We start from the raw sequence: 144,179 nt of genomic DNA on the forward strand, positions 1-144,179 counted from the left end.
GTGTTGTTGACTTCTTTTTCGATCGTCAGAGGCCATTACTGATTCAATTTGCTAAACCTGGAGAAACTATCAATTGTTTCCGATATTGTGAAACGGCGGGTCGGCTGAGTGTTGAAATCAAGATCAAACGACATGGAAAACTTAGGAATCTGGTCATTTTGCCCCACGACAATACCCGTCCCCATGTCGCTGATGTAGTTAACATAGAACTGGCAAAGCTCAAGTGGGAAACGCTGCAACATCCGCCATACAGCCCAGAGCTGTTGCCTTGCAACTTCCACATTTTGGAGCATTTGAAAAAACAGCTCAAGGGAACCAGATTCATGTCTTGCTCATTAGTCAGTGGGACAAATGTCTAAATGCTCATGGAGACTGCTTTTAAATAAAGTACCCCGTTTGTCATATATTCACATTGGCTCACTTTCATTTGACTCGCCCTCATATACTTTGCAGAACTCCTGCTTTGTATATGTGCATTCTGTTGCGACTATAATTTCGGAGCAATTACCCACAATACATGACCGGTGACAGCTGCTCCTGCACAATACATTCTAGTAAAGGACAGGGTCATTGAGATTTTTCCCTGGTCGTTGCATATGTACAAAAATGTAAACAAGGTTCTTGAATGACAGAGAGCGAGAGAGATGCAAATGAGAGCAAGGCAGGAAGGCTAACAAAGTTTTATTAAAATATTTGTCCTAAATTGTTCATTTCATGGCCTTTACAATTTTCATAGCAGCGACATGCACCGCTTTGATGGTTTGAAGTGATATAGTTCTAAAGTTCGTGTGATACTTGCTTTACTTATTAAACATAAAGAAAATATGGAAGCATTGACATCAATTATTTCGGGCACTATTTTTGAAACATATGAGCATACTCTTTTACGAAAAAGTACTTATTTTACTTGTCATGACAGTGCGTAGCGTTCAAGAATTCGTTTGCAGCATCTCTGGCAATGGCAACGCAGTTATTAATAATGTTTAATGTATTTGATCCCTCGACAATTTCTATGAGGAGGAGGCTGAGCTGCAAAGTAAGCCCCTCCCCTCCCTCCCCCGAAGAAGATTTCTGGCTATGCCGCTGGTATTGCAGTATATGTTGCAGCTCTTTGTCTTGAAATAAAATGTTAAAACATAAAAGCACAGAAAATTAGCACAATTCTAGTCGTAACAAGAAAGTTATCTTACAAAATTTCATAGAACTTTTATTCGATCACTTTAGAGCTCATGTTCTAATTGTACACTTAAAATGATGCAGTAATGATGCATCGTATCAATATAGCAGAAATCCTGTGGTTAGTGCTAACTTCTAGAAATATGTCCTCATAAATCTATGGCAAAATGAATTGGTGTTCCAGTTAACACTATCAACTACGTTAGAAATGGAGTTCTGGTATAAGTTAGCCAGATCATCAATGAATTTTACCATAGATTTTAAGGAATAACAAGCCATCAGAAAAGCTGTGCAATACTCGCACTATTAGATTGATTTTCTTCCCCCTCCCACTTTGCTGCAGGAACCACCGATGATGCCGTCAAACATTTGCGACTAAAGTGGTAAGATCAGTTCACAATGGCTAAACCGAGCCAACTACAATGATTATATATACAAGGTGGGAGTTTTGTTTATTGTGCTAGACTGAAACATGCCAACACCAGTTTTTTGTTTTTTTTTAAAGCCCACCTTTAATGCTTTGCTTCATGAATAAAAAAAATGCAGACCTTGAGCCCAAGAACACAGTGCTTCCAAACAACACTAGGCTGTTAAAAGGTGTTGCATAGGAACACTAAACTAAACATTGTCGCCATGGAAACTAAAACTAATCGCACATGCCTCAACAACTTCTCTGCTTCGTTGCTCCTGCCCTTACCACTTTGACACACAAACAAATCTTTTGCGAGGTTGCGTACTCAAGGCAATGCACTACCTGGTGTGACAAAGACAGCTTCACTTGCTGCCCAAATATGTCAAATTTGCAAGACCTTCACTCGTTCTACAAAGACAGAAGAGTTTGCGACAACGATACACGCCGTTAAGTGGTGGACAGTGATCTTCACTGTACAATGAAAGTCATGCACAATGCATCCAAGTCTCACATTTGCACATGCTTGCGCGAAAGTCTTTTTTTTCATGGCACCACTGTCCACAAAAGAGTAGTGGAATCAGTTTGTAGTTGAGGTGTCGTGTACGGTGCTTCAAAAGGTACATTAACACACCTGCATAAGTCGAGGTTGTGCCGTCCGTGGAAGCGGGGAGAACTGCCGTTACTGCAACACTGCTTGAATGAACAAATGTCACTGCCAGGCCGAAAACAACTGCGCCAGCTCTAATCAAAGGCTCCCTAAAAGGTTCTTGCATCTACTTGTGCTACACGATGCATGCTACTAAATGGCAAGCTAAAAGCAATACGCCCCAAATGTGGGCACCCGTTTCAGGGAGAAAGCACTTCAGGAACTGCATGAATTGCAATTCGCTCCCGTGTTCTATACCAGAAAATTCTATGCCTCTGCATTGAACAAGAATCGCAACCTTGCAGAAGTTCTTGCTGACCTTATTTTCTCACAGGGGATAAAGGAATGAAAAGAAAAGAAAGGTTATTTCACCAAAACAGAAAGATCATTACTGCTGAATTACAGTCACAACATATTAAAGTAAAGCTGGCAGAATCATATAACCAGGCGCTTCTTCATGCCACGACAAACTTGCTTCGTCTCGCTTTTGTACCGGTCATGAACAACCACAGCATCTTGTGCACATTGCTGAAGAATGTTGAGGAAAAGCTCGAGTCCAACTCCGCTCTGCCGAAATTCTGGAACACCGTGCGAAGGAAAAACAAAATTCGTCACATTCAATGCAGATTTTTCCGGAATGTTGTCACCTGCAAGGCCTTTTAAGAAATACCTGGAACTTATGCACGCAGAAACTCGACTATGCGAAAATACACTGAGACAACGTGCAGCCTGTTTCAACTTACAGACGTGCTAAGTCCCTGGCTTAGGACACTAATCGCTGAGAACACTGTCCTTGCACAGTCTTCAAGTGGGGCTTCTTCGGTATAACTTCTGCACATGCAAGTTCGTGCACAGTGCTTATGCGCGAGCTTCAAGAGAGCGACGCAAAAATATGGGTCGGACAAAAAAAGAGAGGCCTGCACGATAAAAGGATACATTCACGTGCTTTGGTCAAGGCAAAGGAGTCATCGCACATTATCACACTTACTTAACTCCACATTGCGACCACAGTCAACCACAAAGGAGAGATAATGCCCTGGCTTAGTACTCTTCGTCGGAAGAATTCCCCCCTTGTGTCGTTGGCACAGGCTTTTTTGTCCGATTCCTTCGCAACGCGTTTTCCCGCACGTGATGGCCCGACAGAGATGCGCCAGGGTGGTCTCCAACAGCGGCAGTGGTAGATAGAGCTGGTAAAGAGGGGGCACCGCTCCCTGCTCTGGCTGGCGCTGCCCCGGCAGTTCGAGGTGGCAGCCCCCTTGACCGCTTACGTCGCATCATGGCCGCTCTCCGCTGCAGGCGCTGCGCTGCCCTGTCGACCCCACCGTCGTCAGAGTCGGTGTCGCTTGCCGTTAACGTGTCCGAACTGCTGGACCACAACTGGAGCAAGCGTCTCTTCCGAGGCACGGGCTTGCACCTCCGGGCCGGCTGCTGCGAGGGTGCAGCCGACACCGCTGCCGCAACCGTGGCTGATGCGATGGTGCGGCGCTCTGCATCTCCTTCGTCCGAGGAAGACAACTCGATGACAATTGGCGTCCTCGACCGCGCCGGCGCTGCAGGCCTGACCGAGCTCACTATAATGCAGTCCGAGTTGTCCGATTCCGTCTCCACCAAATTGACCGTCGCATTGTGGTGCAGGCCACTCGGACCCGGCTGACTTGGGTCGGAGCGCACCCCAAGCGTTATGGGCGCCACGGGGGAGGCATCCTCGGGCGACGAGTCCGGCGTCTGCAGGAACTCCGCAGCGGGCGCGCCACGGGCCACAACATTGGCTCGGGTGTCGTACACGGCAACCCGGTCGTAGGCGACCATGTCGAGCGGCGACGCAACGAACGCAGCCAGCTCGTGCAGGAAGTGCGCCGTCCGGGTGCCGAAGAAAGGCCGCACGTGCTCGGCAAACTCGAGGCTGCACACCTCGTACCGCGTGACAAGCGCCAGCACCAGCTCGATGGTGAAGGTGATCTGCGCCTCACCACCTCCCAGCAGGGCCAAGAGTTCCCGGTTGAGCCACGGGATGAGCCGGTGGGTGCATGCGGGGTTCTCGCGAAAGAAGGCTGGCGTGAAGTGGCGGGTCGAGCGCCGGCTGTTGGGCGGGCACACCCACAGGTCGAGCTCGTACAAGCTTCGGCGTTCGGTGCTCGAGGTAGGCAGGGGACCCGCATGAGTGACAGTGGCTGCCGCATTGCGTGAGGCTGAGCGGCTTGACCTGGTTGGGAGAGAAGGTTCACTTGAGGAGACGCTGCGGACACAGCTTTGGGCCACCTTTCTGCAAGGTGTTACAGCTTTACCCAATCACTTTTCACCAAACTTTCTGCCTGATCTTTTTTAAAAGCAGAGAATTAACAACATCACACTAAAAAAGAATGGATACTGAGATGGTGGGAAGTGGTGGTTTTAATGCCTTGCATAAATTTTGTTTACCCTTCCCACACTTTTTTCCTTCGACTACTTTTCTTTACTTTTCTTTGTTGCTCGTGTATTTCGCAAGAAACGTGCTGTGAAGTAGCCATGCCAGCTATAGAAAGGGGCCAGCAACACAAGCAAATTTGTCAGTTTATAGTCGGCACCTGGTCCTGTCAATCTTTCATCTTTCTCCGTCCATTTTTTTTTTCTCCTCACTGTAGCGTTACGTAGGTGTCGACTACAGTTGAGAACGCCGAATCTTTTAGTGACTTCAGATGGTATGTTTTACCCATTAATACGGTTCTTGTGTTTTTCTTTTTTCTTTTCCAAACCGTACGAACGTGGCTCCGCTGTATACGCCACCTTCTCCCTCTATTTGTACTACACATCAATCCTTGCAATTGTCTGCAGCACAAAACACTGATGGCAACAAGTTACAGAACATGGTGGTGCACGCTTGGTTCCACCGTCCTACATCAAGAATGTGGAGTGCAATGAGCTCTGTGGTTGCGCTCCATTTGCAGCAAATAAATGGTGTTTTTTTAAGTGTATGTTAATGATGAACGTACAGCAAAACCTTGTTCACTCAGATATCACGGGACCGAACAAAAAAAAAAAGATCTCCTAATTTATTGATTTCACATACTGTCACTACCCCATGGGATTATAACAGGAAGAGCAAGTACAATGGGAGGAGTTGCAAACAAAAAGCAAATATAAGTACAGTATATAATTGCAAGAGTGCTATTGTAAAAGTTTTCACTGGGTTAAAACAACAGAATCAAGATTCACAGATTCAAGATATGGGTACAATTTATGGTTACCTAGAGGAATCTGATGTGAAAAATAAAACAAGCCAATTTAAGAAAGAAACTAGTAAACAGATGTGACAAAAAATTTGGGATGAACATGATAAACAAAGCAGTCATGCACACAGTGCATTATACAAAACCTCAGTACTGGTAGAAAAGCACTTCCAGATGAAAGGGTGTACATTTAAATACTAGAACATTGGAGAAGAAAAAAAAACAGTATTATCAGGTTGCTAAAAAAAGTATGCAATATTATATACATTGGAGGTGTTTACAAGGGGTATAACTAAACACGCTAATAATAGAGAAGCAAGCTAAAATAAAAAGGAAAAGTGCTAGCGTGCAAACATCAGTGACGAAGCAGTGCAAACAAATCTAAACTGTAAGGATAGATTTTTTCCAGCAGAACCAGCAAATGTATCTAATGGGCAGCTGCTACTATTTCGCTCTCTTATCACTAAAGGAAAGAATGAATCCATAAAGCAGTCTGTATGAAAGAAACATTCACTGAGTGTTTGTGTGTGCTCATGTCGCACTGACTGTGCTTCAGTTGTGAAGATTTATTTAGAGGTACCAATTTTAAACTGGTTGTGTAGAAACTGCTACATACGCTCAGGACAGGCTAGTATTGCTTGGTTTTGTGCTGTTGAGATTCCAGCTTTGTTAAGTAGTTCGGCAGGCAAGTCTGTTAGGTTATGTTTATTGTATATAAACAGCAGTGTTTTCCTTTGTACACCTCGTTTGCTAACTAGCTGCTTAGTGCATGGGAACCAAACAACATTTCCATTTGCACACTGTGTACTCGTAAGCGAAATCGACCGTAAGTTTGTCGGGTCATTTTTGCTGCCCGACTTATGTACTGGAACAATGTTTGCCGATTTCCAATCCTTTTGGAAGAACAGACGATGGCAATGACTTGTTACACATAACACAAAGGCACTTTGCCATCCATTCTGCGTGTGGTTTCAAAATAACGTTCGGTATTTTGTTCGGGCCTGATCCTTTCTTTGTGTCCATGTTCCCCACCCCCTAGAGGTAGGTTCAGAACTCCGGACTTCGTGACGGTCAGAGGGCTTTGTCTGCTATTAACGGTGACGTCGATTTGACTTCTGCCTACAGATATTGCAACACGAACTTTGCCGTTTTGTTTAAGTCGAACCCTAGCCCCGCTTTTCTTTTTTTTCTTTTTGCACTGCACATTTGCAGCGCTCTGTGCTCACCGACATCCGAGAGCTATCAGAATTAACCGATGTGCATACAAATTAACGAGAGTTTGATTCCATTACATTTTGCATGCACCTGCCGAGACCAGAGATTGAGTCCGAATTATCCGATTTTCCAAAGTTAACAGAGGGTCAAATTAACGAGGTTTTACTGTACTAGTATTACTAGTGTGCTGAACTGTATAATGTACATACGTCACGTACAGAGCTCACGTATGTTTTAGTGGCAGTGAGCAAAGTTCATTGAAGAATACACCCACATCACTAACGACTGCAGGCAACCCGGCCTGTATGAGTGGTCTCTGAACATTTTGTATCCCCCGTGATTAAATTTAGTGGAAAGTCTCAGCCCCCCTCTCCTCTTCATTTAGCTTGGAGCAGCACAAAGGCAATCACCACCCTAAACAAGACTTGCATGAAGGGTCATGGGAACAATATCACCATGCTGACCTGGTCCGTACACCGCTGCTCCTGGTGAAGCTTGATGGGATCCGCAGGACCGAGCGCCGACGTGGCCTCGAGTGCCACGTCAGCAGCATCGGCGAGTAGACAAGGTGGTGGGCCAGGAGCAAAGCACTGCTTAGTGCCGAGCTTCGCGACGTAGCTGCAGCCATCGCTGCCGCTGCTGCGGCGGCGCTCGCCGTTGAGGAGGCCTGGGGTGCATCGTTGTGCACGAAGTACTGGTCGTAGTCTTCGAAGGAGCGCACATTGTGAACAATGCTCTTGAAACGCTGCTTGCACAGCGGGCACTCGGCTTTGACCTGCAACAAGAACACAGTGGGGAAAGGAATGATGTGGCCGAGTGGATTTGGCAGATTTAAACGCGAGAGCTGCTAAATCAAAAGGAAAGCAACAGCCACAGCCACAAATCACATTAAGAGGCCTATTCAAATTATTGCGAGATACAAGAATGGCCAGAACTTGGAACCAAGGAGGAACTTGCAAGTTAGAACTCTTGTGTGTGCCCCTGTTTGTGAGCGATCCCCCCAAGAAGCCTTATCAAGGATTCTTGAGATTGGCTTCACCCACTCCACTGAGTTTGCTTTAACACTCAATACGGCACTTTAAGAACAACAGAAGAGAAGGCCCACCATAAGCAGAGAAATGTGTAGTTAAGTCCAGTCTCTTTTCTTGTGTGTGAGTGTGTGTGCTCTCTAAGGTTGAATTTCCACAAACTAACAGTTCAAATAAGCCATTTTAGCAAGTTCACATGCACTGCTGTGCAAATTGTCTCATTCGCACATTCCTTCTGCCATTTTCCAGTTTCTATTGGTTATTTTATGACGATCTGGTTGAGTATCAATCTGGCAGCTGCAGTTGGCTCTTTCAAGGCTTAAAATTACCAGGTGTGTTTATTAAATAGAGAGAGTAAAAAATATGAAATGAAAGGCAGAAGTTGGCAAGGGTAACCATATGGTTGCACACGAGAAAGGGAGAGGAAGGGAGGAAGGAAAGATGAGATAGATTCATAGGGTGCAATGTCCCAAAGCGAAACTGGGGCTCTGAAAAACACTGTAGTCGACCCTTTCTGGTACTATGTGTACAAGTGTGCAAGTAAAGATGATGAATTAAAATCAAAAGCAGTGATTAAAATTAAACTTAAACTGCATCACAAACATCTCGAAATGCTTCTGATTGGAACTAAGCTGCAAATTTGAATAATAAGCATAAAGAGTTTTAGCTAGATGAGTTGGAAGGTAGACAGCTGGACATTTGCCCTTTGTGCCAGTTTGTCTCCATATAGTGAAACTTGAGGGTGTCGAACTGAATCAGAACTGAACCGAAAACTGGAGCTGAAATGTTATTTTTAGCTGAACCGGTACCGTACCAAACCATTATTTTTCCGTCATCTTGGAGCTGAACCTAAACAACAACTTACTACAGCAAGCATTGAGAACCGGTCAGATAAATCATTCAGAAGGCCCTAGGAACCCTACGAAGAGCATGTCAGAAGCTAAAACTCAGTTCTGACACTCATATTAATTTTTGTGCAACCAGGGCTGCCCCTTATGCGATAAAAAATGTGGCCGCTTTGTGAGGCTTCCACAAAGGGACAAAAATAATTTTGTTCAACTTCTTATTCTGTGTTAAGGCTGTACAGAGTCGGCTGTGCTGCAGTTGCAATCCAACAACACTCATGAGAGCAATCTATAGCACTGAAACTACCAATGTTCATTGCGATTGTGTTTGGCATCATGTGCAACATCAATGCTTCATGTGACAGTGAAAGAAAACAAGAATGTAAAGCCCTCTGTTAAATCAACAGACCAAATAAACATGCGATTAAGAAACAAATATCTTTTTTAAAACTCCAAGGAATTTCGAGTGTGGCATAAGTTTGCTCCAAGTTGGTACAGCTATACTTGGAGTGATACGAGACCGTTGGCGTAGGTTGATATAACTTCGCAAAATAAGACAACTCTGTGTCACAAGGAGACACAGAGCCTCGGTAGGCGCTTCTTGGGCGCAGTGCCGCTTGGCCATAAGATAATTTAGCTCGATCAACTATGCAGCAAAGTACAAAATGGCGCAAATTGCCCATACAAAACGTGATTGATGTGTTATTGCAAACACGCAAAGGAACCTAGGCGTGAGCGACCTTGCAGAATCACAACTCAACTTCCATCGCAGCTCTTTCTGTCCAGCAGTTAAATTAAGTATTTATCATTAAGCCACACAGTTTAATATGTTGCCCGCAAGTAACACCAACAGTTGGCAAGGAATTTTCTTCACGAAGGCCAGTAATTAGTCTGCACACATTCTACTTCTGAGACATCCCCAAATTTTCACTAAATGTAATCTCAGCGGCGTGCAAAGTTCTCCAAGGACAGCAGGCTAAATCCTGCAGCATTCTTAAAACAGTCTTATTATGCTCGAGCAGTTGAATACATAAGTTACATCTTAATTTCCACCCCAGTTGAGCTCGATGTCCTATGTAGTTCTCTTATGACTCTTGGAAACATAGCAAATAACGGCAGGATAACACTCTAGAACACTTGAACAAGTTATCCTCCGCAACACAATAATTAATGTGCGTAGTTTAAGCACTTATTGTACATGTAACACACAAGGTGATTTCTACTTCAAAGAAATGTAAAGAACATGTCTGGCTTAGTTCACCGACTATACCAGTAAAACTAACTACGTGCCTTGCATAAAGCATGAAAATTGAGAAAATGAGTGTTCAGTAGTTTTTTTCAAGACACATAATCATTCTATCTACTTCAAACGGTCAAAACACGACACACATAGCATGGCCCTTATTTTCTCTAAGTATGAAATTACTGCCGTCTTTGGTCCTTCCAAGAAAGCAGAAAACCTTTGCGAGTGTTTCATATACCACATTTGGGCCAGTTGAAAACAAAGCTCTAGAAATTTTCATTTAGCACCTAAATAACTTGCAGCTGCAAGATTTGTGTGTGTTCCACCCCAAACATTTCCTACATTTTCTCAAAATATAAACTTTGTGAGTGGTCAATTTCTTTTTCCAGGAAATTGTGAGAACAGGCATATAGAATGTTTTCAAAAGCTAGTCACACTTGCCGCTTCGCCATAAGAATGCAACAGCATCGAAGCTTCAGATCACTGAAACAATGGAACCTGCATGGATGTGTTATACAGGGATCGAAGCAGACAAGGAAGCTTAGGGACAGCTCTGGGAGCAAATTTTGCACTTTGGAGCAGTTTTGGAGCATGAGTTGACCATTTTGATGCAGTAAACAAGCATTTTGGAGCAGCTTGGTAAAGGACAATATGAATGCAATACAGGCATACGAAGACAAGGCATTCTTTTGTTGATTTTGCTGAACACTACAAGGTAACGGCAGATCAGTTTTACAGAAGCCTGCAAGGTGAGCAAAATTTTCAACTCAAGAACGTTGAAAAACACAAATACTTGGATTTAACTTTTACATCAGATTTACGCTGGAATACACACACAGAAAATGTATGCATCAAACCGCTTAGAGCCCCGTGGTCCTTGAGGCGGAACCTCAATCGGGTAACCCCTGAAATTAAATGTCTTGCTTACAAAACTCTAGTTAGACCAATTACTGAATATGTTAAAATTGGTTGGGGCCCACACACCATAACTAACTGTTCTAAACTTGACCGAATACAGAGGCTGGCTGCCAGGTTTATATTTAATAAATATAGTCACATCCATTCTCCAACATAGTTATGTCAATTAGCTGATCTATCACCACTTGAGCTCAGAACTAAATATGACAGATTAAAATTCCTCTTCGAAGTTATTCACAATCAAGTAGATATTAAACCAGATGATTATTTTGAACTTCCTATGAATGCGTCAAGGCATCGTCATAGTATGTACATTCCTCCTCCACTCGCCCGCAATGATTGCTTCAAGTTCAGTTTCTTTCCTAGGGTGATAAGAGACGAATTTGTTACCCGACTCTCTTGTAACCTCGATATCCTTAACTACCTTTTTGGAAAGTCTTAAAAGGACAATTTCTTGCAATAACACATAGTGAATTACCCAATATGTATGCATTTACTTTTACATATGTGACTCTTATTGTGTCTATGACGATGCGGTGCCAAATTGTGGATGGTTTCTTTATTACTTTCCCTTGTATGCTGTAGTTTATACTTTTCCATTCTAAGACAAGCTTTGTGAGTCAAAGCTTGTAACTCGGTCGCATTCTGTGTTTGTTTTTGTTTTTATTCTCCACTCCTGTAGTAGCCTGATGAGGGCTGACAGTATAAATAAATGAATGAATGAAAAAATTCACGACAAGGAAGAATTGTCATCCACATGATTACAGCATGAAGCTACAAAACACGCATACAAGTTTCTCAGAAACCACCATAATATTACATACCGGATATGCCAACTAAATGTGGCCAAGAAAGAATAACCAAAGGCTTTCTGTTCGTAGGCTTGTGTAATGCTAGTCAAGCATTTTTGTTTTTCATTGTGAACAAGCAACTAATATTTAAGTTAGTGAACTAACATTTATTACCTTACTCATTCAATAAGGTGTCAATGCAAAGGGTGTGGAATAGGTCAAGAAATGACCAATAACAATGTATATAGTGACCTAGGAATTGTGTGATCCTTTTTTCCAACAGAAAAAAAAAAAAGCAAGGAAAAGCCTACATCTCTTTTTTCATCCATGTGACAACGCGTCCCCACACTAATAATATAAGTGGTCTCAGACATGGACATCATCAGTACATTGTGTACTATATTACTAACATGCAAACCTGAGTCACAGTCTTGTAACATTTCGGAAAGCAAAGTGCTCCAAGATAGCACTACTTCGCATGTGACAGGGACTGAAGATTCGCACTAAAAACTGCCGATGCGACGAGAAAAAAGCGAGGCCGCTCCTTTCCAGTGCCTCTGTTTGACAAGGTTTGCGTCAAGAATGATGCAATCTTTGGTGCGCAGAAGCCTTGTCACGGTCACAGTGTTTTCTTAGTTTTTTTTTCAGGGCTTTCTTTCTTCTTAAAAAGTACTCACGAATCCTAGGTTGCTTTCAACGCTGATAGCAGTCATTTGTCAATGTCATCCACAACTTTTTCACTGACATCAAATCAATTACGTAGACTTATAAAAGCACATAACCAAACACCTTAACAGGAAGAAATACTAACAGATTGTCAGCATGGTTTTCGCAAAGGAGTTTCCACGGTCACACAACTAATTGAGCTTGTCCACGATGTATCGTTAAGTATTGACCAACAGAAACAAATCGATCTATTCTTTCTAGATTTTTCAAAAGCCTTCGATCGCGTAACACATAAGAAATTAATTTACAAACTCGAACTTACCTTGGGAAAGGGCCTTATTCTGAACTGGATCACAGACTACCTTACAAACCGCACTCAGTTTGTAGAAGTTAACCAGCAATATTCCATCAAATCTAGCGTAAAATCCGGAGTTCCACAAGGAAGTGTTCTGGCTCCAGTTTTATTTCTCATATACATTAATGATCTGCCTTCTAATATTCCAGTCAATGTTAGATTTTTTTGCTGACGATTGTGTTCTGTATCAGGTAATCAATTCTTATAATGACCATGTGGCCTTGAACGACGCTTTGTCACTTGTGTAGAAATGGTGTAACAAATGGCAAATGACTTCAAATATTAAAAAATCAGCTATTTTATCAATTACGAGAAAAAAGCTCGCATCAGAATTTAACTACACTATAGATAACGCCACACTCAACAAAGTGAAGGAGTAGAAGTACCTTGGCTTAACATTAACACATGGTTTCAGGTGGGAGCGCCATGTACACAGTGACCTCGACCGCACAAAAAAAATTGTATTTCCTAAATAGACGTCCTAGACTAGCACCCCCAAACACAAAACTTCTAGCATATAACACATCTGTCAGATCTGTATTAGAGTATGCTAACGTTGTTTGGTTTCCTTTCACCAAAGAACTCGTTAACAAACTAGAAGCAATTCAAAGGAAGGCACTAAGATATATTTAGAACAAACATAGGCTAACAGACTCACCCACAGAGTTGCTAAAACAGGCCGGTATACTGACCTTACAAAAATGAGCCAAGCTTGCACAATTAAAAATCATGTATCAACTTATTCATAATGAATTGAAAATAGAAAGTTCCAAATACTTATCTTTAGCACAAACAAGACTCACCCGACATAAACGTTCACTATCATTAAACGAACACCCATTTCATATGGAAAGCCATAATCATCCGTTTTTCCCTTTAATGACACGTGAATGGAATAAGCTGGACCCTAGTATTACAAACAGCCGATCGTTAACTACTTTTTGACATTAGCCGAAAATGAATTGTGTGCTTCACAATTATGATGTACCTGTGTCACCATTTATTTTTGTGCCATTTTATTTCATTATATTGTGTACATAATCACAATTTTTTTAACGACACCTTAATGCATCTTATGGATTACTACCTCTTGTGTATACCTCACTTTTATAACTTGTATTACTTGCCATTACTGAGTACTATTATTTATGCAAATTGTTTACTTCTTTTCCTGTTGTAATTATTGCTTACCACCATTGGTATTTGACAGACTACCTCATTACCCCTTATTACTCTTAAATTTAATGCTATGTGTTATTGTGTAATTTATGCGCAACATTTTGTTCACCTCTGTAAATTTTCTACCTTGTTGATTACCTCCTGTTTCTTTTTTTTTTTTTCGTAACATTATTACAGTGTATTGAGTCACTTTTCTGCCCACTACATTGTCTGCCTCTGCTAATTGCATATCTATTAAGCTTAATCTTAATATTGCACTAATTATTATTGCTACATTGCAAGAGAACTATGTATGCCCTTCCTGTTATGATCCCTGATGGGATCGACAGTGTGAATAAATAAATAACTAAAATAAATAAATAAATTTGAGTGAGGTATACACATGGCAACTTCAATTTTATAGTTACGTTTAAATGTGAAAATTCAGGACTGCCGCAGGTTGTATTACTAGCTGTTCTTTGATTGAATTGCGATACTGAACACACCGCCACAAGCCATAATTACCTCTCACTGTTGCCGCGTAGAAACAGTCGTGGAAGTCCTCTTAACAGTCTTGCCATGAAATGAAAAAACTGTTGCTCTATAACGCCTCATAAGATGCTCTCAAGCCTTTTTTTTCTAGCGTTGTCGCCACAGCGAGTGCTAGACTGACCTTTGACCATTCCAGAAGGCATGAAAAGCAGAAGGTATGGAAGCAACTGTCGGTGAAGGACTTGTTCTCGGGTGGACCGAGGCAGATGGCGCAGCTCTGCTCCGGAGATGACGGCCGCTCTGGTGACTTCGACGATGGCGGTTGGGGAGGGGCAGCGGCGTCCCCTTTCGCGCCTTCCAACTTGACCGCGGAGGCCAGGGTTTCACTGGCCGCCGCACCACCACTGCTGCTGCGAGCAGATGGCATTGCCACCTCACTGGTTGCCATGGTCCTTCTTTCACAGCTGCAGCAGGACAAAAAGAAAATGTGCATGTTTACGCATATGTTAATTCCATTTATTGTCTGCTTTCATTTATCTGGTTCCTTAGACAGATGACGAGCTCAAGCTATGTTGCATTTAAAATAAAAAGACCAACTTCCAACTTTAGGAAGCGGACCTTTTGCTCAAGCCAGCAATTTTTTTTAAATCTTTATATATTCCAAAATTTAAGAAAGCTGAACCGTCATGTTTACGTCTCCAACTAGGCAAGAGAAAGTGATATTACAAGTCTGTAGGATGCGCCTATAATGACCTATAAAGCAGACAGAATTGGTGTGTTGTACCCCTCTCCAAAACATGCCACTAATATCCGAGTATGTTGCAAAATGCCTGTAAGCATAATACTAATTTCACATAAGCCGTAAGTTCATACATCACATTTGTCCATTTGCAATGCTATAAAAGATGCAGTTTGCAGAACTGCGCTATCTGTTTTCGGTACAAAGTTAGGGATTTGTAAAGTTGACGCTTCTGTTTTTTAAAGCTTACAGATTTTTGGCATTTTTTGTACAAACATTGAGGCCGTAACACAAAATTCTGCTTCCCTCGGCGATGGTAGAATTCATATTTCTTCAATGCAAAAAATTTAATTAAAATCAATTCTCTGAATGTCCAATGTGAGCATTTCTATATTTCACTTGCACTTGAATAGGGAAATCTGAGCTGCCCATGAGGTAACGCTTCTCTTATTGCCATTTAGGATCCCTAGTCCCTCACAGTTTAGAGATAGAATATTCTTTCGTCAAGCTCTCTCAATCAAATTACCATAATTTCTTTGCGCAGAAGTTGCATTGTTGCTCTTTACACAGAAGTAGCAGTCCTGTGTAACCAGATGACGGAACCAGATGTGTAACCATGTCACGGTGCAGCATTGTTTGCGTCAGCAAAGCACTGATTAACGGGGGTGCCAAAAGGTCGTGGCAGTAGGAACTGGCAAGCACGATGGGTATTGCCGGCCACTCGGGCAAACGACCAACAATGTCGAAGGCAGGTTTAGACATCGTTTGGACATTGTTTTGTTGGTGGGACCTTGACATCCCAAGTTTTTTGTAGGGACCCCTGTGCATTCTCTGCCCCACACGTGCATTGAGAAGGTTGCTAAGATGGGAGGAATTGCGAATACCCCAAAATATGTGGCGCCTCTATGCAATCCCATGTCCACAAATTGCTAACAGTGCATGAGCTGTCAGAGGGCTCGGCGCCGTATGGCCCGCTGCCATTGTTTCTTCTGTGTTTGTCAACGGACAATAGGGGTCTTCCACGGACTCAAAGGTGTTCACGTGTGTCTCTGTGGTGCAATGTAAGGGCGCAACCTCTAACAGTGGGGGGGATCCACCCATTCCTTCGACCCCAATTAAAAGGGGCGCAGCCATGACCTTGGGAGGAGTCGTGATGCAATTGGGTGAACTTCATTGGATTGTCGCCAATATCTGCCGTTCCCCGACCCAGGGAACTAGGGAAAGGATTAGTTATTTGAACACGAGTTTTAGTCCCAGCTAAGCAGTCTAGAAGCTGAGCCTATAATCTGCTGAGAAGCGTCAAGGGGCTACTGCCGTCCAGTATCGCACGGGCCGGCTAGCCACGTCTGAGCTCCAAGTGACTGGCTGATGTAAGAGAAAAAACCAATGTCTGCAGTGCCACTTACAGTAGTTCCCCTCAAGTTAGCTCAACGTGCTCGAGGGAAATCATCAGATCTAGACTCCCGGGAAACCCAGCACAGCAACTGCATCCACCGTAACAAGATCGGCTAGCCAGTGCTTTTCAGGAAAGCTCTGCTGTCGATTCCACGGTTTATAGATTTGCTGCTGCTGCCCGGCCATGCACATACCATCATTTGTTTTCTTTTGAACTCCGTTTCAGTCAACCACTGCTTCGTCTATTCTTTTGTAGTGTTAGTGTTTATATCCACTGTTTAGTTGCTTGTTGTATTTCCTTTCTTGTCACCATTGATCTATATTAACCCCTTAAGTGTTTCGGACGAGCAGAACTTCTAGCCTGAGTGTTCCCAAACTGTTTTGGACGAGCAGAGCTCGTCCTACCAGAATAGGTTTTCCTCTCGAATTTTCAGGACGAGAAGTGCTTGTCTATGGCTTACATCAAGTGTCGCCCACCTGATGGAAGCACTTAGCTGGCAATTTCGGTTTCTCCTATGGCAGGAGTGCAGTTTTTGAGTGAAAACATGGTGTCTGGTGGTGGTTACACATGCACTGCTGTCCCGTAGACTCGAAAAAGAAGCTTTTCATCTTCGTCGTCTTCTTCCAATTAAGATGATTTGGATACCTATGTTTATCTTATGTCCGAAAGTGAGGACGACAGTGATGACACTGAATTGAGCAGTTCTGTTGATGATGAGAACATCCCTGAAGCGAACATTGCGAGTGCTCGTCAGTGGGTGCAGCTTGATGTCGACAATTCTGGTGCGAAGCCTCCTCGGTTTTCAGTGAAATAGCCAAAGGTTGATTAGCCTACATAAGTGAATAATGATGAGGCATTTGTGCATGTTTTTTACGTGGTTTGTATCTTTTATTAGCAGCAGGCAGCTGGTTTCCTGTGTAATTTTTAGAAATAAACTGTATTACCTTGATTTGACTTAGTACGTGGTACAAATAATTTTTTTAACATTGAGTAGCTGCTTTTTAAAAAGTACAATAAGATTTGAAATCAGCCATAACAAAGGCACTTTTGGTCTGGACATTTTCAAAAAAAAGCAAAAAAAACTTAAGGGGTTAAGTGCATGTGTGTTAGTGTTCTTGTGTCTGACCCCTTCACTGTGTTCGCTTGAGTACGGCACGACCAGCTAGATTGTATACCCCGTCAACGACTACACGCCGACGGTGAACAAGTGACAAGCTGTGACAAACAAGAAACTTAACCAGATTACGGACATTCTGGTCAAGACAGCAGTCTAGATAACAAAAATAGAGCAAGCAGGTGCCCGTATGGAAGCCGAGCCTTTGTTACATTTGCAATCGAAGACTGCATAACAAAAAACGTATGTGTCATCGCAGAAGGTGAATGCCTGCACATGTGCCACAGTGAGATGACAATTCGTCTCTTCAGCACTAATAAAAAGAAAAATTACTAGACAGCTATACAAAGTAAGGATAGTAGTTCTATGGGCAGCATAAACTTTTAAGCATTCCCTTACTAACTGAATTGACAAGCATGGTGTCACAGCAGTTCAATTGGCTGCATAAACTAGAAAACATTCGCTTACTAAATTAACAAGCGTAGTGTCATGCGCGCACAACCAAACATGAGCCCGTCTCACTCTATGACCATGTAAACTCGATGTCAAAACGCTGGAGTGAGAAAACGCAGCAGCAGCAAGTGAATTGACCTTTGTGCTGCCTCTCGCTTCAAGGTGAACTAAGCTGCGAATACGGCGCACACGAAGCTATGAGCCCCCGCCACAGCTGGGCTCTGTACTAATCGTAGCTCAGCCCACGCGACCACACCATACGCAGCAGCCGCCGAAGTAGATTGCCCTCCCTCCCTTTCCCCCGGTGCCTAGAGCAAGCAACGGAAGAGGGCTCGCTTGCTCCACTTTCCTTAGTTGCGAGTGCGAGATTGAGCCAATGTTGGCTCACCCTCCCAAGCTTTCACTCGCACATACAGCATACGGCACGCAGCGACAATGTTATCGCCCTTGGACTTCAGGCGGAACATCACGGCAACGGCAGAAATGCGCTTGAAGTATCCATTAACACTTTATGGAGCACACAGCTCCACATCACAGAAACTTGGAACAAACTGTGCACCTTTCTTTCTACCCATGGAGAACACATTCATACAATAAAAGAATGAAATGTTGAGTTAGTCAGTCGGTAATGTAATTAATTGATTTGTATAACTAATCCACAGCTGTCATGCATGTCAATCATGCATCAAAGACAGTGAAGCTGCATTTTTGACAGTTATCACACCTTTCGGAAGTCCTAACCCCAGGACTTTGTTCTCACCAGCGATTCACCGAATGCGATGCAATTCTTTCGGAGTCTTCTCGAACACTTCATATTTCCAGGCTTAGATCATTACATGCTCCGCCGGCACTGCTGACACTGGTATGTGGCTGTTGGTTAATTTCCAAAGCTCTTCGATATTTCACACCGACCACGCCGCCACAAGTTATTGGTCGCAACACGAGAACTGCCCTGGGTTAGCTGTGAAAGTTCGTTTTTCCCAACGATCACAACCAATGTTCTGTAATGGGTAATTTCCGCATCGCCGGAAACCACGAACGATTACTATTTCTATACATCCCAGTTTAATTTTATTCTCCTTGTTTTGCAGCGAAATGAAACATTAAACGAGTAGGTGATCTAGCACCGTCTGCGACCTAGGAAACAAGTTTTCTTTTTTTTCGTCTATTTTTTGCGGTACAATCAAGGTCACGTAAAGGTCCTGGCGTATAGAGGCGCACAATAAGAAATTAGCCGCTGGGTGCACTTCGCCGCAGGCTGCGTTCGGAGCCGAAGCAAGCGTCAAATCCCATCTGCCGCAGCTGAGTGGCTCGCAAAATAAGTGACATCACGGCGAGGCGCAATGAACGTGGCTTCATTTAAGTTCGCCCTGCCCGCTATAAAAAAAAAAACATGACAAAACACAATCAAAATGTGACGCGCTGCGACCGAATGCCAGGGTGAACACAGGAGTCGACCGCTTTCCAGTCCCGAAGGCTCAATAACGTCAGCGCCGTAAACCCATGAACGCCGTCGAGACAACTGCCTGAACCACGGCCCGAACAACTTCGCGCCCACTGCCACATAAAGAGACGTACCAAGGTAATTGGAACGTTCGTCGTCTTGAGGCTGGGCGCAGTTAATCGGAGGAAAGCCACGCGAAAACGTCTTACGAGCTTCCCTTCGCCTACGCAAGCGGCGGAAAGGATAACTTCGATAAGTGACACTCCTGCGTTCATAAGCTTCAACTAGAGTGCACTTCAACACTCTAATAAAGATTTAGCTTCAGCAGCAACAGAATCGGGCGGTCGGATCCCGTGAGCTCCTCAGACGAGATCGCGGCGGGTCACCGCATGACCTCTCCGTGAGAGGACTTCGGTTCACCCCTCCAATTTTCCGTTGCTGCGACTAGTCGCCTTCGGACATGCCCGTTTTCGTGTCGAACAGCGCCTTAGCTGTGCATGGCCTTTCCAGACTCCGTTTAGTTATCTTTTTTGCAAGAAACGAGGCATGTCACCTACACAGAAGCGAACATAAAAGGTGACGCACTGGCTGCTAGGCCTTCGGGCAATTAAAAAACAGCCTGTTTCCCCTCGCAGCGCTGTCATGAGATGCGGAGTTTTCGTCGAGCCCGTTCTATATTTTAGGATGCCGCATCGCTTGAAACGTTTCGAAAAGTTTTTGTCGTGTCGACGTGACGCAACAGGATGAAGTGACTCACCTCACCAAACGGTCTGGATTTTGAGCACAAGGTCGAATTTGTCAGTTAGACGAGGACACATCGTCAGCACACGCACAATCGTTCGCCATCACTACGACTGCTGCTATTCATCTGCGCATGAGAGCTCGCAGCGCTGTTTGCTTCCTTAGCGGCGTGAAGAGAAAACGTTTTATGTGCGTTCGAAAAAACAAAAGTCAAGGTTATACGTCAGTATTATTTTACAGGCTTTTCGTTAAATCTTCCTGAAAGTTCAGTTAGAAATAAAACGAATTTTGCAGACAGCGTGATTCCTTGTTACATCTACGGAAGCCAAGCGCATGTCAGAGCGCGTCTGGATATAGTGCCAAATTAGATGTCCGTTTATAGGGCACTAATTAATGCTTTTTTTCATTTTATTTTCATACATCACGTTTTCCATGAATATATAGACTAATATTTGTGTTATTGTCTCAAATATTCTATGAATTTAGAGAATCATGGCGGTGCACATCGCACGCTCGTCCTCTTCTTTCCAAAATTAATACTAGGGTGTAATAATTAAAGCGCTTTTCCTTAATAATGACTTCAACTATAATTTGGCCTAGCACGGACGCTTCTATACGTAAGCGTGTACACGCAAAAATAACCGGTTCGCTCACATATACGTTGCTACGTTGTTTGTTTGTGCTTTCTCAAAATAGACACATCAAAAGGAAGTTGTGTCCGCGTCGTACTTCTGTCTCTCGTCCCTTTTCGTGCGCTAAAAACGTAAAAGTTATGGAACACCAGCATGGCCAAACTTACGCTCTTTGAAGTTATGTAATTACTTGCCATTCAATGTTTTGTATCACAGTACTAAGCAGGCAAAAGCACTAGCTAAAACCTCTGTTTTGCCGCCGTTGTTGCTCTGTGGGTTGAAACCGAAACCGTAGGACTACTGGGACTACTTCGCGTTGTGATACACGTATGTAGAAGCACCACAGGAAGCCCGTCCAAGCAGGTCCGTTGTAGTAGTTGTAGAAGTTTATATAGGTATTCTGTGGTTGTAGCTAAGGTTGTAGCTTTCCATAAGCTACTCTGCAGGGCCTACGAGTCTGGCAGCTACTACAAGATGTTCATCGCTTTTCCATGCTTACTGCGCTTTCCGGTTATCCATTGCTTCAGGTAGTTCTCGTTAGCGGAGGGCTAGCGGGTGCAGTTTTTGATCCTTTGCAAAAAGTTCTTAATATGATAGTGGCCGAACTTGGCAAATTACGATTTCGCTAGCGGGCTCGTGTCCGACCGACTGCGGTGTAGGCGCGCGTTATTACAGTACAGCACACGGTTGGGACCACGATCGAGCCGTGCAACATGCGCAACAAGTGCGAGACGCTGCTCGTCCGGCACTTGCCGACCTCGATGAGCGAAGCGGAAAAGATCGACCTGCTCAAGCACTTCGGCGCTGACAGCGTGCGATGCATGCGATCGACGGGCAAGCTGAAGAATGCCGCGTTCGCGACGTTCCCGACGCAGGAAGCCGCCGACTGCGCTCTCGATCGTTTGCACCAGGCCGTGCTCATGGGCAGCCGTCTGGTCGTCGAATACGCGCTCGGCAAGCAGGTAGACCGCTATTTCCCGAGTAAGAGCGAGCAGTTCTCGGAGTCTGCAAGCGCAGCAGAAATCGCCGACAAGCAGGCGGCTGCGACGTCGTCGAAGGACGAGTACAAGTCCAAAATGGAGGCGTTCGCGATCAAGCTGCACGCGATGTCCTCGGACCTGGGGCTCGACTACGTGCTCAACCCGATGCTGACTTACGCCTACCCTCCTGCGTCCCCTGCGATCGTGGCGAACATAGCTGCCATGCTGCTCTCAGTGCCCAAGTTCTACACTCAGGTTCTGCATTTGATGAACAAGATGAACCTCCCGGCCCCGTTCGGACCTCCGATGCCGCAGCCGCCCATGATGCAACACTCTCTCCCCGTCAACCCCGGTCTCGCCACGAGCGAAACCCAACCCACGGCTTCCGCTGCGGCTGCCGAAGCATCGGGCGGTGACCACGAGTCGAGCTTGGAGGAGTCCGAGATGGAGAGTGACGAAGACGACGCCTTTCAGAGAGCCCAGCTGCAGCAGACCGTGATACCAAAGAAGCGCAAAGCCAAGACCCAGCTGAAGAGGCCCAAACTCCAAAAGCTTCTACCGCCTCAGCCGGTTCAGGAGCATGGGCCTAAGGCGTCGGATGTGTTCGAGCCACTCGTCGAAGACAGGGGAGTGCCGAAAGCTATAGCCATCAACATCCGACAGGAAATCGACGGCGAAGCACAAGCGAAGCAAACGACAGCACCAGAGGTTGTGGAGGGAGGCGGCTTTGGCATCCTGCCTGCCTTGCCCAAGCCAGTGGAAACCAGTGAGACGAATGCCGGTGATGACAACTATGACTGGAGCGGAACGCAGTTCCTGCGGAGGGAGGAGGTCAGGTCGGGGCGTATCTCCAGCGACGAGATGAGCAGAGCATCTGTGTTCAAGAACTACGAGCCAGGAGATGTCGCCACCAGGCTCTACATAAAGAATGTGGCCAAGGCTGCGACTGTTGAGGACTTGTTTCGCATCTATGGAGGCTACATCGATGCCAACTCCGAGGAACAGTGTAATGCTTTTGACATAAGGCTCATGAAAGAGGGCCGCATGAAAGGGCAGGCGTTTTTAACACTTGCCAGTGAAGCTCAGGCAGACAGAGCTCGAAGGGACACCAATGGTTATCTTCTGAAGGGGAAGCCGCTTGTTGTGCAGTTTGCAAGGTCGGCAAAAGCCAAGAAGCCGCCCACGGACTGACAATGCTTGCCTTAATGTGTTACCTTCTTGAAATTGTTCATGTGGGCACCTGTAAATAAGCATAAGCAATGCGGTAATGTATAAAGCTGAAAGTATAAAAGTTGTGCAAAGCATAACTGTGGCCTCTGTTAGAATGTGAATAATACTTCATGTCTGATCTGCATGTAAGCAAAGTACGCCAGTAATACTTCGTAAGGTGTATCCACCTCTCTTTGTGAAATGCAACTATTCTTGTATACAAAATTGTTGTATGATGCAGCTGTTGATGATGATGCAGCCACTGCAATTTGAGAAACGAACACTCGTATGAATGGATCGGGCCTCCCCCCCCCCCCCCCCGAAAAAAAATGAAAAGGAAAGATTTAGGAATGTCAGTTCTCCACATAGTGCTTTTCACACTGTCACCTCTGCTGAACTTGAAGTTTACATCTCGTGCTGCGATTTCCATTAGTTGATTCTGCCACCACTGTGTGCTGTCTGTACCAAGGCTTACATATACATGGGTTTAATTTTGTGAGGCTACAAGTGTAGAAGCAGACTCTTCTGTCATCAGCCTCTTTAGCAAAGTTATATTGCTATTAACAAGTAGCATGGCGGTGGATACCCGTCCAACATCAAAATTCGTAAATCTCTGAAGATCGGTATATTTCGACAGCTAAAATGATTCAGAATATGAAAAGACATTGAAAAACTGAAATATGAAAAACTGTAGCTGCAGTCTTCACCAGGTGAACAGAGCTCTAAAATGTGAGCAGGCACTGCTAGTTTTCTCTGAACTTTGTCTTTAGTAAGCATCTATATTGCAGCTGGTAGTTGTTCATCTGGAAGTGCACAGGAAGGAGAGCTATTTTGCCTAAGTATGCCTAATGCAATACAGTGCATTCAGTTACTCAAGTAGTATTTCCTTCCTTTTCAAAATAATAGCTAGAGCGGAGAAAAGTTCCTATGAGACGCACAGTTAGTTTAGCCGCCTGTTGACATCTGAATGGCAACCAGCAAGGGGGTCTGAATAATTGAAGTAATGTGCAAGAATGGAAGAGATGGGAGATGATACTGGGTGTCCGAAAAGTAACCAATGAGAATATAAACATAAAAATATGATGATAATTGGGAATGGCATTGCAGTTTCACGTGATTTGATAGTGCAAGACCTGTTCGTTTGATAACAAGTGTGGGGTGCACTCAATGGATGGGCGAACAAGAACAATCATCGCACACTGTAGGCACTGCAGGTGGCTATTACCTAGCACGCTGTACAGACAACTTCAGCACCCTTCCACCAAGTGCTTAACAATATGCAGTGTTGTATGAACACATATCTTCAAGCTGGTTGCAGTCATTTTCAGCATCTTCTGTACTGATCATTACAACAAATAAAGATTTGAAATTTTCAGATGTCTCAAGCTTTTTGGACACCGTCCGAGAAAGGCTACTGACAAATGTAGTTGTCTATGTTCACCTTAATGTTGTATATATTGCGATGTTTGTGGTACGACCCTACATGTAGTCGTGACAGTCACTGTTTGCAGAGTAGCCCCGAGAGTTTTGGAAGTTGCCTGGTTGCCTCCTGGCACCTGCGCGGGCATGCTAGGGGCCGATGGATGGATGGATGCTATGAGCGTCTCCTTTGGAATGGGGTGGTGGGTGGCGCCACCAAGCTCTTGTTATATTGCTTACTGACCTACCTATGTTAAAGAAGAAAAAAAAAACAGCCAATGATGATGAATGAATGATGAATTGTGGCTAATCCTTTTGTAACGGGCAGGTTGCTTTAAAGCACCCTAGCCAAAGAAAATATGTACCTGTCAAAGAAAAAAGACAAAAAAGGGGAGAAGTGACAGAAGAAAAAGCAAAAAAGACGGGGTAGAGAGCGCTGACCCCAGCTCTTTTGTACATGCAGCCTGACCAGGTGCACAGACATGACATTGAGACACTGGATTTCAACTGTTCCTCTAAGAGTTAGTCACCTTGTGCTGTTGCCAAGTCGTATGTCACCACTGTGCCAGTCTGTCCTTCGTTACACGTACTGCGTTGAACACCGTCACACCCCGTTCCCACACTCCATTCTCGCTCCCAAATACCAGTGCTAGCAGAAGTGTGGTGCTCTCTATGTGTCATGGACACAAACCGGCACACCGGAGGACCAGGTGTTCCAGGTTTTCCTCCTCCAGGCCACATGTCCAATGGACGGTTCGAAGTGGTGCCGGTACACAAGCACGCACAATGCCCCCGCTCATGCTTCAAAGAGGAGCACAATGTCACTGCTGTTATCATACAGCCCCATTTTAATGTTGGTTTTGTGAGTGCTGCATGTCCGCAAGGTAGATTTCACCACCATTGCATTCCGCCACCTTGTCTCCTCTTCAAACACCTCTGTACACTTTACAGCCGCTGTCCACTTGGACTCCCAATCCTCACTTACTGGTTTGACAAGAAATCCATATTTGCGGCGTAGAAATTGAACCCGCTTGCATCACTGGGTTTGTTGGCCTGTTATGCAGGTGTATCTAAACACACACCCAGGCCAACATGTGTTGTCCATGAGGTGCAGATGTCCTTCGTAGGAGAGCTTGGTCCTTGCTTCATGTGCCTCGTACTTGGACCAACCCAGATCACCCTGACTGGCCTCTATTGCAACGCGCCCATGACGGCCAAGGGCCAGACGGCCCCCCTCTCGCTGCCCTCGTCCCAACCACTCCCTGGTTCTTGCTGTGAGGCAGGCAGCTGAATTTGCAAAAGTCAGGCCGGGGACATGCACAGTTTTCCACTTGTCTCGGACAATCAGGAAGCGGTTACACCTTCACAGGTTTTTCCAATGTAGAAACTTTGCTGTCTTTGTGAGGTTTTACGTAGGTTCTCCTTGTAAGTTGCCAGCAGGTCACTCACCGTGCTGAACACCACACCGAGATACCGGTATTCCGTGGCCCACTGTGTTCAGCTCCAGACAGGTATATGTTCGCATTGGGCTGTGGGCCTGATAGCACCAACACGGCAGCTTCTCTGGCATTAAAGCTAAGGTCGAGGTGATGTAGGTAGGTCGCAGAGAGTGTGACTAGCTGTTGAAAGTCATTTGGGCTCTCTCCTAGGAGGACTATGTCGTCAGTGTAAACTAAACCAGGCAGCTTCGAAGTCTCGGGGGTTCCGTCATACATGTGCTTGAACGTAAAGCCACCTCCAGCTGCTAAAAGTGCTCGCTGCAGTCTGGAAACCTACAACGTATATAGCATCGCTGACATTGGACAGCCCGCATCACGACCAGTGGTTGGGACTGCAAAGTGTGCAATGACCATGTTGTTTTTGTACAGGCGGCGTAACAAACCAATTCATACTTCAGGAATGTGGATGTCTGCAATCCGGTGGAACAGGTGATCATGGGGGACACTCTCGTATGCCTTTGATACGTCCAGAAAGCACCCATAGAGGCTTCTCGACTCCTTGCGGGTTACTGCCACTGTTTGAGTCAGCACAAAAATATTGTCCTCTATGGCGCCTGCCAGCTCGAAACCCATTTTGTAGTTCTGTGAGCATGTTGTTCTCTGCCCATGCACTCATCCACGTCTTGAGGATTTGTGAAATGATACGGTATAGGATGCTTGGCCCCGTGATCAGCGGCACACCGTCTCCCGGCTACTCCCGCATGCAACGCTCGTTCTCTACTGTAAATGTAAATGGAAAAAAAAAATAGGAAAGGTGCAGCCTGCCGCGTGCATCAAAAACGGTTCTCTGGGATCGGCATTGACGGCATAAAAAATAATTGAGAAACGCGCTTCGAACGCCGTCGCCTGTGGAAACCGACGCACCCCGTTCCCGAGAACTAACGCCGTTTGGCCCAGCCAAGCGGCCGAGAATGCAACTGCAGCTGTCACGTTCGCTCCCATAGCAGCCCGCCCGACGTGGCAGGCCACAAAAATTTGCACCTCATGGTCCTTCCTCCATGCTGCACCACGACCTACTGGCACAGAGTTTCATACAACAATTATTAAACTCTGCCGCTTGCACCCGCTCTCTTTCAATCGTTGGCCGTTGATGAGGCTTTTATAACCTGTTTGTCTGCTACTTTACGGTTGACTGGTGCGGCGTTGTAATTAGTACGGTGGCTGTTGCGTAGTGATGAACTGCTTGCACAGTTGAAGATTTTTGCGAACGTAGTGACAGTGATGTCACAAATTAAGGCTTTGATCAGTCACTTGACTCCGAAAGTTGACTGCCTGAACCTGAAAAATGCTGGTGCGTGTAGTCCGTTGCTCTCTAACATATAGTTAAATAGCCATTCCTATTGCCTTTTCACGCAGTAGCAAACCGCACAGAACTTATGCACTAAGTTGCATTTTTTATAGAGTTAGTAAAGTTCACAACAGCTTCATTATTGTGTACGTTGTAAAGTTTGCTTTTGCGCTCTTTAGAAACTGGAAACGACCGTAACGTTCAACGACAAAGTGATTACTCATTTTATCTCTTAAAAGTTGTCCGTGAATGCGTTGCAAGTTCAAAAAGAGAATTACGCGTATAGCTTCACTGTGTACGTATCGTTCACACCCCCGTTATGCTGCCGCCGTAATGCTCCCACAGAAACATCTTTGATGTTATTTACTAGGTACATTGCCGTAAGGCGCGAGAAAGCTATGATCCGCCACGACTGACTTAGCACGAGCGCCGCAGGTGCGAGACAGTCTGTCCGACACAGCGGTCACCAAATCGGGCGTCCGTGCTTACTGCCTCACCTATTTTACCGCGCCGGCAGCCAGCGTTGGAGTGTAAACAAACTCGACCCCACTCCGCAATGCCGGCATGGCTAGGGACAAACGTCTACAACACGTGCTAAGAAGCTCCCGAATTTTCTCAAATGAACGTCGCGTCTTGACCAATGGCTTGACGAGAGACCGCGAGTCCTGCCTCTGGGATCGCAACAGACGCCGCTTAAATCTCGGAAGCAGCAGACCCTGCTGGAGAGGAGAAAAGAGGAGAGGGGCCGGAACTAAAACCCCCTAAACTTTGTAAAGTAGCGCCACGCTTTGAAGAATGCCGCCTCCTCCTCGCGTGCTCTGCCGAGGCCGACGCTACGTCGCTATTGGCCTAATAGCATCACGTGGGCCCTCGCGCTGTGCTTCAGCGCCATTTTCGCACGAGAAGCGTCTACGGCTTCCTCCATGGTCTACGGAGTGGCGAGGAGCACATGTTGGCGCCGTTGCTACGCTCGAGCGGTGTAGGCGGCGCCACGGTCGAGGAGGGAGCGTGAAAGAGAGGAGAAACGAGGAGGAATGAAGACGGAGGAAGAGAGTGTGGCTACTTTACGAAGTTTAAGGGGTTTTAGCTGGAACCAGCTTCTCAGCTCAGGCGGCAGGCATCTTCTAAAGGAGGCATTGGTCGTGGTCTTCTGCACCATTGCTCGCCCAATGCTTCCTTTACTAGATGCCTGCCGTGTTGTCTGGTAAACTCAGGTTCTCGGGTTTGTGCCCTCTCCCTTTTCTCGTCTCCGCGAAATAAATATTTACCGCGAAAAGGCAACGAACGCCTTTCATGGCGAAGGCCTGCAACTTAGATCACGTCCTGCGGCCTCTGAGATTGCCATGGCATCTGTCACAGTCTCGGAGGCCCGCGAGAACGCTGGCTAACAGACGACCACGCATATCGGCGCTGTGAGCGCGCCGGCGGAAGTGAGAAGAACCATTCAGCCGTCGCCATAGAGTTACTAAACTGATTCTTTGGTTATATTAACTCTATGGCCGCCACTGCCACCGGCATAGAGTTTCCTACGAAAATTTATGGCCACCGGTACTTGAAAACTTAGACTTAATCATAGAGTTTCCCACAATAATTAAGAGTTAGTATAGTAACTCTATGGTTGAAAACGCAACGAGCGCCGCCTGACGGAATTTATGCTGAATTTAGGGAACTGCCGTTACAATGGGAAAGCGAGCAACGCGGCGGGCATATTAGTATAGTATATTCTAGGCACTATAATATTCATAGAGTTTCTTACAATAATTATTGTATGAAACTATGATAATATTGGCTTGCCATCTCAGCAGCTTCTGGCTTCTTTTATCGCCAACTGCGGTCAATCCAATCCGCCCACAGTTCTTGCGTTGTTTCGCGCGTCTATCGGCCCAAGTTGCGTGTTGCAGTTCCGGACGTGAGACCAGTCTGATCAACTGCCTGAGCTTTGAGATTCCAACATGACCTGATAGAGGGTACAAAAAGGAGCTCCTCTCCTTCCAGCGCAACCTTAACGCCCGTTCTACCGCTGTCGAACGTCTTAACCACGGTAGTTCATCACCACGTCTGCGGCTATTGCATGCCGGCGCGCTTTCAAAGCACTTTCGGCAGGTGAGCGATCGCGCCGCTACAGCGAAGAAAAAAAGGATTAACCATGGGCAAGTGCTGCATCCCGGGCTGTCGCAACTCGCGCGAGCGGATACCGGGCCTCACGTTTCACCAAATCCCGTCGAATGAACCGTGGCGCACAATGTGGATGGAAGTACTCACCGAGAACGGTGTCAAGGCGTTCACCGAATGGACTCTCGTCTGCGGCGAGCATTTCACGCACGAAGACTACAAGATGACAGCGCGCAAGAACTTCCTGCTGCCCTCGGCCGTGCCGTCCGTGTTCACGATCAGGCCCTGCAGGAACGCGCCGAAGAAACGGGGTCGCAAGCCCAAGGCTTTGCTGCTGCACCAGCAGCAGCAGCAGTTCGCGACTCGAGCGGGTGCACCGCAAAGAGTGACAGTTCTGCGATCCGTAGTCGCCGAGGACGCCGATGCTGCGGATGACGACGAAGACTACGACCCGAGGAGCGGCGGTAGCGGTGGCGTGCGCCGCACGGGCCGCCCGCGCAAACAGAAGGTGTTTACGGACATGGTGGTCTACATGCCCAAAACGGCGTCCGACCCGCCACAGGCCGAGAACGACGAGGAAGACGCCGGCGGTGATATGCAGACGATCACCCTGACGTTTCCGCGCGAAGGCGAAGATGGAGACGGTGCTTCGGAGGAGTACGGCGCGACGTCGTCTGCTGCGAAGTCGTCGGATGTCGCGCATGTCGAAGAGTTCTCGCAGCCTGCTGCCGCGGCGCCGGACGAGGCGGTGCAGCTTAGTGAGAGCGGCGAGAAGCAGCCGCCAAAGAACCTGAACGTCATCGTCTTCACCAATCAACGGCGCCCGGCGTCGACTTCCGCTAGGACTCGAGCCGACGACCTCGGCACTGGAAGCGCGGAGGTCAACGAATCCTCATCGAATTACTCGGGCCGGCCCAAGCGACGCTGCTGCCAGATACAGACACAGCGGCTGCTGTTTTACAAGAGCGTAATCACGAAGCTCAGGAAACGTGTCCTGGCCCTCGAGGACAGTTTGGCCGAGAAGGAAAAGGAACTGGCGGCTATTGCAGCTCAAAAAGACCTTGAAATGGTGTAGTGTATAGTGACCAATTTTAAGAATGAAAAGGCAGTGACAACATGGCCGTCATCGTATTGCCGATACTGTGCACGTTATTTTTGGTGTTTTCGAAGTGTGGCTCTTGAAAAAGAGGCATGCCACTTTATGCATAGGATGGCCTGTTTTATGTTCAAAATAAAAAGTATAGGTATTTGCACATAAATTGAGCTTTTGCTACTTGAAGGTACCTGAAGGTTTGTTTTTATTAGCTCGGAAACTCACTCTTTTAAAGGCTTCTTGCAACACAAAACATTGTGCCGATTTTCTGGACTGTTCCAGATCTACTGTGCAAGTATGTTTACTGCAACATTACCATGCTGTTCTGGGCCTCGAATGACCTGTAGCAGTTCTTTCTGTTTATCAGTGAAGCACAGCTATTAAAGTATAAACCACATGCAAGTGAACTTCTACACAATGGCAACAAGCGATGCTATGAAGATGGCTGTCATCCCTGCTAGTCACCTACATGTCAAACCCCATGTGGGTGATCACCGAGTGACATCGCCCTGGTGTTGCTGCTATGAGGACAGCAAATATGCACTGAAACTGCCATGAGGGAGGCTGTAATGAAGTTAATTTGTTTTGCTGTACAGCGCAGCATAAAGTATTTCTAAAATCCTTGAAGTAGTTCTATTTTTATTCTTGCAAGAATAAAAAATTTGGTCGCTTGCTCATCTCGCAAGTCAACGGGTAGTTTCACTGACGTACATCATGTTGTGGCTTCGCAGTATTGGCTAGTCGCTCATGGCACTTCCGGGTGTGGAGAATGGCGATCTGTTTGCGCGACGAACCGTTTCGCCCCTTAAAGGCCATTGCTTGTTGCACTCTCACACTATCGCTCTCATGAGGTTAGAGTTTAATGCAGTAATGCCGAACTGAAGTGTTTGACCTTGGTTAGCCTTCCACAAATGGCACTGTTGCATTTGATATAGATGAGAGAGCACACTTCGGTGATACATACCATTCAGACCCGAATGCATATATGAAGTGGGGCAGTTACACATAAGTTTTGTATGTAGGCTCCCCGATATGAAACTGCTTGCAAGACTACCCAGTGTCCATTTGAAACCAACCTGGTAGTCTGTGCAGAAGATGACATAAAGTCCAGTCTGTAAAGAATCTGTGGAATGACAGCTGGCTGGCTAGCTTACTGGTAGGCTTTATCCCAAAACAGCACCTGTGCTGTGAAAAAGTGTTTAATTCTGACCACTGGGTGTTCCTTAATGTGTCCCTAAATCAAAGAACAACCCTTGCATTTTGCCCACATCTGAATTGTGTGTTGTACTGCGAACAGTCGATTGCATTCGTTTATGCATTTGTTCATCATGCCTTGGTTAAAACACAGCAGAATGCTACAAATATATTCAACCTGGGATGCCCGACCCAGAATCTGCAACGATGGCATACCTTCACTTTATCAGTGTTCACATTGTGCCGTGCATACTTTCTGCAGAATGCATGTATTCGAAAAGTCAATTTCCAAAGAAATTGAAAACAATTGAGATATGAGAATGACAAACTCGGTAACAGCCATCTTGCAGAGGGTTCAAGTGGCACGTGTATTCTTCAAGTACCACCAGAGTTCTCTGTCTTCCAGAAGCACCAGGGCGTTCTGGAGATCAGGTGGCATTCTCTAAACATATCCAGGAAACTGGCAGGCTCATAATTGCCGTTTGCAGTAACTGGCTTAGGTTAGGTTTGGAGTCTCGTCGTTGCAGTGCCATTTCCATCCCAACGCAGGAAAATATTTTTAAGCATCCTTTAGAGCTGTCAAAGGCGTGGCCTGCTTTGCCACATGCAAATTTCAAGACACGTTCCAGCAGTTGGAAAGTTTGGCAATGAACACTCAACAAAACCAGCATTTACTTAGTGGAATCAAATTTTTTTTATTTCGTACCTTACACTTGGGTAGACAACTATGTACAAAAGAAAAAAGGAGAACTGGAACGAATCGCACGCGTGGCGGCGACTAATCTGAGAACAGAAATGACCAGTACACTCAATGCTATGTATACAGATGTGAAAAGGAAAGAAGGAAAAGGAAACAAATATGCACAACAGACCTTACACTCACACAACTTAGCAACAACAGCTGCTGCATTCATACATATATGTATATATCACAAAGCACTAGAATCCGAGACTGACCAAAACAAAAAGGGAGGTCAAATACAACATCAGAAGGCAGCACGGCGCTTTCGACAGGAACTTCCGTGTGGCCGAGTAACAAACTCGTAGGAGGGAAAAACTAAAAACACCGCAGCGGGAGACGGGAAATGTACACAATGTTTTTAGCCAACCGAGTGGCGTGTTAAGAAAGCAAAATTGTGGTGCCACACGTCACACACGTTTTGAGTCACGCATGCATTTATTATAAATAACGATAATTATAATCGTAAGTCAACAATCCTCTGTTAAGAGGGGAGGGTGGGGCTAGGAATACGAGGGGTCTAGAAAAATTATAGTAACATGCAAGGTGAGATTTCGACAACAGGTGCGATGCTGGAAAGCTTGCCAATGTGACAGCAAAGGACGGGCCGTTCTCCGCCAATTGTTTCAACGTGTAAAAATGATGCGATCAATCTTTGGGAGATAAACTCCCAAAATGCATGTAAAGAAAATGAAGAGGAAGCAAGCATGCATAATTAGCTCTCTTTTTTCCTGGTCTGAAGAAAAAAGAAAAAAAAATGAAGCTTACAAGGTTTCATGAAAATTGCTGTCGACAAGAGTGAACATTGTGAATCGTCCGGCTCGACGATAGTAAAGGGTATGAAATTAGCCACTCGCAAATGACACCTTGGTTCAAGCAAGCTCAAGCGCCAGCTCGTTTCTATACACTGAAGTCGACGAAGAAAGCTTGCTTCGATGGTTAGGGTAATCGGTTGCTTGTCTCTGGGTAAAGCATAAGGGATGGCGAACAAGAAAAGTGTGTCTATGTACATTCTTTCGACCACTCGTAACCCCTCGTGGGGCGGAAATTTAAGATGAACGAAAATGCCGCATTAGCAGTTTCAGGCAGCTGACCCCAAACACAACACGTTTCAACGAAATCCCTACACTACTCGAGGTCAGTGGCATTCGTCACACATTTGATGATGAACATGTCAGAAGTGGAGCCATCAACACCGATTGCATGTGAGCAACAAGCATTGCTAAGAGAATGGAAGTTCTGCCGCCTCAAAGACTTTGCAAAGTCAAGAAGCAGGAACCTCAAAAGCCATGGCCAATAACTTACTTCGTAAGCGGCAGCGGCCCCAATGTGGACACTCAAAACACTCACATTACACATGGACAAGGAACATCCAAAGAGCCATACCATGTGCAACCAGCAAAGAAATGACACAGAGTTGACATTCTAGAGTTGTTTTACAAGACACGTAGCCGATACCCCCAATGCCTACGAAAAATCTACGAAGCAAGGGGGCTTTAGAAACAAAAAAATGCATTTGCTGGAACATATCTGCAAGGTGCACTAAAGGAACACCGTGTGAGATTTTTCTTTTAATGCATGGCCAGTGTAAATTGCTGCCACGAAATAAACTGAACACACTTTCACTGCTCAGTAAAAGTATCGTAATCGCAAAAAAATCAATAAGCATTGCCTATGCATTTGAACACCGGTATATAATAATGAAACTATCAATAAGTTAAATCGTCACATTTTTTTTCTACATTTACACTGAAAAAGATTCCAAAAATCTCGAGATGCTAATGTACAAAAGGGACTAAAAAATGTCCACAAACACTCCAAGCCATATGAGAACCACTTGGATATGCTTCGCTGTGTGGTAGTCCAGCAGTGACTGCAACCAGTCTTATGCTATAATTTTTTTTTCCCTGCTACCTACCTGTCAGTCGCACTGCCTGTGAAAATATGCGTTATTAAAAGCTTGTTCGATTCGTTGCCTTCACGCCAGATCACAAATATAAGCACCAGGGAGATTCCGTGACATCATCCTCGAGCCCCAAGCTCGCATCCTACTCATGAAACAAATGGATTTTTTTTTTTCTCTCGGTGCAAAAGGTGCTGCAATGAAATAAATAACCCCTTCAACTAAAAAATAAAAGAAACAAGAAAAAGACTACCTAAAGGCTCACAAAATGCAGCCTACAAAACTCGCTTTCCCCCACCCAGAACCACGATGCAAGAAGATCGATGGTAACTGAAAATAAATAACAGCCGCTCGCTCGTTCGATTCACGCAATCGACCGATCGCTCACGTGTGAATGGATGCCAAATGCTTGGTCAGTCCTGAAACAGACTCTGTCCCGTTATGCTTCGAAAAAAATTTTTTTTTCTTTCACTTGGGTCTCCCTGGCCACACTTGGGATGCACAGTAACTCACAATGTACAATGCCTCGCGAGATAGGAGGTGCGCTCGCGCAAACACACAAGCAGCAGGGCCATGGCCCACCCACGGCAGATGCGCCAGTGTACAGGGAAAGACACCAAAATGATTCCCGGTTTAGCTATGGCGAACAGGAAACAGCAATCTCACACTGCCATTGCAGGCTTTCTCTCCCCCGGCCTCATTCCTCCAGCACATTCAATGTTCACCGTGCTTATCGCCCCCAAGACAACCACAGTTGCAAGCCCTCCCTTTCACAAATTCTGGCATCGTCTGCCACGTGGCCACTGTAACTGGTCAGTCGTCTGCAGGATGCCAACAGGCAGTCTGCTACCGTGCTGGCAACCAGACACATCAGGCTCCCGCGCATACAACCGTCCACTGCGGAAACAAGCTGTTGCCTGTTGATGATTGGTCGTCTGCTACAGTAACCAAGGACCACCGCCTGCTTGTACAAATGACCATCTGTCACAAGACATGAAGTGTCGTTTGTTGGCTAGTTGCAGAGGTAGCCTCCATCTGCTGCAAGCTCCGTGCCTCTCGAAAGATAGGTCAGCCATCCAATGCAGGTTGCCATCCAAATGCTGGTCTGTACATTGCGTAACTCGATGACATTTGGCAGCACTTGTGGCAAGTTGTGTGGAGGTGGCGACCAGTGTCCAACCAGTCATGCCCTATTCAGTCTACATCACTGTACCCTCCTGCAGAAGCCGCAGATGGCAACAGACGGTCCAGACCAAGTTTGCTGCATGCCACTAGCAGACGACACCAAAGCACTTGGCAGAAGCCAGAGTCCTGCTCTCTCTCTCTCCACCGTTGCTGCCCATGGCCGCACCTCGAGGGCACTGTCTCAAAAAGCTCGGATGCCAATAAGGCCGTCCTTTCTGGCACACACACACACCACTTGCGGCCGCCGAAGAAAACCAAAGTCTCTCTAATTGCAAAATAATGTCCTGGCCACGTGAGCGTGGCCTTCACACTTCTAGCAGATAGGCCACTATACAAATTCATTGGTGCCCGGTGATGTCAAAGGTTCCATGCTCTGCGAGAGGAAAAAAAAATGGAAAAAGAAACGAAATTAGGCATTAGCAAGGTTGGGAATGACCGAAGTCATTTTGTGTCACTCTTTGGAGCAGATGAAACTTCTTTTTAGATTCCAGTCTAGATTGGAGCAGACTAATTCAGATTTTGGAGGTCTGTAGCCAACATATCTTATTGAAACAGTCTGGAGCATGCAAATTTTAATTTAGAGCATTATAATTAAGTTGGGTAACATTCATAAAGCCATGCATTATGTGATCTTTAAATAAGTGTTGAATAAGTATTTTTTTTTTACTATTTGTGTATTAAGTGCTCGTGAAGTGACAAGAGGTTTTCTCCAACAGAAGTTGTGAAGAAGCTAGGCTCAGTGAACACCACAGTGGTTTATACAATGACATTTCTAGGGTAATGTGATGGCACCAACTAGCTCAAGCAAAGATCCTGCACCTGACTGACTTTGCTTTGCCACAGCCTAAGCTCACTACAAGCACCTAGACATATGGAGCTCATATTTGGGCAATTGGGTGCAAGCCCCTTCAATAAGCTAAAGGGAGCAACATTCCTCCTACCTTGGTCTCTCCTTTTTCGAAGCCCTTCGCCACTCACTCTCTCAGTTTGCGCTTTTATATTAGGGTAATAGCTCTGCGCGACGATGCAATCGACGCTATATCGGGATTAGCGATCACCGCAATCGCCGCGATTGTGGGGCTACAAACCACAACCGCAATTAAGAGTAACTGTAATGGCGCAGGCACAAGTCGGGGGGGGGGGAGGGGGGGGCAGTGCACTATTAGCTATTAACATAATTACACATAAGTGCAACAAGCAATACCTCTGTAGACTATTTCTAAGCATGGAGTAGTCCCAGGTTTATGTTTTGGAGTCTGAATTAAGGCACTTATTACAAAACGCAGATGAACCTTAAAAGGAAATGCATTGGAGTAGTTTCAGAATTGTTAGTGTTTCAATTTATACCAATGTAGTACATCTAAGACACGATGACACACGAACGTTGCGACTCACCGGGGGGTAAGCCCTGGCCGGTTGGTACTGGTTCTTTTCTAAGCTAAACTGGTCTTCTGTTGTCTTCCTGTACACTGGGTTGTCGAAGTTCATGCTCGTGATGTTCCTCCTCAGGTACTGTCGGTACACAAGGTACGCCACCTGCGTGACGGAAAGGGAACCCACAAAAGTGAGCAAAAAGAGTGCAACAAACTCTGCTCCCGTGGAGCAATTGAGAGCGCCGGACTTAAAACATTTAATATTGGGGAAGTGCTTCGCAAAACGTGAGTCGTGAAAACCCCCTGTCGGACACAATTCCTATGAGTTCACAACAGCCGGAAGTATTTAATTTGGAAATTTGGCAAGCCATTGTGGAAGTAGTGTTCAAGAGTTGGCAGAACACCACAACAGAACAGAGAGGCTAGGGAAACTAGGCAAATAAGAAAGCTAAGTGCCAACTCTCAAATAAATCTTATTAATTCAAACGAGTATAGATCTACATGTAGAACTAAAACCTAATCACCGCATGAAGAAATTGAAACAAGACAACAAACAAATCTAGAAAAGTGTTTTTAAGAGAGACTTATTTGGTGACAACAGAAGGGAAGAATGAGTTCCACACTCCTTTGCAGACGCGTCCCAGCATTGATGTGTGTCAGCAGACTCACCAGGGTGATGATGACAGCCAGGCTCCCAAGAACACCCATGACGATGCCAGCAATGTGTCCTGAGCCCAGCTGGGAAAATAGGTTCCGGCGATCCAGCGACGGCGCCACAGGCCCAGCGGCATCACTGCCACTGACGTGGCTCGCGTTGTAAGCCACACTCTCGTCCGTGACAGCCGGCACCGTCGGGGCCTTGACGCCAGTGGCGGGTGGCAACGTTTGCGCCGCTGCATCAGTAAGACGGAAGATGTGGAAGAATGTCAGACACACCAATACAGATGGGAAAGTGCAGTGAAAATGACAGCGGCAATGCGTAGCCCTCTGGAGACATCCCACTGGGTTACAGTTTTGGCACCTGCTGCGGGGCACTAAACAGGCTTTTTTTTTTACATACACTCACAGTGAATTGTCTTTCATCTATGCTTCTGTAGCATATAAACTGTACAAGCGTGAGAACTGTTAACACCAGTAGACAATGTTAGCATTCTTGTGCAGTGAGTAACTTTTTTCTCTATCCGGTGTCAGCGTGTTTTATTCAAGAGAAAGCACTGACTGCTGGAGGCAGTTGTTTTCAGGAAACAGGTACAAACTTCAACACTGATCATATTGACATGCTTACATGCGGTTAATGACAGTTCTGAATCATCCATATAAGCATGGAATTAGCAGGAACCTAGCACAACGGTTGTGTGCAAAAGGAAAGCAGTAGAGGATAAAGGATGGAAAAGGGGACAAGCATTACTGTATTATCTGCGCAAGCTCATAGGAACACAACCTTCCCTTTCATAATTGCCAATTGCATACCCTACGACTTGAGAGATGCTTCGACTGCATAACATTCCCAGCAGCTCAGGCCACCAACAAGAAGCTGACAGTACCTTCACGCATAGGGCTTGTGCACGCGATCAGCAAAACTGGCACACACTGACGTGTGAGCTGATTAATCAAGACTGGGCAGCTAAGCTACTCGAGGCCCCTCAATATCATTATCCAGGTTTTCAGGCTTTCTGCAAGTAGCCCATAACATCTTGCCAAAAACTATTTCAAGCACATTCATAAGAGAAATGGTAGACCTTCTTGAAGACATTGCTAAACCATATTTCCCCGATAAGCTAAACTGCTGAAAGGTCCTTATTTTATCTATAGATTTAGTGCAGTTCTGTTCCTTCCGCCAACACAAACACGTTTCCGGGGTTTAATAATGTGTCGACTGTACCTCAAAGGAGAATTTATCACAGTTTCATGGCATTTTGCTGCTCCTTTGCATCACTAGGCTAATAACCTGACCAACCTAACCTGACTGCTAACCTGACCTAAATCAAGCTGATAAACTAACCTGAATTGGGCTGCCGCTAAAGTGAGCTGAACCAGGCCGCTAACATAACCTACCCTGAATGGTAATCGCACATGCTTGTAGCACTACTGTAAAAGGTGCTGGTTGTTTCAGCACTTGCATCATCTCTTCTATTGCTGTCTGTGTCCATTCGTCCAGCTGCTGCATCATGAACGTAATTGAACTCAGTTTTCTATTCTTGTTAGCCTAACCTTACACACAGTGCTAACCTGACTTGACCAAATCATTATGCATGCACCGTAACATGCCTTCCAGCACTGAAAGAGCTCCCACCTGTGTCGGCAGAAGCATTGCAGAGAAGGCTGGACCCAGAGGAAGGCAGAGAGGATGATGAGGAAGAAGGTGCAAGAGCGGAAGAGGAGGAGTTTGGAGAAGGCGACGCAGTGACCGTCTGCATGGTCGCAGTGACCGTCTGCATGGTCACATTGACAGCGTCGCTGCTCGAGACGGTTTCGTTCGAGAGGACGCAGCCCTTCGGTACTTCTTCCGCGCTCGCTTTGATGGAGAAAGCAAGGGTACAGAGGAGAGCGCGGAAGCAAATGGGTGCCGAAAGGGTGTGGTGTCAGAAGAGTGAACCAAGCCGATACAAAGCAGCATTAAGAGGTAAAAAGGCAAATGAAAGAAACAAAAAAGCAGTTTTTTTTTTTTTTTGAGGGAGGCAGCAACGGTTACGAAAGAAGGCGGAAGGAAAACAGCAGGTGCAAAGGGACACAGAAAAATGCATCAAAACAAATGGGCATCAAAAGGGTGTCAGGGGATGCCAAAAGGGAGTAAACTCAGCACGTATGGATAAGTGTTCAGAAGTAGGTCAAATGAAGTGACAAAATAATGGATATTTTGTGTGTGTTTTAAGGAAGGCAGGATGGTTTGAAAGGATTCAGCAACAAGGATTATAGCCGAAGGCAGAAGAAAAACAGAGGGTAGGTTGCAAAGGAAGTTGGTGGCATCGTAATACAAAATGCAAAAACAGGTAGGGTTAAGGAGAAAGAAAGGAAGAGTAGGCGTGAGAGAGAAAAAAAGAAGTGAGTTATCAGTAACAGCAATTAAGTTTACAACAGCAAAGCTTGTTAATGCACCAACACAAAAATGCTAGAAAGGTCACGAGCACACGTAAAGCAAGTTTAGAAAGCAATAGTTTAGAAAAAACTCGCACGTATGTTTCAAAAGGGGGCAATAACTAAATCCACTTAGTAGATCAACTTTGTCCCTTAAATGACCCAGCACAATGTTTCTCTTCTATTTTCCCTTTGCATTGAGTAGTATTATACATTAAATAATAAGAATTATAGCAGAATTATGACAACAACAAATTCACAAGAAAGCATTAGATGGGCTCATTGCAGCATAAAAGCTCATTAAAATGCTCACTTAAACATTTGAATGGCTAAAAACATAACGAAGAATGCTTTTCTTTTTTTCCCCAATACAGACTGCTCCTACCTTTCTAGTGTGTGTGAAATAGAAACAGGGAAAGAAAAATATGAAACTGCACTTCACATAGCAAGACAAGAAAAACGTTTTTGTTGTGATTAGGTTAACCCTTTGAGGGTCAATCTTTTTCACTATATGCGACCGCCCAGGGTAAACTTCTTTTACTGCAGATTCCAATTCTTCTTAGGGACTTATTTCAAAAAAAATTTACCGCAATTTTTCTAGGGTGACTGTAAAGTCAGAAAAGATATTTTGTGTTGGTATATATGTACTCTTCATTCATGAATAATAACAATAAAAAAGGAAACGAACTTATAAGGATTATAAATTGGATGCATTTTTTTACACATAGTTCAAGGCCTTAAAAATGCACACACGAGAATATTTTGCAAGACTCAAATGTTCCTGCTCTTACACTAATATGTACATCCATAGTGTAATCGAACTGCGTAGGTGCGCGCACTCAAGAAATCTGTGTGGTTCTGTGCCCGTCAAAAAAGCACAACATGTGACAAACTTCCGCTAATCTGAATCTTATTGCCAACCAGAGGCAATTAGTTTTCGCGAGTGTCAAAAAAAGAAAGCAACGGAAAGGCATACACGGCGGCATCCTTCCTATGCGCACCCCTGTGAGCACCAAACGAGCGAGAAGAGGCGGTCGCCCTTTGAGCGATTAGCAACAAGTTAGCCATCAGTTTTGCAAGAGTAAGAAACCCACACCGCTCTCGGAACAAAACCCGAACCGCCGCCCGCCCGCACCGCACCAATGAGCCAGCGGTAGTATATGTAGAGGCGCGAGAGCAAACTACCTCTAAAACAAACCATGCAACAAAAACAAAGAGGGAGGCGTGTGAAAAAAATTCCCTGTATTCCCACGTAGTGGCAGCACATGACAGAAAAGAAAAAGTTAGGAAATTGGCACGGTTTTTAAACGTACAGACGGCGTTGTAAACATACGGCATCAACCATTTCGGGACTTGTTTGTGGCACCGTATATTTAAGTCATTGACCCTCAAATGGTTAAGATTATATTCACTTAGTCTTTTATAAGATTAATACAAGAAAGCCACACATTTATGCTTGGAGTATTCCATGCTTACTTGTGTGTTTTCCCTAGCTTTACTGTTGACATGTGTTTCAGAAGACTGTACAACAGCTAGTTCAAGAATTGCTGTGCCGATGTTCAGTGTAGCATTTTCGTAGGCTGGAGCACTGACAGGCTGCAGCAGGGAGTCTTTCTAACCCTTGTGGGCAAGAGGGCATAAAAAAAAAAGAAAGATTCCTTGAAAGTGAGAACTCACCCATAATCCTGCAGTTGCGCCCATCTTCCTGGAGTTCCATGCCGTTGGGGCAGGCACATGCGTAGTGTGCCGAGTGGATGCTCAGGATTGGTGCCGGAAGGCAGAGGTGGGAGCACACGTCACTGGCCTGCTCACAGTGGTTCACGCCTACCGATCGAAACAGACAGGCCCAGAGCGCCAAAATCAGTACATGTTTGCAAATGTCTGCGCTACTTTTAGCGTCTGCCACCACCAGTATTGCTTAACCTCTACCACCTCGCTGCTGGTTCGCAATTGCCTCACAAGCCTTAGCATGAAACACTGATAGTTGAGTGCCGTACTGCATGCCTTTTTATGCAGACAAAGCCAGAGGTTTCTCCTGTGGCTAGATGGCGAATGTTGAATGGTACGGGTGCAGAACGCATCAAAACTTTCTGATCGTATTCTAATGTTCCAGAGCAATAAGATCAAAGTATAGCTGCCAGTTTGCACTACGCCCTGGGAGTTAATTGTAGTAAAACCACTCGTGCATTGCAAAGTCTCAATTTTTTTTCAGCATTTTTGCTTGCTTCCTTGTTTTCTTTGAGTGCATGCCTGGATACAACACTGTGGTAAAACTTGCGCGCCTGCACAACTGCAGCTTCTGGAGAATAATCATCACCTTGAGGTTGCTTGTAGCTGTGATAGACGTGGACATCCATGGGTGAGAAGACGCCATTGGCAATGTGAGTAAGGTTCTGGCCGTTGAACTTGTTCACCTTGTTGATCACCTCGGACTCCCAGTCAGTCCAATACAGCCAGTCCTGAGAAATAGCATGCGTACAAAAAAAAAAAAAAAAGACATGTATGAGAATATTTTCTTGAAGTTTATGTTTTCGATGTACTTTTTCTGCATGCACAGGAAGTCTGAAAAGTTAAAAATAATGCTAAGTTTTGGAAGTAGTCAACCAATACATGTCTGCTTCAATTCTAAACCTTTTGCAGAGAACAATGGTTTTTGTGACAGGCTTGTTTTAACACAGATTCACGGCCTGTAGGCAACCTTACATTGCACTGATTTGCATTTCCCTGCCAATTTAAATCAGATGTCTGAAATACAAAACTGTTCGAGGACATTACCTATCAGAAATATAGCTCAACATATCACTCATAACAAGGTCCTGTGTTCCCGAGTACACTGTGTTTAACTGGTTTTTACACCTTCAATGTGTATGACTCATACCTTGCAAAATTACAATCCGATATTTCTAGTCTAATATCATTGTCATTGACCCATTTTAACTCAAGTGCAGGGTAAAGCCCTGTCCTTGTAATTTAGAACTGCACCTGTCCATCCATTCATGTGGCTTCAAATTTCCTAATTTCAACATCCCATTTATTTATCTGCTACCCTTGACATTCGTTCCACTGACACCTGTTCCGTTATTCTTATGAACCACCTATTGAGCGTTCTATGCCCATCATAGTCTATTGTGGTATGTACAGCGCACTCATTATCTATACGTCAAAGCTCACCTCAAAAACGTCGATGGAGAATGGATGCTTTACAAGCAGGGGTGAAGAGAGGACAACTCGGCGGTGGCTGCCATCGTAGTTGGCGCTGCTGATCAGGTGTAGCTTGGCATCAACCCAGAACAGCCGCTTTGTCACAAAGTCTGGTAGTAACGAGTGGGACAAAAGCGAAACAAGTGTTTGTCAACAGCAAGGAAAAGCAGCATGCAACTCGTGAACAACCACACACTGGGTGCCTGCAGATTAAGAACCAACTGCAAAAGCGCTATCACTGAAACATTTAATTTCTAAAGGCAAGACTATGTACCTACTCTAAAAAGTGCAACTCGCTCAATGAACATAAATGACCAGCAAGTTACCGCACCACCACAACTATTTACTGAAGTTTCATGATTGATATCAAATTTACCAGCAAGACCAATCCTTAAAGGGCACTAAAGGCAAATACTAAGTCGATGTGGACTATTTAAATACTATTCCAGAAACCTCGCAACGTTTCTTTCGTGCAAAAAAAGAGTTTACGAGAAAATTACATCTGAAGGGTCTGAATATCTTTTTCGAAATTCAAACTCCCCGCCACTCAACCGGGGGAGTGGTGACATTGCATAAGCCATCACCACCTTTTGTTACTGTCGGTGAGTAAATCGGCGCGCGACGAACAGCGGTCCCGAGCCAAGACAGAGCGGTAGATTCGCCACTGCAGCTGCTTTTTGGTCAAGTGGCATAGACCGTTCGGGCATCTCACGACATCATGTGGAAGTTGGATTCTCTGTCAGTTGTAGTTTGTGCGAGTTTTGTGGGCCAGCAAAACCAGCGCAGCACTACGTGATAACGAAACTACTGAAGCGCGAAAGCGTGGGCAGTTCGGAGTCGAGCGAAAATAAACCTTTCAACCGCCTGTGTCGTTGTCAAGGGTGATTTCAATTAGTTCTTTATAAAAATGAAATAGAACTGAACAAGTAGTATTTTATTTCGTCTTATAATACAACCCAAGGAGGTTCTTTGCCACGATTGTGGCGGAGTACTAGTGAGAGAACTTTACTGAGGAGTGCTTTCGTCATCGGGCAAGTAGTTGAATGTCCCGGGGCAGTCTCTAATCATGTCTAGCATTTACCCCAATTTCTCAATTATTAGGGCTCTGTTCGCAATAATCTTGACACCTTAGAGATTCTCGAGTACTAATTAATCACTTTAGCTTGACTTAATATTTGCCTTTAGTGTTCCTTTAATGGACCTGTGTTACAGACCCCTTATTAGCCATAGGAAAACTCGGCAACATCTAAAAGCTCGGGAAAACTGGAGAGCCGAGACAATGAAACACACACACAGAAAGAGGACACCTATAGTGCCCTGTTTAGTGATTTGTCGTCCCAGCACTCTAGTTCCTCAATAATGAAAAACTAGCCAGCCCAACTATCTGTCCTATTTAAGGGCACTGAATTTATCATCAACCAACCAACAAACTAGAAGTGTCCAAATAGCACAAAATGTCAGCCTTCACCTCATTTCCTTAAGCTCGTATTGTGAATCTCCCGCACAAAAGCAAGCACCCATTTCATTTTCATAGCACACGTGGTGCAGGCTCATTTGTGAAGCTCTGTGGTACGCACTCTTTGGCACACAAGGACGCTGACAAGGCTGACTAAGTGTGGCTGATCAATCCCCACATCTTATCAACCTCAACAGTTTTCATGATGGCATTAATCTAGGCACATTCAGGAGTGCCAGCAAAGAAAGCGAAAAGCTCACCAATGGTAAGTCCATTGGGCCAGAGGATGTCTGTGGTGACAATGGCAGATCGGTGCGACCCATCCATGCCAGCTCGCTCAATCTTTGGCTGCTTGCCCCAGTCGGTCCAGAACATCCAGCTGTTGGCAGAACAGGTTTTTAAATAATGACAAAAGGTTGCAAGAATTTATTTGCAAGTGTCTGCATCCTCTCACAAAAATATGCCCCAGGACTGCAGGTAATGTGCTAACGTTCTAATCAATCCTGTTGACGGTGCAATTTTCAAACCTATTGCAGACTGGTGAACCCTGTTATAAACTATGACTACATCAAACCACATTTATGCCTTATAACAGCTGCACAGAATTATGCTCACACAATGACAGACAACAGGTGAACAGGTGGGTTAGCTTTTGTACAGTTGCGTACTGTGCTCAATAAAACATACAACCACCAAGTTGTACGCAGCGGGAGCAGACTTCCTACATTTTAATAAAATCTGCATCACTCACCCCTCCAGTGGGTTAACGACGATCGCTCGTGGCTCATCAAGCTCCTCAGTGAATAGCGCTCGCCGCATGCGTCCATCAAGGTCTGCGACAGAGATGAGGTTCTGAGCCGTGTCCGTCCAGTAAATGTGGTTGTAGATCCAATCCACAGCCAGGCCATCAGCAACGTGAAGGTCCTTGTCAATGATCACCTTGACTGGGGTTCCCTTGTCAATGGGTGCACTGAAAAAGAAGCATAAAAAAAAAAACGTTTTCAGGACGCATTTGGAAAAGCATGCTGATTCGGCTGTCAAGTTTACCAGACAGCAGCTCGATTTGCATAAGTAATGGACAAACTGCTCAGGAGTAGGAATGACCGCTGGGCTGCCAGCACTGGTCAAATATATATAAATATATTGTTACATATATATATATGTATATATATATATATATAAATATATTGTTACACTCTGTATGTATAACTGGTGAATGTTTTCTCTTTATTGACTACAACTATTGTATGTGTGTATGATTTCTGTACCACTCGTGTGTTACTGCTTGTAGGGGTTTTCTGGACATAGTCAAGCTGCTCATGCAGCTTTTTGCCAGAAAACCCTCCAGTTGAACCTGGAAAATAAACTTACTTACTTACTTACTTAAAACTGCTCCTGTACATTTAAAAAGCAAGGCAGACAGGGCAGTTACGAATAAACCACAGTGCTAAGCTGCCCTCATAAAAATTTTTAATGGGCAAGTGTGCACACAAGACACTGAAAAAATGCAATCTACAGCAGGAACACCATAAATCAGAAGACTAAAAACTTGACTGGAGATGGCCTACAAGAAGCAGAGCAATCTTGGTTAATCAGAGTTTGCAACCGGATGCAGTATAGTGACTTCATAACAACTTTACCTCATAGAATCTAGCTTACAGCCTCGTAGCACAGATGGCAATACTGCTTGGTGCTCAACTTGCCAGTTCCTGTATCTTAAGCTGTGATAGCAACCAATGCAGGTTAATGTAGACAAACAATGCATACCTGCTAATGACTTCGTCGACAGTGTCAGACCAGACAACTGTTCCGGTGCGGTAGATGTAGTCGGTGGCAATGGTGCTCCTCAGCTTGGAGACCACCTCGACGTACTCGCCAGTCTCAAGGTTAATCTTGCGGATGTCATTGCGGTTGGCAAAGAGCAGGTAGGGCACACCCTCTGCAACCAATGCGAAGCGAAAATGGTTGAAATCCAAAACCTCGAAGCTTTGATATATACACACATACATACACATACACACACACACACACACACATATATATATGTGTGTGTGTGTGTGTGTGTGTGTGTGTGTGTGTGTGTGTGTGTGTGTGTGTGTGTGTGTGTGTGTGTGTGTGTGTGTGTGTGTGTGTATATATATATATATATATATATATATATATATATATATATATATATATATATATATATATATATATATATATATATATATATGATTTCAATCTTGTAAGCACTAACATATTTTCTCAACGTTGCAAGAACTTGGATACAAAGGCACTCCACAAATCCGCAAGTTACACTAAGAGCAGCCCTCGTTTCTGGCACTAGACTTCCAGCTAAGCATTGCTTTCAATCAACTTCCGCAATACACATGCAAATCAGTGAAAGCTTGCACACACTGTACGATTGATAACATATGGTACTAGCATAGCCTGTCATTTGCATTAGGCGCACTAGTAAGGCACAAATGAACTTGCATCTAGTACATTGCACAATCTAGTGGACTTTGCACAGTTGTAGAAAAGACAATTTAGTGTGCATTTGTGCGCGAGCTTCGCCTATACGGAAATTTTAGCAGAGTACTCTTCCTTCAGCTTAGTGCACAGTGCATAATGGATAGGAGGAAGAGTACTCTGTGCTGAGCTAAACATTCCACACTCAACACAAGTGATGACAGGGGCACTGACCTTTGGCCTTGCATCGGTGGTGGTCCCTTGGCTCAAGCACGTAGCCCTCGATGCACTCGCACTTGAATCCACCCTTGGTGTTGACACAGGTCTGCGAGCACGACCCCGGGGTCGCACACTCGTCAATGTCGTCGCACGACTTTCCGTCCTCCGTGAGCCTGAACCCCGGCTTGCACTCGCAGTGGAACCCGACCGGGTCGTCGCGGCAGATGTCCGAGCAGCCACCGTTGTTCTTGGCACACTCATTCTCATGGCACCTGTCCTTGGGCTCGTCCTCGTACGCTCCGCAGTCGTTCTTGCCATCGCACACCAGGCTATTGGGGATGCAGTGGTTCCCGCCGCAGTCGAACTCCGTGTGGGGGTCGCACGGCTTGGTGGTGTTGCAGTGGTCCTCGTCCGAGCCGTCGTGACACTCGGCAAGCCCGTTGCACTCAAGCTGCCCTGGGATGCAGTGCATGTTGGCGCACTGGAACTGATCTGGGCGACACGTGTTAGTGCAGTTGGCCTCATCGGATTCGTCGGGGCAGTCGGGGTCACCGTCGCACTGCCACGAGGCGTGCACGCAGTCAATGCCATTGGCGCACTGGAACTCGCGCTCCTTGCACGTGCTCGGGCGGTCCGTCGGGCAGTTGCGTTCGTCGGATCCGTCAAGGCAGTCGACGTCTCGGTCGCATCGCCAGCGGTCCGGAATGCAGCGCCCGTTGGAGCACATGAACTCGGCGCTCGAGCATGTCACATTCGCTGGAGGAAAAAGAACAATGCAGGCATTATTGCACCAGAATGCGTGTTATCAAGGAGGTGAAGTCCGAGTCAATGAAGCAGTTATTCGCACACAAAAATAGCTCAATGGCCTCAGTTAAAAAAAAAAAAAAAAAAAAAAACCTCGCAGTAGATAGTTAGGTGTATAGGAGAGACACTGAAAGGATAAACTGCAATCTTTCAAAGGGAGGATCAATGAAATGATCCAAAAATTAGAAACAACAGTTATTATAGGAAGTTTCAAGGAACTATGTGACCTTTAGAAGTGTGCTTATAACAGGGTGATTATAAAACCCCGAAACATGCAAAAGCAATCGGCCCTTTATTCTCCAAATTCAGAAAATATTGGCAAATTCCTCTTAAATATCAAGCCTGCTGCTCTTAAAAAAGTATGTTATATTACAATATTCTTTTGCCCTTTCTATGTGAAGCAGGTTCATGACGTAATAAAGAAGCAACAAGCTCCAGTACTGTGCTTCACAGTTTTGCACATACGCAAGTCAATTACATTCGGTAGAAAAACAATAACCAGGCATTCAAAAAGTTCACAAGGTCGGCAAGCTCCTGACATAAAACGCTTATGGCACAAAGTTAGCTATACTCCTGTAAGAATATAAATGACATTTCAAATTTTAATTAGGGAATATTTCTTTTTATTACAGTGCTCTTAATAACTAGGCCTGCGTGCAGGTAATTAAAGTGCTGTAATGTGACAACACATATCGATGCAAAAGCCTTTGCAAGCCTTCGTTAAAATATGGAGCATGAGGACATCCTGAGGTAATACACAACCTAGCTGTGAAATTAAAAAAAAAGGAAATGAAACGTAAGATCAAATTAACCGGCCAGCAATCAGCCTCTTATCTACAGTACATCACAGTGGGCTTTAAAGCAACTGGCCGTCAGTGTGATTACTGCAGAATGCATAACTTGCATTGAATTTGCACTGAACTTGCACCGTGTACATATATTAATGAAAGTCCTCTCGCACTAGGAGCAACAACTGCATGTTAAGAACAGTTTGACAATGTACGTGAACGGTTTTCGCTCAGGAGCTGGAACCAAGCATTAATAGTACAAACGAAGTGTGATAATAATGATGGTTCACCAAGAGAAAGAAATGAATCACGGAAAACAAACATATGTGGCTACATCATCACCACCGCTTTAATTTATGTCCGCTGCAGGACGAAAATCTCTCTGCGTGATCGCCTATTACTGGTGTCTTGCGTCAGCTGGTCCCATCCCACACCACCAAATTGGCTAGTATCATCGTGCCACTTAATCCTCTGACATCGTCAAGTTTGTCTTTCTTCCCTTGGCACTATCTATGTTCGCTATATATATCCTGTTCCTAGGTGACCGACTAGTGAATGCTACCATATCTTTTCCTTGGGAGCAAAACAACTGGGTCACTTAATCACAGCCATAATAAATGAATTGCCATCGAACAAACCACATAAAAATTGTTGTGGGCACCACTAACGGTAGCGCCTCAAGGGGCATGCAAACCAGGTGGACCACTGAGAAGACGAGAGGCAAGAAGCACCAGCTGATGCCATTCACTGGTGACTGCGTACCAATAGATAGTTCCCTTGTTATACCGACTACAATTAGTACAGAAATGTTTTCCAACATGCAGTTTGTGAGAAGAGGAGATAGAAGACATGGGGCAAACCAGCAAAGCAAGAAAGTAAAGTGCTCTTACGGCATCCTCTCTCATCACTGCCATCACCGCAGTCGTCGTCCTGGTCGCACTTCCAGCGCTGAGTGATGCACTTGCCGTTATCGCACGAGAATTCCTCCTGTGTGCACGTCACCGCAGCTGCACCCAAGGAATGAGACAGCGCAGCATGAAGGATTGTGTCACAGCACCACAGTAAAACATTTACTCGCAAGACTAAGATTTTTTTCTTCGTATTTTGAAACACTCTTGAGCAGGTCCTACGAATCTACTGCTTCTTATACGATTTAGGTGAATGCCTTGTGTTTAGGTTAACTGGGCACTGTTTAAGGTCCATGAGCTAACAGACAAACCCATTCCAAAGCTGTTCACCAGCGATCTACAGCCCTCTGGTGTAATGCTATAATGAGATGCTTATAAACCGGAGCGTGGGGGGGGGGGGGAGAAACAAAACAAGAACGTGTTCTTACTGTTCTGCAAAGTATTAGCCAACCAACTTCAAGTGGCCTGCTTAGGAGTAAAACCCCATTTGGAAAGACTATGTGTGTGTGTGTGTGTGTGTGTGTGTGCGTGCGTGCGTGCGTGCGTGCGTGCGTGTGTGTTTGAAAACCGAATAGTTATCTGATGCCTACAGACTCAATAAGTTTCTTTAAGTTCTCAATAAGCTCACTGGTTTTTTTACAAACTCACCAAGGAGCATAGAAAAACAAAGGTTCTTCCAAAGGCCCATGATGACCAGTGAAGCTCCAAGTTCACTATAAAATGCTAATACAATGTGTTTTCCCAGCCATTTCCAGCAACCATCATCTACATTTGAAAAGGCAGGATAAAAAGTTGCTCAGCAATTCATTATGCTCACAGCAGTGGTCTTTCTCATCAGAGCCATCAATGCAGTCCTCCTGACCATCACACCGCCATGTAATAGGTATGCAGACGCCTTCGTGCGACTTGCAAGCAAATTGGTCTGGAGAGCAGGTCTTGTTCTCTGCAAAGACAAAAAAAAAAAAAAAAGTTTCTTTCAGTCAAATATTATAAAGACAATTCAGGCGGGCAGATCCTAAACACGAAGTAGGTATAATTTGTTTCTAGAAGCCCATGAAGCTCGTTTATTTGGAGTGCAAAGAAAGTACGGCGACAAAGGAGTATGTTGCACATGCCAAACGCTACTTTGAAACCATGTCACTTTCCGTCTACACACATCATTTCTGAGAATTATAAAGGCCTGTTCATTTCTTAGCTTACAGGAAGCTAGAGGTTAGGAAGAGGTGACGTCAACTACATTTGGATTGACTATCCATCCCCAGGTGAAAGCACCTGCAGACATTAATTGTGATGCGATTAGCGTGATCTTTATTTCTGTTTTTTCAACAAGGGGCCCATGAAAAGTTTAGCAGAAGGCAACATTGTGTTACCCGACAGGTAAATTGCACAACTGTGCAGGTGAAGCCGATGCAAAAGATCGACCGTCAGAAAGGATTAAACTTTGCTCATCTTGCACCGAAGGTCAATGGGAAGGCTTCAGGCGTTTCCGACCAGTGGCCATGCTAACCTTGTTTTATGCATCAGGTGATCAGTCCACTTTCCTAAGAGCGTGCTAGTACTGGCACGACAAAAAAGGCTAACGCCCGAACCCCCTTTGAGACCTCTGCAAGCATTTCAAATTGGATTACAGCTGCAACATCCCTCGCACTGCAGGAACTGCAGCTGCCTGGCTTCCCCTCCAGTCTGATGCGTGACAGCCGTGACCTCAGCCCACACACAGACAATGCATGTACATGCAGCCCAGAGTGGCGAGCTTCGTGAATGCCACACAAGTGCACACTCCAGCCTACATGCAATTTTTGTTTTTAATATTTGGATGCACTATCAGCCAACTACAGGGCCGACATAGGAGTGGGTCACAGCAGTCGCACTGCAATATTATGTACAGCAATACCACAACAAAATAGAACATGTTACAATATTACCTACAATAATACGCCATTCTTTAGGAAAAGGCAACTAGCGCATCTGTCCTACCAAGAAAGATGCACCCAATAAAGAAATACATTTTTTAATGAAAGAAACTGCTCCTGACACCTTGATGTGCAAGTCATTATAGCTTAAGAAAAATGTGTGGTTATGGGGTTGTAAGTCTCAAAGTTACTACGTTGCATAGTGGAGTGAGGGAAGTGACTCAGGATTAACACTGGCCGTCTGAAACCCTTTAATTTAGTACACGAGCACTTTAGCACGATTTCTGCACACATCAGACAAATACCATAGCTATATGGAGCTGCTATGGTGAGTGTCAGCCGACTTCAGTTACTTTAGGCTGTCAAATAAATTGTGTGGTACATATAGTTGTGTGCAAAGGAAATATAGCACTACAACAATTCCGAAGCTCATTTTCTAAACATTAATAACAAAAAAAAAAAAGTTTATTTTGAAGTCCTACTGAAACTGAGAAACTTATTATTGAAGGTTTATTTTGAGAATTTTTAGAGGTAACCTGAACTCTGACATTCCTAGCTCACATTGCAAATCTACGTTTTACGTTCAACTGTATTTACTTTCTAATTGCGTGCAGTGTATCAAACTTGCATGCATGCATTACTACTCTGATCAAAACAGCAAGAACAGCTGTCCCCAAACGGGCCCTTTTTAATGAGTAAAGAAGAGGAGCAGAACTTTTTTTTTTAATTAGGAAACATGAATTGTCAAAAAGAAGGCATCACAGCAGAGCCTGCATCCCACAACGTGCACAAATGTGTGCTTGAAAAGGCTACATGGCGCACAGCTCTAAGAAGAAGCATTTCTACATTGCACACAACTAACACACATCTACACAGCCACAGCTTCACATCCATATACAGCCTCTCTGAATGTGACGGCCTTATAATCCTGCGAGTAAAAATTAATTTCTCGATATTTCTTTTTTTCATGCTTGGATATTTTGACAAGCTGCATTCCAGTGCAAACTGTGCGACATGGTAAGCAGGGCAGATATGTCAGCTATGCATCTTAAACGTATTCCATAAAATGGCTGCGAACACTGAGTGTAATGAAATGTATGGAGTAGGTACGCCCTGCGTGGAACACATACATTTAATGATGCAATGAGTCCTGCGTATAGCTGCCACTCAGAGCCAGAACAATGACACCTCTCCCCTGCCCTCTTGCTTTTCTTTTTATACGTATATATATATATAAAGTACATCGCACTATGACGTTGCCTCGGCCATGTTTTCCGCTACCTTTACTCTTGTCAAGCTGCAATTACGTGTGTGATGATACTGTGCGTACCACGACAGTATTATGCAAGCTGCCACAAGCTGCAGCCTGTGTACGTCAGACACGTGGCATAATACGACAGTGCGTGATTTTACAACTGAACGCTGCAATCCAGCGCAAAACTGGGACAACAAACACTTCAATTAAGTGAACCAAGTCAGTGCTCTAAGTAATGTTGATGGCACATGCAATAGTTTTTTACTCGACCTTGCTACTGGAAGCACCTTAATTTGCATCAATGTCATGTCAGTTTGTAGGGAAGGGTTAATTCAGTTAGGAGTGCTTGCTTTGGATATGAATGAACGGACAGCCAACTTTCTGCTATAGCTGATTTCATAATAGAACAGCCCACAATCACATGCGCCACTAGTGCAATGTTTTGCGAGACCCTTCACTTGTCGCATTACATGGAGTGATTCCTCAGTAACCCACTGAACTGAAAGGTCCTCAAGATGATCCCAGTTGACAAGCACTTCAAAAACAGTCGCCTAATTACTCCCAGTTCAATCCTGTATAGGTGAAGTATTGTGATGACCAGAATGAATAGGGTTACATTAAATGCTTTTGATACAATAGGTCATAACTGGGAAAGCAGGTTTAAGGACGTGCAGCCTCCGAAACACCCTATCTTTGCAGAAAAGTTCACTGTCTTAAATTTATGGCTAGACAGGTGTAAAGGCTTGCCAAAGCATTAAAATAATGAAGGAAAGCTTACTATATTTAGCCACTAGTACCTGTTGCACCACTAAGCAATACTGTAACCCAGTAAAACTTTGCCGGGTCTTTAAAAATTGTAGATGTTAAGTTTGGCTTTATGATAATCATTTCTGCAACACTGCGCTAGACGATTTTAAACAATGACCAACAAAATCCAGTGATCACGAGCCACTTTGCCTCCCTTAACAAAACCAATCTACAAAGCCTCCAGTAACACTCCAGTCTGCAGAGAGATCTGCTACATTGCGGTTTTATCTTATACACAAGTGCAGCACTCTCAGCGCAGAATTGAGCACACAGAAAGCTGAGCTTTCTAATGAAAGATATTTATTCTTAAAGGAGTCTACAGAACGCCCTCCTTCCAAAATTAACTCTGCAGCGTTGGCAACAAGAAGAAAGAACTAGGCGCCGGCGTCTTAAAATAACCACATAATTGCCTCGGAAAAGAACACCATGTTGGTTGTAGTCTGCAACCATGAGTCATTACTGCAAAGGAAGCTCATTATGCAAGGGCGAGTAGAATGTATGCAATAGTGCCGAAACCAAGTAACATAACTGTTCCAGCAAGGGAGCTCCGTGCTCACATAATTTCCTCAACAGTCCTTTCACTGCCACACCATTTTGTAGAACTTGTACACGATGAAAGGGGTATAAACAGCTTCAGTTCCACCCATTTCAGCACCCGTTCAACAGTGGGTCCATGCATCGAAAGCAAAGCGGACAGAGTGAATGAAGACTGCTGCAAAATGCATGACACGAAGCGCACCGTGGCAACTATGTTTTATTGATACTGGCATTCGCGCGTCCTTACCATAATAACAGGCTTTACTATAAACAGGTTTCTCACTCACTAGAGGACACAGGCAACAGAGAGGCCAGAAAAAAAAAAAAAGCAAGAAGAACGTTAACAGCCAGGTAAGGGTTCGCGCGTCTCATCGGCTCACATCAGGGCAACCCCCGCCCCATCTTAATGACAGGGCGCGCAACGCAAGGTGGGGACGTCTGCGGGAGGGTGGGAGCCAAGAAAAACAGGAATGCCAGACGACAGCAGTGCTTCCAGCCTCGTTCATGCACACCTTGATCTGGCAAAAGCCTCCTCGCCCACATCCTCGGCTATTTGCTTTTCCTCGTTGTCTGCCACAGAAGTCGCGGAAGCTAATTGCTTCCAGGAAAGAAGCCGAGACGAAGAGTCATAAAATGGTGGAAAGGGTGCAGAAAGCACGTGCGGCCTCAGGCGCACCTCTGAAAACTATGCACCAATCATCGATCTGCCCCTTTTTTTTCTTCTTCCCATTGAGTGGAAAGGTTTGGCAGCAGACAAAAATAAACACGTAGCGAGACAGCCTTTTGCGCTTGGAAAGCTGCATGCAGGTCTGTGGATTTCTTTGCATCAAATATGCTGAGCCTGCCACCTAGACACCTTCGCTGCCAAATTCAAGTGATGACAGATGTTCAGCAAAACTAGTGGCAATGTCTGTGTCATTCACTGCAACCTGATGAAAGTTCCGTGGCCTATTTTTCAAAGCACGTAGCTCGTGGACGTTTGGTTACAACACGGCATTTGTGGCCTGCGACAGGCGGTGCTCAGCGACAACAGAGTGTCACACCTGAGGAAATGGAAAACTGCACTTAGGCACACCTCAACGGTTACAACGTTCACGGACATAGCCGCTGTTGGGAATCCACTTGTAGGGAGATGTGAGTAGAAATATATGGTTAGAAGCTGTGAGCAAATGCGATTAAGCTAAAAATTGGTGGTGCGAGTTTATACTATAAAACCACGGAAAGATACAAGGACACCGGGTGAAGGAAATGAGGGGATTATGTCGAGCTTCCAATAAATGTCGGATCCCATATACAGCAAAATATACCTTTAACAAGGACAGCAAACAATAACAAAACAGAAATGGCGCGAAGACGTGTCCTCCCTGAAGTCAACTTGCCTTATCTCAGCAATGCCACCTCACTACTTCAGCTTGAAGTCCCCCCCCCCCTCCACCTCCCTCGTTCTGGTTTGTTTACTGTTTTGTGATGTGCAGAATCAAATGTCAATTAAAAGTCCTCTATTGTACCACAGACCTTCTCTTCAGTATCTGTGCTTGTGCCTTTCACTGGTTTAATTTGTGTTATCCATGGTTCATATAAGCCTTCCACTCCTCCCACTCAGGCTACATCTTACTATCCTACATACCACAGCCACAGAACTACTGCAGCAGGCAAGAACACAGCAGGTCATTCACCAGCTCCCCATCACCAAAAGGGCAACAGAATCTCATCCACTCACTGCAGATTGCCAAGTCTTCATCTGAGCGGTCATCACAGTCGGGTTCATTATCGCACTGCCACCGGCTTGGTATGCAGTGGCCGTTTGTGCATGCAAACTCCATCTCCGAACATGTTCGCTTCTCTGCAACGAGACAAGAGGAATGACAAGTCATCATCGACGTCATGACACTGGCAGTACTAATTACCAATGCTCTTTCTTGTTCAAAGTGGGACCACAAAGTGGCCTCATGCTTCAGCATTTAAACAAGCAATACGCAACTTCCTTAACAATATGTCATTGATGACAGTTCATGACAATGACAATGCGCAGCCTCTCGAATAGTGCAGCTGCATGAAGAAGCTGTCCGACGGAAATCTAACAGGCAATCACATATACCCAAATACAGTCAGCAACACCAAGATAATATTGTGCAAGAATTAGAAGTGCCATACTGGCATGCTTAATACATATCAGGTTAGCACATGCTGCATATTTTTCAATGGCATGAAAGGCAGATGATAGCTGAAAAAAAATCAACACAGAAGTGCCCCCCCCCCCCCCCCCAAATGAGTTTAATCTGTGGTAACACAATCTATGGGCTTGTGGTCACATGACCACAGCTTTCTATAGAAGAAGGTGCGCTGCTTTCATTAAACCTTCAGTTGTGAGTACCATTTGCGTGTCTGCTCTTTTGGTCTGTCCTGCGTCTTTCGTGTCATTTGCAAATATACGTAAACACGTATTAACTTGCCCAGTTCTTTTCTTCATTTAGCACTTGCTCCTAAGAAGAAAATGTTACATTGTGCGACAATGTTATGTAAATACACCCCACAATTTGGATCTAATACAATAACATGGTTTATACCACAAGCAGAGGAACCTCACATAGAAAATTAACACAACACACACATGGTTGTCATAAACTTTTGTACCAGTTCAACATTAACTGTACAGTTTGCGCAAACAATATGACTAAATTAGCTGAGCCAAACAATGCTACAGTTAAACCTCAACACTAAAATAGGCCGTCAAGACCACTGACGTGCGTTTCCAGGAACCCTGCCAAGTGCTGACGTCAAGGATGCATACTACCGTGTGTTTCTAATGAGGCAATTACCTCAAGTGAGTGACACATGCAAAAATAAGGTCACTACGGTCTCGCAAACAGACCCCTGATGTAGGCATAGGAGAGTTCAACCGGTAACAAACAAGAGATGCAAACGCAATGCTCTGATGTACCTTAGTAATTCCATACAGTGCTGTGGACGCTGGGTGCAACTCCTCCAAATGAAAGTGACAACACACTTAAACTACTGCCTGTGCCATTATTACGATTAATGCTTGCTATCTGAACTTGTCAGCTGCAGTTCTTTTGAAATGTGCAGCATCTTAGCTTGTGCAGAATTAATGATGCATAACGGTCATCACCATAAAGGTCTATAATTAAGAGACATTTTATTACACTGTCAGCTGTACTGTGGCCTATTACGCACTTAAGGAGAGACATCCATTTGCAATGGACCAGCTCTACATGTGCTGCACAGAACTGGAGGAGTGTAGGACGCCAGTTGCTTGTTGACGCCAGAAACAATTATACATTGTTGCAAAGGTGTCACACCTGCCAGCTCTGTTCTCTACATGCACAGACACAAAGGCACATCTGCACATTTTCTTAAGGGCAAAAGCAACAATGGGATAGGCACATATAAGAACACTTCTGGTACACTACTGTTATGAAAAAAAAGGCACTTTTTGATTTTTAACCAAAAATGTTCCAGATCTTTTTACTTAAACGACACAAATGCACTTTCTCCTGTTTACGTACCACCTAGTCCACCTGAGCACATAGTGTGTACTTGCATTTTCAAGTGCGCAAAGCCCGTGGTCGCAAGTGCTGAAATTTCTTGAACTGTTGGCAGCTGTGTGCCTGAATTTGTGCAATAGTGTAATGTGAAAACATATGTGTAGGTCAGATTGGCTGTTTATGTTGCTCAGCATTCTCCCGATTAAGCAAGCATTGGAACAGAGCTAATGCACTAGCAAAATATGAAATGTGCTGCTTACAATGGCTGTTTGCAAGTGTTTGTTTGCTCAACATGGCCTGGTGCCACTGGGAGCTAAACCGCATGCATTCTTCTTCATTAACTCGATCCCTAATTACAAGCATTCTGGTACAAGTTTGTCCGCTCAAAGTATTTTTTTTAATGAGCAGGTTAATTTTTAATTCTGCTGCCTAGTGCTAAGTGTTCCAGCCGTCCTGCAAACGGTGAGTACGTACAGACACGCTCAATGCTGCACAAGCCAGAGCACCAACTACAGTCTAGTGCCTCCACAATGAAATTACCTGCATAAAGAAAGGAATAATTGTCTCTGTTTTATTGTGAGCTGTGTGGTGCACAACCTTTACAACGAAGTGACCTGTATAGCGAATGATTCTGGACGCTCCAAACACTTCGTTATCAAGGCGTTCAACGGTGGCTTCTCGTGTGATGTGAACACTTTGTTTTGTGCCTACGTAAGCGACAATGAGAAAGCGCTAGCATCCTATCGGGCTTTTCAAGTTTGAAGGAAAGCGCGAACCGCAAACGGACGATAAACTTGTAAGCAGACGACAAACCGGACGCGGAAATGCCAGCAGACGTGGGCATTAGCTGCGCCGTCGCCATCTGCAACGAAGCGCTCACGTACGCACTGCATTGCTGCGCAGTATGGCGGTGCGCTGCATGCAGGGAACAATCAGCGCGAAAAGCAAAAGGAAATAAAAAGAAAAGAGGCTTTCGAAATGAGGCTAGACAGGTGCACGCTGAATCGTACGATATATGGAACATCGTACGAGCATATCGTACGGCGCGACAGGCCCACGTGTAGCGGTGACGGCCAATGTTTTCCAAATGAAAATGAAAGTGTACTGCGCGGCAGAGGTTATAAAGGGCAATCAGTCGAACTGTACGCAGGGCATTCGTGAACGCGGCGGCCCTGGAGGTTACGCCACGTAGCACGAAACGGCCGGACGGGAAAGGAAAGAAGCAAAACCAGCAGTGCAAAGCAGCAAAGAACTCGTAAAATATCAACAGGGAAAAAATATACAGCTAAAACAGAAGAAGAAAAATGCCGAGACGCGGCCCGGCGGCGCCACGCTCGCCCATTACAAAGGGAAGGAAAAAACAGAAACGGGTCATGACGTAAAATCAGGCGTTTCTCGAGCAGCCAATGGGCGCGCGAGGTGTGGCGCTACGTCACGAGCGCTCGCGCGATCGCGGCTGGAGGGCAAGGGAGGTCGGCGCCGCCGGCCGGCGCGCGCTCGCGGTCGAACGTAGGAGAAGGAATGAGAAAGAAGGAAGGAAGGTCGAAGGAACGAGAGGGGCCTCTCACCCACCCGATGCGCCGCCCAAAAAATAAAGCCACGCCAGAGAGACGAGCAGAGTGCGAGGGAGGACGTGCCCTCAAAGGCGGCCGCCGGGGACAATCGGAAACTTTCGGATTGAAAGGGTTTTACCTTGGTTTTACCTGAGCCGAGTGTCCCAAGGGAACAGACGTTCGAAGAACATTCGCATATCAAGTGCTATCGCAGGGCGAGATGACTATGGGAAATAAACGACGGGCGATAAAAAGGAAAGGGGAAGAGGAAGCGACATGGCATTAAGATACTCTTTCATTAACCTGGCCCCTGTGGCACAGGTGCAACTTGAACGGAAAACGGGGAGCGCGCATTCGCCTCGACGTAGTAGGCAAGCGTGCGTCGCTTCGTAGGTTACGAAGCAGACGACAAACGCGCATCAGAAAGGGCATCATCTGTCGTAGTTGTCTGTTACACATGGCGAGAAAACCGAGGACCTGACGAGTCAGCAATTAGAAATTCAAGTTCGTAAATATATAGTGAGAATATGAAACACTGAAAAGAAAAAAAAACACGAACACTTGATCGGCAAGTGTAAGGAAATGTATCCGTAAAGTTGGAGGATTTCTCGAGTTGGCCGAAGGTTTACACTGTCAGTTTAATTAAACTGTTCCGAGAGGCAAATCCCATGTAAATCTGTGCGCAGAAAAAAAAAAAAAAGAACGCAAGTTAATCTGGTGCCACGCGCGGCAGCTGTTCGAACGTTGCACGCCTACAGAAAAGTGGCGGCCGTCTCACGGCAAGCATTCGCCGCTGCAAATAATAAGTTCGCACACATACACACACACAAAAAAGAAACCCACGCGAGAAACCTCCCCCCACAAGCACGCACACAAGAAACCAAGATATTGAACAGTTAAAGCAGTAAGAAAAAGAATGGCGTAAGAATGGAGACAAAAACTTCGGAAAAGTTTTCCGGCATGCAGCGGTGTAATACGGCACCCTTGATCCACTTATCCCGCTAAACTGAAGCCGCTTGCGGACAAGCCAAGCTAATCCCACACACGGAGAGCTGCTCTCGGCACGAGGTGGAAAAAGAGGGCAGGGAGAATCGGTTGATATAGGCAAGACCGCACATTAAAAAAAAAAAAAATGAAGTAAAGAAAGAAAACGAGACACGCGATCAAGCAATTTGGGCCCGCAAAGCGAACCCCATCCAGTCACGCGCAGACGATGTGTATACGGATAGCTTCTTCCAGATCCGCGACGGCCGTTTACGGCGACACGTTGGGGTTCACAGTTGACCCGGACAAGATTCGAGCGAGGGCGTCGAATTGCAGCCTCTCGCTGGTCTGGCTGCACGCTTTACATGCAAATTCAATGCGCATACAGCGCTTCCAAAAGAACGCGAGGAAAGAGAAACGGCACGCGTTGCGAAAGAAAGAGCACCGAAGAAGCTGGAACGCCGGCGACAACGCCCGCTCTCCGTACACATGATAAACCATTGGCGGGAATATATCCAGCGTGCTAAATTTTTACTCTGGGAGTAAAAGGAAAGCGGTTTAGAAAAGTCAATAAAGAAGCCGAATGCGGAGGCGCCTTCTTAAATCGCGCGCTTTTTTTTTTATGCTTCCCCCCCGGAGGCAATTGAGCGAGAGCCGATTGAGGCCCTCCATAAAGCCACCAGGAATAAATATAAGCGGCACCATGCCGAACAGGCGCAGCAGAAGTGCAGATATTACGGCTGCTGTTTGAAACAGTCCTCGCCACTCCCATTCATACATGATTTAAAAGCGCCGGCAAACGACAGTGAGCCAGAGAACTTAGACACCATCCGTGCGACGTTGCTTACCTTGCTCAAATTATTAGCATCATTAATTATCATTATTATTATTATCATCATGTATTCTGACAACTTTTGACCGTTGCTTATTGCAGACTTCAGTGGTGCAATTACGCGCAAATCGACGGCCAGCTTCAGCTTTTGTCAACCTGTGCGGCGGGCACACATGCCTTCGCTAGACGCGCGCAGACGACACGCGCGAACTTTTTTTGCCGGTGCAGATTCACTTTCAGGTAGAGCATTCTTTCGTATTCGTGGAGTGGGTGCACTGTACTTGATTTGCCCGTTCGAGTCCCTCACTCGTCACCGTCCCCCGAATAGCGCCAGTGTTGAAGAGCACATTGGCCGCAGTGGAAAAAACGAGTGACACGTTTGGCCGAACTTTCCAATGCGAGAAGCGGTAACGTTTCTTAGCGCCAATTTTGGCGCGGTTTGAACGCTACAGCTGGCGCACAACGCAACGAACCGTAGGAGCGCCCCTTTCCGAAAACGAACGATCCGCCGACAGGAATGAAGGAAACAGCAAAAATGTTCGTCCGCCTTCTTCCCCGAGGCGTTCGCACACAGCCTGCCGCCATCGTGGTCATCCTGCAAGGCCGAGAAAGCATTTGCACTGCCACCATCCCGAGCATGCAGGCGGACGGTCGCGTGGGCTGGCGTGCTCGCGCGCAACGAACGGTCGACGACCTACCGCACAGAAGAAGAGGTTAGAGGGGGAAAAAAAGAGGAAAAGAGAAAGGCGGTGAAACAAACAGGAAATAATGGCGTACAGCATCGCGAGCCGCAAAACGAACTATGCATGCAGCGCCCCCGTCAGGGCACTGGCAAAGGCAGAGATCATTTTCGTTCGCCTGGCGGAGCAGACGAGACAAATGGATTCAGCAGACGACAAAAGAAGAAAGAGTAAAATTACTCCACGTTAACGCCTCTCCCAAAAATGACGCTCCCCGGAAGGGATTGACTATGGTGAGCATTTTCGAATCCAATTTTTGCTAAATCCAAATTTGGACTGCTCAAATCGTCGAGGCATAAGAAGCGACACTGCACCGGCGTGACTTCTGCTAACGACGAAGAGCGGAAAGCAGAAGACAGCTTATTTCTGGATGCATCGCGGACGAATAAAAGGAATGCTGCGCATAGAACGAACGTTGGCAAGTAGACGCGTGCAAGACCGCTTTGGAGCGACCGCGCTGTATTGTGACAAGCGGCGCGCAGGCACATAGCGGAACCATTTGGCTGAGAATACATGCAGTGTCATACATGCAGTGACACGTTAGTTCGCTTCAAACGGTCGGTTACCAATATCGCGAAGCGCGACCTAAACGCACAAATATTGGTGACGTCACCAGCCGAGTCAACGATACAGACGAAAAGGCGACAACGCTGTCACAATTCGCTTCCTTTCATCCCGCGCAAGACGTTTTCCCTTTTTCAAGTCACCGAACCAATATCGATAGTCGTATCGCTTCTCAAGCCAGTAGAATGGCCAACCTCGAAAGCAGCTGCTGCTTAAGCGCGAAGGTGAAGAGACTACTGCATAAATGAAACTGGTAGGCCACACATTTGGATGAAGGACTGTAGTGGATCGTCACATTCGGGGGAAAAAAGAAAAAGGAGAAAACTGTAATTAAGCTAGGCCGATTGCGCGGGTTGGGCGCTCTAAAAAACCACGAACAAGCCAAAGACGGCGGCGATATTGCATTCGAATGTTCGATTGATTCTTTTGATTGTTTTCGAATAAAAAAGACGCCATAAAGTTGGGCTCAGGATTAATATGGACTAGGAGCACAACACGTTTGGTTTTGCACACCAGTTCAGTGTGAATGCGGCCGCCGCGGACGGGAGTCGAACCCGCGGCCTCGATAGCAGCTCAGCAACGCCGCAGCCGCCGAGCCACGTTTGCAGCGACGTGTGCCAGAAGGACACTTAAACAAAATAAATATTGAGCAACTGCATATTGACGGACCTTCTCAGCAGAAAAAAAAAGAAGCTATAGGAGCGTGTTTTTACGTCCCACGGTTTTTGGCGATGGTATTTCTATTAGCATGAGAAGAATATCTCAATTTAGACAGACGTATATGTCACCATGAAGGTCAACTGCCATTTGCGCGATAAAAAAATACGCCGACATCGCGCGATCTACGAAAGTCATGACGTCGTAGTGGCGTGATCCCCACGATGTGTGCATCTTCAGCAGATGACAGCTGCATTTACTTTTTTTCTTATTTCTGCAGTTCAGCGTAATTACCGCTACGTACCTGCACTGCGTGTCGACTCGAGTCCAAAGGCGCGCCATTTTGACGAGGCTGCAGAACGGATCCACGTAGCGCCGCGAGGGGCAAATTGGAGTATTAAATGATAGACAAATTATATATGCAGTTTTTTTTTTCTTGTCTCTATCTCTTGGTGCCAGCGGTGTGCTAACAGCAGCTGCCCTAATTATCCCTGAAGAGAATGCACGAAAGACGTGATGAGGTGTTAGACGGTTTCTGCACACATTTTAACGTTTAAGAAGACGAGGCAGACAAAACCCGCTTGCATTTCCTCTGCCAAAAATAAAAAAATTAAAGTAAAAAAGACGCAGACGACATCCGCCTGACAAAACGAGTCCGTTCCACACTAACTGGAGTAATCAATAATACGCCGGAAAAGACGTCCAAGAGGAAGCCGACTCTGGCAGGTCATTCCGCTATATACGTGACGTGTCACCGCCGTCAGAACAGACGTACGCGGGCGTGCAGATACCGTGCCTCCCCCAGCGTGTCGGCATAATGCCAGAGACAAATTTCCTTTTGCGATCATGTCTGAAAGGGTGTATACGGTCACTGAGGGGTCGTCCGATGAAAGACAAGCGAACTGAAGCCGGATTAGCGGGGCCGCAACGCAGCCCATTTAATTTCCCACATTGCCGACGGAAGCGTCAGGGGTGATAAAGTGGACATGGCTATAAGAAAGAAAAAGAGGGTGGGGGGGGGGGGGTAGGAGGTCACAATCACACCGGAACTATCGACTACGCAGGGGCAGCGTAATGTGGCCGCCGCAATGGAAAGAAAATGGCGACCGCGCGAGTTACGATAAGGCACGGGAGAACAAGGTTGCACAGAAACAGAAAGGAGATTCGAAGCAGACGAAGAAAATGAAAAACGTGACGCGCATTGCAGACGACACGGATGCGAGCCACTTTTTTTCTTCTTCTTTTGTGATGTCGGCTCGTTGAACTTAAAAAATGCAGACGACGGCACACTGGCCGCAACGCAGACGAACTTTTTTTTTTCTTCCTTTCTTATTCCTGTTTCGGAATCCCGGCTCACCGCTTACTTGGCATGCGAGAAGGCGCACATCGCAGACGCGGAGAGACAGGTATTGCGGTTTCCTTGGCGTGGACCCGGTATACGTACTCGGGAAGATAACACTCCGTACGTACGAGTGAAAACCTGAGAACTGTAAGCGCGCAGCCTGTCCTACATTGCTCTGCCGTACGAACCAATTAAAGACAGGACGGCATTTTTTTTTAAAAGCTCCGAAGCACACAAACTACACCTGACTTGAATTCAGTTACCACACGAGGGACGAAGAACAGGCTAGTGACGTACGAAACCACGTTAGAATTTTTCGGAATGCATTATTACATATCGTCGCCTGCATCACTACTGAGTCTGTGGAACAGGTATACGAAACGTACAAGGGCAAACAAAGCGCGTTTTTGATCACTGAATGAATATTACATGCAGAATTAAAGCTGTCGTGTTTTGCATCCAAAAGCTTACGCTTAAAAATATGCACCGACGTATTACACCACATCGGCTGCGAGATGGATAACCTAGAAGAGAATATCTAACTCCGCATGAATTGTTCTTGCAGCCTGAGGTTTCGTCGTGCATTATTTGAACAAGAGAAACGACGGATTAAAAGTAATCGCTCACTAGTGACCGCAGTACGTGTCAAAGCTACACAGGTAAATCCAGAAACGCGTATAGCAAACGACGAGTTTAGACATTCATAAAATAGTGCTAAACAAAACACATTTGATCGACCGGCTTTCAGAGTAAGCGAGAGCGGGCATGTTGTTAAGCAGTGTTACGTCACGGTACATTACATAAGAAAGCCGACATGTCCAAACGCCACGCATCTGCGCGCCTGCATTTTTTGAAGTTTGACTTTCTTGTGCGTGCGTGCGTGCGTGCGTGTGTGCGTGCGTGTGTGCGTGCCCCCTTTGTTTAGCCGCAAGTCCCACGGGAACGGGTCGTTCGGCGGCGGTTCTGCTCGCGATGCGGCAGACGTCGCGCAACGAAAATTCCCAGGCAGATGGTACGCATCCTCCAGGGATTACAGAAACTGCGGTAAGGTTTCCCGGAGCGCTATGCTGTCTGGCATATACCATCATATAGCCATGTAGAAGGCTGTGATACTACCTGTCGGCTTACATGAGAAGAGCAGACGACGGCCGTGAACAAGATCCGTCTGCGGCTGGCTGCTGCGAAGCAGACGAAAGGGTACCGCCTGTTCGTCTGCTTCAGAAAGCAAATGTCTGCTTCTCAATGTCACTTTCAGAATATGGGCAGTGAACTCGTGTGCTCTTGTTCCAGCTTTACTCTTTATTTCTCAAAGCCCACTGGTGTGGCTCGGAGCGAGCTTACTGGTACAAGATTTAACAACTACAACGCGCTAGTATACACACGCGGTATATGCTTGTAAATAAACAAGCATAATACCAGGCGAAAGGCAAGAACAGCATACGACTGCATTGATACTTCTGCTCTAGCTTCTTCGCGGCTTTGAACAAAGATCTTTGCCGAGTAACTGCTTAAAACTTGGCCACATCTGTTAGTCTTGCCTTCAGGTGAAATACTTGTCGTTAAAGCGGGCGTATTTTTTGCGCACGAGTGTTTTTTTACCTCACGGAACGCGACGGCAGCGCCGCCGCGTCTTTGTGAAGTCACGTGCAGGTCGCCAATGTGTGAACACTGGTGTGAATGTGCGCATAAAAGTTCTGCGATGACTTGCAAACTTTGACCACAGAGGTGCTGAAACGTGTTTTAAACTCCTGTGTTTTATTCTGCTCCAAGCCTTCTGGCATGTCTACAAAGGGAATCGCAGGTGCTAATGAAAGCAGATGCAGAAGCTAATCACTAATATAAAGGCCAACGAAAAATCTAGAAACTACACCTGTTTGCTTGTTCGTTTCGGCCTGCGAAGCTCGCCCTCTGCTGTCTTTTACAACGGCAGAGTGCTGACGATAATCGTCGCAGCTTTCGTCGTGGCCAGCCCGCGCAACTCCTCCACTCCACTGAGAACGCACGACTAAAGAATAAATTAAGCCCGCTACTATACTGAAGCGAGCATGTAACTCTTACGGTACACGTGTTTTGCAACCGCGACAACCGTGGGCGCTGCAAAAGGAAGGCGGTTTCCGACAATCGCGACGCGCTACCGCCCCTAGCGCAGGCGGGTGGCGCAAGCAACGTACGGAAGCCTGGAGAAAGAAGGCGGCACCTCAACGTCGCAACGTTGAGAGGGTGTTTCCGGATGTGAACACGTACTTCCCGTAGGATGGGCGCGCAACTCTGAATGAATAGAGAGCGGGTATTTCCCTAAGGCTGACGATATCATGACGGAACGCCATGAACAGGCGTGACGAATCGACCGTGTGGTGAACGCAACGTCCGCTATTGCGCGCTGCCCGCCGAACAGACGAAACGGCCAAGCGCGCAGAAAATCTCGTACGAATCGTAGGAGCGCGAGATTTCAAGCGACGAAACAAGACTCCACAGACAGGCAACGTATGGACGACGTGCTTATATTAATAGCCTTGGGAAGTTGCCTATTTGATTAAACGAAAAGGAAACGAGAGAACGTGTAAACAGACAGGCAAGCAGACGCCAGGCGGAGTGAACAGCAGGTTACCTCCAAGCTGCGTCGCGTGCTTACGGTATAGACACAAACATGAGTGGCGTGTGCTTACTCAAGGGGAGTAATGCACTGAAAGCAGCGGCTGACGTCTGAAAACTGCAACAACGTAGCGCAGCCACCGTCTGACTCAGCCGGAAGTCCACGGTCAAGCGTGTAGACGTGCAAGTCAGAAGACGGGGCGCGCTCGGCGTCGCCTGCTCTTGCTCCCGGGAGGCTCGTCTGCTCCGTTGGAGCGCACACGCGCGGCGTCGTCTGCTAGCTGCAGCGCCACTAGTTCACTCGGGCACTATGCCAGACAACACGTGTGCGTGCGCACAGAAAAAGAACACGACAGAATGGGGAAAAAGAAGAAACTACAGCATTGAGAAAGGAAAGAGGGATAGAGTGAGAGACAAGAGAGGTGATATAGGAGGGAGTGGCGGTCATTCCAAGAATAAATAAAGATGGCGGCACACGTTGAAAGGGAAGGAGACGAGAGGAGGAGGAAGGAGGCGCGAGAAGCCGGAGTTCCAAAAGCGGACCCCAGTCGCGACGATGAACGTGCCATTCCGGAATTAGAATCGCTATAGAGCGTCCGCGGAAGCGTCAGAGTCAACAAAGAGCAACTGGACTTCTGGGCATACGGCCGGCAGCCTGAAACACGATATTCGAACAACATGCGAATAGCACTGTTGACTTGCAGACGTTTCACTCATTAAGATGCACGCACGGCGACGGTGTATACGCGACTAAAAAAAAAGCTGGTGTATAAACCTCAGTCGTTCCGCAGCGCTTCCACTTCGCTCGGGTGGTTCCCAACGACTGCGGTGGTTCCTAAAGCCGCACGGGCGCTACAAATCGAGTCGCTGGCAGCTTCGGTCGGCACCTGTACATTAAAGGGCGTGTCGCCGGTGCACGCGATCGAAAACCGCCACGCTCGAAGGTCAAAGTTCGCAGAAAGTAAAACTGCCCCTGCGCTGCATCAGAAGGGGGGGGGGGGATGCATATAGTTAACAAAGTGAAAAACTTGTAGGGTTTTACTTTGTAGTTACGGGCTACTTTCAGATTATTACACATTATCCCTTTCGTGACTCAAAGTTGCATTTTTACCGGCTACAGCACGAGAGAAAAGCCGTATGCTTTGACAGCGTATCGTATACGACAAGGATCAGATCAGATAAGAATAATATGTTCAAATCATAACGCGAAGCTTGTGGTGAGATTGAGCTAAACAGCGTTTCACGCAGCCTCGCATCGAATTTCATTGAAGCGACTTCCTTGATTCGAGTCGCGATTAGCTTTCAAGTCGCGTCTATGTCTTACGTCTGCGACGAACGCGAAAAGCAGACGACGACCAGAAAGAGACGGAACGAATGACGTCAGTTCGTTACGCCCTTCTTTGAGGTCAAACGCGAACGGCAGTCACTTCTGCTCCTTCTGCCAAGTGCGACGCGACCTAAAGCGATCGAGCGATCCTGTTCCCGTGACTCAGTACATCAGTACTGTACTCAGCACATTATAAAAACGTGCAGCACTTGTTGAGCTATAAGAGATGTTTTAAGGTGATCGCTTGTGTGCTGCTCAAAAAGAGCACGACAGGGTGCAGACGATTCGAGTTTCAATTTTCGTCTGCAAGCGCATCATCCGGCGCTCACACACCTTTCATGGCAGCTACTCTACCGCGCGATGTCGTGAATTTGTCCAGCTGGCAGAACTACTGCTGCCCTAAGCGGCAAGATTCAACAGAATACACATCTCTCACCGCTCCAAAGGTACATTCGTCAAAATGACTCAAGCGTCGTGGGGCTTTATCTCGAAGCGTCGTCCGCTTGATGCCCTTCGCAGACGCGAAGTTATGTAACTGCCATGTATAGTTATACTATATGCTGCTGAAAGGTAGAAGCAATTAAGTGATTTGCGTAGTCATGCCTGTCAATCTGTGAACATTAAAATTCACAAAGATCCCGCGTACGCGGCACCCAAAGGAGGCAGGGGAAATGGCATGCACTTTTGAGTTTTCTCTCAGCTCATGTTATTTGCGGCGTATGTGTGTGCACTTTATTAACGACGATTTAGATTTAGAAGCAGCACATAAGCAGTAGCAAGCTTGGAACAGCAAATACTTATACAAGCAACGCACTTTTCCGAGAACACAGTGACTTCTGCAACCGTTTTGATGTTGCCGATTTTACTAGCTATAAAGCTGAGCACTACCCCCCTCTGGTGACCTTTCACCGTGAGACTAGTTCCGAGAGTACCGTCGGAGACCACCGAGCGAAAACTTCTCCGGAACAGAACTTTACGTAAAGCTTCACGCTACATCCGGGAAATCGTAGAACGAGTCCAAATGCGTAAACTTTACGACTATAATTCGGGAAAGTTGGCTGGTATGTGCATTAAGAAGCGAGATCACTGACGTGAGACGATTTCTCGCTCGGCGGCTCTGCCACGGGCACTGCCAAAAGGGCCAACTAAGCATGAGGAACACGCCCCCCCCCCCTCTCCCTCTCTCTCTCTATGTGTATATATACACATATATACAGTCCTTTGAATTAACGAAGTCACTTACAATCGATCGAAATTCTGACACGGGCAAGTAGCTCTTGAAGGGCAGACGAAGGCGGCCGCGCGAATTTGTATGCCACACAGGAACGCAGCGCTATAGCACTCCATCTCTCTCTGCCCTGATTGGCCCTGGCGCAAGCGCCTTGGCAGCGCTGCACCGTTCTTAAGGAGAGAGACGACTGGGGCACGCAGCAGCCAGGCGAGATGCCAGCCGCTAAGGAGCCGCGAGCGATGCCTCGCGCGCCTGACCCCTACCTGACCTTCTGACTGTATCACACAGCTCTTCGCTCGCACGAAAGCCCCGTACGGGTACGTCGTGAACCGAATACGAAACTGACGCCGCAACGTACGTCCCACGGTTTGGTTGTGTTACTCTTTGCGCAGATGAACTTATTGCCACAGTTTTCTCTCTCTTTCTTGAGCAGGCCTCAAATAAACGCAAGAAAATCGCAGTCACCGAACATTTGTCTTGCCTGGCAGCACTGTCGTGAAACGGAGTTGCTCGAAGTGAGAACGGGTGTGTTGAAAATAAATTCCGGTATCAGATATAGCTTTGACGCTGACCGCAGAGAAACTATCCCGGCGCAATTCCACGAAAATGATGCCGTAACAATTAAAGCGCGCTGCTGCTCATAGGTGCGTATGTATAATATTAAAATGCGGGAAACGCGTTCAACGAAACACCACCACGAAATACACAGCATTCGTGTTGCCGTTTTCTCCTCTTTTTTCTTTTTTTTTTTTTCGGCACACCAAAACCGTACTCGAGCCGTTGGCGGCACTATAACGTGAACGACGCAGCTCATGCAGTGTGTAGTTGCAGTCGCCCGCACAGCAATCTCGGCCTACGCGCTGCACCTGTCAGCAGCGGTGAGCAGGAACAAAAAAAGAAAGAAGAAAAGAACGGAAACTAGAACGCCGCCCGCACGTAGTAGTAGTAGTAGTAGTATAGTAGTACGAATAGTTTTTGGCATAGCTCTAGCTCTCCGCCGCGCTGTTTGTGCCGCCGACAGCTGCGCAGAACGGCCTACACACGTACGCGCGCGCACGCAGAGCGCGACCGAAGGAAGATGCGCTGCAGCTGCAGCTGCGTTTTGGCGAGATAGTCACACCATTACTTGGTCGCCTGGTGCAGAAATTCAAAAAAGAAAGGAGGGGGGAGGAAACGAATGATCTGCGTAAACACATTGCACGTCACGCGTAGCTGGAACATTGCCGCTCGCGCAGGCGGACAACAGGCGACGCCTTATTAAACGCTTACACGCGCGATCGTACCGATTCCGGATGACTGCACACACGTGTACGTCACGGTGCGGCGAAATGAGTAAAGGAGCGCTACGAGGATGCGGTGACGCGGACGCGCCCATGCGGAAACTCTCTGCGCACGGCACTCAAGTTTTTGTCCTCTCAAGTTCCGAAACGTCGCGACAGACTGAGCCCGAGAAGTCGCAAATAATTTTTAAAAATAAAGGTAAACAAACAAACAGGCTCAATCAAGAAACCAAAGCTCAAAACACGGGCGGCGCCATCTACCCCCAGTTGCGTCATTATACGTTACGAATTACGTCAACAAATACTGCGTGCGCACTGAAGTGTGCCGAGAGCACAAAACAGGGCCCGGGGTATTCTGTCAGAGTCCACCTAGTGGATTGTCCACTTCGGCCGCTGCTTATAGGATGCAACTGTACGAGCGAGGAGGAGACGAACGGGCCCAGCCAATCAGCAAAGGCCGACATGGACAGTCGACTATAGGTGGACTCCTACAGAATACCTCCACATTACACCAATGCATTGAGCTTCTCATTATATTACCTATAGAGTGAAATCTGGAGCTGCTGCATGCGCTTTCTGCATGGGAATTATGGGAATGCCGGTATATGGTGGCTTCGGATTGGCATCGTCCTCACAGAGCCAGGACACCTTGAAGACGCGCCTGGCTAGCATCATTCCGCCTGCCACGTTATTCATTCCCTACTAAAACAGCACGTGAAGAGCTGTTTTAGCTTTATTATTTAAAGAAAAACGCTTTAATTGACAGGACTATCATCCGAAATATTCTATTTTTAAGAACGCATCACCTGTGTAGCCATATGCTCATTTCAGATGTATAGACTCGCACAACACGAGCAAGCACAATCCTCGCACACCCGTACACCGTCATTCCCATGACGGCCCTCGTTTGAAAACTCCCACCGACGGTGGTGCCAGATTTCCCTCTGGGCAACACGGAGTGAAACTATGCTACAAAACGGACAATTCTGTTCTATATACAAACGACGAGACTTCTTTCCTTTCACCTGGTGCGCTACCGTTCTTGTACTAAGTACGGAGTAAGCACGCCGACAGTACAACGGTATATATACTTGAATGATGAAAATCGATTTCTGCGAACTGCAAAACTGTTTTTCTTTTCTCTCTGTGTGCGTGCGCGCGCTCCTCTAACGTACGCCCCCGCTCAGCGCGCCTCGTTTCGCAGGCGGCCATCCCGCATCATCTTCTTCCTGCAAAACAAAGGCACGCAAGTCGCACCGCGGGGAGACCTAAATCAACCGACACTCTGATTACGTGTCAACAGAATCGAGAAAGAAACAAAAAGCATCCCTCAACATCTGCGGCAAAAATGCATCGCGACGTTTCCAGTGAGCGCTTATCGGCACTATCTATACATGCATATACACATCGCAACAGCCAGACGGCGGCCCACATCTGTCAGCCGCACGCGTCCAAGGAAAAAAAAAAAAAAAATTGGACGAGACAGAATTTGCGCGCCGCGCCGAAAGGCGCCTGAAGTCGCACCACCTCCACGCGACAGCCGCATGGGCTACATAGTTGCATGCTGCTCGACCCCAGAGATCGGCATACGCGCCTCGGACGCGCACCCCTATAGCTACCCACACACACGCGCGCGCGCGCGCGCCCTACAAACGCGGAAATGTAGCCGTCGCTACACACAAACTGCAGCGCGCGCATGCGTGCATCCACGGCATGGGGTTCGACGTACGCTCAGCGGTAGACCCGCCGCCTGCTTCTTCGACACGCTGATTGACAGGCTCGCCTACAAGAGACAGCGTTCGTCTCGTGTCCTCCCTTGTCCGTGTTCTTTTTTTGGCGCTGTTTTAAATATGAATGACCCTTCTGAATCGCCTGTAAGAGTACGCGCAACCCGCACCGGTTATATTATTCCGTGTCTGCAGCCGTTCCGAAAGCTTGCTTCCCTGTAACTATACACACGCGAGTTGAATCTGATCGTGGGAAGAGGGCGCCGACTGAAATTCCGTGGATGAAATCGCACGAAATACGGTGTAACGCAACTTCCGCCATTAACTGCGAATAAGGTTTTTAAATTGGCCTATGACTCGCAACCTTAACACCCCAGGGAGTGAGTCGTACAGAGCCATTTACGCGCTTGTTCGCGTTTAGAGGTGAAAATTATTTTACGGTGTATACCGCGGTGCGTTAATCGCTTACGTTTTCTAATTAACACGCAGCTCAATTTTATTTCCCACACACGGAAGCCCGAGTGGCCTGCTCGGAGTGGTTTAGGGGGACTGGTCAATCGCAATCACGACTGGATACAGCTTCAAGAAAACTGACCATTGGCCAATTGAGTTGGAGCTCTGGCCAAGACGTCATCAAGAGGTTCAGTGAACCTAGCCCAGCAACGACCCTGTGTCTCTATATACGCAGAGGACTCGTACGTTTCCGTTTCTTAATAGGAGACTTTCAATCAACCGATCCGCACGATAATTGCTACACATGGCAATTTCGTAGCCATCCATGACACGCAAATCAAGGAACGCTATTATACTGCCAAATTCCGCCATATTGTCGCAATCGCCATCTTGTCAGCTCTGATTGGCTCACGCGGCTGCTACGGTGCCTCTGACTGGCTTAAAACGCCAAGATGGCGGAATATGACAGTGTCCTGCCTAGCACACCGCGGGGAAGGACACGACAACCGAATTCGAACGCAGGTCGGAGCCTGCCCTGCCGACGTGTGCCTCCGGCGTGCCTTCAACTGTGGTGACTGCACGCGGTCTGTATCCTTGCGAGCAATTAAGTGACTTCAATTGCACATGAGCCACCACTCCGGAAAGGCCTCGGTCACGGGTTCGATGCCCGGACAAGGTCCCCTGTGGGTTTTACTTTGTAGATTTCCTGGCTGCTCTCCGGCGATATAACTATTTCTTTTCGTTCCTTTCAGCTTGTATAGTACTTCGTTTTTCGAGAAAGTTGTAGTGGATAAATTTAACGAAAATAAAAGACTAACTAAATAAAGACGTCCGTGCACGGGGGCCCCAGAACGTGACAGCGGAAAGCAATCACTTCCACTGAAAAAGAAATAGTAAGCGAGCCAAGCACTGACCGCAGTTCTCTTCGTCTGAGCCGTCTCCGCAGTCGTCTTCGTCGTCGCACCGCCACGTCTTGGGGATGCATTTCTCGTGCTTGGCACACTTGAACTGACTTGTGGAGCACTGGTCTGCAATGGGGCAGAAAAAAAAAAGGGAGAGAGAAGAGTAAGAAAGAAAAGTTCACAAAACTCTAGCAAAGAAAGGCAGTTTGGCTTGCAGACATTGCTTTTTTGTTTCCTTTCTCCATCTTCTTTAATGCTACGGTATTAGCTGCATTCATTACACTAGGTAAATGTTTCGTTCACCAGTCTACATAAAAAAAGTTTCGGCACTAATCTACAAGCGCTGCATACCTATTCACAGAACATTTCTATACAGACTGCACAAAAATTCTATACAAGCTGTAAATTTCTATGCAAGGTCATAAGTTCAAGGACAGCATGCGGACTTAGCAGGTCATGCACAAAAAGAAGAGAAAAAGCAAGTTAAATTGTACAAGACGTACGGCAGCTTCGCCATCCAAAGTAGGAGGTCTTATATGCAGGGCCCGGCAAGACTCCTTAGCGCAACCAAGGCGTTCACAGGCGTTTAAGTAACTGATAACGCCGTACAATACTTCTTCCTTTGAGTTCAACGAATCAACACTTGCTTTGCGTGCTCTCCTATCTGATACCCACGTCCAACTTCCTCCCCAACTTTACGCTTTCGACACAGCTTCGTCTGAGCTTAACGCTGACATCGATAACGTTATTGTGCCAACGCCGAGCCAATCGGCGGCATCTGTCGACGCGACTTCACACGTTCGCCCCTGCACACACGATTGCCACCCTAATCTACAGCAACCATCGACTTTACTCAGTGTTGTCTCGAGACTCGCCCAATAAAAACCATGTCCAGCCGTTTCCGGGGTCCCCGATTTTGTTCCTCAATCGCACAAACCCTGAACAACCCAACTTCGATAAATTCACTCCGAGCTGAAACCTTCACGAGCTTACATTGCCAGACCCATTTTATCGCTTTAAACGTAACGGAGTACTCACACAATCGCAACGGGCGTTGGCTAAAGGAAAACCAAAATACTGCCTCGTAAGAAAGTAAGGAAAATAAAATGAAAGGAGAAGCGTGCCTCAGACACAAAAAGCGGTGGCGTCACGCGATCACGCCATGGCACTCAAGAACAGAGAAGAAAAAAACAAGCGCCCTGAAGCGATTGACCCAGCTACGCCGCGCTCTCATGGATACATAGATTGAAAAGAAAGGGGGGGGGGGGAAGGTTGTAATCAAGGTTATCCAAGTATGTCGGAAACGGAGATAAGGCGTGATATCTCTTTCTCCCATTTCGCTCGTCCCAAGGCCAATCAGCAGCACGAGGAGGTGGAACCGAAACGTCGCCTATCGCCGGCTAAAATCGTACACACGCTTATCGCAGTCTCATCTCGAAGTATAACTGGAGGACGCGATCCGGGACTGAAGAGGACGCCCGAACGATACGGCGGGCGTCAAATAAACAGCCATCCCGTGGCACTCGCAACAGCACTAGATTGATAAGAAAAAAAACTAAACGCCTCAAAGAGCAGAGCACAGCTAGCCTTGCACAGCTGTTAGCCCCGGTTATCGAAAGCCTAATTGTTGTTTATCTTGGAGCAGAATGAGCTGAGCCATATGTGTATACGGTCAGCAAAGCATCAAAACAAACTACAGCACCACCGATCTAGTTATGTTTCCTTCAGGAGCGTATCGTATCGCCGATCAAAGCGAAGACAATATCGCCGGCGACCTGACCTCCTATTAGTTTCCGTCGGTTATCCGGTGAATACCGCGGTTACTCATCGGTCACATTGTACTTAACCTCACTCTCGATGCTGCGAATTGCGCGGCCTTTTGAAACGACGTTTTCGTTTTCTTTTCTTTCTTCCTTTTGCAGAACGGTACGTTGATACTAGATAAATGTACTATTACTTAGTGACGCGAAATCGGCTCTGCAGCTACTTAGACTGGTATTGAAAGAAAGTTACTGCAGAGTGTTGGCTCTTCAGAACGCCGAGCCTGATCTCTTAGCGGAAGAGAACGGCCACCACACTACATTTCAGTGGGTCCCCAGTCACTGCGGTGTACACGGCAACGAAGTGGCCGATGCCGAAGCGAAGAAGGCGCTCGAAGAACCAGGGCCACTGCTTTCGATTCCTTTTTCAAGAGCGGACGCCAACTGCCTTCTCTCGAGTGTCACCCGAACAGAGACAGAAGCGCACTGGGACAATCCGGACAATCGCCACAAACGACTCCACACTTGGACCCTACCATGAAATTTAGGCTACCACCGAAAATTCAACGCAGCTGTGCCAGTCTCCTGTATAGACTTAGGCTGGGCGAGGCGTTCACTCGTGCGGGTACATGCACCTCATATGACGCACCGAGTACACTCTTAAGCAAATGTACCCCCTTTGGAGTGTATATTTGCCACACAACAATAATTATCTGTCTTGCTTGCGTTTCCTTCCTTAAATATGCTGTGCTCGCTACTTTCCTGTTGAGAATGCTCTGTCATGCTGATAACGGGCATGCCGTTCGTGCCTTAAACGTACCGGGCTCGCAGCATTAAAGAAAGGAATTGGACAAGACAGATGACGATTATCGTTGCGGCAAAAAGGGTGTAATTTTGTTTAAGAGTGTACCGAGTCTCCAGACTGAGCTGTGAATTGTCGATGAGACTATATCGGTCACGTGCTGTGCGACTGCCTTCGGTACGTGGAAGAGCGTCAAAAGCTGAGCAGTGACCTTACGCGCCTCGAAAGCACGCCACTGTTGGCGGACGTTACTTTACGCCCTCGGCCAGACGTTAAATCCAGTTTTAAGGTCATCCATGCCTTGATTTTCTTTAAAAGTACGGACTTGGACTGTAGGCTTGGAGTAGTCCAAATTGCTTACTATATATTTTACATATTCATCCTCTCATCATCGTCACCCGTCTCTCCCTATTTCTTTTCCCTCTTCCCCTATCCCCAACGCAGAGTAGCTGGCTAGAGGAAGGTACCCTGGGCCTAAAGCACCTCCATACACGTTTCCGCCGACCAGCTTTTACCTGGTCGGCAGGGGCTTTACCTGGGCCGACCTCTGCATTTCGCATTAAACCTTTCTCTATCTCTCTGTCTCTCTGCCATGCTTTTATACGAATACTGCTATAGTGAACCACCATAGCTCGCGATCAAAGCTGATTGGCGACATAATACTAACATAGAATAATGGCTTGGCTTTATTGTCTGTTGGCTTCATACGGCTGCTGCTGCTCCACTTTGTTCACAATTTCAATCTTCGAGAAAATGGCATATTTCTGCCTTCACGAATGCTATTCACTGCATAATTTGACTTAATCTTTCAGAAATTCAAAGACGTGCCCTTTCCTTTTCCAAAGGTCTCGACAACGAACTTGCGGCAGGACGAATCTTAAATCTAGACATCTGCGGTTTCTTATAGGTCACACAATTATTTGGCTCAGATAACGACGTCACATAGATATGACATTTACATTAGCTTTATAAATCTCTTTCTCTCTCTCACACACACACACACACACACACACACACACACACACACACACACACACACACACTTTCACCTCATCTCGTCTCGGCTGCCCAATTAGCGCGTCATCAAGCAGCGTCGATATACGCTCCCGGGAGCACGAACTCGCGCATCCTGCCCGCGTTTACATGGCGCACAACATCCGCGACGATATTGCGCACACGCACGCAACTATGCGCGTCGTATGTCCTGCGTTTATACACACACACACACACACAGACGCACCGAGAGGGCAGCGCACTCGAGCGAGCGCAGGCGTAGTTTCGCAACCTCTCGGAGTAAAGAAAGAAGGGGGAGAGGGGGGGGGGCGACTAAGAACAGACGCTAACTCATCCCCTAGCTCTGCGATGTTACAACGCACAGCAGCAGCACCGGCAAACGATGCGAAACGGATTGTGTTCCTTCGCAAGAAAGCAAGCCAGCACGTACACGGTGTATACCGTCGCAACACTCGTCGCTCCAAGCTCGCGAGCGGCACGCATTCCGTGCCACTCTGGCGGTCCCAACATCGTCGTTGCCAGAGGCTATACCGCTCCGGTGTGTGTGCGTGTGTGTGTGTGCGTGCGTGTGTGTGTGCGTGTGTGCGTGCGTGTGTGTGTGCGTGTGTGTGTGCGTGTGTGCGTGCGTGTGTGCGTGCGTGTGTGCGTGTGTGTGTGTGTGTGTGTGTGTGTGTGTGCGTGTGTGTGTGCGTGCGTGTGTGTGTGTGTGCGTGTGTGTGTGCGTGCGTGTGTGTGTGCGTGCGTGTGTGTGCGTGTGTGTGTGCGTGCGTGTGTGTGTGCGTGCGTGTGTGTGTGTGTGTGTGTGTGTGTGTGTGTGTGTGTGTGTGTGTGTGTGTGTGTGTGTGTGTGTGTGTGTGTGTGTTATGTTTGTCCATACCATGAGGAGGGGAGGGCGTGCAGTTTCTTCCGCCTTTACGAATGTCTGTTGTATACTTGCTGCTTCGCTGTTCGGATTATAGCTATATACGGCCACCGTTTGAGATCTTTTATATATATATATATATATATATATATATATATATACCTGAACACGCACACGTGACTGCCTCTGCTGGCGTAAGCCGTGCTTCGCTTTCTTTCCCCCCCTTAAACATCTAAAAACACACAGGCAGAGTTCTCGCCGAATTTGTCCGTTCGTACCGGCCTGTTCAGTACAACTTCACCACTTATGAGTTATCCACCACTCAACCGCAGCAGCTTATCGTAGCATAGCATGACTCTCCAACGTGACGGGCACCACTTCTACATGGACAGCACCGAAAATTTCACCCTAAAAATAAATCATCCGCTGAGTATACGCTGTGCTACTGTCGTACATGCACCTATAGAGGCGGGCCTTGGCCTAGTTGTAGAGCACCCGCCTCGGCTACCGGAGGTTGTGGGCTCGATTCCCACGGGGGCACCCACTGGTTCTCAAATGGGCACAAGCGTACCCCGGCCTGGCGTTCGGCTTTCTTCGCGGCGTTTCTAAATTGGGGAACGAGCTAGGCCGCATAATTTTCTGTTACGTCGCGGGCGTTCGCGGTGTCCAATCAAGAGAGCGCGGACAGCCTGCGGACGACCAATTCAGCCACACCCCGCGGAGCAGACTGAAAATCGAGCGGGACGCAATGGAATCAATCAGTAGACAAGGTGGCCACCGCGAACCGGACGCGTCTGCTATTCTGCCTGCCTGACTCGGGCGCGATCGAAGCAGACGACGCGGTCCACACAAATCGAAAACAGACGGACTCGCACACAAGCTTCGCGCCGTCTGCTCGTGCGCGGCGCGCGCGACAGCCATAACAGAGCCTATGTTTTAAACATAAGCGCATATAAACACGAGAGTACAAGAAGTGGCGCTATCGCGCCACCCGTGAGCACTGCCGGCTTTCTTGGTCGCTGGAGCGCGCAATTCGGGAAGCCAGAAAGAGGAACGGCCGTACGCAGGCTTCTTACACCGTTCGCTCAAATCAAGATCAAGGTCACCTACCTGGCTAGGAGAAAGAAAGAGAGAGAGAAAAGGAACGAAGCAAGCAAGGTACCGTTTTACGCGCTTGTGCTTAGCGCGAGCATTTTCGGCAGCACGCCGGTCTTCGATTCGACATGTGCAGGAGAGAAAAAAACAGCTTCGGCGGACCACGCGAGGCAGTGGGGAGAGAGGGCGAGATTGCAGACGACACATTTCGGGAACGATCCGGAGCGTATACTCGCCAAGCGGTCGCTCGTCTGCTCCGCTGTCCAATTTTCGATCGTCGTTTACCGGTTTGGTTCGGGCTGGTTTGGTTGGGTTCTCGCGTCTTATTCGGATACTCTGTCGGGCGGGTTGCCACGTCTGTTGAGCGAGTAGATATACACGCGCACCGGCTTACGACACGACAATGCTTGCAAAGCGAAACACGACTGTATACGAAGGTGCCGGTACACAAACATTATGGACATAGTCGCCGTATAGTTTTGAGCAAGAAGCATCCAGGGTCGCGAAACGCGCTATTCGATAGCTACCGTACAGGAGATACAAATACACACACTATATATATATATATATATATACATATATATTTGTGCATTCAGATAGTATTTGCGGCTCACGGTGGGCGCTAAAGAAAGGCGGAAAAATATTACATAACGTGTATCAGGCTAGAGAGGCCAGACATATAAGCACACCGAACCGGATTGCAGAAGTGCGTGTATGCCATGCTTAGCAGGTGCAGACGATTGCACTATACTACCTTCTAACTATTTGTTCCTCGCATGCTTTCGTGCTGAAGAAATAAAGAAAGGAAGAAATAAATTAAAAAGGAAACTATTCGTTTTTTGCATGTTCGCTAAAAAACGCATTAGGTGCCAAAGCACGGTTTGTTCCATTGCTAGAACAAAATATTCGATAAAAGCAAAGCACGAACACACTTAGCAAGGTGTGAATCTGCGCACAAGCAAGAAGATTATATGTGATATTCTTTCTTGACGTGACCTGCACATTGACGGCACTCATGCCAAGAAAAAAAAAACTACACTTTGACCGAAGTCTCCAAACGGGCACGAAAGAGAACTTTCCTTAGCCAATGACACGGAGCAGTATACACTGATGTTCTTTCTGTAAGACGTATCTACAAAGCTATGCCAAAACTACGAACTGGCTGGCACGCAACGTATGTACAAACGCGTACTACAGAAAATTTTTCTCCGCTTTCGACTTATCTGCGCGGGACCAGGCGCCAAAAGTAAGTTACGGAGCGCCATCAAACTTCGCGAGCGGGGTTAAACCCCGGCAGAGTTCGGTTCGAAATCGGGACTCAAATCGAGCTCGCGCTGGAAACGGGCCGAAAATCGAGCGGTCGCGCCGCCTCCGCGAGTTTCTTCAACGCACGCCATGCCCGGAGGCGAAAACAAACAAACACGCGAGCAAATATCGCCGCGCCGAGATCTTGGCTAGCAGCGCACGGCCGCAACCGAATGAACTACACACGTACGCACCACATCTCCTACGCACCTCCAGCCAGCGGCAAGGCGCCCGAGGAGCGTGAAGGAGTCGCCACTCGAAGGCGATAGTCGCGGCCGCAGTCATGCATGACGACGACAACGACTGATCGAGCTCCCGACCGGTGGAGCTGAGACGCAGGAACCTTTGTTGGATGGGATGCACGCTGATGAGACGAAAGTTGCTATGTGTCCTCTCAATTAGCTAATTGTTTCCTATTCCTTGCGTTCGTTCTCATAATACGGCTCGTTTTCGTTGTTCAAATTTTCCTTTTTTTTTCCCCCGTCTTTGAAAGAAAGAAAGTATACCGTCGGTCTCCTGTGTTAGGATAGCCACCCCTTAGGTAGCCAATTTATTACTATCTCATTTCCCGTTATTAACCCAGAACACCAAACAATAAGGAAGGAAGGGGGGGTGGGGGGGAGTGTGTGCGTGAGAGAGAGAGAGAGAGAGCTAGTGGTGACGTCATCGCAAATCCGCTCGGCATCAGTAGGACAAAGCTATAGCCCTCGGAGACGAAAATCGGGTTTTTCGATTTCCTATAAAACACTAACTAACACGTCCAAAATAACACACGGCGTGCTTGTTTCAAGGGCTTACAGTTATCGAATAATTCGGCCTCGTGGCTTTAAAGCTGAGGACGTTGGGCGACCGCTCATTTTCGATTACACATGGTCATAACCTCACGGCATCTGAGAGGTCTAGAAACGAGAGCCGTCACCGTTTTGGACGACTTCCTGAGCAAGAACGCGCGTTCTCGCTAACGAAATGTCATATCTGCAGATATTTCACTTTTTATTCGTTCTCCATTAGTCGTTTGTTTAGCATTCTTTCATATTCACTAGCAATTACTGCACACGACAGCGTCTGCGTGTGCCAGGGATGAAAAATGAGACGCGACATTACAAAACGTGAAGCCCCGTTTCTGCGCACAAAGGTCGTGGATTAAATGAGCACTTCTGCCGAAACCTGGCCTGTCATGGAGAAATAATTAAGGACTATAGCATTGAAGAGGCCAAGGGACCGGATGTGGTTTTACCCGACTGCGAGCAAAGGGAGACGGAAACACACAAACGACAATTCTGTATGGCGCTCTTCTGTTCAGACTTCCCCAGGTGGCTGCTACGTCGTGCACACCCTCTCTACGTGTCTCAAAGGCGCCGGCATTAAAATAATTCGACAGTGTCCACAATACAACCCCGGGCCACTGATAGCTCCGGCACGATGCCTTGCCGCGCCTCGGCGCCATCTGGGCGCAACAAGCAAGATGAGATAAGGTTGTACACCGTCGCCGATAACAGACCGGAGCGATCGAGCGTCCGTGGCGCGAACCCAATCGATCGATCTTCCGGCGACCTCCATGTATACCACCGCGCCACGATAAGGCCAACAATCGTCGAAATCCATCGCTGCGCGATCGTTCAAGATATACCGAAAGCCGTTTCTTATTACTGTGATCGTTTCTTTATTCACCTTTCTCTCCACACTGGCGGCTGTCAGCAGGAGTCGGTGGACGTGAATTAAACGGACAGGAGATCTGGATGGCATGCTTCCATGAACGTCGACTAGAAGTAAACATCCGGTGTCATAGATATACAGTGCACTGCTATTTAGGACAGTTTGCTATTTAGGACCCGATGATCGACCTTCCATTGACATCGAAGCTGTCCACACTGCTGAAGCATTCTTTCAATGAAGACTCGCCTCACTCGTTCAACGACGCAAATTACGGCCACTCTCTTTATCCTTTATGGATTTCGCGCCGAAACCTCGGTGCCGCTGCACGTCGGTGTGGAGCCTCGTGTTTGGGGTTGTATAGTTTCTCACATTTGGGCCATTTTCGGTGCAGAGGAGGAACTTTCGAAACCAGATAGGCCGATTTCCTGGTTTATTTAGGCATCATTGTATAGTCCCTTGCCGATAGACTGTTCACAGCGCCCGAATTGAAGCCGACATAAAATACACGATGCCGCGGTAAGTTGAATTCTAACCCTCACTGGCTGGAATCCAGCGTGCCAAGACCTCATCAGCTTGCTTAGTGCGGCGTCGCCAGTCGCCTCCCCCCCCCCCCCCCCCGCTCTTTTTCTCTGGCTCACATTTGACTCCTTCGCCATACGAGTGGCCACTTTGCTATAGAAAAAAAAAAACGCAATTGACTGACGCAACCTAACACAACCTAATATTCGTCACTAACTTATCTTTCAGAAGAGAACGGGGTATATCTATAGCAAGAATATCGCGCTATCGGTAAAGTAGAAGAAACGCGTTTCATCTCGGCAAGCCTCGAGAGTCGGCGTTCGCAAATTGGCCAGCCCACTCGCCACGCTTATACGTGCAACGACGTTATCGCACGAGCGACACAGCCATCCGGGTCAGTTAACTCTGCGTTCAGCGAAATCGGAGACGTCATTAGCGACACACACACACACGCACACACACACACACACACACACACACACACACACACACACACACACACACACACACACACACACACACACACACACACACACACACACACACACACACACACACACACACACACACACACACACACACACACACACACACACACACACACACACACACGATACAGCCTATCTTCCGCTGCGCGCAACTGTTTTGGCGGCGGAATAACCGGCTGTTGCGTTTCGCCTGCGACACGTGGTTTTGCCGGCGCGACTGCGGCGGGGCGGCGGACATTTTGGCCCGATCGTCGTCACCGCAACACTCATCGCCAGGTGTTTCCAGGCGCGTCTGCGGCGATGCGACCGCCTAGGGATTTCGTTCCAGTCATTGTGCCCGAAACAGGCGATGCCAAAGCAGGGATCTCATTCCAGTTATTGGGCCCGAAACAGGCGATGCCAAAGCAGGGATCTCGTTCCAGTCATTGTGCCCGAAACAGGCGATGCCAAAGCAGGGACCATCTTCTCGTTACAGTCATTGTGTCCGACCGGCAGCGCCACGACAGTGTGCTGCGCAGCGCCACGACCAGGTGCTACGAGATCGTGCGCAGCGCCACGACATGGTGCTACGGCGTCGCTACGACAGTGTGCGTCACCATTAGCCCATTGTACATTCACGTGCTCGTCTTTTGAGGGGTTCCTTCTTGCCCTCAACTGCGAGAGTATAAAAACAGCTGCCCCCGGACGCCAGAGGAGGGCTCCGATTTCTTCCGTTGAGTGAAGTGCTCTCCCGTCTCTCTACGTCGGTCAAACCTGACCGCCAACTCTTTGCGATGTTAAAATAAACAAGTTGTTTCGTTGTTACCAGTCGACTCATGCTTTGCCGGGACCTTCGGATGCTTGCAGTTGTACCCCAGGCCGCCAGGCCAACGCTACCCTTGGGGCTTGCGACCCAGGTACAACCACGGGCGTCAGCGCCGAGTTCCCAACAGATCGTACCAGAAGTCAGATCCGAAACATCTGGTTGCCAGCGGTGAGATCGCCTACGACTTCAAACAACTGTCTGCCAGCGGCGAGATCGCGACAACGGAGGCCAGCAGCGAAGAGATGCAGTTGACTGTATGCTGAGCAGCTCAACGACGATCCGGGAGCAGTGCAACGAGCCCTGTGTGACGACTGGTTGCCTGCAGCGGAACGACTGCGTGGAATTCCTGCCTGCGAGGTTTGGTGAGTGCGGGACTTTCTTCTTCTGAGCTTTGCCAGGCTTTTTGTTAGTGTCAGAAACAGAGCTGGTAATTGTGGTTGTCGTTGCTGCCGGGTTAGTTTGCGGCAAGACAATAGTAAGCAGTAGAGAAAGCAGCATTCAGAGCAGCCATGGATTTGAAGTCGTTGCGCAAACCGAAATTGTTGGAGCTTGCAAGAGAGTTGGGTCTGGATGTCTCAGACAAACTCAGAAAACCAGAACTGATAAAGGCTATTCTTGAGTTAGAGGCTGAGGATGACGAGCTGTCGGAATGCCTTGAGACTATTGAAGAGAGGGAGACTGCAAAAAGAGAAGAGCGCGAACGTAAAGAACAGAAAGAGCGAGAGCAACAAGAGAAAAAAGAAGAGCGTGACCGTCAACACGCTTTGGAAATGAAGCGTCTCGAGATAGAGATGGAACGCGCTCGTAATGGAAGTCAGGCACACGGTGCAGGAGAACGCGTATTGTTCAAAATGACTGACCTGATGCGGCCGTTTAAGCTTGGAGAGGACATTGGTTTGTTCCTGGTTAACTTTGAGCGAACGTGCGAGAAGCAGGGGTTCTCTCGGGAAACGTGGCCACAGCGCTTGCTCACTTTGTTACCCGGCGAGGCGGCCGACGTAGTCGCTCGCTTGGATAGAGAGGAAGCAGAGGATTTCGACAAAGTAAAATCGAGTCTGCTAAAAAAGTACCGGCTGTCTGCGGAAGCGTTCCGTCGGAAGTTTCGGGAAAATGAGAAAGGCAAAAGTGAGTCATATACAGAGTTTGCGTATAGGCTTATGTCGAACATGCAGGAGTGGCTCAAAGAAGAGAAAGCGTTTGGTGACCACGATAAAGTTCTGCAGTGTTTCGGGCTAGAACAGTTTTATAGTCGGTTACCGGAGAACGTGCGATACTGGGTCTTGGATAGGCCAGACGTGAGTACGGTGGCTAGAGCCGCTGAGCTAGCCAAGGAGTTTGTGACGCGTCGAGCTCGCGGAGCTAAGGACGGTCAAAAGGGTGAATTTGGCTCGAAGTTTGAGAGGCCAAAGTTCACACCCATGAGATTAAAGGGGGACACGCGTAGTGCGGATGCGAGCGAAAGCAGTCCGACCAAACGTAAAGAGACGGCGGCAGCCAAACGCAGAAAGCGGTTCGAGATGAGGCGAGCGCGCTTGTGTTATACGTGCCAGAAGCCGGGTCACTTTTCGGCGCAGTGTCCGGAAACAACACCAAAAGTTGTGTTTTTTTCATTAGGCAGCACTGACGAGAACATGAAGCTTCTCGAGCCTTACATGCGAGACCTCCTCGTGAACGGGAAAGAGTGCCGAGTGCTTCGCGATTCCGCAGCTACGATGGATGTAGTTCACCCGTCTTATGTAGAACCCCATATGTTCACGGGCGAGTGCGCGTGGATCAAGCAAGCCGTGGAAGCTCATAGCGTGTGTCTGCCAGTAGCAAAAGTGCTTATTGAAGGACCTTTCGGAGCGCTTGAGACGGAGGCGGCAGTGTCATCTATGCTGCCACCCCAGTACCCGTACCTATTTTCAAACAGGTCCGATCACCTCCTGCGCGAGAAGGGGCTTTTGTTTGGTGAAGCTAGTGTTCAGGCCTTAACCAGATCGAAGGTTCGGGAGCTCGCTGCAAAGGCGGTAGTTGCGGGGCCGACGTTATCAAACAACGAAAAAGGGTCAGAGGCGCAGCAAGCTGATATTCAGAGCACGCCCGAACAGAATAGAATTGAGTCTGTAGCGTTGAAGGCGCCAGATACTGGAGAGGAAAATCCCGACGCGGGAAAGTTAGAAGAGCTATCTACTGATTTGCTCATCGCGCCTACGTCAGACGGACTTGATAGGTTGCTAAAAGTCAGCCGGACGGCTTTGATAGCCGAGCAAAAAAAAGGATGGCAGCCTGGAAAACGTGCGCTGCAATGTCAAAGAAGGTATCGCCAGGAAAACTGCGCGTTTTGTGGAAAGAGGTGGAGTCCTGTACCGGAAATATCTAGACCGCCGAGGAGTGGAGTTCGATCAGCTGGTCGTGCCTCAATGCTATCGTCAGGATCTGTTGCGCTTGTCACATGGGGGTTCGTGGTCCGGACACCTAGGAGTTAAGAAAACTAAGGACCGTCTCTTGCAAGAGTACTATTGGCCAGGGTGTTTTCGGGACGCAGACCATTTCGTGAGGACATGTGACACTTGTCAGCGGGTGGGCAAACCAGGGGACAAATCGAGAGCGCCGTTGAAATTGGTACCTATCATTACGGAGCCTTTTAGACGGCTCGTTATTGATACAGTGGGACCTCTGCCGGTAACAGCCACGGGGTACAGACACATTTTGACTGTGATCTGCCCAGCGACAAAGTTCCCTGAAGCAGTGCCGCTTAAAGAACTCAGCTCAGTTGAGATAGTTAATGCACTACTGTCCATATTTGCGCGAGTTGGTTTTCCTGCAGAAATTCAATCAGATCAGGGCACAGTGTTTACTAGCGCTTTGACGACAACTTTTCTCGAAAGGTGTGGGGTAAAGCTGCTACACAGCTCAGTGTACCACCCACAGTCGAATTCCGTTGAGAAGCTCCACTCCGTCATGAAGCGCGTGTTGAGAGCGTTGTGTTTTGAACATCGAACTGACTGGGAGCTGTGTCTGCCTGGGGTGATGTTTGCTTTAAGGACCGCGCCGCATGCGGCTACGGGGTTTTCGCCAGCTGAACTGGTGTACGGTCGCTCGCTTCGATCTCCGCTTCGCATGCTTCGAGAATCATGGGAAGGTAGGGGCGACGACCCAGTCGTGGTGGAGTACGTGCTTAAGCTCCTCGAACGCTTAAGAAGGGCACAGGAGTTGTCAGGTGAAGCAATGACAAAGGCCCAGCAGAGGGCCAAGGTTTATTATGATCGGACAGCCAGGGCCCGTCGTTTTGAGGTTGGCGATGAGGTCATGATATTGCGCACATCGCTAAACAACAAACTAGACGTGCAGTGGGAGGGCCCAGCGCGAATTGTTCAGAAACTGTCGGACGTTAACTACGTGGTAAGTCTGCCAGGAAAGCGGAAAGCACAGCAAGTTTACCACTGTAATCTGCTCAAACCTTATAGACAAAGGGAAGCAGTGGTGTGCATGATGGTAAACGTTCCTGAAGAGCTTCCGGTCGAGCTTCCGGGACTAGGCTCAGTGACGAACAGGGAAGACACCGGTCAAGTCATTAGTGACCTTATCAGTAAAGCACCGCTGTCGCCTGAGCAGAAAACCGAACTACACCAGCTATTACAAGAGTTTCAAGGTCTGTTCTCTGAGAGGCCTGGTAGGACTTCTGTACTTACTCATGATATAGAACTTACCTCCCCAGAGCCAGTACGATCCAAGGCGTATCGGGTGTCACCCCGCCAGAGCGATATTATGGAGGCTGAGGTAAAGAAAATGCTACAGCTCGGTGTTATTGAGGCAGGTGAGAGTGATTATACCTCCCCTTTGATTTTAGTTGAGGTACCGGGCAAGGAACCTCGTCCTTGCGTCGACTACCGCAGGCTTAATTCCATCACTAAGGATCAAATTTATCCGATCCCTAACATCGAGGAGCGCCTTGAGAAAGTTAGTGGCGCTCAGTTTATTTCCACCCTAGATCTTGTCAGGGGTTATTGGCAGGTTCCACTTACAGAAGAGGCTAGTAGGTATGCGGCGTTCATTTCACCAATGGGAACATTCCGTCCTAAAGTGTTGAGTTTTGGTTTGAAGAACGCGCCATACTGTTTTTCAAGCCTCATGGATAAAGTGTTGCGGGGCCAGCAAGAATTCGCTTTACCGTATCTAGACGACGTAGCGATATTCTCCGCATCCTGGTCTGAGCATATGACACACTTGCGGGCAGTGCTAACCCGCCTGCGCAAAGCAGGCTTGACAGTAAAGGCTCCTAAGTGCCAGTTAGCACAGGCCGAGGTTGTCTACCTCGGTCACGTGATTGGTCAGGGTCGTCGCCGCCCCTCTGAAATAAAAGTGGCCGCTGTGCGAGACTTTCCGCAACCGCGCACAAAGACCGATATTCGGTCGTTCTTAGGTGTCGCCGGCTACTATCAGAGGTACATCCCTAGGTACTCTGATATCGCGGCTCCCCTGACGGATGCTCTAAGAAAGACAGAGCCTCAAACAGTCGTCTGGGACGAGACAAAGGAAAGAGCTTTTAGCGCCCTAAAGAGTGCCCTAACAAGCCAGCCTGTGCTACGATCGCCAGACTATACAAAAGGGTTCATTGTTCAGTGCGATGCTAGTGAGCGAGGCATGGGCGTTGTACTGTGCCAACGGGAAAATGGAGAAGTAGAACACCCCGTCCTGTATGCTAGTCGTAAGCTGACCAGTCGGGAGCAGGCGTATAGCGCCACCGAGAAAGAGTGTGCATGTCTCGTGTGGGCCGTTCAGAAATTGTCATGCTATCTAGCCGGCTCGAGGTTTATCATTGAGACAGATCACTGCCCTCTCCAATGGCTGCAGACCATCTCTCCCAAAAATGGCCGCCTCCTGCGCTGGAGCCTCGCTTTACAACAATATTCCTTTGAGGTGCGTTACAAAAAGGGGAGTCTCAACGGTAACGCCGATGGCTTAAGTCGAAGCCCCTAACGTAGGAATCAGCCTCAAAATTGTTTGTTACTGATGTTTTTCTTCCTGAGGCAGGATTTTTTTTAACATATTGCTTTTGTTTAGTGTTTCAAAGTGATGATATGCTTTCTAGTGCAATTTTTCAATTTGTGGACGCGTTCTGAGTGATGCTAGACTACTGTAAGGAACTAGGCAGTGGTATAAAAAGGGGAAAGAGCCTGGCAGGGCTTAGTGAGGGTTGTGCCGTGCTTGCTGACTGAGCGGTTGAGTTTTCAGCGTAGTTCTAACGCTTGCCGGGAACGAGAACAAAAATGTGAACTCTCCCGAAGTCACTTTGCAGTGCCCCGTGCGAACCTGAACAAGAGAACGAGGCTTTCTCTGTGCGCTGCGCTCAAGAAACGTCGAGGGACGCCCGACTTCGGTTATGAGCATCATCGAGCGACATCCCTCCGGACAGCGGATGCAGTCCCCTGTCCATCGGGATCTCCTTCCCCCGGCGGGGCGGTCTGTTGCGTTTCGCCTGCGACACGTGGTTTTGCCGGCGCGACTGCGGCGGGGCGGCGGACATTTTGGCCCGATCGTCGTCACCGCAACACTCATCGCCAGGTGTTTCCAGGCGCGTCTGCGGCGATGCGACCGCCTAGGGATTTCGTTCCAGTCATTGTGCCCGAAACAGGCGATGCCAAAGCAGGGATCTCATTCCAGTTATTGGGCCCGAAACAGGCGATGCCAAAGCAGGGATCTCGTTCCAGTCATTGTGCCCGAAACAGGCGATGCCAAAGCAGGGACCATCTTCTCGTTACAGTCATTGTGTCCGACCGGCAGCGCCACGACAGTGTGCTGCGCAGCGCCACGACCAGGTGCTACGAGATCGTGCGCAGCGCCACGACATGGTGCTACGGCGTCGCTACGACAGTGTGCGTCACCATTAGCCCATTGTACATTCACGTGCTCGTCTTTTGAGGGGTTCCTTCTTGCCCTCAACTGCGAGAGTATAAAAACAGCTGCCCCCGGACGCCAGAGGAGGGCTCCGATTTCTTCCGTTGAGTGAAGTGCTCTCCCGTCTCTCTACGTCGGTCAAACCTGACCGCCAACTCTTTGCGATGTTAAAATAAACAAGTTGTTTCGTTGTTACCAGTCGACTCATGCTTTGCCGGGACCTTCGGATGCTTGCAGTTGTACCCCAGGCCGCCAGGCCAACGCTACCCTTGGGGCTTGCGACCCAGGTACAACCACGGGCGTCAGCGCCGAGTTCCCAACAGATCGTACCAGAAGTCAGATCCGAAACACGGCGCATCCTGGGTAAACGAAGCGCCGATGAAAGAACAAGCGCATGCAGTCATCGCAAATCGGCCCGTCGCGTGCGGGTTTTGCATCAGCGCCGATGCACATAGTCAGCGCAGGTTAATACAAGTGGGCACGCTACGCATAAACGGCCCGCGTGCCCGGCTGATCCCAACTCGTCACGTGGTCTCTTGCGGGGAAATACGGTCGCGCCAGCGCCCCCAGCTTCCTCCACCCCCACCCCCCCCCCCCCGCTCTTGGGCACGTTAAACGTACCCTGGTGGTCAAACAATGAATTAAATTCCGGGGTTTTACACGCCAAAACCACGGTTTGATTATGCGGCGCGTCGTAGCCAGGGAGTCCGGGTTAATTTTGACCACCACGGCATGATTAATGCGGAGTCACCCCCGGCGTGCCTCACAAATCGTGATTAAGGGGCGTAAAACACCAAAATTCAAGATCTCTCTCTCTCTCTCTCTCTCTCTCTCTCTCTCTATATATATATATATATATATATATATATATATATATAGTAAAGCTCTTTCTTGGGCTAGTTGGTTCATGCTTTAATTGACTCGTGAATTGGTTGAATTGCCTCCCGCCTCCTGAAAATTCTGTCCTGCGTATCAAAAACGGTACTGTAGGCTATGCGCTAAGTTACCCGCGCTTTTGATATCTCAAAAATTTTGACGTATCAAAACAGAGTAGCATGTATGATACGTTGGGCATTAAAGGGCTAATACGGATTCGTTGCTTTGGTTTTTCTGCAGGGGGGGGGGGGGGTGCGCATCAACCAGACGAGCGCCCGGTTTGCTACCTACAGTGGGGGAAAATGAAAGAAGGAACAAAAAGAGGGAGCACTACGCGCACCCAGTAGGACGCACCAGGACTACAATCGGTCACCGAGACACCCGTCTCCCTCAGAAACTGCAGTGACACACGACACGAGGCGCCGCTAAAGAATGCATAGGTGGCGTCCAAATCCACGCCCCAGTGGTGGCGCCCTCTGGATAAACAGGCGCCGGTCTCGGAGGCTTTGCTTTCGCCAACTGCATGTGCCGCAAGCAATTGCGGGAGCCGGAAACACGTCACACAGAGGAGGTCGCGGTTTGGACGTGGACCACCTATTATGACCTACGACAAGAGTGGAGAAGCATTTACCTGCCTCAACTGAGAGTAAAACCATCGCGGTCTACTCAGCCGACTTGAACGCACGATTCAAAAGAGAGCGAGAGAGAACTGCACCTCGGTCTCAGCCTGCAGAACTGGCAGACGGAACGGCACCGTACGGGAGTGCACGTTAGGCGACGGGCTGCTCAAGAGGGTCATGCAATGGGAGCAACGCCGGGAAAGTATCACCACCACCACCACTGCTTAACTCGAACATATCTAGCAATACATTCGCTCGCCATCGCGCTGAAATATTTGTAAGGCATGATGAAAGAAACGTTTTCGAGAGCGCATGAACCCAGGAAACCGGCATTTCTATGAAAGGAACACCAAATATGTCAGCGCTAAATCACTCCAGAACCGAGAAAATACTCTTTCAAATTATGTAATAGTTAATTTCGCGGCAATAGTTTGGTTACTGGAAGAGAAAAAAACTAAAGTCAAGATTCCATTTTTCAATTTTGGATCCGATACCCCCCAGCGCCTGTGTACGTCAGCGTGACGTAGGGATTTCGGGGCCGTTATAAGACCCGGTAAGAAGTTCTTCAGACTTCGTAAGTTCAGTCTTTCGCCCCTTTAGAGTACAATGCGGACCAGCTCAACCGATAAAAAAATTTAGTTAGGCCCCAGTAAGCGCCGTCTAATTACATGACAGCACGGCGACCTGGTACTGCCACAGGTTTTTCATTGCTGCTTATTTTCTGGCATAGCACGCCTCTTCTCCCGGTAAGAGTGACTTTTTTTTTGGGGGGGGGGAATTTAGGAGGGTGATTTACTAATACAACTCAAGTATGCTTTGTTCTCTTTAGGGTCTCTTATAAAAAACTGTTTCACTATTAGCGTCTTCAACCGCAAATGACACCGACTTCTCGACCGCAAATGACACCGACTTCAAAACTACAAAAAGATAACAAAACGAGTCCACGAAAAACGTCCATTACACGACCTTTAAAGACAGTCAGCATCATCATCGTCAGCCTGGCTACGCCCTCTGCAGGGCAACGCCCTCTCCCAGACTTCTCCAACTACCCCGGTCATGTGCTAATTGTGGCCATGTTGTCCCTGCAAACTTCTTAATCTCATCTACCCACCCAATTTTCTGCCGCCCCTTGCTACGCTTCCCTCCTGTTGGAATCCAGTCCGTAACCCTTAATGACCATTGGTTATCTTCTCTCCTAATAACATGTCCTGCTTATGCCCATTTATTTTCCTTGGTTTCAACTAAGATGTCATTAACTCGCGTTTGTTCCGTCACCCAATCTGCTCTCTTCTTACCCCTTAACGTTACACCCATCATTCTTTCCACAGCTCGATGCGTCGTCCTCAATTTAAGTAGAACCGCTTTCGTAAGCCTCCAGGTTTCTGCCGCGTAGGTGAGTATTAGTAGGACAGCTGTATATCTGCCTGAGAGGACCAATATAACTTATTTTTAAAAAAACATACGCAATAACACCCATATTCAATAATCCTATAAGAAAGTATGTGATGCTACAGTAAAGACTCGTATGTTCCCAGACATCATATGGGATTTTTGGATATGGCATTGCTTGAGCATATATTTTTTTAATAGAATTCGGCAACAGTGGAGGCTCTAAACAAAAACAAGTAACCGTTTGCAAGTTAATGAGGCATTCGAGGCATATGTGAACAGTTTTTTAATGAGCACCAGCAGCGGCAGAGACGGGAAACCGCGCGATGATCACCAACGGGCTTGTCTAATTAAATTTCAGAATGGAAGGCGGACAGCTCCAGACTCGCAACATGTGGTCCGCTGTAATTGTTCCAGTGCAGTTAATTAAGAATTTGTAATAATACGGGGTTATTATTTGGCAAATGATTGTCGTCTTCGGTGCACTGTCCTTATTCAAAGCAATAATTAAGAAATGCCCTGGATTCAACACGCATGCAGCGAGTAATCATCATACGCATTTATGTCCACTTCAGGAAGAAGGACCACTCCCAGCGATCTCCAATTATCCGTCGTCTGTCAGCTGACGTAAATCCATACATGCCAGTAAAGTTCCTCATTACATCGCACCGCCTTATTCACTGCCGTCTTCCGTGCGCTTCCCTTGGGACTTCTTGGCTCCCAGAAACTGCAAATGTAGCCTCCGAGATGGCAACGGTGCACCTTCTGGTGCCGATCTCGGAGGCGACATCACGCTCTAACCACGGCCGCTCAATGGAAACAACTGGTTTCCATTGAGCGGCCGTGCTCTAACAAACCACAGGCTATCTGCTTCACGCATTACGCGGTCTGCCTAACTCCTACTTCAGCTTTCGGCACTTAGAAAGGCCAACTTGTTTCGCAGCCAGCGGAACGGGAGATGCGCCCATGTATCACTCTCGTGGAACAACGGAATCTATTAAACTCATTTTGCGTCTCTGTGCCACGGTAAGCCGTCGAGCGTGAGCCACTCCGGACAGCATTGAACTGGGACTCCATATAATTTTTGGTAATGAACATCCTAGGACCACGGCCGTGCCCGTCGATGGCACAGAAGGCCACAAAACCGATACCGCAGTACCTCAAGTCGAGAGGTATTGGCCACCGTCCATAGAGATTCGGTCAGCTTCAAAGGTGCGCGAAATTTGCGCGTCTGCCTCCTCATCCCTACATCCCTTCTCCCCCCGTGCAGGGCTCCAAACCTGACGTGCGTCTGGTTAACCTTCCTGCCTTTCCCCTCTTCGGCTTCTCTCTCTCTCTCTTCGGGGAAAGCTTGCGCTCTAAGACAATGATTGCGCTGAAGTTATGCACGGTCCGAAGATAGACGGTTTTCGCATTTTTGCCGTCACGCCAACCTCTGTCTGTGTACTCCGGTTCAACGCTAACGTCACCTGAGAACTTCCTCATTCTGTCTACTCGGAAGGCGGCGATAGCGATTCGCGATCGCGGCGCGATGTTGTATATTTGTCGACGATTGCGACACGACAGATGGTTTCCCGCAGTCACGTCTGCGATAACCGGCAAGGGAGAATAACCGTACTCCAGACGGGGCGCTAATTTCGTCATACCGATAGCGAGCCCTCTCTTGCGACATCCAGACAACCACTTGCTGGGCGTCGTGTGCTCCTTTTGGCAGGCGTATTTATGGAACTACGTCGTTAAACGCGACAGCACAATCGCGCGGCTTTCAGGTGCACGCAGAATAAGGATGGGGCTGCGTTCGATCTTCAAAGCCAAGACGGCACAATGGTTAATCCTTTAGGCATTACGTGCGCGGAACAGACGCACGAAAGACGCAGCGGCGTTCTACCGAACGGACACGTCGTTCGCCTTAACGACACGTGGGGCCTAGGGTCGTCTGCACGTGGTTGACAACTTTTTCGTGTGCGGCATGACCACCCGGTACAACATGCGCATTAAAGATAGCGCCAGTCACCCCATCATTAAACGCGCGTCTTTCAAATTATTAGGTCGCTAAGGAAACGTGATTACTCGCTTTCGAAAATGCCGGTTTTCTGGATCATCCGCAAGCGTTGAAGGTGGTGTTTTACAGACTAACCCGAGACAGACCAGCAGACGCGTACATGTGTAGTCTGAATGTGGGCTTATTTCCTCTGCTGAGTGACTTCACGGCACACCTCTTAGGATAACGATGGAAAAGAATTTCGCAATGAAATACACGTCATCAAAATGCTGGGTGGCCCATCAGAAAGGACCTTTCATCTGGTTGCAACAAACGTACCACCCAAACTCTCGTGCCAAAAGTCGATCGTGCCAGGGGACCAATACGACTGCGTAGCAAAGGAGGCTATGGCGTCGCCTACACGCGTCGTCTGCACGCCATCCCATCTGGAATAGCGGTCGGCGAGAGATCGTTTCGCAATAAAGCTTCATTCGTTCACGTTCTTTAAAAGCAAGCATGTTGAATTGGTTATCGAGCAAGGCCTCCTGCTTTTCAACAAGCGTGGCGGGGCATACGCACGTGTACCGGGAAGACGTAGCGGGAGGGAAAATCGCTTCGACAGCAGACGGCGATCGAAAGCAAAGAAAAAACACAGAAGACGTGCGTCTGCATCTATACGTGCCGGGCGCACAGGAGCGGCCGGCGGCAAGATTACCCGAACGAGAAGAGACACAAAATGTATGTATAAATAAAAAGCACCGAGACAAGAGTGAAGACGAAGATGAGAAAGAGAGAAAGCTCGCCATCGGGAAAGAGATGCGCCAGAAAAGAGCCGCGGGACTACGCCGCTTATACGATGGGCAAAGCCGGCGCTGTAGGAAAGGCGGCCGCCGCGTTTCAATGACCCCGCGTGGCTAACACTCGCCCGGTCCCGAGGATGAATTACACTGTTGCGCGAGTTGTTCTCGGCACATATCCAAACTCGCACTATCCGCACGACACCTACAAAATCAGTTATTCGAATAAATCCAGATAACAGCCCTTTTATTTAAAGAAAAGAACGTCGGAGCCGGGCGCGCGCGCCTAATTTCAAAAAGAAACGAGCACATTCCAGGGAGCAAGCAAGGCCTAAAGGGCTCTTAGACTTGCGGAGAGGGGGTTGGCGAGCCGGCGGCTTTTTCGCTTCCGCAGTTCGTGCCGGTGGCAGCCGGCACGAACTGCAACGTCCGACCAGCGACGTGGCCTAAAAAGAACCGTAACAAACGCGGCTTTTTCACGCAGTTAAGCCGGCACTCTAACAGCGCGGTCTCGGAAAGTTCGAGAACGAATGGTCTCACAGAGAGAACGAACCGAGACGAACGGCGCAGTTTTGCCGGCGCCGACCACGCCGGTGTTTAGAATGTATGGAGCGCGCCGATACCCCCCCCCCCCCCCTACCCGTAGTGCCACGCCTGCAAAAGGGCCGACACCGCGCAAGCGCAAGCGCGCGCGGCGCAGCCGCCGATATTTTTTCCTCATTTCTTTTTCCACGTCGTCGCTCACGCCACCTCACTTTCGCATTCACGCCGGCGCCGAACGCGATGATGATGATGCAGAACCGATATACTCACTGGACGCATCCACTGTCCGCACGCCACAACAAGCGACGGTGATGAGAACGATGGCGAAGACGACCACCAAAGACGACGTTGACCGCAGGGGCGCGGAGAAGATGCTCCACCGCAAGGCACCCATGCTTCTCGGAGACGCCGCACCACGTTCACCGGCCATCCAAAGGAGTGTGGTAGGCGCGCACTTGGCTTCTTCCAAAACACAAAATCCCCCGACGACGAAAACACCGAAAGGATAGCACAGTCAAGGTGTCGCGATGCCGCACACGGGTTCGAGGAACAGGCAAGGCAGGACGGACGGCCCAAGGGGGGTGTGTATTAAAAAAAAAAAGCGTGCCGGAGCAGAGAGCTCACGCCGCCCGCATGCGACTGTCTGAACGCGTATGAGACTTTCGGTAGGGGGTATGCTCGCGGAATCGTACGATGTTGGGAGAGGCGCTGCTCGGCTGCTGCTACGAGCGGGGTCCACCCCCCTCGCCTCCTCCTCCTCTCTCTCACACACAACCTTTCCAACGCTCTGCTTCCTCTTTTTCCTCATAGTTTCATTTTTTCGCCGCACCGCCTTCCCCAAAGCGTGACGTTTTGCTCGAGGAGGACGCGGGTGACGTTCACACGGTGTGTCCGTGACGTAGCACCTCCCAGCCAATGGTAGCATCTGGCGCATCACGCCACCGCACGCCCTTTTCGTTCTTGTTTGGCTCGCGCGCGGCTTCGATTCGTTTGTTGTTTGCGTGCGTCCATGCGAGCGTTTTTGGGCAGTGGCGGCCTCATGCGGCGAGTCTTTCGAACCGGTCCGGGGAGGACCGTTTGAGAAGAAATGCGGTGGCAAGGGTGGCAAGGGCGTACAGGGAGATGTTGGCGGGTTGAGGCGCGAATTTCGAGAGAACCGGCGCCGCTGTTTTGGGTGGCGGTCAGAGCGATCGCGTTGGGACCGGTGGAAAGAAGTCGCGGGACCATGTCACGTGGAAAAGCCCGCGTCTGTTGATAGCGCAAGCCCCATCGTTAGGCGCCGCATTTGCGTCTTCGCTTGCCCTCAGACCTTCGCTTTTATTTTTGTCTTGACTCCTGAGCTGTGATTTTGTGCGACTCGACGTGTTGTGAAAGGCGCTTGCGCTTCCTCGAAGCAAAGCGCGCGCGAGGGTCCATTTCGTGTGGCGTGAGCTTTTTATGAGCGGCACGGCGTCAGTTCGATTGAGGATATCTCGGCGCCGTTGTAAACAAAACAAACGCGAGACTACTACTGTTCCGTGGTTGTTTGGCAAATTTCGTTCTGCGGTGTTTCGAAGTCAGCTACTGATGACGTGAGCCGCGTGATCGCCATGGAAGAACGATGGGATGCCGTCGTCGTTTACGCTCCTAGCATCCTCGTGCCAACTCGAATTTGAGGGTACGGTCAGTTTGTTGGTTTTTTATCATTATATTCGAGCTCACTAATAAACAAAACAGCGCGAATCACTCTGATATATTCAAAGAACATCGGACAATCGCCGTTTCTAAAGTACTTAGCTGTCTAAGTTTTTTTTTTTTTTTTTTTACGAACGCTGTCGCGAACTCTGATGACGCTTGGACTCGATCGTCATTAACGTCAAAAGATAAGCAAAATAAAAATCAGTCATGTGCGCTTTTCGAGTTCAAACTGCTGCTTACCTCCTCCCCCACTTTTTTTATTCTTTCTTTTTCACTTTTTTTGCTTAGTGACGGAAATGCTGATGTGTGATGGAAGCTTCCGCTTGTAAACCGGACGTATCTGTATGTCAGCGACGTCCGCGGCTTTTGAGACACCGGAAGCGATGTGTATTCTGTGGGCGGACGTATAACCGTCTGTGACTGTATTAGTGTGTCTGTGTTATCAGGTGCAAACTTTATGGGTCACCTGAGTGTGTGACAGCTGGGGATCGCAAAGACGTCGGAAATGCTGGACATCGAAATGTCAACGATCGACCGACAAACGCCGAATTTACGTCGGCGTTCAGAACCCTTCCGTGCAATAACTCTTCAACTTTTATTTCAATCGAAATATTGCGTTCGTACGGGAACATGGCACGCCTGTATACGCAACTGTAATCAGGGACGACGACGAAATGGTAAAACTTCCTTTTTAATTTTCGGCCTCTCATTTCGTTTTCACAGTGACCGCTATTTAATTTATACTCGACCCCATTCTTTCTTTTTTTGACAGATTTGATAGAAAGATAATTACCAAGCCTGAAATCGCGGCATAAAGCAAGCTGACAAATTTTACAAACAACATACAGATGTGTGCGTGTGTGTGTGTGTCTGTGTGCGTGCATGCGTTTTTCACTGGTAATAACTGTGCCTTGAATATTGGATATTTCCATTCACTTTAGTTGACCATAATGAACATGTTAATAAAGTTGCTTCAAAGCTATTGCTGTTTTTTCTTGTGTACGTCCGTGAGCCCATGCGTGCGTCAACGGATGTGTTTGTCCGAAAACCACTTAATTTCCAACGCATAAGGTTAGGGTTACCCATGCCAGAAAGCTGTCACAAACAACCTCAGAATACCCGAAGCCATACATGACAGCGACGATATAGAGCTATATTATATTATACATCACGGAGAGCAAGAGGAATACCACGTCAATAACCGTTTTAATGAAATGCAGAAATTATACAAAATTTAGAAGGCAATAACATACTGCACACGTACGACACACGACCTTTGCTTACAAATTGACTGGCTAATACTGTACGTGCGATCGCAATGCAATTCGACCATAAAGAAAGGGGTTGACTTTCGCAACGTGAAAGGTGATCATTCGTGATTTACACGAGTGAAACGGAATGCTAAAGCCAATCTAAGTTATCGGACGATTAATTAGGGTAAGCATTTAGGTTGGCGAGTACAAACCTTCCGTAATTCGTGCGCGTTCGCGATGCCCGGTGTGACTCCGTAAATAAATAAACAAACGTTATTTATTAGCTAAACCGCACGCGCTATAAACGAAGGCGCATCATCGATTCTGTTCAAAATCGGCAGAGGCATAGCGTGCGGGCGTTTTAGCCCCCAAGACACGCGAAGTCGCGATCATCGCGCTATGCAGACGCCGTCAACACACGCAAATGGAAAGCCAATAGACGTCACTCACAAAAGGACTGAACAAAATAACACTGAATGATAGAAGAACGAGTTAACGTGCGCGATGCGTTGTTGTCCCGAAAAAAAAATAATGAAAGAAAGAAAGAAAAACCCAAACCCTCCGGCCTAGCCCCGGACAGGCCATAGGGCAAGCGAGCGGTCGCCTTCTTCTGACGTAAGCGTTGCGTCATCCGAGCGCGCGCCATGGTCTTGGCGCCGGACGGCGCTGGCAAATGACCAGCGCGCGCTATGCCACCATGTTGGCTGTGAAGACACCACATCTAGCCGTCAGGAATCGTCGTAAGAAAGCCGATGCTGAGGAGTGCGCGGAGATGACGGCATCAGTTAAATAAAAAAAGGAGAGAGACAATAAAATGTATCCTATAGGATATAGCCGCTCGACGCGGAGTTACTTCAGCGCATCGCATCGGCGTACGTCACACTGGAAAAACAAACGAACCAAAACGCAGTATTGTTAGTCCCTTCACCCCCCCCCCCCCCCCACCAAAAACAGACGGGTACATTCACACAGGTTCATAGCTAATAACAACGTAGAACGCACTGAAGACGAAGGAAGGCGTTGTTCTGTTTGTTTTTCCGCTTTAAGGGAAAAACATATTAGAACCAGCGTTCACGCCAACTTGGTTTAAATTTCTCCATTTTAAATATTCTTTCTCTAGGAGCCTCCTCTCTTGGAAACTACCTCAGGGATGTCTGCTCAGCCGTGGAGGAATTCATAGTTGTTTCAAAGACATTTTTCTTAAGTTCTTCATACGTTATTTTTATCCGTTTCCACGTGACACTTTTACCAGTTTTTGTAATGCCAACGTCTTCCTAATACCATCCAAATCTTGGCCAATCCCCCGCTGTGGGTGCGCGTAATCGAAGAAGGATATCCTATCCTATCTTATCCTATCCTACCCTATCCTATACTGTGCGCTGTTGCGATTAGCCATGAACCGATACCAACTCACCCACCGCAAGCGAGAAAACGAAAATGCGGGCAAGTTTGAAGAAGGAGTGAATGAAAAAAGAGAAAATAAATCAAGTCTATTCCACCATGAAGCCTGCGGGAGATGCATAAAAGCCTGAAACGTGACCGATACAGCTGCGGCAGCAACGTACTCTAAACCCAAGACCGCAGGAAACGGGAACGTCTGGTGTACAGAGCATCGCAGGGCGATGGGGTTGGGGGGCGTCGTGCGGAGGTCTTGTGTTGGACTTCCACCGGAGGCAAAGTGTAATTTCTTCCATGTGCATTTGCCCGTTTCTTTCTTTCATTTTGTTATTATTAAGAACGTTTAGCTTACCGCAAGTTTAATACTCATTAGTAAATTCATTCTAATGAAGTGCTTGTTCCTGGTTGTCGCACTAACCGACACTTTCATTCTTTCATCCCTCAAACTTGTAATGATTGGAACCCACTAGCCCACCTCCACTGTATCTATTACAGACCCCAGTGACCTTAAGAATGCGCTTGAATATGTCGCCTACCATTTGCTTTGTGTTTTTTTTTTATTCCCTATTTACTGTTCCCACTCCCTTTTGTAACGCCCTATGCGGGCCCTGAAGGTATTCAAATAATAAAATACAGTTAATTTCCTCCATGGCCCTCGTTGGCTCCTCGCATGTTGGCCAATTCACACGGTTGCTATACTTAAAAATCTAGCGCCCTGTTTTCCCACGATTCTTAGATTTTTAGGCATTATTACCCTATCTAACATTATTTCTTGCGCACGCTGTGTGCTGTTTAAAAAAAAATAAAGAAAAACGGTTCCCTGGAAGAGGTGAGTGGGATTTGACTTTGTCAAGTGCCTCGTGAGAGCCAGTATACTATTAGATCTTAGATACAGCGTTCCAATGTTTCTTTGGAGCCGTGGCTAGCCCTCCATCATGCTCTAACGTCATTCAATAACCCTTCGATGCCACTCTGGTATGGCTGAGGCCATGTGCACAAGACAACGAACGCCATGTTAGGATTAGACACTCCATTTTTACCTCAAAGGTTTACGTTTTAGGCACTTCATATTTTACCCGGTATCTGAAATTGTCAATAAGAGCCTAAAGTATAGCCAACATGCAGAGGAATTAGTCGAAAGTGCAAAAGGAGGGACCGTTCAGCACGCATCAGCACTGATGCGTGCTGAGCGTGCCAATGTATATATATATACGAACTTGTATAACACTTTAGCGCCAACAGACAGGGATGAAAAGCAGATGCAGGCACCACGATGGAGAGGCACGCTTGTACATGATGTATAAAGGTACAGGTACGAATTTTCCCCAGGTTGAAACTGTTATTGAAGTCAGCGCATCGCAGTGATCAGGTCTCTCTTGTCACGCTGGCGGTAAAAATGTCATCCAAGTCGTTATACACAGATTCGACCAGTCTGTCGCATGACCCGCGTGCAGGAGGGCATCGGTGCGCCGTACCCCGCTGATGGTCGTCGTTGAATGTATACAGGCATAGTTAAATTTGGTATATTCGGGGGTGAGAGACCCCAAGCGGGCGAGGCGGATACCCCTTCTCGAACTCGGAAGGGGTCGTTCATCTAACGCGGCAATTACTGTGTTTACATGCCGGTGTGGCTCGGCGTCCAGACGTAAACACAGCCTGGACTCCGGCGCATGCGCGGTCGAGGCACCACACATATACCGCCGCCTGCTGCGCGAGCAGAGAGGCTCGAAGTCATCGATCATCATCGCCGCTACGGACAGGACTCTAATCACGGCTCCGGTTCTCCTTTTTTATTTTGAAAGAAGGTATTGACTCGGCAAGCCCGCTCGCAGCTCGCTGTAAGGAAACATTGTAGGCGACTTGGCTGGCGGCATGCGGTCTGACCTTGCCGAAGGCTCGGGGGTCCAGCAGGTTCGCGCCTAGTGTTAGCGTGCCCTATAATGACTCCCTGTATATCGGTAGCACTCGTACACCGACGACTGTTTGCCCCGCAGCGAAAGAGGACAGCCAGCACATTCCGCTGGAAAGCAGGCTATAAGCCGCACCGCACGAGCGGTAGAGAGATACAGTGTATAGACCACAATACAGTGTATATCACATACACACAAACGCCCTCATATACATTAAAAAAAAGAGACAGACCCACACGCTCTTAAATACGCATATACAATCAACGCCAACCACATGCACGCAAAAGACAAGTACTCCCACAAACACAAGCATTCAGGTAAACACACACACACGCGCACACACACACACACACACACACACACACACACACACACACACACACACACACACACACACACACACACACACACACACACACACACACACACACACACACACACACACACACACACACACACACACACACACACAAACACACACACACACACTCTCTCTCTCTCTCTCTCTCTCTCTCTCTCTCTCTCACGCATACACGTGGAAAAACAAACACTCACGGAAACACACAAACTCACATACAAACACATGTACATGCGCAAGCGCAAGCGCATACACATGCACGCGTGCACAGACGCGCAAGCACAACAAAACACTATAGATGCAAATTACGAGCACGCACTCGCACGTGCGGAGAAACACGCGCACGCAAAGTTATGTACTCTAATCTAAAACACACGGACTGAAATCAACGCTAGAACAGCCCTCCTTTCCTATTGCCCACCCCTCAACTTCTTGGACACCTTTTTCTTTCTCTCTCTCTCTCTCTCTCTCTCTCTCTCTCTCTCTCTCTCTCTCTTGCCGCTGTCGCTTGCAGAAGCTATAGGGGGCGCTCGGCGAGGATGAGCTAAAGAACGTAGCGAGTTCGACATTCAGCCGCAGAAACAGCGTCACACGATGCGGACGGAATGTAATGGCACGCACTTACACACATTTAGGTGCACGCTAGAGAAGCCGGAGTGTATATATATATACCACGGGTTTTCCGCCGAACCGCGTAAATTTATTCCCCGCTATTGCTCCTCTATACGCAGGCATCTGAGAAACTGGCCTGGACGCCTTTCCCCCCCCCCCCCCCCCCCCCGCCGACGGGAAATTTTGTCGGTATAGTGTGCTGGCAGCATGCAGCAACTGACAGTTGGGGGTCGAGCTGCCGCAGAGCTCAAGCCCCTAATCTCGAGCGAGTCAGGCGCGTCGCAGAGTGGGACAACGCGTCCGAAATTAAACAGGTGGCATGCATCACGGTTGCTCATATATACAGCATGTACGTCGCATGTGCGAGGGGGGCGCCGACAAAAAATCCCACCGAAATATGCAGATTTCTTCATTTCAGGAGAATCCGTAAGTGTATCTTCTCTCGAGCTGTAAATAGTTCTTCCCTCTCCGCCTCTCCCTTCGGTGTCCAACGACTTTGCTCGGCGAATCACGCTAGAAACGCGCAGAATTAATAAAGCACCGGAGCGCTTCCCGAAGAATTAAAGTTTACTTATTTTTTTCTTGATCAAATGACAGCATACGTGGCTTTTGCTATGGGGCTGCTGACGGTTCTCTGCAATCTGTCAAATGAAACAGCTGCACAGAGAAAAAGTTAAGATCTTGTGACTGCATCACGAACGTTGCTTTAAAGAAAGGAAGAAACGAACATAAAAGAAGAAAAAAACTTAAATTGACGCCAAGGAAAAGGACTCAGCGTCTTTATAGACTGGAATCGTACTCTTTCAAACCCATGTTTGCATTTTTGTTAGAACGAGGACGGCGATCCTCTAGCACTCCCTCATGCAAGCACCCGACAAAATGTTTTCTTTTTCCTCCGAATTTCCCGCAAAACCACGACGTCTATGACGTCACAGTGACCTTAGTTTTCACCTTAATTTATGAACATATCGGCTCTTTTTATGGGGAACTAAGTGCACCCAAAGGCTTGCCAAATTTAATCTGCGAGTGCCTCCGGGTGCAACGTGCTAAATTCCTAATTTAAGCGCCGAGCAGACGCTCTTTAAAAACATGACGTCACAGATCGCTGGCGCGGGGTTTTCCAAGAACGCGTCTCGCCCCCCCGCGTCCTCCAATTTCGCATCCCCCTTTGCAAGTTACAAATACTCTCTGCAAACGGGAAAACTGATCTGTTGTCTACCAACGAAGCTTAATTCAACGTTTATCTTTACCGCCAGTTGAAGCGTACTACTTTCTTTTCGATTCGCATCCCTAACTACGCAAAGCCGAACCAGTGCATACAAAACATTATACATTTGCTATCCAGACGCGCTCTGCACACACGTATCTTCTAAATATACCACACGTACGGATATTATTCGCACGGTTGTATACGTCTCACGGCCTATGAGTTAAGGTCATTATGCCAGAAAAGTCCCCGCCTTATAGTGTCTTTGAACTCACCCGAGGGGAAGCGTCCGCAACCCGGGCTGGAACACTTAGCTGAAAGCTATAGTGCACTCTATTCGCTCTGCGTCTTCGCTTTGTTTCCAGTGATACGAGTCCTTCAGGAAGAACCCGCTCCCTCCCAGTCTCATTCCACCGAGAGAGCTCCAGTAATGTCCTGCCGAGGGCTTCCCCCGGAACAGTCGACGGCTTTCCCTTCCGTCATTCGATTTATCGACCGATGTGCCCACATACGTGGTCGATCCGCGCAGCGAGCTAACAGAAAACGAGGGAAGTTGTATCTTTCCGCAAAGAGCGTTATTGCGTTTCAAGCGTATACTCACTTTGTCTTCCGCCAAACGGGCCACTGGGCGATCGCGTGAAATCCCGTTTGCAGTTTCGCGCAATTGTATAGACAACCGTGCGGAACGAACTAAACAAACCTCTTTGGCAACAACCTTGGTGCGTGACGTATGTTTTATTCAACTGACTTCGTTTGATGCCTCGGTTACTCTAGTTTTTTTTTTCTTTTTTATACACGCGTGGCGTCGCCGAGGCTCATGCAGGGTTTCAGACGGCAAGTTAGGTTCTGTGGAGCGTGACCTCCCGATTTTACGGTGTGCCAAAAACGACCGGAAAGCTCAAAAGCGGTGGTGTTGATGGTGGTGGGTGGTAGTGGTGATGTTGAAGCAGGCGGGGTTAGCCTCAGTTGGTTATCCTGATGCGTCTCACAAATTACGTTAGAGATTTGCATAATGTTCACAATAAACGCTCCATACGAGCAGTCGCCAATACAAGAAGTTTCTTACTTCTATATACGTAGGTATAGTTGCCTTTAAACGTGACGTGACGACGGATGCAGCGCTATGTTAAAAGCGCGAAGCAATAAAGGAAATTATATATATATATATATATATATATATATATATATATATATATATATATATATAGTCATATCATAAGAAGCCAACAAAGACACCAAGGTGAACACAGGGGAAATGACTCGTGCTTACGAATTGAAATAAGGAAATTATAGATTAATGGAACTGAAAGTGGATGAAAAAAACAGCTTGTCGCAGGTGGGGAACGGTCCCGTGTCTTTCGCATTACGCGTGCGATGTTCTAACCGATTTACGTGTTGCTACGAGAACAAACCCTGGGAGGTTTGTGAGTGGTGGCGCTGGCTAACACTAACAAGTTTTGTTGTTACATCTCACACACACACACACACACACACACACACACACACACACACACACACACACACACACACACACACACACACACACACACACACACACACACACACACACACACACACACACACACACGCGCGCGCGCGCGCGCGCGCACACGCACGCACACACACACACACACACACACACACACACACACACACACACACACACACACACACACACACACACACACACACACACACACACACACACACAAACGCGCGCGGGCCTAAAGTGGTCAAGAATCACAGATAGCCGTTCGGCGAACGACGTCGGGAATGTGTTTTTGCCGCGTCCGACACTGCGGCGCCGCTCGCGCCTTACACATTTTATACGCACACGTCCCCTCCGAAGCACTATCTCTTCCGCCAACCGTCACAGCGGAATCGGGACGGCGCTGTGCGGGCGCACTGCGATAACAGTGGCGCGTCCGCGTTTTCCCGCTTTCACTGCAACGCCCGGCCGGGGCCCTCCCGTGCTTCGGATGATGCAATCCGACCGACATTTGCGCTGCAGCGCCGACTGCAGCTCGCGCACCCTTTCCTCGAGATTACTACTTCCTTCTGCACACTCAAACGCGCGTGGCGTCGTCTTCGGTCCCGAGACCTTAATGACGCCCCCCTCTCCCCTTTCCTAATAGTCGCGACATCCTTGGCAGGCGCTCCGCCACACTCGTCCCACGAGCGAGCCCCTGCTGCACCGGTGCAGAACTGCCGACTGCCCGGCGACGCTGTATACAGACGTCGTTGTATATAAACGTCCTATGGCCCAAAGCACGTCCTTCCAACCAAACAAACTCCCTTGACGTCTAATTATTAGAACGCGACGGAGGCGGATAGGCCGCGTGTGCGCGCGCCGCCGCCAAGGTATTCCCCGCAAGGTCAGCCGGAGGGGGGGGGGGGGGGGTATCAATGCGCGCGCTTTCACCGGAGCGGACGGCCAGCACCCGCGTGTATGAAGAGAAGTTTGCACGAGCGCTGTGCAGGGTACTCTTTCTTTAGCGAGGCCGGCGTTTATAGACGCGCACTCGGTCGGATAGGCCAGGTCTACGCGCCGTGAGCTGGATCGCGCATAGAGTTTCCTACGAAAATAGTAATTTTGTAGGAAACTCTATGGGATCGCGAACGCGACGGGCGATGACGATGATGGCACCGCTGTCTGATTGTGTTGTGACGTCGCCGCAACATCCGAGGAACGATAATATACGGCGGCGTATATATATACGTCACATCCGGTCCGAAGTAACCTGAAGGAGCAGGCATGGGCTCAGCCCCACCGGCTCATCTACCAGCATCTACCAACAGCAGTGAAGCTTTATTTCCCTCTCTCTCTCTTTCTGTTCCTATTCGATTAATTAACGGCCGCCTCCGTGTAGAACATGCACCGTCCCCTGCAGGTCGTCGCAAATTATGGAACGGACTTTATGCCGCATTCGGTTGAAGCCGTGGGCGAAGCTCTGCTGCTCTTTTTTTTTTTCTTTTTTTTTGTTCACGTTCGCGGTGCCAAACGTGCAAAGCTCCGCGAGGAAGAGACAGAGAACGAGAAACCGCGGGGACCGATTGGTCATGGATTGCTCCCGGGGTGCTTCACAGAGACCCGAAGCAAGTCTGAGTTGTTTCGAGTCGACGACAGCTTGAAAAAAGCACACGCCGACAGGGTGGAAAACACTTCTACCACTACTACTGCTGCTGCTGCTACTACTACTACTACTACTACTACTACTACTACTACTACTACTACTACTACTTACTACTACTACTACTACTACTACTACTAATAATAATAATAATAATAATAATAATAATAATAATAATAATAATAATAATAATAATAGTAATTATTATTATTATTACAACACAGCTGTTACTATACCACCCACCACTACTACTACTACTACTATTTTGTTCTTCTTCAGCGTAATAATGCAAACTCTTTATATGGTCACGTTATGACGTCGGCTCAGAGCAAACCCATGAAGTTCCAAAGGAATACCTACCTTTCCTCTTTCGTTTTCTCTCTCTCTCTGAAAGAGAGATGGAAAGTTCAGTCCACTCGGTTATGCCCTACACGTAGAGAGAGGGGATGATGGAGTAAAAGAGTGGGAGAGAGAAGACCAGTTCACATCACCCGCGCGCACTATATATATATATATATATATATATATATATATATATATATATATATATATATATATATATATATATATATATATAGACAAAGGGCGCAGCGCGTGGGGGATTTCCAAATGCCATCGTTCAGTCGACGCTGACCCTGCCACGAGATATATTCCCGAGAGTGTATAATAATGAGTTTTAAACACTCTCGAGAAAGCTATCCGACCGGTTGTCGCGACGCGTGTCCGCTCTGCGGAGGTTCAGTGACACTCCGGCAATTAATTAGCGCCATTTTGGATCTTACCGCACGCTCCTTGGCACCCTCATCCGCATATATGTAAGCAAGGTCCACTCTGTAACCGAAATGTTCCACACCTCGCTACTCGTCGTCTGCGCGTCACACGGCGCGGCAGCTCAGAGGCCACGGCGTTGCGCTGTTGGGCACGAGGTCGCGGGTTCGGTTACCGGCCGCGGCAGTCGCGTTCCGACGGGGCCGGAATGAGAAAACGCCCACGTACCGTGCATTTGGTGCACGTTAGAAGTGTTAAGAGCTGTATACCTTCTCTTTCAGTCCCCCTTCCCCAGTGCAGGGTAGCCTACCTGGCGCGGCTTGGTTAGCCTCATCGCCTTTCCGTTATGACTTCTCTCTCTCTCTCTCTCTCTCCCCCTTCGACGGTCACTCCATCTTCAACGGCCCCGTCCTCCTATACCCTCCCCCCCCCCCTTTATCCTCCAAGGAAGCTGCGCTGTCCAAATAGGACATCGAAGAGCCACGCCGGATTATCCGGCCTGCTAAAGACATCGCGATGCTAACGGATGGGTCCGATCGACTAGGGACTCCTCCCAATCAAGACTTCCAAACGACACCATTTCAATAAAGGTTTTTTCTTTCTCTCTCTCTGTTCTTCTTTAGAAAGCTGTTAGACAACGCTGCTGCATCGTCCTTTGAGGGCTACGCTCCCAGTAATTTGTTTAATTACACCGAGTGAGCTCCGCTCTAGCATCGTTTGTGACGATTTCAGTCTATGTCTTGGCGTCCCATGACGACGGCATTCCAAAAGGACATTACATGCGTGTCATTGTCTTCGTGACCGCGGTAACGTTAAAGAAGGCCTTCCGCGCATCCAGTTCTGTTCAAGAAGTCTTTGGCGCTGCCTATACACCAAACACATTAAATTTTTTAATTAGTGGCAATCACTTGAAAGCACCGCTCCTTGTGCTGTCTGCTGCGACACGGCAGTAAAAAAAAAAAAACATACTACACAGCTCACTGAAATACGCATACTGAAGAACACCTTTGGTCATGCTACGCAGCTACTCAGGGGATGCGCATGTTCAGACTGGCACGCCTTGCAAGGCGCGTGTGTAATTTTTCATCTTCACAGCCTCGCAGAAGATCCTGACGTGAGCAACGCGGCCGGCAGCGGGTGCAACCACGGTGACGTGGTGCGCAGGGTGCTCGTACGTGGAACGAGCTACGAGCACCTTAAGCTTGCGAGCGAAGAAATTCATGCCGATCCAAACGTGGAGTAGATATTGGAAGATATACACACTAGACGGTTAATTAATATTGCAACGAGACTAAACACGGCGCGTTTATTAATGTCTTTGTCGCCACCCGAGGCAACGTGTAGTCTCATGCAAAGTTTACAAAATGCACAACGTTCGCAGCCTACGTAAGATGAAATGCGAACAGCACGACCGTGCGAATCCACGCCGCGAGACGTCGACGCAGTGATGGCGCGATGACGAAGGCAATGCCTGTCGAGCGAAGTGCGGTCAGGAGAAGCGTACCGCTATAGATATTACAGTTACGGTTTCGTTTTAGATGCTTGTCCGTTGCATGGTGCTGCTACCTGCGAGACCCTGTGACGGCGGATAAAACAAAAAAGCACGGTATCAGTTGCAATCCCGAGTGTACGGTCGTGCTGTATAGTACGTGTCGTTGGTTCCTGTTGACTGGGCGTAACCGTTGACGGCGACCGCAGAGTCGGCCCCGCCTCTCAGAACTGCTCGGTTACACCCGTAACAATTACTGCGAAATCGAGCAGCATGTCTTTCGAGGGGGCTCTCGCATACTGGGACTCGCAGCCTCAGCTTGGTGACACCGCTGAGCTATATATGGTGGCTCTGTACCATATATACCATACACCATATATACCATATACCATATATACCATAGCTGAACGTGGGCAGAAGCGGCAGCTTCGCGCAGGTGCAGGAAGCGGTGTGATGTGATGCAATATATCCGCATGTTAAGAAACGAAGAAAGAACCAAGGCATTTGGTAAAGACTAAGCAAATCGTGAAGAAACACGGGCGGGAAGCCGCCTCACAAGCGCCAAGAGACGTGATTTTAGCACCACGTCGCGCGACACAACGACTGTGATCTCGCTGCAGGGTGCCGAAAAACGCGTGGTGAATTCACATCCCTGTCGCTGAGGCGCTTTGGATAGCTGTAGATTACAATCCAGATCGGGTGCTCCTACACGGGCACATTCGAGCACGATTTTGCATAATCCGAATCGAGTAGATCGCGATCGTAGGCTTTCGTCTGCACCGTAATGCTGAACGAGCCCAGCCAACCCGATCCAGATTGCTGGACCGAGCAACAGCTATCATTCTGGATCGCGGCCTAGAAAGATTTGATCCGTATCTGGCTTGATCGTAATCGAAAGTGTCTATGTTGCACCGATGTTAAAGAACGACGAAGGAGTGAGTGCCCGCAAGGGGGAGGGAGGAAGAGGTAAGCGCGTTTCTCTTCCTCGGCCGTAGCACAGGCTGTGCATCGCTGTCCACGCGGCTGAGTCCACTCTGTAGATGCTGTGGGGAACTAGCAACACTGAATCACATATAATATTGGACAGCGAGGAGCACAAGCCTCCTCCTAACCTGATGGCCTCTCACTCACCTGAAGCATGGGAGGCGGTGCTGCACAGTTCTAGCCCGGACACCCAACTCCAGGACACGGAACGAACTGAAGAGGTCGCCATCAAACATCGATTGACGGCCATCTGGCCCACCTGAAGAAGCCATGCCTAATCAGCCCACCTAACAATGACGAAATAGAGTTTTTCCTACCTATAGTAGGCAGTTTCTAAAAGGTCACCAATAGCATACCCGGCCTATTACGGGCCTGATGGAGACCCGGGCCTATTACGGGCCTGATCGAGGCCCGTGCCTATTACGGGCCTTATCGAGTCCCGGGCCCCCCGAAGCTCGGGTAGGGCTCGCGCAAGCGTACAGGACACATTGACAACCCGGACGCCGAGCCGTCGCGAAAGAACGGTGATGCATGAGGATAAAATTTGCAAAGATCGCGGGCACCGCGAGCGCCTTGAGTGCCTCACGGTGCCGGCGACCTGATACATGGTGAAGCCGTGCTCCGCCAGGGGAAGGAGTGGCGCTGGCGTTTGCCCGCAAACTTGAGCCCAATTCGCCAGTTAAACTCCTGCGTCTTTGGCATAACGGAAACAATATATATATATATATATATATATATATATATATATATATATATATGTGTGTGTGTGTGTGTGTGTGTGTGTGTGTGTGTGTGTGTGTGTGTGTGTGTGTGTGTGTGTGTGTGTGAGCTGGAATAGCCATTTCACTTTTCGGCGCAGGCAGAGCCAATTTAATTTGGCGCAGCATGCAGCAAGCACTTCTGGCGCAGAGTCCAACGCACGCGTGCATACCATACACCATGCACATTTCAACTGACATATATAGTCGACACGTCGTGGAGACGGGTTTGCGCGAGGCGTACCCTGCAAGCGGGGTCAGGAAAAGGACTCGACGTTCCTCCACACCGCGACGCTCAAAGGGCGCTATGGCCGCGTCCGTCGATACGGCGCACAGAAGGCACCACGGACAGATCGCCAGCAGACGCGCGTTTATTAAACCCAGGATGCGACGGCGCGACAGTCACGGCTCGTGGGTAAAGGCTCACCGCAAGACCGGTCGAGTACGCGTGCCTGCACTAAACCTGACATCAAATGACATCATACAATATACTCATGTCATGCCATGCAGACGATGAAGTTTTCGAATAGGGGCCGCAATGTTTTCCGGCTAAAAAAAAAAAAAAAGTAAAGCGCCAGTGGCACTGCGCAATTGTGAGACGCAAATGGGGTTTAGCGTTTGCGCCGGCGACGCTATTTCACACGAACACCGCAGCGACCCGGCCAAACTCGACGCAAGAGTGTTGCGTCATCGAACATGGCGGTACCTGTCGAAGTGGCGGCTCTCACCATGTACTGCATTCGACCTCGTTAGCTAATACCATTCTTAACTATGCACCATGCGTTATTATGAACACAGCGGCTCTTTTGCAAAGCAGCGCTATCACCCCGTGAACGTCGAAAAAGCTTTTCATTAATACTAGGATGTGACGTCCTCCTTCAGCAAACACCGCGGTATACCACGCGGATTCGATGAACACTGAAATAAAGCACCAGCAAGAGGGTTCTAAACACTGCACGCGCGTCAACAAAAAATGCGCCGCACAACGAACCGGAACACTACGACTTCGGCGTTTCCCACTATGGACGGGCCAGTGGGTCGGGCCTCTCATAGGGGCCTTTTCTTCCTTCTATGGTGATGATGATGATAGCGTGCTGTTGGTTTTTATATCAGTTTTGCTAGCTGCGAAGCGTCGACAGGAGGGCTTCGCTCTTTGCGCGCTTCGGCGCAGGTGCGGCGCAATTTTCCGCTAAAATGCCGTTTTGGCGCAGCTGTATATATATATATATATATATATATATATATATATATATATATATATATATATATATATATATATATATATAGTGCTTTATATTTGATAAGGATCCTCCACGATGACGCTTAGCTTTGCTCGCTTCGGCTATCACGGTTTCTCGCGCGCAGGATTTGGCCACCAACTTGTAGCTCTGCTAGCAGAAATTTCTTGTCGTAGATAACTTTTTTACTGGTAAGCAATCGGATTGAGAACAGCGTTCTATCTCGCTTCCTGTCGCTTCTCCCGCTTGGAAATGAGGTGTGGAGGAAAGGGAACCGGGGGCGCAGTTTTTTAGATCACAACCGCGTGAAGTAAACAGATAACGGCAACAACGGAAGCATCGGGGAAATTGTACTTGTTTACTTGACCGAAATGTACAAATTATGAATTAATGAAAACAAAAGTGGCCGGGAAAAAAAAACCGCGGGTGGGACACGAACCCACATCTTCGCATTGCGCACGCGCGAAGCTCGAGCTGGTTCGTACCATTTGAGTTACAACGGCGCCGTTTTCCCGTCCACTTTCGTGGGTATTCATGTTTGTCAACCAGAGTTAACCCTGGGAGTGCCAGCCAGCGCCAACGCTCACTAAACTTATATATATATATATATATATATATATATATATATATATATATATATATATATATATAACGCGTGCAAAAGCGTGGTACAATGCCCTCCTGTCTTCTTGCGCACATTTGCGTGCTTCGGCGTTACAGTGCCCTCAGGGGGACGGTGCGGCGACTCACGCCCTCTCGCGCGAGCGAGTCACGTGAGCGGGCGATGGCGCCTGCGCGCGACGAGAGACGCCCAACCCCTGCTGGCACGCCACCTCGAAAGCGTTTCGAGGAGCACGGAGCCAGTATTCATATCGTTGGGTAAGGTGCGGTTATAATTTGCTCCGGCGGCGGCGGGGGGCCGGCCGACGCCAAGGCCTCTCGTCGCACACCGCGGACAAGGTCACGTGGCGTGCGCTGCTTGTTTGTGCGGTCGCGATCAAAACAAACCGGAACTGCGAGTAAGGTGACACCTTACCCTAACATTAGGCAGGAGCCCAAACGTTACAGAGCAGTCGTCAAGGGCTTCGAGTTTCACCTGTCGCCATTTTCTTGCATGTAATGCACATGCAAGCCGTTTCGCTTTATGGGAAAGCTACATACCCCGGGAGCTTCTAACTGAACGCATAAACGGATAAATCGTTAAGCTCGGACAAAACTGCACCGAATTCGACGAAGCGCGTTGGATTTAAAAGAATAAGTCGAAGAGTACCGATCGCAGGAAGCAAATATTTAAAGCGAGGTTTTCTTTGCCTATACCTTTCCATAGTTTCGCCTGCGTTAGTCGGTCGGCCGCTCCTTCTGCAAGTCGGCCGCTGGTCGGGTTCTCACACAGTAAACTCGCATTACCTTTTAAAAAAAAAAAAGCATCGCATCCGGCGCTGGTGGTTAAAAAATTCGTTGCCTGTAATATCCCAATTTTTGGCAGAGCTAGAACACGCTATTATTATTATTATTATTATTATTATTATTATTATTATTATTATTATTATTATTATTATTATTATTATTATTTTGGCAAGAAGACTCCTTCTATGTGCTACCAATACTTCATTGTTCCTGAGTTTACATACGGCGGTTTCACCGAACCTTCGCAACATCCATTTGGTCATCAGCTTATGAGCCAGTGAGTCAATCTTGACACTATTTTCAGACCGGTTAACGTGGGCGGACTTGGACTGGTTCACCTTTATGTTAGACAATTAGTGTCTCGTTTCTACTTTTCCAGTGACTGTTCGCACTAATTACTTCAGACGTTCTCGCAAGTTACTCTCGTCCACGTTTCACCAAATTTAGTAATTTCGACAAAAATATTTTCTTCTTCACGTCCATATCTTCAGGGACTGATGTATCAAATGTTCCTCTCAGTTCGCTTTCCGGCAGTGAGGTCCTCAAATAAATACTTATTCTCTATCTCACGGAGAATTGCACCAATGTCAAGAGATAATTGATATGGTCTCTTCACCTCCATTATACCGATCACTAAACATCGGCTTATAGCTGGACAAGACGCGCTTGCATGCACGAGTCGGCAAAATTTTGTCCGCTTTAGATGTCACAACACGATGCAGTTTACAGCATTGTGACAGCCTCATTTTAGTGCCGAGTTACAGAGGTGCAAATTTCACGCTTCAGTTTTCTCGAGCTTAGACAAGTTCGACAGTTTTCGTAAAACAAGAAAAAAAATGATGACCTAAATCAAATATCCCTCGCTACATTCGGTAGATTTCAGCCTGCAATCAAGCTTATCAAATATACTGCAGCGAAATCTGGCAGTGAAAGATGAGAAAAACGATTTCGCTGCTCCCTGTATCTATTTAGCGGCTCCTTAGGTAAAACCTTCGAACAATCTACATATAAGGGGCTGGCGCAACTTGCATTTTATCGACACAGGTACGTTGTGTGATCAGCGATTTTTCTACGCCGGTTATATAATTGGTGCTAGGTACCCTTGTGCGGATTAGTACTAAAGCGGCCGGCGTGTTATATTGCTAAGGTAATTGCAAATAGAATCAGGAACACCTTAGACTTCTGTCAACCAAAGGACCAGGCAGGATTCCGTAAAGGCTACTCAACAATAGACCATATTCACACTATCAATCAAGTGATAGAGAAATGTGCAGAATATAAGCAACCGTTGTATATAGCTTTCATTGATTACGAGAAAGCGTTTGATTCAGTCGAAACCTCAGCAGTCATGGAGGCATTACGGAATCAGGGTGTAGATGAGCCATATGTAAAAATACTGGAAGATATCTATAGCGGCTCCACAGCCACCGTAGTCCTCCATAAAGCAAGCAACAAAATCCCAATAAAGAAAGGCGTCAGGCAGGGAGATACGATATCTCCAATGCTATTCACAGCGTGTTTACAGGAGGTATTCAGAGACCTGGATTGGGAAGAATTGGGGATAAAAGTTAATGGAGAATACCTTAGTAACTTCCCATTCGCTGATGATATTGCCTTGCTTAGTAACTCAGGGGACCAATTGCAATGCATGCTCACTGACCTGGAGAGGCAAAGCAGAAGAGTGGGTCTAAAGATTAATATGCAGAAAACTAAAGTAATGCTTAACAGTCTCGGGAGGGAACAGCAATTTACAACAGGCAGCGAGGCACTGGAAGTCGTAAGGGAATACATCTACTTAGGGCAGGTAGTGACGGCGGATCCGGATCATGAGACGGAAATAATCAGAAGAATAAGAATGGGCTGGAGTGCGTTTGGCAGGCATTCCCAAATCATGAACAGCAGGTTGCCGTTATCCCTCAAGAGAAAAGTATATAATAGCTGTGTCTTACCAGTACTCACCTACGGGGCAGAAACCTGGAGGCTTACGAAAAGGGTTCTACTCAAATTGAGGACGACACAACGAGCTATGGAAAGAAGAATGATAGGTGTAACGTTAAGGGATAAGAAAAGAGCAGATTGGGTGAGGGAACAAACGCGAGTTAATGACATCTTAGTTGAAATCAAGAAAAAGAAATGGGCATGGGCAGGACATGTAATGAGGAGGGAAGATAAGCGATGGTCATTAAGGGTTACGGACTGGATCCCAAGGGAAGGGAAGCGTAGCAGGGGGCGGCAGAAAGTCAGGTGGGCGGATGAGATTAAGAAGTTTGCAGGGACGGCATGGCCACAATTAGTACATGACCGGGGTTGTTGGAGAAGTATGGGAGAGGCCTTTGCCCTGCAGTGGGCGTAACCAGGCTGATGATGATGGTGTGTTATATTGCTATGTGTTTGTTTATGCGGCTTTGTAATCACCCCCACATCAACTTTCACAATACGCACCGAATAAGCTGGCACGTGACTTGCGGACCCAACTATGTTCCTAAACGACACGTAGCACTATGGGCTTGTCGTTTTTGTGTGGCAGTAAACGGTCCTGCATGACAATGGCATAGAACGCTTGCACCGATATTCAAAGCGCTCGTAAGTTTAGGCGAGCGCTAAAGTTGTGAGTTGAGCTGTTTTCGCCGCTGATAATCGCATCGCAAAGCCCTTATCTTGCTTTCACTTTGTAACTGTCAGATGAAAAAAAAAAAGTGGCAGATCGTGCCCCAGTAGAGGACGTTCCAAGCAAGATAGCCAGCTGACTATACCATCAGCCATGATCAGCTTCTTGATGCACATATCAAAAAAAAAAAAAAAGAAAAGCTCACCAACAGCGGAGTCGATCTCGCCGATGATGCGCATTTGGCAACAGCACCCGCCTTAGTTTATTTTCTGGGTTCGTATGAGAGGGCATTGAAAAAACACGGAGAAACGTTGAAAACTTTTGAGAAACAAGAGAAGCCTACTCACAGTAGAGAAAATGAGCCACGAAATGAACCTTTAAGTGATACGTTGACAGTGCGCACAGCAGCACTGGAAAGTGCGTCACATCTGAAATAACGAATGGCGACACAGCAAACTGAACAGGCCGGATGGAACGAAAGTCAGCTATGCAACTATACTGATAAGCAAACGATGAAACGAAAGAGATAATCTTTAGGATAATTCAAAGAGCTGAGCACACACTTACCCTCTGTGTTGTGATTTACTCTTACGTCTGGCATAGTTTGTTATAAATACGAATATTAACATAACATCGTCGTCTCTTAGAATAAGCTTTAATGCCGACATTTGCTAGCCTTGAGCGACCCTGGCCGCGTCTTCGTGGATCTCGCGATAAGTGTATCTCGTTCTTAAGAACCACGATAGTTCCCAGGGTGTATCGAGAATACAGATGATGAAATACACGACATTTCGAATGTATCTTGATACAGATACAGGACACCCGAAAAATATCTTGACATAGTATCCAAGATACGTGTACGTTCGATACTGCCCAGCCCTGGCAACTGGACCGCAGTGCTCGCTCTTTCTTGCCACCTGTAACTCCCCCGCTTTCTCTTCCCACTCACTACCGCGCGTTGTCATCATCATCGGCCTGGTTACGCCCACTGCAGGGCGAAGGCCTCTCCCATACTTCTCCGACAACCCCGGTCATGTACTAATTGTGGCCATGTCGTCCCTGCAAACTTCTTAATCTCATCCGCCTACCTAACTTTCTGCCGCCCCCTGCTACGCTTCCCTTCCCTTGGAATCCAGTCCGTAACCCTTAATGACCATCGGTTATCTTCCCTCCTCATTACGTGTCCTGCCCATGCCCATTTCTTTTTCTTGATTTCCACTAAGATGTCATTAACTCGCGTTTGTTCCCTCACCCAATCTGCTCTTTTCTTATCCCTTAACGTTACACCCATATTTCTTCTTTCCATAGCTCGTTGCGTCGTCCTCAATTTAAATAGGACCCTTTTCGTAAGCCTCCAGGTTTCTGTCCCATAGGTGAGTACTGGTAAGACACAGCTATTATACACTTTTCTCTTGAGGGATAAGGGCAACCTGCTTTTTATGATCTGAGAATGCCTGCGAAACGCACCCCAGCCCATTCTTATTCTTCTGATTATTTGCGTCTCATGATCTGGATCCGCCGTCACTACCTGCCCTAAGTAGATGTATTCCCTTACCACTTCCAGTGCCTCGCTACCTATCGTAAACTGCTGTTCTCTTCCGAGACTGTTAAACATTACTTTAGTTTTCTGCAGATTAATTTTCAGACCCACCCTTTTGCTTTGCCTCTCCAGGTCAGTGAGCATGCATTGCAATTGGTCTCCTTAGTTACTAAGCAAGGCAATATCATCAGCGAATCGCAAGTTACAAATGTATTCTCCATTAACTTTTATCCCCAATTCTTCCTAATCCAGGTCTCTAAATACCTCCTGTAAACACGCTGTGAATAGCATTGGAGAGATCGTATCTCCCTGCCTGACGCCTTTCTTTATTGGGATTTTGTTGCTTTCTTTATGGAGGACTACGGTGGCTGTGGAGCCGCAATAAATATCTTTCAGTATTTTTACATACGGCTAGTCTACGCCCTGATTCCGTAATGCCTCCATGACTGCTGAGGTTTCGACAGAATCAAACGTTTTCTCGTAGTCGATGAAAGCTATATATAAGGGTCGGTTATATTCCGCACATTTCTCTATCACCCGATTGATAGTGTGAATAAGGTCTATTGTTGAGTAGCCTTTACGGAATCCTGCCTGGTCCTTTGCTTGACAGAAGTCTAAGGTGTTCCTGATTCTATTTGTGATTACCTTAGTAAATACTTTGTAGGGAACTAACAGTAAGCTGATCGGTCTATCATTTTTCAAGTCTTTGGCGTCCCCTTTCTTGCGAATTAGGATTATGCTAGCGTTCTTCCAAGATTCCGGTACGCTCGAGGTCATGAGGCATTGCGTATACAGGGTGGCCAGTTTTTGTAGAACAATCTGCCCACCATACTTCAACAAATCAGCTGTTACCTAGCCCTCCTCAGTTGGCTTACCCTTTTGCATAGCTCCCAAACTTTCCTTACTTCTTCCGCAGTTACTTGTGGAATTTCAAATTCCTCTAGACTATTCTCTCTACCATTATCGTCGTGGGTGCCACTTGTACTGTATAAATCTCTATAGGACTCCTCAGCCACTTCAAATATCTCATCCATATTAGTAATGATATTGCCGGCTTTGTCTCTTAACGCATACATCTGATTCTTGCAATTCCTAGTTTCTTCTCCACTGCTTTTAGGCTTCTTCCGTTCCTGAGAGCATGTTCAATTCTATCCATATTATAGTTCCTTATATCAGCTGTCTTACGCTTGTTGATTAACTTAGAAAGTTCTGCCAGTTCCATTCTAGCTGTAGGGTTAGAGGCTTTCATACATTGGCGTTTCTTGATCAGATGTTTCGTCTCCTGGGATAGTTTGCTGGTATCCTGCTTAACGGAGTTACCACCGACTTCCATTGCACATTCCTTAATGATGCCCACAAGATTGTCGTTCATTGCGTCATTGGTAATTCGAGTTCTTACCGCGCACCTTGCTGAGCACGTCCACATCTTGTATGATGCCACGGTTAACGCAGAGGATGAAGTCTATTTCATTTCTAGTCTCGCCGTTCGGGCTCCTCCACGTCCACTTTCAGCTATCCCGCTTTCGGAAGAAGGTATTCATTATCCGCATATTATTCTGTTCCGCAAACTCCACTAATAACTCTCCCCTGCTATTCATAGTGCCTATGCTATATGCCCCCACTGCTTTGTCTCCAGCCTGCTTCTTGCCTACCTTGGCATTAAAGTCGCCCATTAGTATAGTGTATTTTGTTTTCACTCTACCCATCGCCGATACCACGTCTTCATAGAAGCTTTCGACTTCCTGGTCATCATGACTGGATGTAGGGGCGTAGACCTGTACAACCTTCATTTTGTACCTCTTATTAGGTTTCACAACAAGACCTGCCACCCTCTCGTTAATGCTATAGAATTGCTGTATGTTACCAGCTATGTTCTTATTAATCAGGAATTCGACTCCTAGTTCTCGTCTCTCCGCTACGCCCCGGTAGCACAGGACGTGCCCGCTTTTTAGTACTGTTTATGCTTCTTTTGGCCTCCTAACTTCACTGAGCCCTATTATATCCCATCTACTGCCCTCTACTTCCTCCAATAGCACTGATGGACTCGCCTCACTAGATAACGTTCTATCGTTAAACGTTGCCAGGTTCGTATTTCAATGGCGGCCTGTCCGGAGCCAGGGATTCCTAGCACCCTCTGCTGCGTCGCAGGTCTGACCACCGCTGTGGTCAGTTGTTCGCAGCTGCTGGGGACTGAGGGCCGGAGTTTGATTGTTGTGTTCATATAGGAGGTTGTGACCAAGTACTGCACCAGGGTGGCCAATCCTGCTCTGGTGAGGGAGTGCGTTACCGGTTCTGGTCACCGGGATCAGACCACACTCCAGGCCTGTTTATGCAATTTTATCAACACGCGGATTTTTTTTTAATCCGGTGGAAAATTGCCGGCACCGGGATTCGAACCCCTGACCTCTTGCACGCGAGGCGGGTGTTCTACCTCTACGCCACCGCTGCACCGTTGTCATCATTGGCCAAAAATCTATCCTGCAGAGGGACACGGGTGCCCTCGCCCCTCCGCGTGAGTGCTCCCTTTCCCGCGACCCTTTTTTTCGGGTGTTCCCTCCGGAGACTTCGGGCCGGACTTGTCTTGGGCAAGCCATTGCTTGTACCACGCGTAAACGATATGAAGACAGTGTCGGGTGTCCGAAGTGCTCCGCTCCTCCCCCGCAGCATATCACGCCCCAAATTCAGGCTGCCCCACCCCGATATCAGACCGAAATTTAGGTTGACCCACTCTTACACTGAAGATGGCCCACCCCAACACCATGCATTGTCTATGGAGCCCTATGCATTTCTATGGGAAAGGTGCCACGACTTTGCTACCAAAATTTCCGTGCCGTTTTCCGATACACTTTCTTGGGTATTTTTGTTTTGCTACTAGAACTAACCTTGGGAATGTTAGCCAGCGCCGCCACTCACAAACCTCGGCGGCGGATGTGGAACATCCTTTATGCTGCAGGTGCCACGAGTATGCGATCTTTTGGGGTGAAGGCAACCGGTCAATAAACCCACACATGCTACCTGAAGGCATCAACGTTGCCGAATTCTAGAACCTCGTTATGTAATGAACGAGAAGGGGGGTTAACCGAGGGGCCCGATTTTTATTAATCATATCATAAGAAGCCAACAAACAAGGACGCCAAGGACAACATAGGAGAACTTACTTGGACTTAATAATTGAATTAAAGAAATGATGAATTAATGACCGTTAAAGAGGATTAAAAAACAACTTGCCGGAGGCGGGGAACGATCCCACGTCTTCGCATTATTATTGACCAGTTCCCTTCACCCGAAAAGATCACGTACTCGTGGCGCCTGCGGCAGAAAGGATGTTCCACATCCACTGCCAAGGTTTGTGAGTGGCGGCGGTGGCTAACTCCCAAGGTTAGTTCTAGTAGTAGTAAAACATAAGTATATGGGAAAACGGCGTCGTGGTAGCTCAACTGGTTGGAGCATCGCACGCGTAATGCGAAGACGTGGAATCGTTCCACACCTGCGGCAAGTTGTTTCTTTATCCCCTTTAACTGCCATTAATTTATCATTTCTTTAATTCAATTATTAATTACAAGTAATTTCACCAATGTTGTCCTTGTTTGTTGGCTTCTTATAATATGACCCAGTCTTGAAGGAAGACATGGCAGATGCGAAACCATGTGACTATACACAGCAAAAAAACCCTATTTCGCGTCAAAGCCCATTTAGCCAAAGCTCCCGACGCTTCCAGGAGAAAACGGCGGACGCGCAAGATGGCTCGATTGAGACGCCAGCATGCAGTCGCCTATAGGCCTATGGTTTATGTACGTTGTGGAGCCCTCGCATCTCACGGCTAGAGGTTTCACTTAACCGCGCCACTGGTACAACTGGGAAATCGTCGCACCCTCCTCCTCCTCTGGTCTCTTATCAGGAAATCACCACGCACTATAGGTTATACAGCGTAGAACATACCTACAACCGCATAAAAAAGTAACCAAAGGTCAAGATCGCATCCTCAGAGCGCTCGAAACCAACACCTTCCCCCGTCCATCTGGAAACGACCACTTCACCCTAATGAGAGCAGCATTCCGGGCAATTTGGTAATCCAATACTCAATTGTTATTGCGCAACAAAACAGACACGGGCGTAAGAGAAGAAGACACACCAAGCGCCTTCACCCTGCACACCTTCACCCTGACACACCTTCAACCTGTACACGCGTCCTCTCCACCCTGCCTCTTTTGTGGAGCGCTGGGCGCCCTTTACAACCAATGAGGTTTCAATAAAATAAAACCTCCTTGTTTACGACATGGATCGGCGGCCGTACAGGACCACCCTTTAGTACACCCAATCGAAACCACACACCTGTGCTTTGGTTATCGGACCCCCTGGCCAGCTCCACCCTCGCAGGCCAGGATCAGTTGGTAGCGAGAGCCGACGACGCTGAGGAAGCCCGTGGTCTCCTGGAAAGAGAAGCCCAAGACACTGCTTGAACTATACCTGAATGAAGATGTTTATCGTCTCTCTCTTATCTCTATGGGCTGAGACACGGCGCAACGTCGCCAATAGGGGTGAAGCCGGGATTTTGTATTGTGATCACGTGATGGGAAACGCTCTCAATGTCGACTACTGTTGCGACGGCAGGGCTCGTAGCGCCTGGGAGCGCTCGACGCGGGGGGGGGGGGGGAGGAGAGCAATCGAGGGGGAAAAAAAAAGGAAAATTCGCCGAATGCAAGGCGCTCTCTCTCTCTTTCGACTAGTCGAAGACAGCGCTGCTCGCGGTTTGAAAAAGAGCGTCGTATTCGCCGTAGATTTGAGAAGGTATGCATATAGTAGCTGGTACGCTTCTTATCTATCTTGCATTCGGTGGAGGTAGTTTAGAGGTTGTGAAGGAAGCTCAAAAGAATTTACCACTGCATCTCTGCGTTATTGTAATCTGCAATGGTAATGAGATATATATATATATATAATGAATTTCAAACACTACCTGAGGAAGCACGGTGGCCTTTCGAAATGGCGTATGTAACCGGCGCCACTATAGATTTGGCTCCATTGTGCGCGTGTGACCGCTAGCGTATGCGGATTCCGTAGACGAAGAGAGAAAGTTAAGAGAGGACACTAGGGCAAATCTAGCCTTTCACACACACACACAAAATAAAAGCCTTCTTTTCACACAGCCGCTAGCTGGCGCCAGTGGTAAAAAAATTGTTTCTACGTCGACACACCGTGTTATCAGTTCCTAAAATCAGTTCCTAATCCAGCTACAAACTTTTAGCCACGCAATAAGTTGAATAGTTGCGACTGTACGTTCTTGTGGCTTTTCAATGCACGACACTCAGGCAAGCCTTGCCCAGCCGCAAGTCATTTGAAATTTCAGTACGTTTCGGTAGCGCGTATAGCCTCGTGCTAACTTCAGTCTCTCGCGCAGGAGAAACCTTTGCTGTTTTCGTATCGGCATCGTTCCTGCGCCTTGGTCGAAAGGTGAGACACCTATCGCAGAAAAGCCGGTGTCGTCGGCGTCCGCGGCGTTGGCCGTGAGCGATAAATCCCGGCAGGCACTTCATTAATATTTTTACCTTTCCTTGAACTTCAAACGCAGCGCGCGCAGCATAGCTTCAACAAAATCAGACATAGCTGGCTTTGCGTCTTTAGGTTTACAGCTTAGAAAATGCTGAAGGGACCATTTATTCTTAGCCAAACATTATATTAGTGAGGTTGTTCTGTTCGCTCAAGAGCTAAAGAACTAATTAACTAATTAAATATTATTAGCTAGAGAGCTAATTTCTCTTTTCATTAACCATGGAGAATAAATTCGTTGTGTGATTGTGGTAGCTTTACTTGTTGCACGTTTTTTATGCTTGGCAACACGTGCGTTTCCTCTTATTATGCTGCATTGTATTGCTTCCCCGTTACGTCAGCGTCTATGAATACGCTTGTAACCTGCACGGAATGACGTCACTTTGAGTTTGCTGCTACATTTAGTGCCATGTAATAAACATTTCTTCATTTACGGGGTGCCCCTTTTATGCGGCTCCGCAAGAAGTTGAACAGACAGCAGAACCACTAGTATTACCTTGCCTGTAACGGTACTGGTAAGTGCAATGTAACATTTTAACGAATTAAATCATTGCGCTTAAAAGCGTGCAGTCAACTAGCTCAGAACGATATGTTAAAATAGACGCTCTTGCAAATGTATGAAGGAATCGGGGAACCGTGCGGATGCCCATAGCCGCGAGCAACGCATTCCAGCATTCAAACTGCCTGCTCATATCGGTATCCAGGAAACCGAAACCGCAAGTTAGGGGGTTAGTCTTCCGTCTAGCGGCTTGGCGCGCTGCTGGGTACTATAGAAGAAACTATAAACTATGGAGCATGTTTTATTAGAATGCGAAGACGTCTATCCAGCGGTCGATTTAGGCACCACTGGCCTTCTTGAAGCCCTTGGGTTCAGCGAGAGCAGTGGAAAAATAAACATGTCCGCAATAGGGATTAGTAAGAGGCGATTGGAGGATTGGTGGAATAAAAGTAGGGAAGCGACAAAACAAAAACGGAGACGTACAAAAGCACAGTTCGCCATACGGGATAAGAAAATTTGGTTGTGGGAGTTCATAGTGTTTTTTTTTCTGATTGTTTAACCTAGGTAGGACATTAGGCGGTATAATAGCAAGAGTTGAGTGTCCAATCAAGTTTCTCAGGACACTCTAATAAAGTTCTTGTCACTGTCATTGGTAGTGCAACCCACCGCCCCGTCCCAAAGGGGACGCTCATAACATACATACATACATACATACATACATACATACATACATACATACATACATACATACATACATACATACATACATACATACATACATACACACACATACATCCGTCCGTCCGACCATCCATCCATCCATCCATCCATCCATCCATCCATCCATCCATCCTTTCTCTATGGCCGTAGCGGGTGTATCACCACACTCTGGTAGTGGTAGCGAATACCATGCTGCACAGAGTTTTAAAGCGAAGCTCGCTTTGTCTGCTGCGACGAGATTTGGCGCACGGAAAGGGGCATGTCTTACCAAGTGGCCCGATCCCGGAGGCCTTGTTTTCTTTCCGAAATAATGACGACGCAATAAAAGATGGACCGATCTCTGAGACTACGTAATTAAACGTGGCGACCTGGTTGGGCGACCTCGACACCAGTGCGAGATGTAAATCTTCGCATGGGTTTAAACCCTTCGATGTACACAAGAGAACGAGTCGCTTCCTCCATAAGATATTACGCCCATATCAAGAAAATCAGGAAGCCAGATCAACATTAGGGAAATTGTTTTTGTTTTGTTGAAATCTAGAAATAGGGAAAGGGGAAGAGAAAGTGGACGAGATCAAAGCCCACATCCTTAGGCGTGCACAGCATTTCAACAATTAAGCTAAGGCGGCGGCCGTCTTAATTGGTAAAGCACCGCGCGCTCAGTGAGGGAAATGTGGGTTCGATTCCCAGAGGCTGCGGCAAATTGCCACTGCATCCATTTTCATTTCGATTTTCCTTATTTTGTTTTTACAATTTAATTAAACTAATTGACTTCCCCGGTGATTTCTCGAACTTCATTGTCTATTTTCTTCAGCACAATGCGTTGGTGGGCTAGTTTGTGCGAATACATGAATACTTTGTTTAGCGCAAAACAACAGACACAAGAAAGACGACAGGACAAGGCGCCTTGTCCTGTCGTCTTTCTTGTGTCTGGTGTTGGGCTGCTGAGCACGAGGTCGCGGGATCGAATCCCGGCCACGGCGGCCGCATTTCGATGGGGGCGAAATGCGAAAACACCCGTGTGCTTAGATTTAGGTGCACGTTAAAGAACCCCAGGTGGTCAAAATTTCCGGAGTCCTCCACTACGGCGTGCCTCATAATCAGAAAGTGGTTTTGGCACGTAAAACCCCAAATGGTTTTGGCACGTAAAACCCCAAATATTATTATTATTTCTTGTGTCTGTGTTCTGCGCTAAACAAAGTAGTCATGGTCTATTTTCTTCCTACGGTTGCTAGTAGGGGTGTGCGAACACCTGAAACTTCGAAGCGAATAGCGTCCTATTGGATTCGATCTTGGAATCGAATAATCACTATTCGTACGTGCCGTTATTTTTCGAATATTTCAACACGGTCAACTGCGCCCAAATAAATATAAAATTGGAGCAGTAGTACGGTAAATTTTAACCCCCCCTCCCCCTCCGGGCCTAGCATAGATATAAAACGTGAGAACTTCCTTAGTGGAGCAGGCTATGCCACTTAGGTGGCCATACTTTACAGACTGTATAGCGATCATCTGCACCCTCTGAAAAGCCCTTTTTGCATGCGAATAAACTACTCGTTTGCTTCTAATGCTCCGTTTGCGCTTTTAATAAACAACGCTTCATAACGCACGATGTAGTAATCACAGAAACGTGCTAACTTTAAGGATGCTGGGATGCGAATATCGTTTTATATTATTTTGATAAGGGCCCTTCAGTATTCGAAAACTATTCGAAAAGTATTCGATCCAATTCGATTCGCTTCTGCTACTATTCGATTCGTATTCGATTCGGTCTGAAAAATCACTATTCACACACCCGTAGCTCTTGGTAACAAGAACTAGAGCGCCTAAGTTCCCCTTATCCCTCACGCTTCGATCGTATTCTTCATCAAGTATCGAAGACGAAAAGTAATGGCCTAAAGGATTGTGTATGAGCGAAAGCAAAGAATACACGAAGAGCCAAGCCCGGTTGCTATACAAGAAACATTCGAGCATGCTTCGGGAGTTGGTCATTTCTGGAACTCTGTTGCAGTATGTGTTATGGGTTGTCAGCATGCCTGCCCCGTACGCGGGAGCCAACAGGTAATTCGAGCGCCACTTCCCGCGAGGACCACTTCGCAACGCCGTCCGAATGCCTCTGGTCCCATCTCAAACAACCGCTCTCAAGACGCTATAGCTCTGTCACGAGGGAACCAACGCTTCCCTGTCACCGTGCGGTTTTACGTGTGTGTGTGTGTGTGTGTGTGTGTGTGTGTGTGTGTGTGTGTGTGTGTGTGTGTGTGTGTGTGTGTGTGTGTGTGTGTGTGTGTGTGTGTGTGTGTGTGTGTGTGTGTGTGTGTGTGTGTGTGTGTGTGTGTGTGTGTGTGTGTGTGTGTGTGTGTGCGTGTTTTTTTTTTACCGCCGTGTTAGGCTGGCCTATATTCGGGATGGGCCTGTGAAAACGGTTCGACAGCCACAAGAAATCGCTGTTCGTTCCCGAAGAATGCTAAGCGCAGTTATGCGTCGGACGTGTGATATCCCGCACTCCACCTACAGGCGAGTTTAATCAAGGTCACTACGTGGCCTCGTTCCGCCACCGGAACAACAGCGTTTGGGTTTTGGGATTATGATGGAAGCCGCCCAGAAGCTTCGATGGAGACCTATTGATACAGTGTGCGGCATCCGCGTATGTTAAAGCGAAGCTTCCTTTGCTAACCTGGGCTTCGCTGACCTGGACTTTGCTGACCTGGACTTTGCTGACCTGGTCATTGCTGACCGTGGCGGCGGCGGCGGGGAAAGAGGATAGAGCAGGACGAAGGAAAATATTTACGAAATGCACAATGTGGTAAAAAAAGCAAATAAATTAACAAATACAACAAATAAAAATTTGTATAAAAGCGACTATGTCAATACGAATAAAAAGACAGTTAGTTTGAGCGCGCTATTAAGGTAATGTGCATGCTGAAAGTGCGAGCGATGGTGGATGGCTGTTACTTTTTTCCGCATCAAAATGCGTTTGCAAAATGTGTATAATTGCCGTGCAAAGTGACACCTTGACTTGTGTGAGTCGGTCCATACTTAGCGAGAACCAAAAAAATTGCCAGAAGGAACTCTAGCACATAGGATATACGCACATGGATTAACCATTAAAAATCAAATTGTTGGGTTTTACGTGCCAAAACCAACGTATGCTTAAGAGCCACGCCGTAGTGGGGGACTCCGCACTAATCCTGATCACTTGGGGGTCTTTCTAACATGCACCCAACGCGCTGTACACTGGCCTTTCTTGCATTTAGTCGCCGTGGAAATGCGACCACCGCAGTCGGTATTCGATCCCGCGCCCTTCAGGCTTAGTAATGCAAAAATTCCAAAGCCACTAGGCCACCACGGCGGTTTATGTACACTGATGACGGACAATGATCGGCATGAATTTGCCTGAGCTTCATCGTTCTGGTTTCAAACGCCTTTGCTACCTTGGAGATATCTCCTTGGAGATATTTTTGAACAAAGCGCTGCGTTATCAATGCTACGATTCGTAATGATCACGCATGCGCGCGGGTGCTTTCTTCCTTTGCTTGTATTCAGGAAACTGCGAATGCTTAGGCAATTAGGAAGATAAAGAAATAAATAAAAAATAACGCCACGAGAACGTATGCAGAAGCCACAAGCCCGAACGTCAGACAGATCCATGAGCTACCTGTCGTTCCCGTGTAAGATGAGCGATGACAGCGCCAGAGCTTTCTCTATAGTAATTTGTGGGACATTTCTATGGTGAGAACGCTTTGTGTTGCACGGAGTTATTTCCGCGTTGCGTGAGCGCTTTTTGCTATTAATAGTGCTTATGCCGAAGACCCATATATCATGCATTTCCATTACGTTAATTGTTATCAAAAGAGGGCCGAATTTATCACTAAGATGTCTGTCTTCGCCTTGGCCACACAAGCGACGAAAGATATGGCAGCAGATAGCCTTTCCACTCTCCGCGAGTATGTGGCATTCCTGTTTGTGCGACTTCCGCCTTACTGAAATACCGTAGCAAGCCCAATCGCGTGTCACCGCTATGCAACATTCCCGAAGAAGTGAATAAAGAACCGAAAATAAAAATCGGGATTGTGTTCAATACAGCGAGCGAGAACGCTGGTATATTTCGCGACAGACGTTCCACAGCAGTGCGCGTACACCAGCGCAAACAAAAAAGGGGCGCTTCCTGCAAATCGACGGGCGCTTCTCTCTTCGCGTCCTTCCTCAATGCGTTTGTTATAACGTCTTCTTTTTCTAACGCTATAACGGCACTGCGACACCAGCGCCACTTGATCCACGGCGGATCGATCGGGAACGAGGAAAAGTGCGTTGGCTCTCCAGCAGCGGGGAGTAAGGGCCGCTTCCTGGAAGAGCCGCCAGACGAAATCACGCCACATTTTTAACCGGGCCGCCGGCCGCCCGTCCGAAGCAGACGACGACCTCCATTCGTGAACGTAGGCGTGAATCCGCGGGAGAAACCCGTTCGAGTGAAACGCTTTTGAAGAGACGACGTCGTTTCGACTGAACAGCATCGCTTCGGTTTCGCCTTTGCATAGGTGCGCGCGTAACGCCGCGAAGGCGTAGAAGGGTGGCGCGTGCCAGAAATACGTGCACGCGCGCTTCCAAAACACGCCACGGTGGCGAGTACGTGGACCCACGCGGCAGGGACTGCTTTGCCGTTGCGGATGAAAGCGGACGAAAGACGGAACGCTCGACGGTGGTGCTGGTGCTGGGGATGGCGGCGATAATCCGCTTGCCGTGCCTGTCGTCTGCACTCGCAATGGCTGGGCAGACGTGTTGGATCGGCACCATGTTTACAACTGCGTCTGTTCAGAAACCGTGCAGCATTCCTGAACCTAGCGCAGACACCGGCTAATCAGGGGGACACGAATTCGCAAACGTCATTTTTTAAAACTTGGTCCCTTGATTCACCGTTGCATTCATACGGGCCAATCACGACAACCAAGGCCCATGTCAGTCAGAAATCCATAATACGTTCGAACCACTCGGTCAATCTGACCCCCGATTAGGCAACAGGGTCTCTAGAATCCACATCGCTGCGCAGTTTTATTCAGACAGATTACACAGAGCCGACGGCGTCGCCGGCTTTTCGGTGGGCGTGGCCGCGACTCATCGACTGCCTAACTGGAAAGCCGGGGGCTTTCCGCTCGAAGAGTGAGCCGCTCTGTGCACTCAGGATCGGCTGATGCGATGTAGCGGTCGATACTGTTTTGCTAAGAAGCCGCGTGACGCCGTGACGCGAGCACTGGCAGTGGGCCGACTGTCACTGTTGACGCATGAAGCAAACGAGCGCTTTACAGTAGCAGACGACGGTTCAGGCGCGGAGTGGGCGACCAGACGAAGATCGCGAAGCAGTAGCAGATGACGGGTGCAGCGTGGGGACAGGAAGCAGACGAAATTCGCTGGAGGGTTGAAAGCCTAAGTTAGGCAGCGCATAATCTTGTTGCGATTGCTGGCGCGCCAAGTAGCACCTCCATCCTGCTTCTAAATCCGCTTTCGCTTCCTCTTCGTGATAAGCGTTACAGTGTCTCCGAACATATGAGTGAGTGTGGCACTGCGACTCACGCGATATCATACCGGACTATGAGTGGCTCATTCAGGGCAACCACCCAGCAAGACAAGGATGTGCTGAAAACATGAGATGGCTGTCAATATGAGATGAAGAAAGAGCCTAACGGTAGAGGTGGGCGAATACCAAAATTTTCGCATACGAATCGTATACCAATAGTATAAAGCATCGAATATCGAGTCAAATATTGAATAGTCAAACGCAGACGCGCATACGTATTTACAGCAGCAATATTTATTTCCTTATAATTAGGTACCACGCCTATACTGACTAGTCCCGAAAAGACAGTTAACTATTAGGAGCAAAGAATCAGTTTTAAATATAGGATCTGTAATTGTCATTAAAGGCTGTGCATAGCCTCTCAACATCTTTACGATCCTGGTTGCAAACGAGGTTTCCTAAGTATTACTGGCCGCTGTAATGTAGTAAAATAATGTAATGTAATGTAATAATGTAATAGTAATGTAAAAACGCTAATAAGAGGTTGCCGCAAAACGATCAAAAGTTGTGGAAAAAGAAAAAATTTGGCGGATGCTTAAGCTTCGCCTTTAAGAGGAAGCTTTAGCTCGGGCGCTCCTATCTAAACACATTTAAAAGGAGAATTCATTTTTCTCGTCAACCAATGCGCCAACTTGCACGAGGTTTGTTGCATTTAAAAGAAAAACGTTAAATCTAGCGACTTTTGATTTCTAATTTTTACTTAGGTCATCATTTGTTCATTAAACATTGAGGAAAATCGCAAATTTTCAGAAAACAAAATTATCAAGTTTACAACTCTTGAACTCAGCAATGAAAAACGATATCACAATTATGTGAATTGCATGTAATAGTGCATCTAAAGCAGACAAAATTTATATAATTAGATATACATGCGAAAGGAGAATTCGTTTTTCTCGGCAACCACTGACCAAATTTGACGAGGTTTGCTGCATTTAAAAGAAAAACTTGAAATCTAGTGACTGTTGGTTTCGAATTTTCGAGTTAGGTCGTCAATTTTTTATTAAAAATGGGCAAATATCGAAAACTTTCAAAAAACGAAACTATCAAGTTTACAACTCTAACTCAACAACGAAAAATGATAATACAATTCAGTGAATTGCATGTAATAGTACATCTAAAGCGGACAAAATTGATTTGTCACACATGAATATAAAAAATTTAGTAATAGGGAAATACAACTTTTGCAGAACCTTTGTAACCAACGTAACAAATTCACGTAAGATGTAAAATGACATACTGAATTTGTCCGCTTTGAATGATCTAATGGATGCCGTTCACAAAACCACGATATGAGTCCTTAATGCAGAGTTATGAATTTGTAAACTTCGCGCTTCTATTCTTTTTTAAACGGTCAGATGTTTGAAAATCTTTTTAAGAAAATTCAAGCCCTAGATCAAAATTCCGCTTCCAACAGTCACTAGAATTTAACTTTCTCTTTCAAATACAACAAATTTTATTAAAATCGGTCCAAGGGTTATCTCATATAAACGTTTTTGCGTTTTACATGTATTTGAATAGGCTGCTTCGGAGTTAGGCCCGAGCTAGAGCTTCCTCTTAAGAAGCTTTATCTGGGGTGCTCCTATCTAAATACATCTAAAAGAAGAATTCGTTTTTCTCGGCAACCACTGCACCAAATTTGGTGAGGTTTGTTGCATCGAAAATAAGAATTTAAGATCTAGTGACTGTTGGTATCGAATTTTTGAGTTAGGTCGTCAATTTTTTTATTAAAAATTGGCAAAAATTGAAAATTTTCAAAAAACAAAACGATCAAGTTTTTAACTCTGTAACTCAACAACGAAAAATGATAATACAATTCTGTGAATTGCATGTAATAGTACATCTAAAGCGGACAAAATTGATATGTTACACATGAATATGAAAAAAATGTAATAATAGGAAAATACAACTTTTGCAAAACCCTTGTAACCAACGTAACAAATTCACGTAAAATGTAAAATGACATACTGAATTTGTCCGCTTTTAATTATCTAATGGATGCTGTTCACAGAACCACGATATCAGTTCTTGATGCAGAGCTATGAATTTGTAAACTTCGTGCTTCTATTTTTTTCGAACGGTCAAACATTTGAAAATCGTTTTAAGAAAATTCAAGCCCTAAACCGAAATTCTGCTTCCAACGTTCACTAGAATTTAACTTTCTCTTTCAAATGCAAGAAGTTTCATTAAAATCGGTCCAGGGGTCATCTCAAAAACGTTTTTGCGTTTTACATGTATTTGAATAGGCCGCATCGGAGCTGGGCCCGAGCTAAAGCTTCCTCTTAAGAGTGGAACGCGATAGCATTCAAAGATCCCTGACTGCTTCTCACGCGTCCTGGCAAGTAAGCGTATGTAACCGTAATGTTAACCGGGAAGCACTCGCGGCGAATGCACGAAGGCGGGCTTTCTGGTTGAAACGCGGCCCCTTGCGTGGGCCACGATGCGGCGGAGGCGAGCGCCATCTGGAAGCGTTTCTAGGAAACGGGCTCGCCGCTTCGTGGACTCCGAGATATTCACGCGCCGGCGCGCGCAAACGGCAGACGCCGTGGCGCGTCTATGAATGGTAGAAACGCTGGAAAAGGGGTTTGAGTTTCCGCGTAACATAATTACGTTTTCTCATCTATCCAAATTACAATCCGACGATATCATGCCCGTAGGTTGTGTGTAAGTCGCACTTTACGATTTTTCTACGTATTTTAGCTTAAGAAATACAATTAGTTCAGTAACTTCCTTGCGCCACATGGAGTGCGTGGGTAAGGGTGATTCGAAAAACGCTTTGCTAGAACGTCGGACACGCCGACATCGGAATTTCCTTTGACACTGAGTCCTTAACGCTATCGCCTTAACATGCTGCTTAGACGCGTGTAAAACGGCCCGATTAAAGAAATCATACCTGGTCGTAGCGTAAAAGATCACAATGCGACATGAATTTAGGATGCCAAAAAACACAAAATGACAGGCTAGAAGCAAAACTCATATGTGGGTTTCCCCCGCGATACCCCAAAACAAATTCTTGAATTATCAATTTTATTTCTGCGATCCTTGGAAAACTTGGGCCGCTGTTTAATTTCTGATAACTTGCGATACTCTGCTTAGCAGACGGAGAACAGCAACATGAGTGACAATATTTCAACAGTCGCTTGTTGCGGAATATTTCGCTAGCTTCTAATATTCGAAAATAAACAGTTCCTTTTATAATACGAATGAGAATGGCTGGTTGTAATGATCGATTCGTATTCGAAACTTCGAATATTCGCTCACCCCTACGGCTCTATCTAATAGCCACAAAAAGGCGGCGACGACGCGCTTACGCGGTGGTTTGGCTGCCCAAGAATGTTGAAATTGACGCAACAAGTGTATGATTTTATGTACAGTCATGTTCAATGTGAGCTGTAAGACGGTGCCTGTGGTCGAAGGGGCTCCAAGAGAGAAAAGAAAAAGAAAATTGCCGACATGCAAAAAAGATTGTTTAATATATACCAGTAGTGCGAACGGCGTTCTCCAATTTTTCGTATGCCGGGGCCGCCTGTTTAGTCTTGAAGCCTCTTCGACCTCGGACACTACGTTGAAGCTCATGTCGAAAGTGACTAAATTTCATCACGTTAGCTTACGAAATAATAGAAAGCCTCACAGCTATCGGTCAAAATATTTGCGCTGCTTTAATCAATAAGATCAAAACAACACAGCTTCTGTGAACGTGAATGCAAGGACTATAACCATTCTTCTTATTTCTTTTGAGAAGGCAAATCTCACTTTCTGAATTTCGCCTATTCTATTTATTTATTTAAGGATACCTTACAGGCCCCTAGAGGCATAGTGTAAGGGGGGAGAGTACACTAAATGATTATACAATAATTAGAATACATATGTGAATACATATACAAAAAAAATACAGTGCAAGAAATGCGCTAGCTTGCAGTAATGTGGTTTTAAAAATTGTACAAAAGACAAACTGAATGCTCTTGAGCGCGAGAGGTCAGTGAACAAGAAATTTTCACAAAGTAAAATATAACCAATAGAATTACAGAGCGAGCGGGACAATATTTGGCCATAATAAAACAGTATTTACAGGGTAGTTGCACAATAATAACAGGAAACTCCAAAAATAACACGTTAGTTTATGTAGAGTTTGAAAATGCGTTGCTAAAAGATGCCGGAATTTTTCCTGGTCCCTCTCATAAGCGATGGCGTTAGGAAAATTGTTCCAGAGGCGAATGGCTCTTGGAAGAGCGGAGTAGTTAAATGAATTAGTCTTTCCGTAGACGCGCATGAAACTGAAATGATTGTACAGCCGGTGTGACCTGTAATTAGGAGTTTCAAGAGGCAGGACTGATGGTGCTGTATTACGGACATATTTATGAAATAATGATAGCTTGCAGGGCTATATCACGTAGACCATGCAAGGGCTGTAGTGAGAGGTGGAGTTTAATTTGTGTTATGCTTTTGTTATAGTCATAACAGCGTGAAATAACACGCGCAGCCCTATTCTCGATAGATTCGAGTTGATCGATCAAGTACTTCTAATGGGGAGACCAGACGGATGCGGCGTATTCAAGCTGAGGTCGAACAAATGTTAGAAAGCTAGTTCACGAATTATGCAACATGCGTCTTATGTACCCTAATGATCTTGAAGCATTAGCGCATATGTATGCAATGTGCGTTGGCCACAAAAGAGTCGAAGTTAGGTTAACACCAAGATATTGATATTGAGTATCATGCAAAATAGTGGTGTTAGTTATGTGATAAGGAAACGTAGATTTAGTATGCTTGCGGTTAAAGAGATAATTTTACATTTAGAAACGTTAAGCTTCATTAGCCAAGTCTTACACCAAAGAGAAATAAGTTCAATGTGTTTTTGCAGGATTGCATGATCATCGGCACATTTGATGGAACGATAAAGAATGCAGTCGTCTGCAAAAATGCGCACGTGTGAGAAAATGTTATTGGCTCAGTCAATAATGTATATTAGAAATATTAATGGCCGAAGAACGCTGCTTTGTGGTAAACCTGAAGTAACGTGCGAAAGAGGAGAGGAAAATTACTAACTGCTGTGAATTGCTGACGATTAGAAAGGAAATTGCGAATCCAGGTTAATGTAAGAGTCTAACTTAAGAGCAGATAACTTCAAAATCAAACGGCAATGTGCTACGAGGTCAAACGCTTTCGAGAAGTCTAGAAAAGCACAATCAGTTTGGAGATCCTCTTCCATGTTAGCACGCAAATCAGTTGTTAATTACAGTAATTTCGTTTCACAAGAGAAGTTCCTGCGAAATCCGTGTTGGCTAGAAAAGAAAAAAAATGTTGGCTTCCAGGTGACTGTAGACATTTGATGCAATTACATGTTCTAGCATTTCACAGCATATAGATGTTAATGATATTGGACGGTAGTTTTCCGGTGCGTGTTTATTACCTGACTTAAATATGGGTATGACCTTTGCTATCTTCCAATCTGAAGGCCGCAGTTCTGTCTCTAAAGATTGCCTGAAGATGTGAGACAGAATTTTGCTAGATGCTATGACGGTGTTTTTCAAAATTTTAGAATTAATATCATCATCGCTCCAGGATGTAGTTAGCTTGAGGTTATTTATCAGGCATGCGACACCTTCAACTGTTATTTCAATTGGTCACATGTATTTGTAGTTCAGCTCCGATGCATCTGGCAGATTAGCCTGATCTTCTGTGGTGAATATCTGCGGCACCGTTACTTTTGCTTCCCTTAATATTCCCTTTCCGTTTCGTAACAAAAAAACAAACAAGTGATATGCTTCAATACACGTGGAGCAAGTTAACATTTGTTAGATTTTTGAACCAGACTGTTGCTTTAAGGCAACTAAGTCTCAATGATTTTGCTCGGCTGTGTGGCTACAAACACTTATGCTGACAGGCCTGGTGCGAGGAATAACAGTTACGCGTTATTCTTCTTCCCGAGAGGGCTAATGAGCCTATCAGACTCCAGATGGCGTTGGCATGGCACGCGCCTTGGTACATGGATGACTACGGCCTGGTTACGACGGTATTAAGGTACAATAAAAGGCGAACAGAAGTGGGTCATTTCAAGTTTTTTTGCGTCCTATCACACTATAATATCATCCAACTAGCCCGCAGAATTAAGTATTGGTAAGAACACAGCCTACAGGTAAATACGCGTCCCTTGCAAAAAATCCTGCATGTATTCAATCGCATCTCCACAGAGAGTATATTGAATGCAACAAAATAAAAACATGTCGATAGGAAAGCTACAGAATGCATACTGTTAATATAACATTATGCGCATGCGCCCATACTGTTGTATGGGCGCATGCCAAAATGTAGAACGAAATATTCAAATTAGTTTAATTAAGGAAGTAAGCGATAGGGAGAGAAGCTTTTGGAGAACTAGAACTCACGACAAACGGGCACTATTGAATGTATGCATAGCGACTGAAGAATGAATTTAACAAAAAGAAATCTTTGCTATAGCTTTTTTTTTACAACTTTACAATCTGATGCGGGGTGCCTAAAGACTAAAAGATACAGCCAGAAACGTGAGTGTATATGGGATGTCCGCTGTCTTATGCCAGCCAGGGAAACGATGGGGCCTACGTTAGTAAATTACTAATTTCCCTTCAGCACGAATGGGTGGAAACAACTCGTTGATACTTAAGCAGAGGTTACAGAATGCATGAATGAATCGCTGAAATCCGCCTTTGTGGCAACATGAATGAATGGATGAATGAATTCATCCATCCATCCGTACATCCATCCCTGCACCCACCCGCCCATAAGTTCCATTCATCCATTCTATCCATCCATCCGGCCGGGATTGAAATTGATATGCGCTGAATAAAGGACACGTCCATACATATATCTAAGGCGCCTGCTCGCCCTGCCGTTTCCTCTGCTACCTTAGCTGCAACCGCAGATCCCATGACACCTACTTCGTCCCACGCAAGCTCGCGTGGCCACCAAGCGCAGCCAGTGGTCACCGCATTAACACAACACGAAAGCCGGATGTCGCACTCGGTATTCTTGGCGGAGCCTGATCACGATATAGTATACGCGTATGCTAAGCGGGGCAGCGGTTTACGTGCGTATGCGTGATATTCGCGCGCGTATGACGTCGATGATACTGGAGAGACAGTTTTAGTATTATTTTTTTTTTCTGATGAAATCCGAGGCATAACGCGTCAAACCCTGTCACATTATTTGACGCTGGTTGAAAGGGTAAGCGGAATAGAATGAAAGGATGGCAAGGGCGGCGACGGCATTGGAGCCGGACACAATAACGGTGGCGAGGAGGGAAAGACTGACATATCGCTCGAGCAAGAAAATCTACACGGGCACCTCCATAAGAACACGTCGCAGTTGAAGAAAAAAAAAAACTTTTTTGAAGAAGAAGAATCGAAATAAGCACGGAAGCAGCACTCTTACGAGAGAGCCACCTGGACCAATTTAATTTAATTGACTGGGAGGCTAGGAGGTGGCACGGCAAGAGCAACTTACATGACACACTATGGTTGATTCGAATTTTGTTTTATACGAAGATTTTTTAACTTTGCGGTTCTTGCAGAACTAACTTGGATGACGATGGAAATACTACAGATTCTCCGGCGGCTAAAGTTATTTCTCATATCTCGTTTGCTTGATGACGCTACTTAGATAAGCACTACAGGAAATAAAATTCCGGTTTCAGAACCGATTTGGTTGACGATGCAAGTTCCACGATACTCCAGAAGCCAAACTACCTATCTCGGAGCTCATTCAGTTCATTATGCTAGTTACATGGCACTCTGAGAGCTACTTTTTGCACCAGAAAAGGTTTGGTCGGTGATATTAAATGGTAGCCCAGCAGGTAAATTTGTCACGTAGGTTGATGATACAACTTAGATAGGGACTCGACGAGATAAGGTTATTCTTATCACGTAACTCATTTGCTTGATGATGCAACTAACGCAGGTACTCCGTCAGCTATATTTCTTCTTATCGATGAGTTCACTTGCTTTATGAAGCAACGTACATATGTGCTCCAGAAACTAAATTTCTTCTTATCTCAGATGTCATTTGCTTCATGACGCAGCTTACAAAGATACTCCAGGAGCTAATTAGTACTTATCTAAGAACTCATTTTCTTGATGATGCAACTTAAACAGGTGCTGCAGGAGCTAGATTCATTCTTATCGCAAAACTCATCTGCTCGGTGACGCAACTTACACAGCTACAACAGGAGCTAAATTTCTTCTTATCGCCGAACTCATTTGCTTGATGATGAAGCTTAAACAGGTACTTCAAGAGCTAGATTTCTTCTTATCGTCGAACTCATTTGCTTGATGATGCAATTTAAACAGTGCATCAAGAGCTAGATTTCTTGTTATCTCAAAACTCATTAGCTTGACGACGCAACTTAGGCAGCTACCACAGGAGCTAGATTTCTTCTTATCACCGATCTCATTTGAGTGATGATCCAATTTACACATGCACTTCAGAAGCTAGACTTCGTTTTATCTCAGAACTCATTTGCTTGATGAGGCAACTTTAACAGGTACTACAGGAGCTAAATTCCTTCTTATCGTCAAACTCACTTGCTTGATGATGCAACTTACACAGGTACTTCAGGAGCTTGATTTATTTTTATCTAACAACTAATTTGCTTGATGATGCAACTTACACAGGTACTCCAGCAGCAAAGTTTCTTCTTATCTCAGAATTCATTTGCTCGATGATGCAATTTACACAGATACTTCGAGAGCTAGATTTCTTCTTATCACAGATCTCGTTTGCTTGATGACGCAGCTTACAAAGGAAATCCAGGAGCTGGATTAGTACTTATTTAAGAACTCATTTGCTTGATGATGCAATTAACACAGGTACTTCAGCAGCTAGATTTCGCTTTATCTCAGAACTCATTTCCTGGACGACGCAACATACACAGGTACTCCAGGAGCAAAATTTCTTCTTATCTCAGAACACATATGCTTGCTGATGCAACTTACACAGGTACTTCAGGAGCTAGATTTCGTTTCATCTCAGAACTTATTTACTTGACGATGCAACTTACACAGCTACTACAGCAGCTAGATTCGTTGTCACCGTTGAACTTAATTGTTTGATCATGCAACTTACACAGGTACTTCAGGTGCGAGACTGCGAGATTTCGTTTTATCTCAAAACTAATTTGCTTGACGATGCAACTTACACAGCTACTAAAGGAGCTAGATTCCTTTTTGCCATTGAACTCGCTTGATGATGCAACTTATACAGGTTCTTCGGATACTAGATTTTATCTCGGAACTCATGCGCTTGATAATGCAACTTACACAGGTGCTCCAGGAGCTAGATTTCTTTTTATCTTAGAATGCATATTCTTGATGATGCAACTTTCACAGGTACTTCAGGAGCTAAGTTTCTTTTTATTACAGAACTCACTTGCTTGCTGACGCCAACTATAAAGGTGCTTCAGGAGCTAGATTTCGTTTTATCTCACAACTCATTTCCTTGACGACGCAACTTACACAGCTACTACAGGATCTAGATTCCTTCTTATCGCAGATCTCACATGCTCGATGCTGCAATTTACACAGGTACTCCAGGAGCTAAATTAGTACTTATCTAAGAACTCATTCGCTTGATAATGCAACTTACACAGATACTGCAGCAGCTACATTTCTTCTTATCGCCGAACTCATTTGACTGATGACGCAACCTTCACAGATACTTCAGAAGTTAGACTTCTTTTTATCTCAGGACTTATATGCTTGATGAAACAACCTACACAGGTAATACTGGAGCTAAATTCCTTATCATCTCACTCATCTGCTTAATGATGCAACTTACAAATATAATTCAAAAGCTGGATTTCGTTTTATCCCAGAACTCATTTGCTTGATGATCACACTTCATTCATTCATTCATTCACAAAACTTTATTAGTGTCCTGAAGCCCGGTATTTTCAGACCGAGGCGGGCCGCGTCCACACACACAGGTACTTTAGGGGCCAGATTTCTTATCTCAGAGCTAATTTGCTTGATGATGCAACTGGCACTGCAACTTATACAGCTACTACAGGAGGTAAATTTTTTATCGCTGAACTCAATTTCTTGATGACGCAACTTACCCAGGTACTCCAGGAGCTTGATTTCTTCTGAAAACTCTTTTGCTTGATCTCGCAACTGAAACAGTTACTACATGCGCTAAATTACATCTTATCACCAACTAATTTGCTTGATGATGTAGCCTACAAAGGTACTAGAGGAGCTAAATTATTTTTTATTGCCGAACTCATTTGCTTGATGATGCAACTTACACAGGTACTCGAGGAGATAGATTTCTTCTCACCATAGAGTTCATTTGGTTTATGATGGAAGTAACAAATTCTCTAGGAGCTAAAGTTCTTGTCCCAGAACTCACTTCGTTGATGATGCACCTTACATAGGTAGCCGAGCAGTTATCTCAGAACTGATGCTGCAATTTACATAGGTAGTAGAAGTTAACTCAGAAGTGAAGTTGGTTGATGATGGAAGTTATATGGTACTCCAGAAGCCAAACTAAATATATCAGTGCTCATTCAGTTCAAAATGCTAGTTATATTGGTAGTCCGTAAGCTATTCTTATAGCAGAAACGATTTGGTCGGCGATAAAACGTGGCACTCCGAAAAGAAAATTTGTCGCATAGCTCATTTGGTTGATGATGCAACTTAAATAGGCATTTCAAGAGGTAAAGTTATTCCTATCGCGGAACTTATCTGGCTGATGATGCAAGTAATATGTTCTCCGCAAGTTCTAGCTCGATAATTCATTTGGGCGATGATGATACTTACATGGTGCTCCAAAAGCTCATTTGGTCACAAACGCAAATGACAAGTTCTCTGGGATCTAAACTTCTTATCCCAATACTCATTTGGTTCATTATGAAATTTGCATAGCAATTCAATGAGATAATTTCTTTGCCTTACTGCAGATTTCATTAGGTTTATTAATTAATTGATTAAATAATGGGGTTTTATGTGGCAAAACCACAGTCTGATTATGAGGCATGCCATAGTGGGGGATTCCGGATTAATTCTGACGACTTCTTTAACGTGCTCCTTTAACGGACACCATTTCGCTCGCATCGAAATGCGGCCACCGTGGCCGGGATTTGATCCCGCGACCTCATGTTCAGCATTGCCAGAAGTTAAACGTTTGCTAATGCAGAACTGATTTGGTTGAAGATGTAAGCTATACCTGGTACTTCACGAGGTGAGCTTTTAGTCACAAAACTATTTTTTATGATGCAACGTACCTATAGTACATACTTTAGGAAACAGCGCGACGAGCGACTAACTATTCTGGAGTACCTATAGTTACGCAATCAGGTAAAGTTGTTATCGCAGAACTTGTCTAGTTGATGCTGCAAGTTACACTATTTCACAAGATAAACTTCTTATCGCCCAGTTCATATTTGGTTGATGATGCAAGAGGTCTGACACCCCAGGAGCTAGAGTCGCCGCAGAATTCCCTTGGTTGACAATGCAAATTACATGATAATCCAGAAAGTCGGACTTATCACAGGCTCATTCGGTTGACGAAAGTAAAAATTTAGTAGCTGAAGAAACTGAATTTCCAACACACACACACGCATATATATATATATATATATATATAGAGAGAGAGAGAGAGAGAAATAAGGAATTGCAATATTTTAAGAAAGTCACAGGTTAGCCCGTAAGGCGAGGTACTGCTAGCGATGTAAGGCTCGTAGTTTAATCGGCTATTTGTAAACATTCGCTTACTAAATAAATGAACAAGCATGGTGTCACGCGCGCACAGGCAAACACGACCCCATTTTACTCGATGACCACGAGAAGAACACTCGATGTCTGTCAGAACGCTGGCGTGATGAAGAGCGCCGGCAGCGGGGAGCAAACGCGTCGTGCCGTCTCTCGTTTTACCGCGTCGTCTCGGAAAGTTGAGATCACGCGACCTCCAACGCTACAGGCGCGCGGGAACACAGCGCACGCGAAGCCATCACCCATCTCTGCTCACACCTTCACTTTTGCACCCGCCGCAGATTAGCCCTCCGAGACACGGCGCGCGTGTCACGTACGCGCTCAGCCGCGCGGACCGCCACGCGCAGCCACGGCTAGGGAAGAGACGTCACCTGCCGTACATCAAGCTTACAACTCTGTAACTCGGCAATAAACAAGCGATATCGAAATTCTGCCAACTGCAACGAACCGGACATAATGCATGTTTTATACACCGCTGCGAAATATACCATGCACTATAGTCATCGTGCTTATACTTGTATAAGCTTACCGATTCTCTGCAATTCGTGTTTAAAGAAAGAAGGTTGTAAGCCGATACTCTCCTTGATAGAGTTGCTAAAATAAACATTCCTCTCCCAAATGCAACCAATTCGATTCAAGTATAGGTCCAGCGGTTGCCTCATAAAAGTATCTTTGCGTTTCACAATTATGCAGTCAAATCGGTTTTGGACCCGAGCTAAAGATTCCTCGGAGAACCAAACCTTAAAGCTTCATGAGTGTAATTTTACGGGCCCACAGTGAATTCGGAGATTTCGCCTAACGGGGAAGCTCTCGTTTATTTCAGATATGGTGCTTCATTCGAGTCTATCTTGAAGAGCGTTCCTGAAGGCGGACGCGTGGTGGGAGCTTTAATGAAGAGCAAGCTTTGCGTAGACACCGAATCGCAAGAAATAAATGCACGCGAGGGAGGAAAGCGGAGAGCAAACGCGCCGTCTTCCGTCGCGCAAAAGACCGTGGGGGGATGGGAGGAAAGGAGGGGGGGCGGAAGCCAGTGCATATTTCGCGACCCGGTGCAAGGGCACGATCGCGGCTCAATCTTCCGCGTGAAAGGGAGGAAAGCGGGGAGGCAGCGTGGGAGGGATTGGGCGCGGGCGGCTTCTACTCCGCCAGCAACAGCGTAATTTGCGCGCGCCGTATCTTGAAAGCGATATGCAGTCCGCTCACACCTTTGTGCGTGCTGTGTTCTCGCCGCTCAGTTTCAGTCGACGCGATAGACAGCACGAAGGTCCCTCCGCTCGCTGCTGCTGCCGCGTTTCCTCACGCCAGCGTTTTTTGGCAGCGAGTGTGCGCGGTCATCGAGTTTGATGTGTTCATGTTTGCCTGTGCGCGCTGACACCATGCTTGTTAATTCAGTTGACAAGAGAATCTTTCCAAGTTCATGCGGCTGATAATATTATTATCCTTACTTCGTACAGCTGTCTACTAATTTGCTGTCGCAATCGATGCTTCGCCTTTCGGGCGAAACTGCGACTTATGAGACCACCGCTGAACCGATTTGGATGAATTTTGTTTGAAATCATAGAGAAAGTTACAGCATTATAAATATAGTGTTATAGTTAAATTGGA

The 144,179-nt window shown here is 46.9% G+C and overlaps 5 protein-coding genes across 6 annotated transcripts in view; 2 read left to right on the forward strand and 3 right to left on the reverse strand.

Annotated features, from left to right (window-relative positions):
- Window positions 1-661: 661 nt before the first annotated feature.
- Window positions 662-20,327, reverse strand: LOC142560576 (E3 ubiquitin-protein ligase Topors-like). Its single transcript, XM_075672781.1, has 4 exons — window positions 20,055-20,327; window positions 14,333-14,615; window positions 7,120-7,430; window positions 662-4,437 (listed from the first exon to the last, which is right to left on the reverse strand). The coding sequence occupies exons 2-4, from the start codon at window positions 14,597-14,599 to the stop codon at window positions 3,276-3,278; spliced, it is 1,740 nt and encodes a 579-aa protein (XP_075528896.1). The 5' UTR covers window positions 14,600-14,615; window positions 20,055-20,327; the 3' UTR covers window positions 662-3,275.
- Window positions 20,328-20,725: 398 nt separating this feature from the next.
- Window positions 20,726-23,170, forward strand: LOC142560577 (RNA-binding region-containing protein 3-like). The gene has a single exon (XM_075672782.1). The coding sequence runs from the start codon at window positions 21,384-21,386 to the stop codon at window positions 22,839-22,841; it is 1,458 nt and encodes a 485-aa protein (XP_075528897.1). The 5' UTR covers window positions 20,726-21,383; the 3' UTR covers window positions 22,842-23,170.
- A 5,739-nt stretch (window positions 23,171-28,909) lies between these two features.
- Window positions 28,910-30,434, forward strand: LOC142560579 (uncharacterized). The gene has a single exon (XM_075672783.1). The coding sequence runs from the start codon at window positions 29,212-29,214 to the stop codon at window positions 30,250-30,252; it is 1,041 nt and encodes a 346-aa protein (XP_075528898.1). The 5' UTR covers window positions 28,910-29,211; the 3' UTR covers window positions 30,253-30,434.
- Window positions 30,435-32,134: 1,700 nt separating this feature from the next.
- On the reverse strand, window positions 32,135-96,833 carry LOC142560575 (low-density lipoprotein receptor-like). Of its 2 annotated transcripts, XM_075672779.1 has the most exons (16): window positions 96,434-96,833; window positions 73,784-73,897; window positions 55,802-55,924; window positions 50,387-50,512; window positions 49,552-49,668; window positions 47,085-47,825; window positions 46,164-46,335; window positions 45,148-45,366; window positions 44,657-44,775; window positions 42,911-43,050; window positions 42,057-42,198; window positions 41,417-41,563; window positions 38,958-39,179; window positions 37,334-37,557; window positions 36,687-36,827; window positions 32,135-35,664 (listed from the first exon to the last, which is right to left on the reverse strand). In XM_075672779.1, exons 1-16 carry the CDS (start codon window positions 96,591-96,593, stop codon window positions 35,620-35,622), a joined length of 2,952 nt encoding a protein of 983 aa, XP_075528894.1. In that variant the 5' UTR covers window positions 96,594-96,833; the 3' UTR covers window positions 32,135-35,619. The 2 variants fall into 2 exon arrangements, with proteins under 2 accessions (XP_075528894.1, XP_075528895.1); XM_075672780.1 differs by lacking the exon at window positions 38,958-39,179 and having other exon boundaries at window positions 96,434-96,831.
- A 26,006-nt stretch (window positions 96,834-122,839) lies between these two features.
- Window positions 122,840-144,179, reverse strand: part of LOC142559556 (uncharacterized) — a 121,574-nt gene continuing 100,234 nt past the window's right edge. Inside the window, exon 4 of the mRNA XM_075671135.1 lies at window positions 122,840-122,931. Within this exon, the coding sequence (XP_075527250.1) occupies window positions 122,845-122,931 (87 nt within the window). The 3' untranslated portion in view covers window positions 122,840-122,844. The remainder of the gene's footprint in view (window positions 122,932-144,179) is intronic.

This window comes from Dermacentor variabilis, chromosome 10, assembly GCF_050947875.1.
Source record: "Dermacentor variabilis isolate Ectoservices chromosome 10, ASM5094787v1, whole genome shotgun sequence".
Lineage (NCBI taxonomy): Eukaryota > Metazoa > Arthropoda > Arachnida > Ixodida > Ixodidae > Dermacentor > Dermacentor variabilis.

What these genes read in the sequence shown, in the direction of transcription:
- LOC142560576 (XM_075672781.1), bottom strand. Translation starts at nt 14,599, where the DNA reads ATGGCAACCAGTGAGGTGGCAATGCCATCTGCTCGCAGCAGCAGTGGT. An exon ending in GCCTTCTGGAATGGTCAAAG is followed by an intron (nt 7,431 to 14,332) that starts GTCAGTCTAGCA and finishes TTCTTGTTGCAG; the next exon opens with GTCAAAGCCGAGTGCCCGCT. An exon ending in AGCAGCGGTGTACGGACCAG is followed by an intron (nt 4,438 to 7,119) that starts GTCAGCATGGTG and finishes TCTCCCAACCAG; the next exon opens with GTCAAGCCGCTCAGCCTCAC.
- LOC142560577 (XM_075672782.1), top strand. Translation starts at nt 21,384, where the DNA reads ATGCGCAACAAGTGCGAGACGCTGCTCGTCCGGCACTTGCCGACCTCG.
- LOC142560579 (XM_075672783.1), top strand. Translation starts at nt 29,212, where the DNA reads ATGGGCAAGTGCTGCATCCCGGGCTGTCGCAACTCGCGCGAGCGGATA.
- LOC142560575 (XM_075672779.1), bottom strand. Translation starts at nt 96,593, where the DNA reads ATGGCCGGTGAACGTGGTGCGGCGTCTCCGAGAAGCATGGGTGCCTTG. An exon ending in GCCCAATGGACTTACCATTG is followed by an intron (nt 43,051 to 44,656) that starts GTGAGCTTTTCG and finishes CGTTACTACCAG; the next exon opens with ACTTTGTGACAAAGCGGCTG. An exon ending in CAATGCTTCTGCCGACACAG is followed by an intron (nt 37,558 to 38,957) that starts GTGGGAGCTCTT and finishes TTACTGATGCAG; the next exon opens with CGGCGCAAACGTTGCCACCC.